Source organism: Hippichthys cyanospilos, chromosome 2 (assembly GCF_059441005.1).
Source record: "Hippichthys cyanospilos isolate Australia breed blue-spotted pipefish chromosome 2, RoL_Hcya_1.0, whole genome shotgun sequence".
NCBI lineage: Eukaryota > Metazoa > Chordata > Actinopteri > Syngnathiformes > Syngnathidae > Hippichthys > Hippichthys cyanospilos.
In genome coordinates this window covers 31,099,708-31,215,178 of record NC_142370.1, presented here as the reverse complement: position 1 = coordinate 31,215,178, position 115,471 = coordinate 31,099,708, and the positions used below count along the sequence as shown (strand labels likewise).

General features: G+C 39.1%; 4 protein-coding genes across 6 annotated transcripts; all 4 read left to right on the top strand.

Annotated features, from left to right (window-relative positions):
* Positions 1-5,707: 5,707 nt before the first annotated feature.
* Positions 5,708-31,873, top strand: LOC148428248 (helicase ARIP4-like). Of its 2 annotated transcripts, XM_088408202.1 has the most exons (22): positions 5,708-5,954; positions 14,210-14,453; positions 15,283-15,416; positions 15,607-15,759; positions 19,640-19,851; positions 19,932-20,114; positions 20,965-21,098; positions 21,540-21,733; positions 21,810-22,013; positions 22,293-22,431; positions 23,281-23,458; positions 23,934-24,152; positions 24,502-24,620; positions 24,749-24,873; positions 25,413-25,512; positions 25,611-25,816; positions 25,926-26,101; positions 26,330-26,526; positions 26,939-27,138; positions 27,412-27,501; positions 27,615-27,710; positions 28,239-31,873. In XM_088408202.1, exons 1-22 carry the CDS (start codon positions 5,921-5,923, stop codon positions 29,261-29,263), a joined length of 4,362 nt encoding a protein of 1,453 aa, XP_088264328.1. In that variant the 5' UTR covers positions 5,708-5,920; the 3' UTR covers positions 29,264-31,873. The 2 variants fall into 2 exon arrangements, with proteins under 2 accessions (XP_088264328.1, XP_088264326.1); XM_088408200.1 differs by lacking the exon at positions 5,708-5,954 and having other exon boundaries at positions 13,711-14,453.
* A 917-nt stretch (positions 31,874-32,790) lies between these two features.
* tmem115 (transmembrane protein 115) lies at positions 32,791-38,417 on the top strand. Its single transcript, XM_088409156.1, has 4 exons — positions 32,791-33,387; positions 33,564-34,175; positions 35,415-35,779; positions 36,530-38,417. Exons 2-4 carry the CDS (start codon positions 33,684-33,686, stop codon positions 36,816-36,818), a joined length of 1,146 nt encoding a protein of 381 aa, XP_088265282.1. The 5' UTR covers positions 32,791-33,387; positions 33,564-33,683; the 3' UTR covers positions 36,819-38,417.
* Positions 38,418-39,915: 1,498 nt separating this feature from the next.
* Positions 39,916-48,600, top strand: rhoab (ras homolog gene family, member Ab). The gene is made up of 5 exons (XM_088409157.1): positions 39,916-40,058; positions 43,875-44,032; positions 44,547-44,667; positions 45,375-45,505; positions 46,764-48,600. Exons 2-5 carry the CDS (start codon positions 43,877-43,879, stop codon positions 46,935-46,937), a joined length of 582 nt encoding a protein of 193 aa, XP_088265283.1. The 5' UTR covers positions 39,916-40,058; positions 43,875-43,876; the 3' UTR covers positions 46,938-48,600.
* Positions 48,601-56,971: 8,371 nt separating this feature from the next.
* Positions 56,972-114,762, top strand: sema3h (sema domain, immunoglobulin domain (Ig), short basic domain, secreted, (semaphorin) 3H). Of its 2 annotated transcripts, none has more exons than XM_088407877.1 (18): positions 56,972-57,497; positions 79,722-79,876; positions 84,564-84,626; positions 85,045-85,164; positions 87,061-87,154; positions 87,243-87,362; positions 88,642-88,787; positions 89,664-89,778; positions 99,881-99,950; positions 102,891-103,035; positions 103,598-103,687; positions 104,129-104,258; positions 104,348-104,436; positions 105,485-105,526; positions 105,749-105,906; positions 107,393-107,454; positions 107,759-107,901; positions 109,336-114,762. In XM_088407877.1, exons 1-18 carry the CDS (start codon positions 57,398-57,400, stop codon positions 109,759-109,761), a joined length of 2,268 nt encoding a protein of 755 aa, XP_088264003.1. In that variant the 5' UTR covers positions 56,972-57,397; the 3' UTR covers positions 109,762-114,762. The 2 variants fall into 2 exon arrangements, with proteins under 2 accessions (XP_088264003.1, XP_088264002.1); XM_088407876.1 differs by having other exon boundaries at positions 87,243-87,383.
* Positions 114,763-115,471: the final 709 nt, after the last annotated feature.

The window sequence follows — 115,471 nt, the reverse complement described above, 5'->3', positions numbered from 1 at the left end:
CAGACTGGTGTGTGTCATGGGTTCTTGGCACAGGTGCCACTGGGGTTAGTCACTTCTTTCATAAGGTCCCTTGCACACACACACACACACACACACATGCATATATACACACACACACACAGAGGAGCAGGAGGTGAGTGTGCTAATTAGCATGTTGCTCCGCTGCCAGTGTGTAGGCGTGGACAGCATCGTTCAGCTTTTTTTTTTTTTTTTTTTTTTTTTCAATCTGAGTGAGGAAACACAACATGTTTTCCTCCCACCATGTCACACCTGTTGTTTTGGTGAGTCGCGGCAAGACATTTGTCCACTTTGTACCAGATTCTCACTTCAGACTCACTTAGCATTCAGTCATGAATGCAAAACAGATCATGAAGTTTTATTGAGAGTGTTAGGGAGGAGCAAAAAGTGATGAAAACGTAGTTCTGTCTGAACATGTATTCTTCATCCTCGCAGACCATTGTATGCATGTGAAAACACTTATTTTTCCCAAAAGTGACCATGTAGTTTTATGAAAAGCACCCAATAAGTTATGATTTTGTAGCTGCAGCAAATACAAGTGTAATAAAAAAATATATTATAATATATATTATATAAATAAAAAATAAAAATATTTTTTGAAATATTCATATTAATATTAATTATGAAACATTATTAATATAATATAACAAACGGTATAATATTTAAAAATTATCAAAATATAATATTATACAGTATATATAATTTTACTTAATACACACAATATTCCTAAATATTAAAATAATAAATACAAATTAATTAAAAAAATAATAAGTTTGTGTATATACATGTATTGTATTGTTTGTAGACCAAAAATATTTATTTCATGCTGTGCACAAGTGGTTCTAAAACATAACTTATATATATATATATATATATATATATATATATATATATATATATATATATATATATATATATATATATATATATATATATATATATATTCTAAATTCTTTGTCAGATTCAGGGATTGGTTTTACTGTTGTAATACTTTTGGAAGAAAATATGTGTACACTGATAAGAAGCTACACTGAGTGATAAGTGGGAGGTGATACAGTAACACCAGCTGGTCTACATACTGGCACACCAGACTCCCAAGTCACACTGAGTTCATGTGTTGCATGTGTTTGTGTGTATTCTTTTCGGTATCAACTGTAGGCTGAAAGGTCATAAAATTTACAGAAATGCCTGCTCATGATGTGGAGTCACATTCATCATAGTCCTACCGGTTGATGTAATATCACATGTTAATAGTTCACTTTGGAGCAATATTTATTAGTTTAAGGAGTCAATAAAGCGAGGCCTCCATTATCGATTCTGTTACACTGGTCAAACTTTGATGTGGTCAGCTTTTAAAACAATATGTCGACATCACATATTTGATTTAAAAATTTATCAGAAAACCTGTATTTACTCTCCAGGCATACTTTTAAATAACACTATAACAAGTTATATAAGCAGCATTTTAACATAACCCCCGCGAAAAGTGAAAAACCTCGATGTAACATTTCTAATAATTGGAATTTAAAGTGTAAGCTCTAACTGCTATCATTTGGGCAGCCGCAGCTCTCACTTTAATTAGACTTCTAATATAACCGCGGCTCTCCATGAAACTACGTACAAAAAGAATGGAAACAGAAAGGGACAACAGTACAGTTACTGTATAAGGTTTAATAATTTAACATTTAAGTAAATATGTGCACTGCAGTAGTTCGACGTCGGAGGAGTGCCCGTGGCAAGTGCAGTTATCGTTAACTCATCTGTCTGCCATGCAGAAAACCTGCACAATAACCTCCGCAATGTGGTCTTTTGGCATATACGCACAATTATAAACTTGGTGGCAAATATTTGGTTGAGCATAGGTGTCAAACCCCAGTCCTTGAGGGTCAGTATCCTGCATGTTCTCCAGGTTTCTCTTCTTGACACACCTGATTCAAATGATAAGTATCATTTTCAAGCTCCTGCGGAGTTTACCGTTGAGATAATCTCAACCTCAAGGACTGAACACTTTTACCCTAACTTCGATTTCTGCTTCTCATGCTGAAAGACATGAGGACATAAGTGTAATTTCATAAATGGAATGGGCCATTTACAAGTGTGACAATGTCCTTGCCATCATCTGATGTGGCAAAAAAAAAAATGAATGTGAGGACTCCCTTCAGCATCCCAGCAGATTTGTGACACCCACTTACTCTTCTCCACACCTAAAAGCCCAAAGAAAAACGTGGTTTAAAGCCACTGAAGACATAATGGGACAAAAGTTGAATCCCTACTTTAAAAGATAACCTACTGGTTGAAAGGACTGATGCTTTTGCTATGTGTGTGTGTTTATCGCTCATGTGCGCTCAGTGAAATGTGAGTGTGCCCTCCTCTTGAAGGCAGGGCTTCAAGAATTGTGCTAGTGTGTTAAAGGTGAACATGTGTGTTGTAATGACTTACCAGCCATTCCCTCACCCCCACTCAGCTGCCGTCACCGCCTCTTTCACCGCTTTCTAGCTAAGCTGTCCCTCCCCCCCAACTGCATTGCACTTTACTGTGTGTGAATGCATGGCTCAATGCAGAGGTTTCCAGTTTGTGCGTTAAAAAAAGGGCATAAAAATAGTGGCAAGAATGTAATTAACCTGTTCTTTTTCATCTTTTTTTTTCCAAATTTGTGGTTGGAAATATATGTAATTCGATATAGAAACGAGTGAAAGAAATTCTGCAAAAGTTGTCTTAATAAATGGATTTTTTTTTTACATTTTATGATTAATAGTGATGCTGTACTTGCTTTACTTCAGACAGTATTAAAAATAAACAATAAATTTAAAGATTTCGTTATAAAGTTATGTGAAAGTAGAACATGATTTTATTGGTCCGCAAGCTTAAATGAATTTGACACTCCTGCTCTGGATGATGCAGTTAATTGTCCAATTTTTGGGGACTCCGAACACACACACACACACACACACACACATACGGTGTATATAATATATATATATATATATATATATATATATATATATATATATATATATATGGTCAGTCCACACATATGGGTCTTACTTTAAAAAATTATTGACCAATCAAAAGTGCTGAAAATTGCTCAATTTCTTAGACAAGTCAATATAAACTGTTGAATGAACAACCAAACGCATTTGTTTTAGGGGTCTCGTTAAAGATAATTATTTGGTCTGATTTTAACACCCCATTGTTATCCCTTTTCACATATATACAATGTTTTAACATGCATATTTTTATATATGGGATAACAAAGGGACCATATTTTCACTCAAACACAAAAAAAAAAAAACAAAACAAAACATTTTTGCTAATCCAGGTGTCAGTCATGTGCTACTGGAAGACAATATTTTCCCAAATCAATAAACATAAAACAAACACAAAACAATAAACATAAAACAAGATCGTTATTTAATCTCAGCATGTTCCCAGTTGAACCCTTAACCTTGTTACCTAAAGCAGTCTCTGGAGTGGGCGTGGCTTACTGACATCACATCCCTGTATCAGTATGCCGGTGGGGCGGAGAGTAGGGGGGGCCAAAAGCAGGAGGGGGAAGCCGGCTGGGAGGTTTCCTGCGACCGGCAGACCTGGGCAGCTTTCAGCGACCCACGGTTTTGTAATTGTCCCAATGGCCTTCTGCCTGGTGGCAAAATCGTCAGAAGAAGCTTGAAGCTGACTGCACTTGTGAGCCTCGACCATGCTAATGAAAGCAGGGAATAAAACGGACAAGAGTCTTTGCACTATGAAGGGAAGAGGCTCAGAGTAGTAACTTGAAACCACATGATATGGGTGAGTAGCCGTCATATTTGAAACTGGTTTATTGTGTCTTCAGTGGCTTTTGTGTTGCTCGTTTCGGACCTTCTTTGGCTTAATCTCTTCTATTATTGTCATACAATGCATGCTTGGTGGGTTGGGGGTGCAAGAGTGGGGACTGTCACCCTGACCCAAATGTAGTGCAGTGCCAACTCATAGCTGAGTGCACTTCTGAGATTTCATAAGGCTTGTTATGGAATTGCTGTCCTTGCTCCAGAAGGATGTTTTGCTTAATCTAGCTAACACAATCAAGCAAAATGAACCAAATGGCCTTAATTAAATTTGTTTGTAACTGTGACATGAATTGCAAAGTTTAACTAACTCCTGAAATGTTTTGTCACACAACTGTTATTGTACTTTTTATATACATTCATATATATTTATATACGGTATGTAATCATGTAGTTTGTATTCATTATCAGATTGGTTTGCTTCCGAACACACACAAAATGTCTGTCGGATATGCATTTTAAACTGGCCTGTTTTAAACGCTTTATGTGGGTAACTTCTGCATGACCAGCACTGACAAGGAATGTCATAATTTCCTGCCTAAATAAAGGTTACTCAAATTAACTGTGACTGTAGAGACACTGTAGACACAGCATTGCCAAATTTGGGGTAACTAAGATGTACTTAAGACGTTTATCTTTAGCTAATTTGCAGTTTTTGTCTTGGCTAAGATTTGCACATACAAAAACAATACAATGAAATTACAACAAAACACAGATTGAAACATCCATTAAATTGAGGTCGAGTGAAACATGTTTGTTGTGGCATAAACAATGTTATGCGTTATGCAAATATGCATACAGAATACCGTTGTTAGAAAACAGCACCAACACAACAGTAACACTCCCAATTGTGTTTACCAGTTGAGAGGGTTCCTTGGTGTCTAGTAAAATAGCAGTTCAAGCTCAAAATCAATACTTCGATAGTGTCTTTTTCTATTTATCTTTGTTTACAAGGAGATCGCCCCACTGGTGGTGAGTAAAGAAGCTGCAGAAAATCTGCAGAAAAGTCACAGTTGTAGGATTTCTCAAGGTGTAGAGGTGGTTGATGGCACAGTATTCCACCAGACTAGATCCACAAGCAAATGCCATCTCCACATTCAGAACGACCCATAGCAATTTATCCATTTTTAAAAGTTAGGGGTCTATAATTTGATATCTTTACAAATGGAAAGTCTGTGCTTTCAAAGTGGTGTGATCTTTATTCATCACTGTTTAGAAGGGAATTTGTGTCGTTTAATTCCCAAATACTTGCACAAATCAATTTGTATTTCTGCATTTTTAGAGCTTTATAGATTCATAGCTGTAAAATATTTAGATTTAGCTAGGGAACCTCATGGGCTATGTCAAATTTGTTTTCTTTAATGCTGTGGGCCGATGACAAACGAACGGGGGGCCGCAAATGGCCCCCGGGCCGCAGTTTGTTTTTTTCCTAAATATTTTCAAACTGGCAAATGAAAATGAACACAAGCCACACCCTGAAAACAAACCGTCATGATAACGTTTGTGTTTTTTTTCAGTTATGCTTGTTGCTTTCCAATGGAATAGCATCCATTTGTTGAATGTTTTGAGTTTTTATTTTACAGCATATCAAAAAACCTTTGCACTTGATCACTTTCAATCAAACCTGAAAATATTCGTCTTTTTTTTTTAACCAATTACAGTGTTGCTTCGTGTCCGAAAGCTTTCCCCTCGAGAAGAATCGAATGTGTGGGCGTTTCCTTGTACCTCTTGGTGTGCGGCGGGTCATCCGTAGTAGTCCTCCCTCAATGGGCCCTGCCATCAGCATGAGGGGTTATGTAAGTTTTTCAGCTTCCGGCCCTCCTTCCTCTCTCTGCCTCATGTTGACATTGTATTTGAGCGCCGCAGACCAACCAGCAGTCAGTGAGTCAGTCAGTCACTGTGGCAGTAGTGCTAGAGAAAGGCTCGGCGTCAAACAAGCGGACGAACCCCTAGAAGATTCCTGTTGTTTTTTTTGTTTTTTTTTGTTTTTTGTTTTTTAAAGGGTACCTGAAAGGTTAGCAGACGTTTAAAGCAGTAGTTGGCGGGGCGAAAAGCCGCTTTTTTTTCACTCCAAAGCCATGCTGCTTCTGGATGAATCCGAGTCGTTTACAGGTACGTGGAGCTCAACATCACACGGGTGAAATTAAGCACATTTGTGTGTGTGTGGGAGGGGTCTCATTTTAAAAGGTGTTTCAGGGATTAAATAGTGCATTTTCTTTGAAAGGCTTTTTCAACAGTGCTGCATCCTTATGCAATCGCAACTACAGTAAATAATTGCAAAACGCGAGAGATTTGGTTGTTGGTAAACTGATCTGTAAGGTACAGAGAGACAACTTGATCTTTCGAATAATCGGGGAAGTTTTAGGAATACGCCGCAGTCGCCGGTTGGTAATTGTGAAGTTATTTAACAGTGTTGTGTAACGCCGTATCCATATGTACTGAAACATTCACCGTCCCTGCAACCGTTTTTCCTAATTTCATTCTCATCCATGAATTCTTTTTCTTCGTCATATTCCTTTTCATCGCTTTTTGGGGTATTTTTACTCAGTTATTATTCTTATTTTATTGTGCTGGTTCCACGTGCAACCGGCTGATTCTCCGGTGTTGTCCTTCGACAGCCACGCTCCGATTGGCTGTTTCTCGGGATACTTGAAGAAATGCCCGCGTTTGATTGGCTGGCTCGGGCCACGCTCGAAATGTGCGCTTTCAAAGAAGGGAAACATGGTTCATCGGACCAGTGGGTTAGCGGGCTAAACGTACAACGGTTGCACAAGAAACAGTTTGAACGAATGAACGGATTCATATTTAATCAACTTCTTAAATAGCTCTTCCAGAATTTCTCAAACTGGCTATGAATGTCCTTTTATTGTTCTTGCTTTACAATTTGTATGATCTAAATATTAATCTACAATTTAGGAATAAAAGGAAAAGAAAGGCATTCTCTAAATAAGAGTGTGTTTCCAATTTATTGCCTTGTAATGCAAGGCTCTAAAAAAGCGGTTTCACATTGCTGTTTGCTGTGTAAATCTTTGACTTTTGTGCCTCATGTAAACACATGGACTTGTTAAACTCGAATCAGGCACCTGCTGATGGTTTCAAATGGTTTTTGAACAACAGATCATTTGTGTTTGAAGATTGCCAGTATTGTTATCCTTAATTCGTGATCCGTACGGAGCAATCTCCATGATTCATGTTGCTATAAGAAGAATCGTCGTATCAAGCACTGCAACAAATTACCGGCATTAGCCTTATTAGGCTTTTACTTTGAAGTTATTCCTTAGAGGGCTGGTTTAATTCTAATTAGCTTGCCACGTTTAAGTTGGTAACTGCGTATGACGCATTCAAATACAGTTGGACATAATAATAATAATAATAATAATAGCTTATCATATTATTATTATTGCTTTAGGTTCCTTGGATAGAACTGCAAAAAACATCCACAAAATAAGAAAATTGCTCAAATTAAGTCAGCAGCCAAAAAACTGCAAAAACACCTGTATTTCAGCCTTGTACTGTGATATCATAAGACAGGATCTGATATGCTATATTACAGTCAAGTCACAGTGTGATCGCGTGGTATATATGATATGATTATGGTGTGGTATGCTAGACGGCATGATGTGATAAAATGCGGTAAAGTTACCGCATTTTACTTGAGCCAATAAAGACCAGCTTGTTTGAGAAATTCCACTTCACACAATGTTGTTTCGTTTTCCGACTGTCTGACAGAACCACTCACTCGGGCTTTGTTTGTACACTGCTCTGCTCATGTTGACCCGAATGCTGCCCAAAATTCCTTGTGTTGAAATTGCTACTAACACACTAAGTCTACATTTAAAAAAAAAAAGAAATAAATTTGTCTGGCGCAGTGTAAAGGGACACTGCATTCCTTGTTGTTGCTTCTAATACGCTAGCGAGGAGGGGGGAAAAAAATGAAAGAACACCCTGTTCTTCTTACGCCCATTGTGTGTGTGTGTGTGTAGCTGCAGCCCATCAAGTGTGTATTGGCCTAAGAAATATTCACGGTTAGAAATAAAGCTTTTAAAAGCACCATTGAGGTATCTGTGCTTGGCCACTGACTCAGCTTTGCTGTAATTGGCTACAGCATGCCGGGAAGGAACAAGCTGTCCTATTCGGTACAACACGAGTCGGAGTTGAAAGCAGGGAGCGCATGAAGTCTGCCTGCTTTCGTAAGACTTTGCTGCAGAAGATGCAGCTGCCCAAAATGTCCCTTTTTTTTTTAAACTGAGTATTGTCGTGTGTGCGTGCATCGCATTTCTATGATCCTCTCGCCTCACTCACTCTTCTCATCCTCCGCTTCCTTCCCGACGGCAGCACTGACATACTGGCCTACAAACAGCTTCGGCTCACTTCACCTGCTCTATTCCGATATATCATACGTGTGTGTGTGTGGTCTTCTTGTCATCTTGTGCCTTTGAGTTTCTTGAAGTCTCCGGTGCCGCTTCACTTGGCGTCCCCCGCGGAGGGTTTCGTAACTCACCTGCTTCCACGCTAATAAAAGCAGCCTTAATAACTCATTGGGCGAAGGCTGTTATACAAGAAGTTGAGTGCGCGCGTGTTTTTTGTCTTTCGTCAGGCAAGTTACATAACCGATTTTTATCTCGGTATGTCCGAGGGAAAACCATTTTGCAGACTGGCCAATTGCGATGCGGCACTAAATAGCTGTCCGGCACATTCTTTAATTTTAATTGAAAGATATTTTTTCTTTTTTTTTTTTATATTTATTTCTCTGTCATGTGCTAACTTTCATTGCTGCCAGGGGAACCATTGCATCTCCACTTCTTTTAAGGAAATTGAAGACATAATTTCGCATGAATTGTCAAAGGCGGCATGAAAGTGGTATTGCACCGTATATTGTTTTCACATCGTTTTGCGCACTAAAGTTAGCACTCGCTAACCAGCACTTTGTATGTGCACACTGATTTCTTTAAGCCCTGCGCTAGGCCTGCACAATTAATTGAATTTTAATCGCGATCACGATATTGGCTCCCACGATTAATTAAGGTCATCCTCGGCGGTATTAACACTTAAAAAAAGTCAAGCCCTTTACCAGATTTATCATCTTTATCACTTTATTATCCAACCACCAGTGAGCAGTTTTTAATCACCCTAATATATTATTTACCAGTGTGAAATGGAATCGACTTTCTCACCTGATTCCTAATATATACCATTCTAGCTGTCAATTGAGACCCATTTTTTAAAAAAAAAGATTGAAATAAATTCAGTTTGAAATGACTTAAAATGACGTTTTGATTGTAATTGATTAAAATTTGCTGAAAAGTCAATATTGTGCTTGGTTCTAAGTAGCTTCATTTTTTTTTTTTTATCGGTTTGCACCAAGCAAGTCAGCCATGTTGCGCTGTGTGCCATTTGTTTTAATTATTATTTACTTTGTTTATTATTTGTAAGTATCATGCTTTGAAGCCTTGTTTATATACTGCTTGTTTAAATAAAGGCAATAAATACAGTAGCAATGTTTGACCAAACATGATGAATAATCGTGATTAATAATCATGATTTCTATATTGACCAAAATAATCATGATTATTATTTTGGCCATAATTTTGCCGCCCGACATAAAATTGAATGTCTATAATTAAAAAACAAACAAAACATTGTATGTCTAAACATAATCTCACCTGTGCACCATCATGCTGCTGCTGCTTAAAATGTTAAGTGGTTGCCACGGTTACAGTAATAACAGCATCCATTCCTGGTCTCTCAAAAGCACCTTCCAGATCTTCCATGTCTGACCATCAAAAATATTGAAACAGAAATATGTATATTTGGTGTTATAATGAAGTGTTAAATGTGCCTCAAACTTACAACTGAAGTCACGTGATGTAATGATTTTTGCAGCATTTCTATTAGGTTTCGATTGCTTAAATAATTTGCTGTCTGAGTTGATTGAAATCTCAAGTAACTGAAGAGTGTGAAAATGAACACACATAGGACACACACACACAACAAATATGCGCCACTGTTTTTTGTGTCAAAAGTCAAGATGGTGTGTGAGAGTGTGTGTGTTTATGTGCCTGCAGTTCTTGTGAACATGGTGGTTGTGTAACAGCCACAGGCAACAGTTATATAAGCACCCTTTCACGTCCCCGTTAACGTCGCTGCCGTTCGAGTGTAACATTATGTGCGAGACTCGATTCCAGACTGCCACTAAGGACGTTAAGTTCAAAAGGCCGTCTCTTTTTTTTTTTTTTTAATACGTATAATGCTCCTTTGGCATATGCTTCATCTGCATTTTATGTTTAAATTGAAATGCATATAGCAAATATTCTTCGTGTTGTACTCTGGTTGTCGTTTGAGATCTAGAAAGTTGAGCTACTAGGACTTTTAATAGAGAAGTCATGTCAAAAAATATCTTTATACTAATATTTTAAAATCACCCTCCACAAGTCTAAATGTGTCAGGTTAATATTATGTTTGTGCAATATTAAACAGCAAAATCTACCTGTTTTATCCATCTCATTGTGCCAAGTGAAAGAAAAACAAATCTAAACTACAATTTTTGTGGTATAATGAAGTGTATTTTATTCAACAACACCAGAACATAGATTATGTAACAAAAAGTGTTTTATTTCTGGCTCCATAAAAAAGCATCACTCATGACAATGCACATCCATATTAAACAAAAAAAGCACATTTTTCAATGGAGTTACTATAACAGTTTTGCATTTGTCCCAATTAATTTGCTCTTAACTTGAAACAAATTGTACTGTTCCACTTATGGCATTAAAGAGCATTAAATTAGATTTGCTGATAGCTGGAGAAACCCTGTTAAACTCTCATGTATATTCAGGAGTACATATAGCATCATATAGTATAGTATTCAGGAGTATGTGTGTGTGTGTGTATATATATATATATATATATATATATATATATATATATATATATATATATATATATATATATAATCGATTCATCTGTGAGACAACAGTTCACTGTGACGTGCGAAGCAGACAAATTGATAGCATGCATGTGTCTGCCCCCTCTTCCTCTGAAGAACATCCTGGCTCTTTGAACGATGACCTCACTTTCATCTACCCACACCACTTCCTGTATTTCCCTTCAGCGTCTCACTGAGCGCTCGCAGTGTGTATTGTGATGTCGGGGCGCTCTGCCTGCCATTAAGTCTAACATACAGGAACTGTTCTGTCAGGTAGCATCAAAGGGTGGAAATAAGGCAGGTGACAGTTGCAATGTGTGCAATATGTTCACGGTGATGCATTGTTATGTTTCTGCCACAATCTCACAGTGAGATAACAAAAACGTGTCCTCTTCTGAAGCGATATCGCAGTGCACACAAAGAACATCTTTCATTCGCAGTTTGAGCATCCTTGTAACTGTCAATTAAGAACATGTTGAAGCAATTTCACACACCCCTCCTGCAAAATCCAAATTGGAACTGATGCCATCATAAAACTCCTTTACTGTACAGCAAAGTAGGGTTTTAGAAACATTTTATTAGAAGTCAGACAGTTGTAAAAATTGCTTAACTCATTCAGTCCCAGACTTTTTACATTTTGAAGAGTCCAAGACATTATATCCCAGCCATTTATTTATTTCAAACCTGTTCGATTACCTGTGTACTTTAATACCTCATGTTTACTTGACTACGTAATTACTTTATTACTTTAGTACAAAAGTATTTGTTACTATAGTACTTAAAAACATGTAAGATTTAGCCCATTTTTCATTACGGACAGCAGGAAGTGCTGCATGTACCATTGTCAGTAACTATAACAGACATGGCAGCCTCCAGAGGGGTGCCACCCCCCATGTAATATCATTTAATGATAACTAGACCTACGATTATATTTAAAACATACTGTTGGTTGTTAAGAACACATTTACTTGCAAGTTTTTGAAATTTATAATCATTTAATTTATTCCTTTTTCATGAAAAACAGTCTAAATCTTACACATTGTCCCTTTAAGTATTTATAGTAATCAAATAATTAGTGAAAGCCATTTTTTAAATCCTACTTTAGCCAAACCATTGAAAAATAATTTACAATGATTGACTATCAGGACTCTAAAAAAAAAAATGGAAAAATACGTCTTTGGGATTGAATGAGTAAATAGTGAACACATTCTATTCTCACAATTGTATTCTCGGCGTATTGTGCTGAAAAGCCTGGACAGAAACAGTTTATCCTCGGTTCAACTCTTATCTTAATTGGAAACAAATTTCATATTATTGACATGACGTTAACTACTTCCTATAATAGGAAATGATCTTATGAATTGCTTTCTGAATACACACACATACACACACACACGCCCATCACCGAGACAGACTGGTGTTATTTAACTGACCGCATTATCACGGAGAGTGTTTTATACAAGTTGTTTGGCAAGATGTCCAGCCTCCGAGTGTCTGAACATAATCATGAGAATATTGCAGTTCCGCAACTTCATTTACCAAGTACCATAAACATTGAACGTTACTGTGACTAGCAGGACGGCACCATTTTGTGCCGTCATTCCTGGCAGACTCCTGGCACAGCTTGTTCTTTGTGTACGCGTGTGCGTTTCCTGTTTTTTCATTTCGTAATCCTTCCATATTTATGATCTAGCGCTTACATAAACCCCAGATCCAGTTCAGTGTGTCTCTGGCAGAGCAACTGAGAAATGGGGAGGACTGTAGTAAAGATGAAAGGAAAAAAAAAATTAAATGAGGTGAAAGAAGATTCCAAGGCTGGTGGTTGAAGCAGAAACATGCATTTAGAGAGCCACACTAACGCAAAAAAAAAAAAAACCCCAAAAAACCAACATAAAACTGCTTTTACGTTTTCTGATACATTCAGTTCTCGGATGAGACACTCAAACTGACGACATGCTTCAGGATCCACATAATGTACTTGTGATTCATTTGGATGATTCATGTCTTTTTTTTTTTTCCCTGAGTTTTAATTAAACGGGTGTGAGCCTCTTATAATTTTGAGGCTCAAAAGAAAACGACTTAATTATTGCACGCACAAAATTAAACTTTCTCAACTCGCCTGTAGAGCATTATTTTCCTAACTTAAGCCAGTGCTTTACAAATAGTGGGGCGGGGCCCTCTGAGGGGTGGGGGCGTGATGCCAGGGGGCCACGGATGACCCCAGAGAAAAGGCTTTGTTTTTGTCTTGTAAAGTTAATTGCAATAAAATAAGAACCTTCATCTATTATTATTTTTTCATTTGACACTTTGATGTTCTGGTTATTTTTTTTCAGTTTTAGACGAAGCTGCAAAAAATAATGAACACTTTGAACGTTGATTTATATCGCTTCTTTTATTTATTTATTTATTTTGTTCATGTTAACAAAGATACAGGTTTAGGTATACCTATACAATTTCTATAGATAATATTCTTATTTATAGTCAGCGCATCTAGTGGGGTGGGGGGGGCGCAAAAAGTTTTCTCTTTCCTCTATATATATATATACCTATATATAACCTATATATATATATATATATATATATATATATATATATATATATATATATATATATATATATATAGTATGTAGATATATATACTGTATATAGTATGTAGATATATATACTGTATATAGTATGTATATAGATATATATATTTATATTATTGTTATATTTGTGATTTATTACATTTATTATTTTTATTTATGATATTAATATACTTATATTGCTGGTTAGTTCGTGGCAATGAACTTATGAGTACCACAAAATAGATGAATGGAAATAAAAGTGGCATTTTGTAATTACCTGCAGCACTACTGGTGATGTTTCTTCTCGTGTCATTGCTTGAGGGCACAAATTTGACAGGTCCCAATCCTCCAGTATTGTTGCGTTTTGGAAATGCACTGCATTTCTGTTTTGGTAAGATCAGTTTGCTTTGTAATTTCCATTTATTTACAAATTCAAACCCGTGTTTTTTAACCTATATTTTAAGGTTTGAACGCCATCCTCACATCTGACATTTTTCATAGAATTGGACGGAAGCAGTGCAATACAGTTAAGTGACACTCCAAAAAAAAAAAAAAAAATTCAACGAAAGCCTTAAATCACATCATGATCGTGATAAGATATCCCAGTTAAACATCTTTATTGATTCTGGTGTGTAATTTGTTGGAAATGAACGGAAAGCCAAATCATGAGGACTGGTTTCATAATCATGCTTCAAAATCAAGATGGAAAAATGAGGTGGATCCAACTTTGGTGCTTTTTTTTTTTTCAAGACAACTCTCAGTACGTCTCACTTGTGCGTATGATCTGTATGCAATCCCCACAAAATTTGGGAATCCTGATGTGAGAGAAACAACTTGGATTTCCCATATTGAACTCTTCCTCCATTTTGTTTCAGATCAGTCCCATTGTGCTGCCTTCAGCTCAGAGAATGAGCCTCAAGGAGGTGATTTTGCAGCATGGCAGCATACCCCTCCACAGTCTACCTCACCTTCAGGGGCGACACTGGCCAATTCTCCCCCCTCGCAGCCCACGTCGAGACCCCGCACTGGGGTCTCTGGCCAAAGGCCCAACCCACCCACCACCCTGGCGGGAAGTAGAAAGAGGAGTGCCAAGCCATCGCACATGAGACGGAACATTCGGTAAGTGCGTTGTAGTCCTGAGACCATACATGATCATGTCAGGACTGAAAAACATCTGAAAACATTTAAATAAGCGCGAAGGTAAGCCATTCCATTACGCACTGAAGTAATGAATCTGCCTCACAGTTAAAAGGACCCGAGTTCAAATCCGGCCTTCATGCGTGGAGTTTGCATGTTCTCCCCAAGCCTGCTTGGGTTCTCTCCGGGCACTCTGGCTTCCTCCCACACTCCAAAACATGATTGGCAGGTGTATTGGACACACTAAATTGCTGAGGTGTGATTGGGTGCGTGAATGGTTGTTTGTCTCTGTGTGCCCTGTGATTGGCTGGCAATAAGTTCAGGGTGTCCCCGCCTACGGCACGAAGCCAGCTGGGATAGGCACCAGCAAGCTTACGACCCTTGTGAGCATGAGCAGCTTTAGAAAAATGGATGTATCTAAATAGGTACAGGGGATTTAATGTTCGGGTTCCTAAACATTAAAAATAAATAAATGTCTTAGGGATTGGAACACTGCAGACAGAACATTCTTTTTTAAGTAAAAAAATGTAACAAAAGTTGACCCTTAGATACATTTTTTTAAATTAATGTAAAGTTAAATGAAAATTAGTCACAATTTTTATGCATTTCAAACTATAGAAATTGTTTTTACAAGTGGGACTGTCAGGATTAAATATTTTTTAGGAATTATTCATCTATTGTTGATTCTATGGATTAACCCAATAAAAAAAAAAAGCCTTTATGTGTGTCACAAAACCATTTTTTTTCAATTAGAAATTAATTTTGACAGCTGTAGTCTCAATGAATTGTTGTTGTCCGCTCATGATTGCAGGAAGTTACTGAGGGAGCATCAACTAGAAGCAGGCACCAAAACCGCTCAGCAGGACGAGCTACAGAGAAGGCGACGTCTTGATGACCAGAGAAAGCAAGATTTCCCCATACCACTGCTGCCTGAATATGAAACTGGTGTGTCTCCAGCATCAATATCCATCCACTTTCAGTACTTACTCCATCCATACTACATATTTCCTTCCGGGTCACACAGCCGCCATCCATATATATTATCCATACAAGCTTTGAAGCATGACCACATTCGGGTAAGAATGTGAACACAAAGCATTGATCTGTTGTGCTTTTTGCGAATCCCTTTGTACAGGTGATGCAACAAAGCGGGTGTCGTCCTCCTCATCAGCGTCGCAGCAGGAGTTGAGACAGGAAGTCATGTGCTTTGAGTCCAGTAGCACCGGCACATGTCAGGACATCAAGACCGGCATATGTCCCACCCACTCTGAGCATGCACCCAAAGCAGGTACACACATTTGACGGATTGCGCAATTTATGACAACTACTACTGTCATCGTAATACTATCCATCTTACTATTCACTGACCTTTAGCGGTTGTGTTCATTAAGAGTGGTGGAATACTGATAAAAATGACATTTTTTTGTAATTTGTGAAAAAACAATTATACACACAGAAGACCAAGTTACACTTTTTGGATTAATTATGAATGACTGAATTTTATGAATTTGAGTTTTCTTTTTTTTTTATTAAATTTAAACTATGTTTAGAAGCACACTACGTTCCTCCTCCTTTTTCAAATCTCCATAAACTCAGCATTTTCCACGGCAGCAACTGAAGTTGTGCTCAAACTAGAGATGTCCAGGTCCCAATCGGAAATTGTGCCCGATCACATTTTCTGCTGGGGGAAAAGATTTATATGTTGTTGTTTTTTTTTTTTTTTTTTTTTTTTCTTCATGATTTAGAACTATATGAGTACACTGATATTGCAACAAAATTTATTTATTTTTTTTTGTACTATATGCATCATGACAACATAGCCAGAAAAAGGCAGTGGAGGGGTGTATTTAAGTGTTTTAAGCTAATGTTTAAACCACTGTCATAGAAGTGGTTTTGTACTTTTTCAATTAAAAAAATTAAAAGGCAATCCCGCACTCTTTTTAATCGATTGGTAGGTATAGCTCAGGACTTAGTATCGGCAAGTTCTCTTAATTATATGACTTGATTTCTGGTGCAATAAAATGATAAAGGCATCCCTTGTTTAAGCATTAAACTGTTACTATTGATTGAGGCTTAGAGTTGGGATTTAGGTAAGGACAGTCCAATGGTTTGTTTTAGGGTTAAAGGTTAAAGTTTGGGGAAGGACAGTCTCCACTGCGTTTTTTTTTTTTTTTTAACATGGCCAATAACCATCATATACAGTACCCCCAAAACATAAAAAATTGCTGTGATTTCCCGCTTATCAAAATGATGTAATTTAGATAGTTCGTAGTTTCACACTTGTAAACGATCTATGTTGTCATCTGAATTGGAGGACAGTCTGTATGATCAGTCTGGACGGCGACCGTCAGGCTGTCAGCGTCAAGGTGTGCTGTCATTTACATCTATCACGCCAGCCTATATGGAGCGTTGAGCCCAAGCCACTAGTGAACAGCGGTTCAAGGTGTCAAGGTTCACAAAATTAAGTCATTTGTTCGCCCCCTAAATTAGCAAATGAACATGATTTTTTTTTTTTTTTTTGAACAATATTTATATCGGGAGCTCAAGGATAGTCAAGCTATTACACGGCGACACAGTACACTTCAAAATTTAAGCGTACTAAAGCAATCCTGTCCATATACTTTTTACTGTTTGGTAAATTAAGGTTGATTTTGAAGTTGACATTCGCGTTTTTGCTGTGTTTGCATTAAAAGTTGCTGCTGTAATTCGCTTGACATATTTTTGTGTCAAATCCGAGACAAGAAAAAAAGGCTTCATCCGACTAATTTCTAACTTGTTTTAGCCCTTGTTGCAAAATGCTATTTATCATACCTCAGCTGGCAACTTCATATACTTTATAACATCACAAATAAATCAAAGACAAGACAGAAAACAAAGTTGTTTGGTGGCAATTCTTAATCATCATAGTTCAGCAACACGTACAGTAATAATTCCATGTTGCTAAAATAGCTTGCTCCACATACTGTTAGCCCGGGGACCCACTTGCACTTTGTCATTTGACTGTGTTAAGTGTGCTAGTAGGTCAGGTGACTGTGGAAGGTCAGAAGGAGCAGCAGGGAAGTTTTCCCCCCCAACTGTATAAACATGAACCATATGCATGCTTTTATGGACCAGATGTTGGTTGTTGAAATGCCTGGAGATGATAGTTTGCACCACAAAACAAACATGCATGATATGAGACCGTAAAACAACATTTGCGCACTAACAAAGTTTCTAGAATGACCTTTAAACTAACTAGTATTGCTAGTCTAAACTCAATAATACAGAGGGTGTTCCAAAATGGTTGACCCCATTCTAAATACCCATATCTCGGAAACGACTTGATGTATCTCAATGAAACTAAATATACTTGATGTTGAAGGTCGTTAGTTTTATTGGTTAAATTTACAAAAAAAAGTACAAATATTTGTTGGTTCTATGACAGATTTTCATAAATGTTCAATATGCGTGCCGCCTGTGCCTGCACACGTTGATGGCCGTCCTGGCGATAGCATATTTTAATAGCATATTAATATTTTTGTTAAGCATGCTAGCACGCACATTTTGTGAACACAAAATTACACTAACTAGGCAGAACGTTATTGGCACTTTAACACATTTTCAAATATTCTAATGGATGAAAATATTCAGTTTTTGTGATGAGTAGGTTATTCTGTTAAAAGTGTTAATTTTATTTGTAGCTTTCCTTTATGTTTCAGATTAGAGAGTTGTTTTATATTTTGTTACCTGAACAGGTGTCTTACTATATAGAGTATATGACAATGATGAATATATAATGTACATATAGATATTATACAATATTATCATTACAATTATTGTATTACATTTAATATTATAACAATACTATATATAATTCAATATGACGATGATGTTGTTGTTAAATTGAATCTTTTTGAACGTAAATTGTCCTAATATTTGATACAGCTCTTCTTTTGGAAATCATTCTAATTCTGCACCAAAAAAATGTCCGCAGGGTACATTGTGTACTTTGCCCCATTCCCAAAGTCACTTTCTCACAGGTTTGATGGTGACACACAAAAATATTTGTTGTTTAGAAGCCACAAAAGAATAAAGGGGAAGGGGCAGTGAATAGAGGAGGAACTCAAGGTGGAAGTGTGATAGAAGGAGCAGATCCGAGCAATAAAGTTGCCTAATCCTAGTTGGGGGACAAAAGACAGACAGACACACAGCGCACCATCGTGGCACGGTGACATTTCTAGTTAAGGTTGCATAACCAGTCTCCCCCCGCCACTGTAATCCTACTTGTATAACCAGACATTCATTGGCGTTATATAAGCTCTCTCTCGCGTCCTCCCTTCCCCCTCGCTCGCCCTTACTTTTTTGCGCACACTAACATACTGACACAGAGTAACGCACACACACACACACGTCCCCTCTTCACGTCGTGCCCTCATAGGCCGCTAGCTTGTGTAATGCCCAGCATTTGATGTTCTTTTTTGTTCTTCCCAATTGAATATTGAAGACGATCTTGTGGTCGCGCGTACAAACACACTTGTATACACGCCACAGGTGGCATTTATGGTGTCCACTTTGTATCTACAGTACCGGTGCTTTGTTGGTCCGATAAATGGTCAAAATAAGTTAAGAAAATTCCCCAACGGCAACTTGGATAAAGGTAGAGTGGCAAAGTATTCTTTGTAAGGAGCTTGCAGCATATGTTTAGCCCAGCACTTAAATGCGAAGCCCCCAGCTGTGACCTCAGCAACGTGTAGTTCATTTAATTACAAACCTTAATTAATACTTTTTTTTTTTTTTAAATCTCTTGACAACTCAAGAGAAGTGGATAGATCCACCTGACATTTACACTTTGTGTCCCTTATCTAATATATTCTGTGTGATACTCCAAATGGGTCAATTATGTTCTATAATGGCCCTTGCATTTATTTAGTTATCTTATTCATGAAAGACAGTTTAAAATGTACCTTAAAGCGTAACATTGTGGCATGTGTTTGGCTCGAGGTGGATACCGGTTTTAAAACAATAAGAAATGATGACTACTGTTTATTTAAATGATTGATTATATTCAGCATTAGCCACATCAGTTAAAAAAAAAACAAAGACTTCTTACAAAATATTCGGCTCAAGTTTTCCAGCGAGAACAGCTTTTCTTCCCTCCCTCACGCCTCCTTCCTTCATCTTTTCTCTAGTTGCAACTAATCTGTGCCAGAGTGAGGATGAGCCTATCAGCAGAGACTCCGCCCGCCACGATATAGAGCGTGAGCAAAGTGGCATGCACATCAACGACGACTCCAATTGCCCGGATGAGCAAGGACGTGTGCTGGTCAATTTGAACCATCCGGCATCAGACGCGGACATTTTCCTTTCTCCTCAGCTGGCTCGAGCAGTAAAACCTCACCAGGTACCAACTGGTGCCTTCTTTTGATTTTTTTTTTTTAATTGCAAGGAAAGCGCATCTTAGGTTTGTGTCATTCACGTCAGATCGGCGGAATTCGTTTCCTCTACGATAACCTGGTGGAATCGGTGGAACGTTTCAGCAGCAGCAGCGGGTTCGGCTGCATCCTGGCTCACAGCATGGGCCTGGGCAAAACGCTGCAGGTCATCTCCTTCATTGACGTCCTCTTCAGATACACAACGGCCCACACCGTGCTTGCCATCGTACCTGTGAGTACCATCTGGAGTCCAAATCTTGAATCTTGAAGGAATAAATCCTTGACGATTGCCTCAAGTTTTGAGTTTCAGGGTTGTCACCTTGTGTTTTTCAAACTTTTCCAAAAATGTGTTTATTTCATTGAGGCCTCTTAATTGCCCTATAAGATGTGAATGTGAGTGTAAGGCTTAATCATTGGCTTGCGGTGGATCACTGAGGCACATTTCAGCCATGTCTCCTAATTAGAACAAGTGGTACAGAAAAATAGTGTGGGGAATTTCTGCAAAAAAAAAGTAGACTTTCCCTAAATGTGTAAGAAAAACATGTTCACAATGCGATTTTAAAATCCAAGAGAGCTGTGCCAAAAAAATCACTTCTCAAAAGAAACAAGATTCTTCTCATTTACTACCATTCAGAATTAATATGAGATGTCCCAAAGTATTTAACTCGGTTTCTATATAATTATGCGTACTAACCAGTGCTTCTCAATTGTTTTTTGCAAAGCCCCCTTTAGGAAAGAGAAAACATTTCACACTCCTTCCCCCTTGTAAATAAGATCATTATCGATAAAAAAAAAAAAAAATGTACACTTGAATAAATAATCCTTTAACAAACGTTATTTTTCAACTTGTTTCTTGGGGTCATCCAAGGAGGCCCGCCCTACTATTTGAGAAGTAGAAGTACCAAAGATGGGACTGACACCAAGATCATGTCATATGCTGACTGTGTGCTGCAAAAGCCAACTTCAAAATAAACACATCAATGCATTGACCGTCGCATACTTTTATTTTGAAGTTGACCTTAGTTGCTATCAGCGAGCTTTACTGCTCCTCGCGCCTAACTTTCACATGGTTTCTGCCACAGGTGAACACGTTGCAGAACTGGCTTGCGGAATTTAACATGTGGGTCCCACACGCCGAGGCCTTGCCCCCAGATAACGACCCTAGCCTGGTGAGGCCTCGCAACTTCAAGGTTCACATCCTCAACGACGAACACAAGTGAGTCACGTATGCCTGAATCCCAGTCCAAAAATGTGAAAGGGAAACTTGTAATTTCCTATTTTGTGCTGTGTCTATGCACAAACACAAATAGGGTTGCACTCAGAATGAATATAAATGCTCCTTCTGTTTTTTTTTTTTTTTTTTTAACTGCTAAACCTTTGTCATGCCATCTGGTGCTAACACACACTGTACAGCTGTTTCCACTATTTGTGTGTGCACGTGGGCTCCCACATTCTGTATGTGTTTATGTGTGGGAAGACTTGAAGAGTGAAGTTGTCTAATAAGGATTTTCGTTCCTATGAAATGAGGCAGAATTTTTTTTGTGCTTAATCACACATTTCTTTTCTGTACCTTTTATCCATTTTCCTTGTTTGAATTATATTTGAAATAAAATTACAATAAAGTAATCGAGTGGTTGCTTTCTCTGTGGCTATCCAGAAACACAACATCCAGGGCCAAGGTGGTGGAGAACTGGGCCCAGGATGGAGGTGTGCTGCTAATGGGCTACGAGATGTACCGCCTCTTATCCCTCAAGAAGAACTTTGTGTCAGGAAGGAAGAAGAAGAGCAAGAAAACCACCGGGCCTGTTAATGACCTGAATGAAGAGGACCAGCAGAAGAAATTGCTCATAGGTTGGGGAGATGAGAGCAGATGAAAAGTTGGAACAAAGCAAAATGATGTTAAATAGGAAAATTGTCTTTCTTCCAGCTATCGAGAGAGCCTTGGCAAGGCCTGGTCCTGACGTGGTGATTTGTGATGAGGGCCATCGCATTAAAAACTGCCACGCCAGCACCTCGCAGGCCCTGAAGAACATCCGAACCAAGCGCCGCGTGGTCTTGACAGGATATCCACTCCAGAACAACCTGATCGAGTACTGGTGCATGGTTGACTTTGTTCGGCCTGACTTTCTCGGTAAATCAATTCTTTTTATTAATACTGTTCTCAATTACGGTAGTTCCTCAAAATTCAAGAAGCTATTAGACCTTTCTTAGAAATTTCTTATGAATTTTTAAATAATTAAGCTAATTTTTTCATGTAACATCCAAGCGTACATAATCATGGAAGTGCAAAAAGTAGCAGAAAAGGCGCTGGAGAAAATGTGGAACTGGTAATAATGATTACTTTCTGACCAATCTAGCATTGTTAAAGACAATATATATATATATATATATATATATGTATGCATTTCAGGCTCGCGGCAAGAATTCAGTAACATGTTTGAGCGTCCTATTCTGAACGGGCAGTGCGTGGACAGCACACCCCAGGACATCCAGTTGATGAGATACAGGAGTCACGTTCTACACAGCCTACTGGAAGGCTTTGTACAAAGGTGAGATTGCTCCCTGACTACTTTCAAAAGCTCAACAAGATATGCTAAACTCACTGAGGAGAAAACAAGCATTAAGAGATCCAAAACCTTGGTTTAATGTTTCTTTGTTACTACTGAATTTAGAGAGCGCTGACCTTGGTTTACTGAACAATAAAATAATGTTTCTTTGTTACAAGTGGATGCTTGTAATAAGCTCTTCTTATGTAAGCTTGCAAAAGGCAGGCAAAGATTTTCAAAGTTTGCATTGGAAGTTTTGCAGTTTGTAAAATGTGTCCCGTTTCAATCGGATCACATAGATGTTAAAAAATTGTGCGTACTTTTAACATGAATTTAATCAGTTTGTGTAAACCACAAAATCTTGTCGGTGATTGAAATCACATTGTCCTGACCACCACCGAAGGCCCTCATTTAAAACCTTAAATTAAATCCATTAAATCCCCTGGACCTCCCATAGATATCCACATAGCACATTTTCAAATCTTCCCATCTTCAAACATCTAATTAATCATATTAATTTGGTTTATTGCCCAGCCTTAATTTAATATTACGGAAAGAACACAAATAGACGCCAACTGACCCCTTGGTTTGATCTTGAGTATCAGAGAAGTAGTCTCAGGTATAGTAAAATGAAGATATTTTTTTTTTCAGTTCTCTACAGTGTGCTCTTGGTTTAAAAATAAACCACATTAAACTTCCACTGTATCAGCAAACCAAGTGTGCCATCTAGAGGAACAAAAATATCAAAAGTGGTTCACGAGGCTCCCATTTTGCAAACCTTCTTTCAGATGTGGTTTTTTTTCCGCCGTGAGCGTTTCCTTGTTTTACAAATGAACATATTATGTGCTTTAGACGAGGCCACGATGTGCTGAAGGACCACCTGCCACCTAAGGAGGAGCATGTGATTCTGGTTCGTCTGTCTCCACTTCAAAAGGCGCTCTACACGGAATTCATGAATCGCTTCAGAGAGGCGGGAAACACCGGCTGGCTCAGCCTCAACCCGCTTAAAGCCTTCTGCGTATGCTGCAAGGTGAGACGAAAATATTGTTTATAGACGTCGTTTAAACAGCTAGGACCTTCTCGAGGACCACTGTGCGTTTGAACTATGGGAACTTTGTGTATAAATTATATCAGGGGTAATCTATCAGCATCAGCACATTCATGCTAAGTTGGGCTTGTAACTCAAAAGAGTTCTTGGAAGCTTCGCAACAGTCCCTGCAAGCGCTATACATATCTGATTGGAACCTTTTAGTTCCAGTAACTTCAGGAGCCAAGAAATTAATGTTCCTGGAAATTTTGTTTGCAATGTGTTTAGCCATTATTCTGTCTTATGTAATATTCTTAGCTGCGAAAATGAATAGTGTACTGTTACTAAAATGGGTCATTTGAACTGCATACTTAGAGATCAAAACACCACTTTAGAATCCATTTTGCTTGTGGTTAAGAGAAATATATAAATAACCCGTGGATCAATTTCACACACTGGTTCTTCTTTACCCTTTTAGATTTGGAACCATCCAGATGTGCTCTATGAGGCCTTACAGAAGGAAAACCTGGCCAGTGACCAGGACTTGGACCTGGATGACATCACCTCAGCTGCACCTACACGATGTTCCAATGTAGCCAATCAGAAGCCAAAGCCCCTTGAAAACCCTAACCCAATTGGGGGACTGAGTCTCAACCATTTGCAGGAGAAGGCCAATCAGGTCATCACATATGAATGGGTATGCATGAAAGCTTCCTATGTAACCTTTCCCTCAACTGCTTTTCATAGGAGTGATTTGTGTTTGTTTTCATGTAACTCTTAGAAAAGCAGCATTCACTTTGAAATTTTAAGTAGTCTGATTTTGGATTTTTTTTTTTTCCTTTTTTCAAATCCGTCCTGAAATTAAGATAGACCAAGATAGACAGAGAGGAATACTGGCCTATGTCCCAAAAACAGGGCGTGGCTCAAGTCTCAAAAAAACGCAAATGCATTAACAAAAAGACACAAGCCGTAACCCCAACATCAAGTCGTTTTTGCTCAGCTAACAACCCATAACAAGATGCGATTACTTCTCGTTGCTTCTCTAGGCAAAGGACATAATGTGCGATTACAAGCCCGGCATCCTGGAGAACTCTGCAAAAATGGTGCTGCTGTTCCACCTGATCGAGGAGAGCGTCGCAAAGGGAGATAAACTTCTTGTTTTCAGGTAAAAGGCTGAAAAATACATCAGTGAAAGGAAATTTGGGGTGGTTAACATCGCATCTTCTGTCAGCTTTTATTCAGATTCCAAAATCCCCTTTTCATAAACCAGTCTTGTATTTCTGTATCCTGCAGTCAGAGTTTGTCAACTCTCACGGTGATTGAGGATTTTCTGGCTCGGAGGCCAGTTCCAAGCTCGCCCAACTACTCCGGCAAAGATGGAGCCAACCAGAACTGGGTCCGAAATCGCAACTACTACAGTGAGTGTCTTAGTACTACTTGCTCAGTGTCTGTGTTTTACAAAAAAAGTAGGCAGATTATTTTTAATAAAACACTGTCATGTGCGTTTTTGGGTATTAGGTAAAATTAGGGCTATTCTATTAAAATGATGCACTTTAATTACATTGCATTGATGCTGGAAATCATGTCCTTTCTCTTCCACCACTAATGAGCACTGCCACCTGCTGGTTGGTTTTCAAGCAACAAAAAATCTATTCTAGTTAAATGCTAGTTTCAATATTTTTTAATTGAACCTCACAAAATAAATGATTAGTCATTTTGAAAAACAAGTCAAAGAGAACATGTGTAAGCATTTCTCACTTTTCGTCTGAAATTAAGTGTAAATAAAGGTGTTGTAAGAAATATAATTCTTCCAGGTTTTAGTCAGAGGTATTTCTACAGTTCAAAAATTTTAGAGCACGGACTACTGCCAAAGCTAAATAATCCTCATGTTAAGGAATCATAAAACAACATAAGTAGTTGTTTTAAATTTCTGTTCTGGCTGTGTGATGTTTGAAAGGACTGGATGGAAGCACAACCACTTCAGAGCGAGAAAGATTGATCAACCAGTTCAACGATCCCAACAACACCTCAGCATGGGTCTTCCTGTTGTCAACCAGGTAACACACAGACACACATACCTAGATTACGCACGGTGATGCTAATCTGGAATTTTATGGTCGAAATAAGTGAACTTTGCATCTCTGCGGGATCACAGGGCAGGTTGTCTGGGCGTGAACCTGATCGGAGCAAACCGCGTGGTGGTTTTTGACGCCTCCTGGAACCCGTGCCATGATGCCCAAGCAGTTTGCCGTGTCTACCGCTACGGTCAGAAGAAACCGTGTCATGTCTACAGGCTAGTGTGTGATTTCACACTTGAGAAGAAAATCTATGACCGCCAGATCTCCAAACAAGGGATGTCCGGTAAGTGTCTTGACGTACATACATTTGAATACATTTTAATCTGATGGATTATCAGGTTTTGTTTTTTTTTTTTCCTCTTTAATTGTAACCCTTTTTTTCCGTCATTCAGACCGGGTGGTGGATGATCTGAATCCTGTGCTGACCTTTACCAGGAGGGAAGTGGAATCTCTTCTTCATTTTGCCGAAGAGCAGCCAGAGCTGGGCCAAGTACAGCTGCAACCACGAGACAGCATGGATTGCGTCCTCAGGAAGGCTTTGTGCCTCTTCCCACACCTCATCACCAAAGTAAATGAACTGAGAGGATAATAATAGGTCAACGTTTTTTAAAAATAATTAAATTTGAAAGGTTTATTAAGAAAACTTCTCCAAATGATGCAGGTCACCTCTGCTGAACATGCTTTCAATTGATTTTACCTCCAAATGTCGGTTTGAATAAAATCATAAAGTAGCTGAGTGCAACAAAAAAACCCTCATGATTTATTTCATTCAAATGCTCATTCTTTGTCATTGCAGCAACCGTTCCCCCATGAGTCTCTGCTCATGGACCGCAGAGAGCTGAAGCTGAGCACTGCTGAGAAGAAGGCTGCAAAAAAAGGGTATGAGGAAGAGAAGAGGGCATCTGTGCCGTATACTCGCCCGTCTTATGCTCACTACTATCCAGCCAGCGACCAAAGTCTCACCAACATCCCTGCCTTCAGCCAGAGAAACTGGTTTGTATTTCAAAATATTCACAACTGAATTTTGTGAGCTTCATGAACCACTTTTGATATTTTTTTTGTTCCTCGAGATGGCAATCTTGGTTTAAAAATGCAGTAGAAATTTAATGCATTCCCCTATACTAGCTTTTCTTTTTAACCAAGAGCACCATCTAGAGGACTGAAAAAATAGCTGTTCATGAGGCTTCATTTTTAAATCAAAGCCGATTAATCTTTTAAGTGCCAAAGTAGCAATATTGCGCCGTGCAACTTTTACAGTCACTATTGTTAAGTTTTCAAGCTGCAATCTCGGGCTAGCTGCACAATTAATTGAATTTTAATCACAATCACGATTAATTATTTTAAAAAAGTCTTTGATAAAAAAAATTCTGTAAGATGTGAAATTAATCAATCGAAACTGTCTCAGGCGACCACCTCACGCAGAAGACAAACTTGCGGCCAATACCCGACCAGTCCAGTCTGCTCCAGCTCCCGCTGTACCTGGCGAGTTATCTCCAGGATCGGCGTCAACCACCAAAGATTCATCAGCGTCAAGCCTTGGAGGTTTTCCTGTCAACTGCTTGCAAAAAGCTGGCGTGTTTGTGCAGAAGATCATCACCACTACAGGTAGGTAATATATTCTGTTGATGAGCAGTGAAAATCTACTGTAGTTCAACTGCACCATTTTTTTTAAGACAAGAGCACCATCTAGAGGACTAAAAAAAAAATCACAAATGATTCATGAGGCTTCATTTTCCCATCACTAATGATTACAGGAACAATACCATTAAAACTATTTTGAGGGAAACACACAGCTCTGCTCTAAAATAAGTGACATCAGAGTTTTTTCTGCTGTGAAAAGAAAATAGTGGCAATCATTGTTTATTGTTTCCCTTTCAGACATTGTTATCCCAGGCACCAACAGCTCAACAGATGTCAAGGCCAGAATCACAGCTGGCGAGAGCATCCATGTCATTCGGGGCACCAAAGGTAACACTTAGAATTTCAGTTTTGCTACTTGTATCTTAAATGTGGTTAATTTTTTTTGTAAAATTAGGAATCTCATCAACTTCAGGGTCAAATATTGTTTTTCTTGTTGTTAGGGACCTACATCAGGACATCAGATGGACGAATCTTTGCTATCAGAGCAGCTAACAAGCCCAAGATCGCAGATGAGAACCCTGCAACACCACACGAAGGTAGGAAGACTGCATTTGAGTACTGCTTTTTTTTTTTTTAACAAACTTTTCATAACCGATCCATCTACAAATGTTGTTACTGTTTTCTGAAGTAAACGAATATGTTTGCCAGCATTAATAGAGCACAAAAGAAAATCATTCTTTCTAAATTAATTAATTGAGAGTCTGACAAAGTATTTGGAATAGTAGTCAATTGATTTGAAAATCGATTAGTTGATGATTTATTTATTTTTGAGAATGCCAAGCAGCACATACAATACAAAGCGGCAATCATCAAAGGTGGCTATTAAGAAGAATTTACAATATACTGTAATATATATATTTCATGTTTTAAGGTAGTCAAAATTTGAATGCCTTCAGTGACAATCTACAATGTAAATAGCCATGAAAATAAAGAAAATACTGCATTGCCACACTGATTGCATAAAACATCCCCTTTGGATCGGGGTATATTGTCTTGATCATATATTATGATCCTTGAGATGATTCTGACGTCATTTTTGTAAATATTTGTTCATTCCTCTTTAGAGTCTCAAAGACCTGCAGAGGAGAAGCCAATCACCGGTAGTAATGGTTGTCCGTCACCTGACCAACAGCAGCCGCTAACACCCAACAGCTTGCCCCGCCCCCTTTCGCCTGACAGCCCAGAGATAATCGGCGAGCTGCGGCACTTCACCGCAGCGAAGGCAAACCAGCCCGAAAAGGAGGACGCCAGCAACATGGACAAACTGCCTTCAGCCAATGTGGCCCAAAGCAACAGCGGAAACGCGTGTCACCCTCAAGGCAACAGGGCGAATGTGATCCAGCACAAGATGGATGCCGCAGCCACGCAAGACTTGAGAATAAGCTCCAAGCGCAAAGCCGGCGCTCCATTGCTGGAAGAGAGGCCGATAAAGCAAGCAGCCGCCGGCAAACGCCCCACGGCCTCTTTAGCCTCCCAGGGTTTCCCCTACATGGGTGGCTACGGCCTCCCTCAGAGTTTTAACCCCGCCGTGTTAGGGGGCTCACTGGGACACCCCCTCTACATGGGGGCGGGCTCGCCTTTCTTCCACCCGTCTCACATTCCGCTCGGCGAGCAGGGTTTCATGCCGGAGCTTTTCGGTTTCGGCGCCGTCCCCGCCTCGTCGTCCTCCTCGGCGCTGTCCACTTCCAGCGCCGCCGATGTCTCATCTTCCTCATCGCAGCCCTCTTCTGCCTCAAGCGCCTCCGCGTCAGGTCCGGGCGCACTGCCGCCGTTCGCGCTGAGCCCAAGCCTGGCAGGCATGGCGGGGATGCTTCCGCCGAGCTTCGCCCACTCTTACACTCATTCTCTGGCCAGCTTGTATCGGGGGTCGATGCTCCCCGGTCCGGCGGCCACTCCCGGTCCGGCTGGAGCCAGCTTTCTTTCGCAATACGCTTCGGCCGCCGGATCCAGCTCTTCCTCGTCATCGTCCCCTTCATCCTTTTCCCCCTCGGCACACTTTGAGGACAAGAAGGCCGGGGCGATTGTAAACGGCAAGAATGGCGGCAGCTCGGATGACAATGACGACGTCATTGACGTGAACGGCCAATGAAAATATTAACGCTTGGTTTAATTCGTTCGGAACAGGATATACATCCTGTTTGATGCGGGCTTTAAGAAAAAAAAAAAAAGGTCCTGTGGGGGACAACAGACCTAGCGTTGCACGAATGACAACGTGTGCCGTTATGCCTAGCGCGTCGTACATATTCGTGGCGAATCTCTGAAGTTACAACCTGAAGACTCAAGTCTTTTACAGAACAGAAGGAAATTGAAATCAAAAAGCGTTTGGGCTTCTGCCTTGGAAATGTAATAATCACTGGACAAAATAAGCCCGCAGTGACTGAAAAGGACTTTTATTCTTCGTCTGGATACAACAAAATGGCCAGGGGGAAAATTGTTAAAATGTTACCTTGTAGCGATGATTATTATGTCTGTTTCAATCTGTAGGGATGGGCATAATAGTATAGCTGAGAATTTGATTGTGGAAATGATCATTGCTTAATCATATCTTGAATCTGTTGAGCATCAATGGTGTGAACTACTTAACTGCCTCAACCATTTTGGGGGGGGGTGTCAAGACCACATCCACACAGTGTTTAAACTATTCAAGTCAATGACTAGCTGGATGGAAGCGTTCCAAACAGTTCGAGAGAGAGAGCGGGGTCCTCCCATCCCGTTAAGATCTTGCCCATCCCTAATTGTCACAGTAATCTTGCTACCGGATGTTTGAAAGAAAGCAGAACTTCTCAAAGCATTTTGAAGCTCCCTGCCAGGTGAGCAGCATTGTATCTTCTTGGAAGGAAATGTAAAAAGACAGGACGTTGTGGTCAAACTGCTAAAACCTTAAAACTCTTAACAGAATGTATGCTTAATCAAATGCCTTCAAACCAGGCCTTGCTAAAAGACTTCTACTAAGGCATGTAACAAGGGAATATCAGTTTTTCTGATGTTTTTTTTTTTTTTAACCTCCGCCTAAAATCAGCAAGGGGGGGAAAAAAAGAGGAAAAACTGTGCTCTCTAAGTAGCGGAGAAACAACCACCAATGGAAAATGCCTTTTACCGCTTATCTTTCTGAATGTGAACTGTGAGAGAGGAGATGCAAAGAGTTGTCAATCTCACCCACAGTCTTACTGTAGCCTAGTGACAAATGATGCAAAACACTCAAGCCTATATTCTGTATTTGTAAATGCCAATAGGAATCATGGTGACCACACCTGAGTTTGGGTTTTAGTGCTATTGCTTGTTTCTGTGTTGTCATTTGAAATGTGTAAGAAGCAAGTTTGTCGATATTCCACCTTTTGCTCTACTGGATTTTCAGTGTTGTTTCGAGCGGATTTGTTTGACTTAAGGTCCTGATTAAAAACATTCTGAGTGGGAGCTTTGCCAAAAAAAAAAAAAAAACAGCACATCAACAACCTCAGTCGTAGAGGAATGTGTCCTCAGTGACCAAAATTAAAAAGTATAGTGTGTTTCCTCAAATAATGGCCACGTTTGTTTGAACTGTTCATCGGTGTGATCGTTCACACATTAATATTATTAAAAAGTTAACGTCTGTATATGAGTCGCATGTGGAATATATACTGGTACTGATAAACAAATTATTCCTGTTTTGTACAAACAAATGCATCCCCTCGCTGTTATTTGTGGAAACATCCTATGCTGAATAGGCACATCTATTCGTTTGACTTTGCGGTTAGCACTGAACTAGTCTAAAAAAAAATTAGACACGTATATGTGTAGATTAAAAAAAAGTTAGTTTCATGACTAAGCCCCCTCTAAAGAGTTGCAATTTTGTGTCTAAGTGAGAGCTATTTAAACCAGCAACGGGTTTGTCAGATGAAACAAACTCTTCACATCTGTAAGCAGATTATTGTGAAAGAGAACTGTTATTTGTGCTTTATCCTGAAATTGAAAGTTTACCTGTTTCATTTTTGTTTGGACAATGTTTGAATTTACCAAGGTAATTTATTTATTACAATGAATATTTATTCATTTGTATTCTTTTTAATATCTTTTGTATTTTTTTTTAAATTTGTACGGTCATATTACTTTTGTTGTTACTAAAAATGGAAGAAGAAAAAAAAAAAAGCATTTGCTTTCTCAAAGAAAAAAAAAAGTGTGGACCAACCAATCAAGTAGTAGCCAGGAGAGTTCAAGAAATTTAAAATAATTATCATTCTCTTGACGCCTATACAAATTCTGATCGTCAAATTGTGAATTTGCATAATCTGAATGATCTTTTGTTCACCGCCATTTAACGTGAAACCGTTTACAATTGGCTATCACAATAATATGAGGCATTTGTTTGTGTTACGCATACATCCAAATCATTGTTAAAAGCGATTTCTAATTTTTTATTGTTTTGTTATTTTTGTACCACAAATTACTGTTTGCAAAAGGTTCTGATTGAAAAATAAGTCAGCTGGTACAGCAAATGTCAAGATGCAAAGTTTTCAACTTGGATTTGAATATTTATTTATATGAATTCAAACAAGTCCAATGAGCAGAACTGTCCGAAGGAAGAAGTCTTGGAGGACTGACTGGTCAAACTGATGTGTAGTGAATCCATGCGTGTATGACCTTAAATTACAGTACTCTGAATAGACGATTTCTTTGTTCATTTGTTTGGAAAAGGTTGACAATAAAAGAATTGTGAGTGAAATGATCATTTCCTTTTCTTTTGTATTGACAAATGTGTGTCTTCCACCTTACACGTCCGTTTTCAAAAGATGCAAAAGAAATGGTAGTTCTCGGCTCCCGATTCAGATAATAAGCCGTCCAGTATGTTCTACGATAGTCATAACTATTGGGATTTTTTCATGTATCACGATGTAATACAGAAAAAGTATAAAAAATATTAAAAAGAAAAAAAAGGGATTTGACAAGCATACACAGTAGTCTATACAATAGACTAAATCAGGATTATAAATGCATATATAAATCATTTCATGTATAATGCGCACAAGTTATTCTATATTATACTTTGGTTATGGGTGACCATTAAAATTTTGAGTTTTTTAAAATGAGACTCTTTGAAACGGGCAAATTCTTGGGCGCCGTTTTGATTAAAGAACTCAGTCTCCCAGCATGCTTGAATTTTAAAGTTACGTGACTCGACGCTTTTCGCTAGGTGCAGTGGACGAGGCATTTCAAATTGCCTACATTTGAAACGGGCAGATTCTCGGGCGCCTTTTTAATAGAAGAACTCAGTCTCCCAGCATGCTTGAATTTGGTAAAAGTCACGTGCCTCGACGCTTTTTGCAAAGCGCAGTTGATAGGAGACGTTACAAATTTGCTGCATTTGAAACGGGCAAATTCTCGGGCGCCTTTTTAATAAATGAACTCAGTTTCCCAGCATGCTTGTGTTAAAAAAAAAGTTCCGCGGCTCGACGCTTTTCGCAAGGTGCAGCTATAATTGAGCACAATTATATACTGTTATGTTGATTAATAATTTTAAAAAAAAGGTGCAGCTTACTGGCATTTCAAGTTGACCATTCCAAACGGGCACATTCTCGGTCACCACTTTCACAAAAGAACTCACTTTCCCAGTATGCTTGAGTTAAAAAAAAAAGTTACGTGACTTGACGCTTTTCTCTAGGTGCAAATGACGGAGGCAAGCAAAATAGGTCTGTTTGCAGACTCGCTTTTATGACAGGTGGCGTATTTCATGCTAATATTTGTATTTCCACCAGCATTCAAAGCGACAACATAGATTTAAATGTACGATAACAACAAGGTAGTGTGAAAAAGATGTTGGTCGTTAAGTAGCGTATACTGACGTGTGACGCGGATTGTCAATCGTATCCGGGGTTGTTTTGGGGAAGGGCCTGTTGCTGGCTACGGGAAATCCTCGGGACTCGTCCGGTAGATGCTGCCGGGAGTTGATGAGTCGCAGAGGACCGCGACCGGAGTTTTGTGGGCGTGAATGCTAGACTGGCCGAAGTACGAGAGTGTCGTCTCATCCCAAAAGCCAACTACGATTTTTTTTTTTTTTTTTTGGTTGCTTCTCCATGGCGGCCAAACAACGGCGTCTTCGGTTAGCCAACAAGCTAACGTTAGCTTCACCGTGTTGACAGGCGAAGTGACAAGGTATCGCAAGAATTTGGGACTTTGGACCACTATGCATTTTCCGCTACGTTTAATGACGCATACGCCGTACTTCTCCCTCGACAGAAGGTAAAGAAATTGAAAAAAAAGCAGATCACAAGATTTTTCAGCTAATACGCATTAGCCCTTTGCATCGTTGTCGGGACTCTATGTTGTTTCGTCCTTCATTTCTTGCAATCCAGCTCTTCGAGTGAGTGTAACGTAATGAAATCATTTCCTCGCCCTACTCTACGTTATCTTCAAAGGTCGCTCCCAGAGAAATGAGACTCGTGTCTTCAAGCGTAACCTCCCTGGCCTGTTGTTAACCTCAGAACGACACCGCTTGGTCCGAGAGCTGTTAACGCCCTGGAGGGATTTTTCTCATCATGAATCGTTACCTGCCCGTGGCAAGGCAGCACTTCCTGGCTGCACTAGCAAGCACTAGTGTGGTTGTGAAAGCCATCAGTGCTCTGGTGGTTCTCCTCTACCTGCTCTCTTGGGCCGTGGACACGTCATATGCACTGGGGGTTACCCCGGGTTATCTGTTCCCTCCTAACTTCTGGGTTTGGACACTGGTCACTCATGGGATGGTGGAGCAGCACGTGTGGGGTGTGGTGGCCAATGTTGGGACAGTGATGTCCTGCGGGCGCCTGTTGGAGCCTTTGTGGGGTGCCCTGGAACTGCTGATCTTCTTCGCAGTGGTAAATGTATCTGCAGGCCTTCTAGCTGGCCTGTCATACCTCCTCACCTATGTGGCCACCTTCAACCTGGACTTCCTGTTTGCTGTCCGTGTGCATGGTGTGGCCGGCTTCCTGGGAGGTGTCCTGGTGGCACTGAAGCAGACCATGGGTGATACAACAGTACTCCGGGTTCCACAGGTGAGGCTAACAATATCTGGTACCCACTGATGCTAAATGGAAGGAAGAAATGTGCCTAATGAGAAAAGGAACTTCCAGTATATATAGAATGAACAAATTCAGTTTGTTTAGTATTGAGACAAATGTTGTCAAGAGGCGCATACGATCAACAGTCCTCTGTCGTTCACAACACGACAAACTTGTTTTGTCAGAATCATCAGCTAGTCGCCGCCACGTCTTGTAATCATATCACCAATTGCTTGGAACAAGCAAGTAATCAACAATATCCATACACTGAACAGAATTTCTCATGCTGTGCCAACTCGGTCATTCAATTCATAATAATATAGGTAACTTTGCTTTTTTTCATGAAACTAACATATTTTGTGGAAATATGAGAATTTCGTAATCGTTTAATACTTGAAATTATTCGGAGCTTCACAGAGCAGTTGTGAGTTTGCAGGGATTTCATCTTGTCAACATTCAAACTGCTGTAACTTCATGAATGTTTGAGCTACATCCATGTATCGTCTATCAATTTAAAGGGAATTATGTGTATAATTGCATTATAGCAATTTCGCTTCATTTTCAGACATAAACCTGGTTTGGTGAAAACGCATCACATATTTATTCATCAAGTTATGCTAGCAAATACAGCGATGAGCAAGAAGAAATTTTTATTTGCTGGTAGAAGTTATAAAAAAACACCTGTACTGACTGCTTAAAATCTGTGTGATTGAGACTCCACTTAATATGTTTATGGTTGCCCATTTTGTTATATGAAACCCTAAATATACTCAAAATTACTGGTCACTAAGATTTTTATATAATTTCAAACCTATCCCTAAATATGATCGAAATTACCAGTCACCAAGACGTTAAAATATTTTCAAACTCGTTACATTAATGGCTTACAAAACATCTTGATAATTCATCAAGAAACACATTCTGAGGCTAATCTAATAATAACCATAGAGGTCCAAAAAGGCATAATGCGTTTTGTAAATGCTTGCAATGGAAGGTATAATTTTCTACTAGGAACCTGAAAAAACACCTGCGGGTTATTTAAATGGACTGAAAGTGAAAAGTGTGGTGTATGTTGTTGCCTAGCAACTCAGAAATTTTTAACTGTGACCCATCATGGCAAGATGAGTCGCAGTGAACCACGTTTCAGAAATTAGTCTCAGCTTTAAAAAGATGAATGAGTTATTACACTACTGATCCTTCCCTTCAAGAATGAATCTGTTTTGTTTTTGCCAGGTAAGACTGAAAGCAGCTCCGGCATTGGTCCTCCTCCTCCTGGCTTTACTGCGCCTCTTGGGCCTGCTGGAGAGCTCCGCCCCCCTGGCCGCGTACAGTTACGGCGCCCTGTCCGGCTGGGTCTACCTGCGCTTCTACCAGAGGCACAGCAGGGGCCGCGGCGACATGTCGGACCACTTTGCCTTCGCGAGCTTCTTCCCTGAAGCGCTGCAGCCGGCAGTAGGTTTCCTGGCCGGTTTGGTCCATGCCACCCTGGTCAAGGTGAAGCTGTGCAGGAAAATGGTGAAGAGGTACGACGTGGGAGCGCCGTCGTCAATCACCATCAGCCTGCCAGGGACAGACCCGCAAGATGCTGAGAGAAGGAGGCGAGTTCATTATTGTCTTTTTCAGAAACATAAAATAACAATTTTTGAAACATTACTGACTGAATGAATTAACTGTTTGAATTATATTGAACTGTTTATCAAGCTAAACACTGTTAAATTCAACAATTTAGTTGAATTTAAAGCAGCACGTGCAAAGTAAACAACAAACAAAATTTTGTCACAGTGTGCAAAAGCTTTTCGACGTTAGTGTCATTTCAGTCTTAAGGGGCAAAGGGTTCTTTAAATAAATAAGACCAATTGAAAGTGTGAATCCTTTGCTATGTTTACGAAGAGGTTGAAAAATAGAACGCTACCAATACCAAACAATTGTAAACCTGAGAAATGTCACGTAATCTTGATTTCTTCGTTCATTCACCTTTCATTTTCTTTTAATTACAAGTCAAATCAAGTACTTATTATGTATTTGTTTATTTTTATTATCTGTAAGTATCAAGCCTTGAGGCCTTGTTTATATCCCACTTGGTTAAAAAGAGGGCAATAAATAGACATGTTTCACCAAACATGATGAATAAGTGTTTGACCAAAATAATAGCGATTATTATTTTGGACATAATCGTGCATTCCTATGGGAACGTGAAAAAAAGTCTTGGGATTGAATGATCACAGTATCGATTGAGCTCAGCACGTCATCAAAACAAAGACGTTCTGATGAAAAGGGATGGATATACTGCTCGTCGCCATGGTGATGAGTAAAATAATGAACAAATCATTTCCTTCTGCTTCCCGCAGGCAACTAGCCCTCAAGGCTCTGAACGAGCGTCTGAAGCGCGTGGAGGACCAGTCGGCCTGGCCCAGCATGGACGACGAGGAAGATGACGAGGTAGACGAGATCCGGACAGATACGCAGCCGCTTCTCCCTCGCGACCCTCCCTCCTCAGCGCCCCGACCGGCAGTGGGGGGCGCCGTCGGCATAACCCTCACCTCGACTTCCTCATCCTCGATGTCGCCGAGCGGCGGAGCGCAAGCCAACCCGGAGTCGAGCATCATCAGCTTCGAGGACGCGCCTTCTAGATCGTAACTTTTTTCATTGAAACGTTGCGATGAGAATGTCACTGGCGAGGCGTACTCGTTGGAGTGACGGATGATGGCGGACCTGTTCGTACACTCCGTTAATGTCAGCGTTAAGTCCAAACGCGGGTGTAGTGTGTCTTTTCACGTTCCACGTGTCGGATTACTCGGTGTGGTCGGACGGGCCTTCGCTTCTTTCTTGCGTACACGGGCGCAAGTTAAGGAACCGTTTTTTTCTGTCATGATTTAACCCCAGATGGTCTTTTTTTTTCGTTTGCTTTTTAAACAAATGGCAAGATGGATGTACAATTTCCTTTATAGTTTATCACGGCAGCCATGAGAACGCTCCTTTCATGACAGACACTGCTTTGCGGTCAAGGTTTTGGTTTGGGGACACTGAAGAGGTGAGGTACAGAAAGAAAAGTTTTGGCAACACAAGGCTGTTCAAGACGGGAGAGAAGATCCAGCAGATCGCAATGGGAGAAACAACAAATCTTTAGGATTTCAAAGTTAAGTGCCAGATGTGAATATTCTGGACCAGTTTCCACTTTCATGACTATCCCTCCAACTGGGAACTGCTTAGTTCTTATTTTCCTCTCCAGGTTTGTTTGACACCACAGAAACAACTTTCCTTGCATGCCACGTGGATTTCTTACAATATTTCATCCGTGGAATACTTCTGGTTGACTCCTAGTTTGAGTTGACAATAACTTTCAACTGTTGCTGCACTCATATGGAGAATTCATTTTTCTGGGTTCGCATACGATCATGTGTGGGTAAATTGTTTGATTTTTAACGGTTTCTCCCTGGATATTTATGCAGACGACACATGTCCACATAACCGAGGGCACCTTCCCTGATTGGTAGTCACATAGTGCTTGTTTGCCACTATGCATTTGTAAAATTGCTGCACTTTGCAGATTAAGCCACATTGTTCCATTGATTAATATGCGATGAATGTCATGAGGATAAAATTCGGATTCTGCTGGATAGATTTCCAGTTGGCAGAGGAACAGGTTGCTTAGAATCCAGACAATTTAGAAGAAAGTGGCGTTTGGTCTTACTATGATGCTGTTGAAGTGAAAGAAAATAAAAAACGTCCTGTCTTAGAAAACGAATAAAAGTGCGATGAAATTGGGTTGGACAGATAACATGAATTCTTTCTATTTTGTCTTTTCATTGGTGATTTTTATGCCCGTATCGCCACAATTTCAAAAGCTTTTCACTGACTACGTGTATCTAATTGTGTGTTGGGGAATTCCTTTTTTTGTTTCTTTTGTTTTTTTAATTTGTTTTATGCAATTTGTGATGAATGGGGACCCTACGACCCCTGTGAGCATTCGATCCAGCCTTGCGTGCGACTCGCGAAAATAATTTGAAAAGCCATTTTAAACTATTTGTCTTTGAACGTCACATTGCCGAAAAAGGTTCTGCACCTCGATTTCATTTTGTGGATTAAGCTTTTTTTTTTCATTGTTAAAGCCAAACTTGTTTTCTTTAGTTGGTTTGTAATACAGACGAAAAAAATAACCCAATTGTTACACAGCTGTCCATTTTAAGACCAACCTTCTGTTGCATTGGTTATAAAAATAAAAAACGAGCAAAACAAGTTTCTCTATCACATTGTGTTTTGATGTGTAATGTTGGTCTATCAATAGCACGAAAACATGTTTTTGTTGTATGGTCACCAGATGTGTACTTTGCCATTTTAATTTGCACAATTATTCTTTATATTACATTTGAAAACAATTACAAGCGCCAATCCCAAACTCATTTTGAATTAGGTGCCTGCAACATGTCATCAAAAACATCAACAGACTGATGGCTTTAAACAGTGAGATCCACCATAACGCATTCTGCAAGACATTACTAAAATCTGCGAAAAAAATAAACAACACTATGATATTTTATCAACCATATTCTGGGTTAATTAGAGACAGTTGAGTTTCGGCACGCAAAGTGAAGGCCCGTCAGTAGAGGGCGCTAGAATACCGGTCTTCCGCCTAGCTAAGTCACCTTGAAATAGGAAAATGAATGATAAAAATGAAATACTTTAAAACGTTTTTGCATCTGTTTTGGGGTTAACGATGATTACAAATGATTACTATTGTACAATTGACAGTTGATTCTTTTGTCGCTCGCGTCTCGAGCAATGATGCACCTCGTATAATGAAAGTTACAGTTGATAATGCCCTAGAGGAAAAATGTTGCTCCGATTGATGCATCTTAAATAAACATGAACTATAGATATAACTAATAACATATAACTCATAGTTTCACAGTTATTTTTTATATTTTCAGTGTGTTTTTGATTTGTCATTCAGAGCGTTATATTTCGGGGGGGGGGGGGGGGCACTCTGTTTGTTCGGTTTTTATGACCATGTTGACCAGGATGAATTGTTCGCGGCATTAAAAAGAAATATTCCCCAAATAGTCCCTAAATTAGGGACTTTTCCCCTGCTAGCAACTTTGCACACAAAGCTATCTTCTCAGTTATCTTCGTGATGTGGATGTTTTATTATGACGTGAAATAACTTTCAATTCACAGCTGCACATTTAATTAGTTCGGAGTCTGAAATTCGACATCTCGCGGTGTCTGAGACAATTTGAAAAGGTGTTCAAACTTTTGACTGCTTCTGTATGCAACCTGTGTTGCACACCATGCGCATAGAAACAAATTACACATGGATATTGCATCAGTTGAGCTATAACGTATAGGGATGGGGAAAAGTGTAAGTGTTCAGAATTGTCCACTGGGTGGCGCAGTTAGATCACGTTTCAACTGACACAAAGTTGGCGTTTAGCTGAATGTTTTTCATCTTGATGGGAATTCTGGGCAAAAATCTGATTTCGAAGGCCATAATATTATTACAGAGCTTTGTCATTACAGAACTACAGTATAATGTGATCGTGTGGTTTTGTTTTTCGGTTAAGCACATGTGCCGGTTACATCCATAATATTGATATTATTATCCTTGTTATTATTGAATATATTGTCGGTCAAAGAGACGTTCACTTTCCCGCAGTGATGTTTCTTAAACGTGTGCGCGCGTCTTCACCATCATCGTTGATGTGCTCGCGCAGGTGTGGCTCCCGTGCTCGTACCCGACGCCCCTCCCCCTCACACCCTTGCGGGCGCGATCCCGCGAAGCATCTCAGCCTAGTGTACGCCGACGCGGCTCGTGTGTGCTGTGGCTGTAACGGTGTCACTTCTCCGTCGAGCCATCTGCCTATTCTCAACGTTCCGCAGGTAAAATTGTATTTTCTGTACTTTCGCTCAAAAACGGAGCGACGTTTATCACGTATTCTTTTGTTTCGAAGCAGAACGAAGTATTGTTAAAGTGGTACTTACTCGGTTAGCCGACGCTAGCTTCGTAAGCGTTTTCCCTCCCCGACGACCTCCATCACTAAATGCCGCTTCCGCACTTTCCACACAGTTGAAATCGCTTGTTCTAATTTACACGTAAGCTCCTCGCCGGTTGTAACCGTCAAAGCCGGAGCAGCTTCACGAAAAAAAAAGTAAAATAAAATAAACAAACGCTCTCCTGTTTATTTTCTCGTTAAAAACGAAACGTTGACAGTTGGCCTAGATTGTCGAAACGGCTTTAGTCAAACAAAGAGGTTGTCTTCTCGACTTGCCTCGGCTGAGCCGGCGGCACGTTGACTTTTCACTAGACCTCTTCGTAATCAACCTGAAACCACAAAAAAAAACTCTTATTTCATTTTTTTATTTGCTGCGATACATTATAGCATGCATAACTCTAAAATATTTTAAAACGACTTGCTGACGTGTCTTTTTTTTAATGTAACGCTTTCGTATTGGAGTAGCCTATCTTCCCCTTGGTTTGCCTTCGGTTCATACGTCAAACGTGGGGTTTTTATGTGTTTCTTAGCCGGGTGTTGAATTTGAATTGAGGCCACCTACACGTTCTTCCACTGCGGACACACTAGCCATCTGTTGCCTCTGTGATGACGCCATCTTTCTGGAGACCCACCCAATGACAGACTGCTTTAAAAACACTGCTTTTGATGGGAAGCTCTCGTTGGAAAGACACACAATTGTCTCTCTGTGCTCAGGTGGTTTTGGGAAAGGATGGGGGGAAAAGAAGCCTCATGAAACACTTTTTTTTTTTTTTTCAAATCTGTAGATGGTGCTCTTGGTCTTCAAAATAAGACTAGTGCAATGAAAACGTATTCAATCTCCACTGCATTTTTAACCCTTGTTCAGTATTTTGATCATTTTTGGTTCATTTTCTTCCACTAAGCGGGCATGCCTTGTTGAACTTTGACGTGTTGTCACCATCAGGGTAAAACTTCAGCTCTATAGTTTAGATTTTTTCTTTCTCAATGATTGGAAGACATTTTTTTTTTTTTTTTTTTTTTACAAAGTCCCCCCAGAAAAGAGAAAACCTTTCACACAACCCCCCACTCACCGTGCTAACTCTTAAGATTCTTATTTATAAAGGTTCTTTAAGCGTACCTGGACTCCATTCTTTTTAACTTTAACAAAAGAAAATAAAACTATATCGACTTCATCAACTGTTAGTTGGTCTAAAACAGGAAAAAAGTAACCAATTGCATCAAAGTTTCCAAAAATCCACCCGCCTGAAATCCACAAAATGTGAGCTGACAGGCAATCGCCAATGTGTTTTGCGGCCGTTTTATATTTGAGATGCCCGCTAAAACCATCAAACCTCATTCCTGAAGCAATCACGTGGTCCAGCCAGCCAGGCTTCACACGTCAGCCAAGTAAGCACGTTGATTTAAAAAATAGTTTGACTAAAAACATCATTTGAATATCGGCTGTTTGTTTTACCGGAGTCCCCGTGATGTAAAATGTGTAACATCAGGAATAATAATACTCTGCCAACAGAACTCATTAAGTATTGACACCAGTTTGACTTTCTGCCAGAACCTGCAAAGGCTTGGGTCAATGTCCGCTACTGTCGGGTTGTTTTTTTCACACTGCTCATTGCTAATAACAATAAGCATTAGTTTGGAGTGAAGCTGTATATCTTTTCTTTTCTTGTGTACCAGGTATATTGCTGTGCTCTTATTTACCCAAAACCATATAATGCTTGAAAAAAACAAGACCAAAAAAAACATGTTGCCGCTGACTTACACTAAGTAGCACGCCAGTCATTTTTTTGGGTCATCATCAGTTTAGATGGCAGTTAAATGTTCCAAACTCTTATTAATTTTGCATTTGAATTTGACGCGTCTTCGTCAACCACCTGCAATGTGACCCTTTTTTTACGTGTCTGTGAGGTCTTTGTGGCTTAGTTTAGATTTCCTACAGTATGTTGCCCAGAATTTGTTGATAAGAATGAAGTCATTTCAGTAGAAGGAAGTGACATGACTTCAGACACAACAATCTTCCATGTGATGTTAATGGGGATTTTCCTGTTGTGTCGCCTTTCTTTATTCTGTTTCCCTTTATCTGCTGATGTTTTCCTCTTCCAGTTCTTGTTTTGTTTGAACAGAAAGCCACGCAATAAGTGGTTACCCACATTGATAGTTGCCTTCAGCGTGCTTTGTGGTGTGCCTTGGATCAATACTTGTGGGCTTTTTATTAGTGTTGAAGGAGCCTTTAGTGTCTGTAATGAGCCATCTTTCAGCACCAATGTGGCATTTGTTGAAGGGGGTGGGCCCAACACTTTGTACCCAATGTCTGGTCAAACGTTGACCAGGCACATGCCTCCAGGCTGCCACTGCCCCATTTTTTGTGTCCTTTCTTCTCGTTCAAGCCATCGAGGGAATGCTCTAATATTTTTGACAGCGTTGTCCTACTTAGATTCATCCACCGTGATGCTCACGGGGTTTTACTGTCTGATAGACAATTATATATATATATATTTATATATATATATATATATATATATATATATATATATATATATATATATATATATATTATTTTTTTTTTTTTTAAGGGTAATAATAATGTGGATATAGTATAACCATTAAACGATACACAAACTGGAAATAACAATGCATGACCACTATTCTAAATGTTTTATATTGGGGTGGCATTGCTTAGTAGTAGCGTGGTCAGGTCCAATCAGAGTCTTTGGGTTCAATTCCCCGACCATCACAACCATCTAAGTACACAAGACATGGAACACCGAGTTGCTCTGATGCTGCATCATCAGTAGGCAAAGGAGTAGTGCAAAGTGCCTTGCGTACCTGAGGTAGAAGAGCGCTACATAAGTGCAAATCCATTTAGTTTGACTTTGTCAATTTATTTTGACACGATGCCAAGCTGTATTAAATGAGTATGAAGGGGGATTAAGAAAAGAAAACATTAAGAAATGACAGATAACACTGTGAAGCAGTGTCGGTTCTTTTTTCTCCCCATACAATTTTCTTTGAAATGCACTGTTTTGAAGTGTGAAATGAAGTCTAAAATTTGCGTTATTCCTCAAACAGGAGTTTACCGAAGCTAAGTAGTTAAAAAAAATGTTGGGGGGGGGGGGGGGGATCAAAGCGAGCTTTCGACCTTATAATTTTGCCACATATTTTCTCTATGTATGACCATAAAAAGCACAAAAAAGCGAATATTGCAATGAATCTATTAGACGGTACCGAAATTTTCTGCTTTTTCTGGGGTAAAATTTTGATGGCCACTGTCACATAGGCATTCATTTAAATCATAAATATCTTAGTAATGGCTGCACATCATCATCATGAAGGCTGTGTCGAGCAGTTTGGTTAACTTGATTATTTACACAATTGCCTGTGCCTATTGGTGGCATTCTTTCATTGATAATGAAAACCACACATTTGCCTGAAAGATCCTCATTTTACCCTTTGTGTACATGTTTGTTTCCCAATAACTTCCCTTTACTCTTATTGGGCAACCTTACTGCCGCAGTTACTGGAACTCCTTCTGAATTCTGAATTATTGTATTTTTAACTTACTTCCTTCTCTGGTTTTGCTGCAAATATATCACAGCATACTCTGGGAAATTGTCTCACATTTGATGATTACATGTGACGTACCAGTAGAGCTTTAAGTAGAATTTAAATTCATTGCTACTACCCCACCCCCACTCCCTTACTGTAGGGATGGCAGCCATCCGTAAGAAGCTTGTGATCGTCGGGGATGGAGCTTGCGGGAAGACCTGTCTTCTCATTGTCTTCAGCAAGGACCAGTTCCCAGAGGTGTACGTCCCCACTGTGTTTGAGAATTACGTGGCTGACATAGAAGTGGATTGCAAACAGGTAAGTTACTGAAAACACATTTGTGCATCTCCGTTTCCTTAAAGAAACAAGTACCTGCCACGCTTTCATTGACTCTGTCGTTGACACGTGACACGATGTTATTAAGATTTTGGTTTCTCATCACAACAGCAGCACCCCGCCAAAACAGTCGTCAATTAATTTAATACGTGTTGTAAACTACTAATAATGGTCTTACATAATGTGGGAACAGTGTCTTGAATGGTGGGTTGTGTTTCAGTAGACTCTGGCATCGGCACACTCCATTTTATGTCACTTGAACAGACAACAAATGTTTACTTGTACACCATAAAATTTTACTACTATAAAATACATTATTGATTCAATGAATGCAAAATACATGTAAATTGTTGACTTACTGCAGTCAATGCTATTCCTAGTGTCATAGTCATTCAGTCCCACCCACATCAACTGTTAAATAATTGTAGTATCTGGGGAGAAATCAATATCAAAGCAACGTGACAACTTTTAATGTACGTACGTGTGTGTTTTTCAGGTGGAGTTGGCCCTTTGGGACACGGCTGGTCAAGAAGACTATGATAGGCTGAGACCGCTGTCATATCCAGACACTGACGTCATTCTCATGTGCTTTTCCATTGACAGCCCTGACAGCTTGGGTGAGTGTGAAGCATGCACAGCAATCAATTTTCTAATGCTCTTCTCCAGATGAGCAACAGAACTAGTTTCCGGGGTTACTGAGTTAATTTTATTTCGAAACGGTCATTAATACCCTCCATTGAGTAGCTGCTAGAACAAATAGGTGCTGCACAAGCATCAGCAGGCAGTCAAGCTGCAAAATTACACGTACTGCACTTTCTCCTATTAGGATTATGAGCAGCTCTATCCTGGTGTTATGGAAATAGGTTGGGTATGAAAATCAGGAGATGAGAGTGCCGGATAATTTAAGCGTCATGCATAAACAAGATTAAACGAGTGGAAATGTCAATTACCCAGTATGCTGGTGATAAAACCAAGGTACAAATGCTGCCCTTCTTAAAGAGTATTTTTCTGAAAGATGTTTATAGTCACCTAAAACTGTAGAAGTTTCGCTGTTCTTCCAGACACGTTTGTTTTTGTATTCCATGACTCGCGGGAAAAACTTTCGTACAAAATATTTTGGTATTGTGAGTTGGCTGCAGTGTTTGCAAACAGCCTAAAACGAATGTTTCACCGGTTGCTTGGGTTCATGCAAAACAAACATGAATGCAGTTTCCCCTTTGTCTGGCTTATCTGATATCAGAAAAACTTGCTTTGAAGTATTTGTGAAACGTGTCTTCAAACACGCACCTTGCAGACAAATGATTTTGTTTTGGTTTTCACGCAGAAAACATTCCAGAGAAGTGGACACCGGAGGTAAAACACTTCTGTCCCAACGTTCCCATCATCCTGGTGGGAAACAAGAAAGACCTGCGCAATGATGAGCACACGCGTCGGGAGCTGGCTAAAATGAAGCAGGTACTTTATCTTGTTTGACACATAGGAAACTAAACCATGTGAAATATGGAGTTGTATGGACGGTTTTGATGCGAGAGTCTCACTAAACCCTCATTTCAGCCAGCATTAAAGAATGATCCGCGTGTGGGTCTGTTTTCCCTTTTCTTTTTGCTGTTTCTGGCAAGTACAAAAAATAAAGAGCCGGCTTAAAGGTTCAAATTGACTTACTTGAAGAAGAAAAGTGTGCAAGTGTCATCGTGGTCAAGTCCAACGGATGGATGTATGTCTGAGCAGAAGTGTTCTCGTGTTGGTTGTTCAAGCTTTCTGTTTTTATGTTGTACTAGTTGTTGGCTCCAGTTCCTGTTGCCTTGATAGGACTCACCCAGAGCTAGCAAAAAGTAGCTGTTTGTGAACAAAGGATTTATTTGGGATATTGTGTGATTGGCTCACATTTGAGTCCATCTGTTTTTGTCATTTGACGGGAAGGAAGACAGAGTAAAATTTCCAACGGGTTAGCTCTCGTATGCTTGTCAATTGTGACCCAGTGTGTTATGGACATTTAGCATGTTTTAATAAGATATATTAGTGATGGGCAAATGGAGCCTGAAGAACCACATTTTTGTTTTTTCTCCAAGATGGAAGCCCTCTTGGTTTACAGATGCACTGGAAATATAATGCATTTTCACTAGTAATTGGAAAATTAAGCCTCCATGGTGTTCTTGATTTAAAAAAAAAAAAAAAATGCAATGGGAATGTCTTAAATTTGTACTGCATCTTTAAAGCAAAAAGTGCTATCGAGAAGAACAAAAAAAATAATAAGTGGTTCATTGGGCTCCATGTGCCCATCAATAATGGATGGTATTAAAACATGCCAAATGCACTAATTTCCCCTGCACTAGCCTTTATTTATAAACTAAACGCACCATCTGAGGGCCACCTGAGGGCTGAAAAAAAAAGCGCACAAGGCTTGATTTTCCCATTACTACTGAACATTGCACAATTTCATTTTACGCTAAACAAGTGATGAAGTGCAATCCAACTGTAATGTTTAGTACTCCTTTTGAGTCATGAGCGTTACTTTTTGTTTATTCCACTTGTATGCCTGCTTACAGTAGATACATGTGATTTCAAACATTCCTTATATGTTTCATACTTAAAATAATGAGCGTAGATTTGACTGGAACAAATGACTGCAACTTTACTCTTATGAGAAACCTTTTGAAATTGGAGATGACGCATCACAATTTAATAAGTATCAATTGCTCTTTTCGTCCGACAGGAGCCTCTCAAACCCGACGATGGCAGGGAAATGGCCAACCGCATCGCGGCTTTCGGCTACATGGAATGCTCTGCAAAGACCAAGGACGGCGTGCGGGAGGTGTTTGAGATGGCCACAAGGGCGGCGCTGCAGGCTCGTCGCGGAAAGAGGAGAACCAAATGTGTTCTGCTGTAACGGCGCAGCTGTTTTAGGACTGCTTGCACCTGGCCTGTTGTACCTGTGGCCAAGGTGCGGGAGGGACGGCTGAATTAGAAGATGGCGTTTAGGAGGGAGGAAGGGAGGGGAGGGCTGGATAAGACTGCGGTCGCACTGCCGCCATACCGTGGCTGTTTGTCGGACTGAATTTATTCCGGGACTTTTGTTTGAGAAGCTTCAATGAAGAGGGATTGAATGTGGGAAAATAGCGATCTTTCGAAAGCGTGGGACTTTTCATTCGGTGGAAACTTAACATCCAAAGCCTGATACAGCTCCCCCCCCCTCCAACACTGAAGGTCATAAAGAGAGCCTTGGCCCTTGTTTAAAACTCTACCCATCCGTGATCACTTGCCATGGAACGTTCCGCTGACTCTGTTATGTTTGGATGGCCACGTTAGTTTCCTCCCTGTGCGATTTGACTGGTCAGAGCGCAGGGAGCGCACTTAATAACGGCTGCCCGTCAGATAGTCCCCCCCCCCCCCCCCCCCGATGGCGCAGTTGCAGGCAAGTGAATTTGCCCTGCGACGAGGCTTTATACACTGTTAAATATCTCACTCGGGTCAAATTTGTTTTGGGTGCCTAGAGTTCGAATACAAGACATGCAGAATACTGGCGTCTCAAATCAATATGCTACCCGGACGGACATCTCCATTTGAGATAAGAGGGTCTCGCGTGTGTGCGCATGTACAGCCTCAAGTCAGTTTGTGAGTTCTATCTGAGGTTAATCCTGTGATTACACACTCGCAACGGCTATGCGCACTCAGCCCTCACCTCACTGGCTCGACTCTATTAATGTACTTTTGCAAATTTGCCCCCCTCTTGTGAGCATTTAAACGACTCGTTGGATGAGTCGTAGCGGTGTGGATTGAACGCTACGCCTCCTGTAACAGCTCAAACTTGGCTGCCTCGTGGGTTCTCTTATGTAAAAGATGCTTCAGTGTGCACGTTTAAGATTTGAATCTGCCTTATTTAAGTGTTTGGACCTGCCGAGCCACAAAACTTTACGGAACCACCCGAATGGCACAACAAAGGCACAATCTCCAAAGTTCCTTTTCAACCTGGTTAATTGCTTGCTATTAGTGACATTTAAAACAGAAATGCCGACGGTGGCCTGTCAAAAGAACCTTCTAGTTCCTCTTCCTGGCATACTGGGACACGTTTACTCCAGATACCTACTCTCTTGTATTGTCAGATTTTACTTTTATTCCTTTTTAATTTTTTAATGTATTTTGTTGTCTGTCAGTATTTAAAACAAAAGAAGGAAAAAGAAAAAGAAAAGCAAGCTGCCTATTTTATCTGGCCTTAGCATTGGTGAATAATCTGTCAAGCAATGTTTTCAGATATCAAGAGAAAAAGTGGATTATTGCTTGGAACTTGGATCAAAGTGTTTTTTTTTTTTTTTCTTCAAATGCAAAAAGAAAAAGAGGGCGAAACGCCTCGTAATGTAGAAATCATTTTTATTCTTTCCGTGAATGTTTTAAATCTACAATTTTGGATGCTGAAGTCCGAACAGGTTAACCAAGCTGTATGCAATGTCTGTAAATATGAATTATGGGTTTGTTCATACTAAACTACACGCACAGGACTGGAAACTTATTTGTAAACTAGCTTTGGTTTGTGTAATAAATTACTTTCTATAACACCTTAGCTCCTTTTGTTGTTCCGAGTCGGAGATGGGCAGAGCTCTTAAAAGTAAATCGATGCGCACGAGAGAGTGATGGATGAGAGGTTTTATGAAGCCACGGGGTTATTGTTAACATCCTCCCTGGACTCGGACTGAATAGTAACTAAAGATGCCTCACTAGAGAGAACGTATTTCTTCAATCTGAGCACAGAATCGAGTAGGATTCATAGGCGATCACAGTTCTTGCTTTTGACACGCTTCCGTTGGTGCTGCTGTGTGTTCGCTCTAAGTGGTAGAAAATGAAGCCTCATGAATCACTTGTGATTTTGTTTCTGTCCTCCAGATGGTGCTCTAGGTTTAAAAATAAAAGTGGTGGAAAATGCATTTAATTTCTATTGCCAAACTGAGAGTGCCATCTAGAGGTACAAAAAAAATTTTGTACCTCAAAAAAAAAAACATGACAAAAAAACATTTATGACATTACTATTTGTCACCACAGCAAAACCCACAAAAAGGTAAGATGTTAACCCTTTCAGTGCCAAACATTATAGCATAAAGCATTTTCTAGAGTGGCATTTTCTCTCATCTTTCAAGGTCGGCAGAATATTGCGTGCTATGTCTATGTAAACATCGGTGGAATCGAATTGAATTCCATTCCTTGCTTAGAATTGCATGTAGGTAATATGTGTTTTGTAAGTATGGAAACACTGCCATCCAATGGTTGCAGTTATCACTACAGTGTTCGATTGGCTTAATATTACAGACGCATTCGTCAAGGGTGTCGGCTACCCTCCATAAAAAAACGTATTTGATGAGATTATTTTTATTACATTTCAAAAGACAATAATTGTATTAGCACACTTTATGTTAATGCATTTAATTTTCAAGACAAAGCAATTGATAATATGAAGACTGCTTTTTTTTAAACCGTTATAAAACTAAGTATAGCTAACTGAAAAGCAGATATTGATTTGATGCAAAGCAGCTAAAGCGCAATACATTGTGGCGAGTGAGTCTTTTGAATGGCTCTTTTATCCCTTTTATAATTAAAGCAGTCACAGCTGAGATAGGCGCCAGCAGGCCTGTGGCCCTTGTGAGAACTAGCGGCTCCAGAAAATGGATGTTTTAATATATACAAAAATATACCCCCATAAAATAAATGAAAGACCCAAGTTATTGAAACAACTTTTTATGAGTGAACAGTTGCATAAACGGTTCCTTTTAAAGAGCCAAAAGTCCCACCACTACATACTCTTTTAGATCATGCAAACCCACAGTATTTTTTTTTTTTTTTAAGTTAAGGAAAATGAGCCATTTCCCATTGCAGTAACAGAGGTGGCTTTATTCAAAGCAGGGTGAGATAATTGCCGCCCGAAGAGCTTAATGCTACACCGAGCCCTCTCGGCGGCAGCAGTACAAGCAGTCTCACATTCTTGACTGATGCCTGTGTTGCAGAGAGAGCTTGAGTAGGGTGTGGAGGTGAGCCAATTTGCTCCTGTGTGGGATGGTGGGACATGTAGCACAGCCATATTCGCTAACTGCAGGCTGGATGCGACACAGGGTTGCGTTGCTGTATTTTAGAAGACACCACTTGCACGAACTGAAGATAAAAATAGATGTGAAGATACCTTCTAGTTCAGGGGTCACCAACTCCGGTCCTCGAGGGCACCTATCCAGCATTTTTTCAGTGTAACCCTCCTCCACTGCACCTGATGCAAATTATCATGATCATTTTGGTGCTCCTGCAGAGCTTCTTGATGAGCACATCCTATGAATCAGGTGCAGTGGAGGAGGGTTACACTGAAAAAATGCTGGATAGGTGCCCTCGAGGACCGGAGTTGGTGACCCCTGTTCTAGTTTAATGTCTGTGCATTCCTTTAAGCCGGAGGTGTCCAAGCTGGGGCCCAAGGGCCATTTGCGGCCCATCATCCATATTTTTCAGGCCCGCGACATATGCTAGAAATACATTTTGACATGGCTTTCAATGCTATTTACAAAAGTAATAATGGTAGACAAAGTTACGAACGTAAAAAAAAACAACTAATTCATTTCATCACTTTTAACAAAAAGCCTTGACTTAGTTTTTTTTTTCTTCAAATAAGTTTGTTATAAATTGCTTAAATTTAGCTACTAAAGCACCAAAAGCAATTGCTTAGTTTAATGAATTCATAAATAATTGATTACTTTGGTACTTAGGTACTAAAAATACTAGTATTTCAATGACTAAAATACTAAAGCGATTGATAATTTAAGTAATAGAGTAATCAATTATGTAGTAAATTGTCTACCTTTGGGTATGAAAATAAAAACTACATTAATTAATGTATCAAGTAATTAATTAGTTTAATGAATTAAGTACTTAAGTCATTGATTACCTTGATAGTTACCTAGTATGTACTTAAGTAATCAATTACTTTAGGAAGTAAAAGTGCTTGTACTTTTGCAAATGTACAAGTACAAAGTAATTATTGTAAATGTATCAACTTTAAGCTGCACATTTAAAGCCTGCTACTCTCTTGACAGAGAGGGCATGACCCCTAGCCATGTAAATCCAGAGAACTCGTATTCCACGTACTCGTGTGAACTATATGGTCTCCCTCCATTTCAAAAGTTTTCCATAAGCACGAAAATCTCAAAGTCTGCGGTGCCCCACCCTTTTCCATAGAAAAACACCACTGGGTCACCACTGAATAATTGAGTTTTTTAATAAAGAGCGCTCACATGTCTTTCAATGGTGAACTTGTTGGAATCACACAGTACGCTATTATGTCAAACACACTAAAAATCCGCAGAGTATATCGCAGGAGCCTGCACGTGGCTTGATTCGGTATAACTGTTGTAATTATGGAAATTGATTGAGGGTCCTTCAAAGTGAAACCGCAGGTCGGAAGGAAGGTCTTCATTGCCCACGCCACCCAAAGCGGCGGGTCACGACTGGGGGTTTGAGGCGAAGAGCATTTACAGTGGTGGTTCTTTTTTTATTTCTTTCTTCATCCTCAAACCGCCTCGCCCTCATTTTGTCTTACTTCAATTCCCCCACCTCCTTCTTTCTAGGCCGTGATGTGCGTTCTGTCGCTCCACATGCTGGTGAACGCCGGTTTTATATACCAGGCTATTTTTAGTTCCGCTCCAAGCCAACTATTTTTAACCAATATGCTTTCGTCGCCTGCTCAAAATATCCAATGAAACGGGAGCCACTGAACAAAAAACGTCCAATGAGAGGACGGGGGAACGGCTAAGGGGAGGGGCTTATACAACTGCATCGAGAACTCGGCCCGTTATAAATAACCCTCGTCGAATGTTCTGTTCAGGAATGTAAAGTAAATAAATAGCATTTTGAAATGAATTTGAACATTTTATAAATAGTGATATTATTGCACATAGGAATATATAATTTGGGTATGTTCGAGCTCATGAACAGACATAAAAATAATTTTGGTCATCTCCAGCTGTTGAATTGGGTGACTGACATTTCTTAACCACAGTACAATAGTGGCTAAACCTGTACATTACAAAAATTAAACTGAAATGTATACCTTATAGTTCTTAAAATATTCCGTTTGAATTTTAAATTTAAATCGTGCTTTTAAACGACGCGAAAATGCTTGGGATTAGCATGATCATCATGTGTTTTATTTTTCGTGTTGTATTGTATTATTGTTAAAGTTTTTTTTGTTTTAAATTAATTTTGTAAAACACTAGGTTACAGCTGTAGCTGTTGCGAACGCTTTATAAGTAAAATTATATTATCTACAGGTCGACAACGTTTGTGGTCAAATTTAGGCAAGAGAACACTGACATCTAGCGGTAAAAGTTACACATTACAGAATCGATCGGTGCGTTGATTCAATACAATCGGCGACGTAGATAAAACACGTATACATGCCGCGTTTTAAGCGGGAATATACGTCATGGTGTCCGCCATCTTGGAGCAGTGTCATGTCAAAGTTTCAGCTACTTGGGGCCTCTAAAATCAATCATGAATAGTCAAACATTCATGGGTAGATTGCGTGGGATTTTCTTTCCCAGGTAAGACAAATTAAGTACTGTCATAAGTACCTGCATAATATTAAGAGATTGAGCTAATTTTCTCTTGCTTGCGTTTAAATCGTTTCTCTGCACCCTACGAGTCTAAACATTCTGAATGATGTTGATTTTTATTGAAAATTAATTAAATAGAAATGTCCATCTGCGACTTACCGTCGATGGAAAATCACATAAGAGTGCCTAAAAGCTCAGATAACAACAAATGACGGTTCAGTCGTGACGTTTGCAAGGTGAACCTAGCTGCTGTGATGTTATTTTCAATTCATCTCAGGTCATTTCCAACAAGAAGGAGTTGTAAAATGGCTTTCACACTTTGAAACAGTTTAGTTTAAAGCAGGTAAGCATGGAGTGGCCCATTTGGAATACTGTGAAAATTGCAGTATTCTTGAGATGATAGTTTGACAATTAAGCTTCAAAATATGCATCAAAACATTCTTCAAAACAATGTGGATTTTCATAGATGTGCTGCTTCGAAGCTTGCTTCAAATCACGTGATGTATGAAGAATGAACCATCATCTAGCTTATAATTACCTGAATGAAGCTCCTGACTGGTTTGTGATCTAACTGGATGATATTTAGTGAGTTCTTGAAGCATAGTGTTTTTGTAGATGTTGAATTTCCATTTTTTTAAATAACGTTTTCTGACAAGTCATTAGAGTTTACAGGTTGTTAAGATCTAGGGTATTCAGTTGAATGTGTTATATTATTGGAGAAAAAAAAAATGAGAAGCTGTCCCTTGCAGTCATTGCTTTTGGCCAGAAGAGGGCAGTGTAAGTGAAGCTTCAAGAGCTGAATTCATTTCGAAGCAATCTGTCCAAGTGGTTCGTTCAGCAATTCACATGAGCTTTATTTGGCCTAATGTCTCGTGACACCCTAACGTAATTTACGTTTCTAAATTAAACATTTCAATCGATTTTAATGCAAATTCAAACCATGTCATGGTTTCAAAAGTAAAGGCAGACACATTCTGCACATTTCCAACATTCCTTACAGGCACGAGCAAATCTATGTAAAAAGAAGCATTTAGAATTGTATGCTGTTCAGAAGGTTTTGTGTCATTGAAGTTTTTACGATATGGTTTGAATGCAGTATGCAAGTATGCAAATAGTGTCGGCTGTTTTGCCAATTGATTACTAATATTGGCTGCTAAACGTAAATCAGTGCATGAAATAGAAGTTCAGTATGAGATCATAGACAAAAGCTATATATATATATATATATATATATATATATATATATATATATATATATATATATATATCTCACAATATTTAGACATATTGCTAATCAATATGCTTCCATAATCAAAGTGGACACTTTGGGCTCGGTATCAGCCCAAGCAGGAGACAAACCTGATGCTTCTGAACAAACAGAACAAGTCTGTGACAATGAGAGCTCATTAAGCGCGGCGTTCACGCTCAATCCATGCGACACGGGGAATGTGCACGACAAGCGGTGTGTGCGCTAGTGTCAGTGTGCTTCCTGCAGAATGGGAGCGGTGAGATGTGAACTCCATAATGATCTCGGCAGCCAACGCACACACAGCAATTGACTAATGGATGTCACTTGTCAGCGAGAAAATCAGAGGCTTTTTGTCCGAGTGGCAGGGAGGTTTTCTGTTGTAATTAAGAGGCCCGCCGGTCGGGTCACAAATTATCCTGTCATAATGACCTGATGGTTTAGGAGATACCAGTTATAATATCTCAAACCATCTGGTTTCATCTCTCCACCTCCACTCAAAAAGGTATGTGACCATCATGACAACCGGATCCACTTTCTATTGATGGAAAGAGCAGAAAAAAAAGTACAAGTGCTTGAGCTATCATGTTGATAAAGTGGATTTTTTTGTTTTGTTCATTTTTTTTTACCTCGCTCCAGCTTTCCTGTGTGGAGTTTGCATGTTCTCCCCATGCCCACGTGGGCTCTCTCCGGGCACTCTGGATTCTTCCCGCGTTCCAAAAACATGCATGGCAAGAATATTGGACACTTTAAATTGTCCTTAGTTGTGATTGGGTGCGTGAATGTTTGTTTGTCTCTGTGTGACCTGCGATTATCTTGCAACCATTCCAGGTGTCATCTGCCGACTGCCCTTAGATAGCTGGGATAGGCACCAGCAAGCCAGTGAGCCTGGTGAGGATAAACAGCGACAGGTAAGTGACATAAACACAATAATTAATCAGTACTACACAAGAGTGCTGAATATTGTACACACCAACCTGTTTGAAACTGATTCAGTATTCACTATTTTATTCACTATTTTAAATAAAGTATTGTGATTAATATTTCATTTGTGGGAAATGGATCAAGCAGAAAATGTCACCTATTTTTATCCATCACAGGGGGCTGCCATTTTTGTCCTGTACTGCCACCTACTGTAGGCTGATACTGGCTTCACTGCTAAACTCGCAAATGTCAGATGACCAATCCCAGAAATCAGGTGGGTTTTTGTAAATTTATCACAATTAAATATTTTTTAAGGCAAAATAATGAAGCTATTATTCCAATTTGCAGGTAAAATATGAGCACATGAAACAGTTAAAAAAACATTGTATGAATATCACTGGATGGATTTTGGTTAAAATCTGTTACCCATTCACTTCTACATAGTTCATTTATATGCCTGAAGTAAAATCCATCCTCTAGCCTTTTGTAACTTTGGCAATAATAACTTGGAGAATGGTTATTATAAATGATCAACAATTCGTATTTGCAATAAAGTATCATGCAAAAGCTTTATTGGTAATGTTTAAAACAAGAGTATCTTCCTCATTTGGATGCACACGGGCAGGCGGCTTCATCCACTATTAAGTCGTTCTTATTCATGAGAAGTGGCAGGATTTAAAACATTCAATGAGAGAAATTAACTGCAGCTCATATTTTCCCCAAATAAGCCTTCATTTATAAACAGAAAAATGAAACGAATTCCACGGCGAAAGAATATACATGTGAATTTGTGCACAGCCTAAATTCATTATTTATCTCAGTGAATGGAATAAATTGTTTCTGCTAGCCTGTGTTTGAACTCGAGAAAATGCGCAATGAGCTGGGATGTATTAGAAATTACTGCAAAAACGCATACAGGCGTTAATTATTGCATTTGGGTTAGCGGAAAATATGAGACACAATGAGCCGAACTTGGGCTCAATGAGCAATGCTTTGGTTTTTCCTCCAAACTGAATGCGCGAAAAATCTGTTTGTCCTACTTAAATAGAAATGTGTCTTGGCGTATGAATTAGAATTTGAGCTTTCCGTTTGGATTGTTTAATCGACCTTTCGATCTTTTATCAACCGACAAGTGGAACGTTTAGCTCATAATCACTTTTATTTTAATCCCAAGTATGTGACTGTTGTAAGGATCAAATATGTGGGGGTTTTGGATTGACCTTTCTTTAGCATGTTATTATGTAGAATGAAATGAATAAATGACTGAAGACAGACAACTTAAAGTTTGAATTACTTTTTGGGGGGACAATTTGGCACAATTTTCCTTGGAGCAGTGACAGCTGTTAGTATTTCCATAAATGTGTGAGATGGGAGGGGAAAAGAGTATGTGTGTGTGTGAGAGAGAGAGAGAGAGAAGGAGAGAAAGAAAAAGTCAGAAAGAGTGCACGAGAGAGAATCAGTGAGAGAAAGTGTGATAGAAAGGGAGGAAGAGAGCAAGAGAAGGAGAAAGTGGGAGAGCTGGAGGAAGTGAGAGAGCAAGAAACAGACAGAGAAAGTGTGAAAGAGATTGAGAGATAAAGGAAGACAGCAATAGACAAAGAGAGGGTGAGAAAATGAGTGTGACAAAGTCAGAGAGAGAGGGCAAGAAAGAGAAACAGTGAAAGTGTGAGAGAGGGAGAGAGCAAGGGGGAAAAAGTGAAAGAGATGGCATGTGTGTGTGAGAGAGAGAGAGAGAGAGAGAGAGAGAGAGCAAGAGACAGAGAAAGTCCTTGAGAGAGATAGGGAGAGAGAGAGTAAGAGAGTCGCAAGGCGAGGAGGGGTGTAAGGAAGGGAGACAGACAGCAAAAAGGAGAGAAAAAGGGATAAAAAAAATTAAAAAGTGAGACAGAGAGAGAAAGAGATTGTGCAAGAGAGACAGAGGTAAGAGAAAGAGTGAGAGAGAGACATAGAAAGACAGCCCAGAGAGAAAGAGAGAGAAAAAAGAGACAGAGAGGAGAGAAAGACAGAGAGAAAAAGGGAGAAATTGTGAGGGAGACAGAAAGACTGACAAACAGAGAGAAAGCGAAAAAGGGAGAAAGAGTGTGAGAGAGAAAGTGTGAGAGAGGGAGAAAAGCAGAGAGTAAGTGAGAAATGGAGGCAGAGAGAGAGAGAGAGAGAGAGAGAGAGAGAGAGAGTAGTCACATGCAGAGAGGAGCAAGGACAGGAGACAGAGCAGAAGCGAGCTGTCAAGCTGCGAGGAGGCATCGTTGAGACCACTTAGCTTTTTGTCTCCTTCCCTCAAAGCCGTTCTCATCGATCGCATCTCCGTCGCACGCTCGCAACTCCAAGACACAAGCCCCACAGATGGTGCTGCGACATGGAGCGCTAATTTCTCTTCAGCATTCGGACTCACGCCCCGCACGCTGGGACTATTTTCCAAACAGCATCTTTGCCACTCGGACTCACATTCCCATTGGATTTATTTACTGTATATCCATTTATTAGAAGGACGCAGGACTTTGATGCCGCATTCACTGGCACCAAGAGAGCCGGGACACTTGCGAATCGCCTGCAATCGGGACTTAGTGGTTGTTGTTGTGCTTGTGTGGAAGGAGGAGGTGGAGGATGTGTGGAGCGGCGACAGTGGTGCTTCTGGTCCACCTGGGAGCCACCTTAACAGGGGCCTGGAAAGCATCTCAACCACGACTGCAGTTCACGCACTCCGGTAAGAAGAAGCACATTTTTATCATCGCACGCCACATGCACGAACATGAAATCCTGCTTGGAGTTCACATGTAGCACATGGACGTCTTCATGTTATTTGTTTGGGAATACTCTGATTTTTTTTTACCTGCACAGTACTGTACATTCAGCTTTAAAGAAATGCTTTAAAAAATACACGATTACTTAATTGTGCGAATGAAGCCTCATGAATCACTTTTTATCTTTTAGTTTTGCTTCTCTAGATGGCACTCTTGATTTTAAGACGCAGCGGTAATTTAATGCACTGACCTTAGATTTTAAACCAAGAACGTTATCTACACTAGAGCACATGTCAAGCTCGGTGTTTTCCCATGTTCCTCTCCCGAGAACATCCGATTCGATAAAGGAGCTCGTCGGCGAGCTCTGCAAGAGCTTGAAAAATATCCTAATCAGTTAAACCAGGTGTGTTTGGGAGTGAGACATCCAAAACCTGCAGGATACCGGGCCTCAAGGACTGGACTTTGACATCCATGAAAAAAATCACAAGTGCTTCGCTTCATGAGGCTTCATTTTCCCATTGAAGAAAATGAAGTCTCATTTTATTTGCGTTTTAAGAGCAGGGAGTGAAGAACCTTGTTCAGTGCTTCTCATTATTCATTTTTGCAGAGGCCCCCGAGGAAAGAGAAAACATTTCATGCACTCCACACTCATGATTATCTATAAAATTTGTATAAGGAAACATCAAATTGGATCCATTTTACCAATAACAAAAGAAGCAAGTGATATAAATCAACTTTCATCAAATATTAAACTTACTTTTAACAGGGTGTATAGAGGCTTCAGGTTAGTCTGAAACTGAAAAAAATGCAAGTGCGTTAAAGTACCTGAAATAAAAAAAAAAAAATGACAATCTTTATTTAGCATTTTTACCAACTGAAACATTTGATGCTGGAAAATATTATAAAATCAGTAAACATGTAAATTGATCTGGAATATGAACACAAGGAGCACCTAAAAAGTGACAAGGGGTGGCCATGGCCAATTCTGGCCACCATGTAACACCGCCCCTGCCCCAGCCACTAAATTTAAAGGATTTCGCTAGATTTTATCAAAGTTTTGTTGGCATTTTTAGCGCATTAGTCATGTCCAGAAGACAACATTATGATTGTTTGCACATAAATAGCTCGCACACAAGTGTGTTGATGTTCTCGGAAAATGGGCGCGTTTTTGTCTTAGTGCTAAATTCTTATGAGAACACATTGTTGCACCATGTCAAGATGAATTAATCCCTCAAAAAGTTTAGCAGGAAAAATAAAGCCTCATGGACCACGTGAGTTTTATCAGTCCTCTAGGTGGTGCTCTGGGGTTAAAATAAACCTAGATACATCAAATTTCTACTGCATCCATAAACCAAGAGCGCCATCTAGAGGAAGAAAAAAAACCCATCAAAAGTGCTTCACGAGGCTTCGTTTGCCCATTTGTGATTACCACAAAAACCAAGGAGACATGCTAAGCGGTGGACTTAGAAAATACTGGAAGTTGATGAAGTCTTTCGAGTGGGAATTAAGCTTTAATGACATCTCAGAATGTGAACATGTGAAGAGTGTGCATGTACACGGAGGCGCTGCAGCATAAGTGGGGTTACGTGAAGTTGATGTGTGCATAAATATAGTGCTTCTGTGTATCTTAAGTGCATGTATATCTTTTTGCTTCTTGCTTTTGAACTTTTAGATTGTTTTTTTACTGTAGATCCGCAGAAAATAGATTTTGTGTTTGTGAGTTGTGCTGGCAGAGTGGATTGTGTGTGTGCGTGTGTGTGTGTGTGGTTGTGGAAGTAGGTGTAGATGCGTTCAGTTGCTCTGTGGGAGTTCCATGCTGTGGTCATTTCCCTTACCATCATCTCTTTTTTTTTTTAGGATTTTCCTTTTCCAGATGGAATAGATTTTTGTGTGTAATTGCTGTAATTAGACGTGGATTCAGACGGTAGTGATTCTTGATATACATTTAAATTTGTGTTTCTTGTTACTTAAAAAAAGTGGAAATCCGAAAAACTCATAGTGCCTCATGAATATTCAATTAATTAATAGACTTTTTTTGTATACATTGTTCCCTCGCGACATCGCGGTTCGGTAGTCATGTAGAATTTCATTTTAAGATTATATAATTATTTTTCTATATTTTTTTTCTGCCTTTTTTCTGCCTTTTAAATCAGACCAACCAAAAAATATACATTTTATTTTTTTCCAAATCACATTTTTATATAAAATAAATAAATAAATATATAAATATATATATATTTTTTTTTTCCAAGTGTATTTTTTTCCAACTGCGTTTTATATATATAAAACGTTTTCAAATAAGCCATTCTTTGATGGTACGCTTTATAACCCGTTGCGCCTTATAGTGCAGAAAATACGGTAGCTGTGTCACCCTTCTTTAGTCAGCAAACTTGTTGAAACTGAATTAACAGCCCCTCCCATTCTTTCCTTGTTTATGTGATTGCTGCATCGACAAAACTCCACACAATTGACAAGACACAATCAACAAATTAGTCACTTTTGTGCACATCCCTAGTAGTTCTCACAAGCATGCCATTTAGAAGGCCGACTTTCTTAATCTAATTTGGTCCTAGTTGGGTTCTGTGGCCCAAGTGAAATTGAAGATTAGGTTTAGATGCTGGTGAAGATCAAAGATAAATGATCTTCGGGTTTGTTATTGCAAACCTATAAACTTAAATGATGCATGTCATTTAAGTACAAAACAAATGATGCAACTTGATGATTCCCGCTGACATCACATGAGCATGCACATACATGGACACGGAGCTAACACATTGCACTCAAACAATGGATGGATGTGTCTCTACACATTAATTAGAGGTTCCTAAACGAACACACACATGCACTCTTACTTATTGCAGATTCCGTGCGGAGCAACAAATGACCAAGCGCGTAACAGAATCATTCCGGGAGAATATGAGGACAATCTCAAAACTTCTTTGTAGATTAATCAGGCAGTATAATGAATTGACTCACTTTTGGACTCCTCTTGATATTTGCCTTGTTTTTGATGTTTGTGGTGAAATGAGCGGCAATGTCAGTTTTGACCTGTGACCTCCTGACTGCTTCTCACATGGTCGCTTAAAGGAAGCCCGTTCTTGCACTCTGGACGCAAATTACACTGTAAATGTGAATGAGTGACTGCTTTCCTTTTGCTTCATGGGAGGTTTGTGTTGTTTTTTTTTTGGGGGGGGGGGTAGAAAAAAGGCTACTGAGATATACAGTATAGTATTAACTAATAATAAATCATTAAATCCCAAAGACATATTTTGTATTTTTATTTTTACCATTTTTTTCAAATGTTTGGGAGGGTCTAAACTGGATTGTACTAAAATAATTAAATAGGAAAGTAATCTATTGTTTTTATGTAATTAAATAGTTAAGTAATTGATAACTTCAGGTAATCAAGGAATAACGTGATTAGTCCAGGTACTTAAGAACTGAAATAATTGATTACTTTGGCTACTCAAATAATGACAATAGGTACTTGAGTACTAAAGTAATAAACTAGTAGAGGCACTGAAGTAATTGGATTAGATTCTAATCGTATATCTGATATACAACAAAATTGGGACTTTTTATTTAATTACATAGGCACTCAAGTACATTAGGTAATTGATTAGCTTAATACTGAATTATTTGAAGTACTTACATACACACACACACACACACACACATATATATATATATATATATATATATATATATATATATATATATATATATATTCAAATTAGTGTGTGTTGCACATATACACGTGGGATTGAAAGTCTGGAGTCTTTAAAAAAAAGACATACATAAAAATATGTTACTCATGATCTTGTAAAATATATGGACAAACTCATTATAGATATGTTCCATTGTTTTGGAAAACCAACATAAGGAAGAATTGTAAAACAGCTGTTTCTATGCATCCATCGCACCCTTACAAATTGGCTGTTTGGATTGAGTAAAAAGACATGATGAAGCTCTGTGGTCCCTAAAACCATAGCTGACAGACACACAACCCAGCTGCTGTGGCGAAATAAGTGGACTATCCCTTTAAACGCCACAATGAAGTCCTTAGTATTGTTTGTAAACAAGCCTTGTTAACCACCCATCCAAGATTTTGCCACATTTGCATCACTTTCGATATCACGATTTCACTCAATTTCAAATCTTCAATTTTAACATGACAACTTCATGGAATGAATTTGATTTATTGCCCCGCCCTAATTCAAAGTATGACCAATCACAAACGAATCTACTGATCGATTAACATTCCTTTTTTTTAATATTCATCCTGATGTCTTATCGGCCCCGTATGTATTATTAACGCACAAATTCTTTTCAGAGCGATATTAGGATATTGAGTTGTTTTCTTATTCATTTATTCTTTCAGATGTGTTTTTATCTAGGGCACATCTTTGCAGGCTCCGTGCCGCAAATTGCTGCTTCTGTGATGCACGATTCACAAGGATGCTGACGTGACACCGCTACATTCTCTATTATTCATTTTAATGGTCGCCGTCCCCAACGGTCGCACGGCCATCGCTCGTCACCGTTCAAGTGGCCATTCAAGTCCGACCCAGCTGCCGCCTCGCGCAAAACAAAAACGTTGCGTAAGGAAGACAGCCTCGTTTTTGAAATGGTCCCATAGTGATTTAGCCTAACAAGAAGCATAGAAGACTTGAGATTCCGACCATTTGATAAGGGCTACAACTTGTGAAGCACCACAAACCACAAAGGTGTACGCTAGTTTTTGTGCAGCTTTTGAGATTTTTTTTTTGAAGTTTGAAGTGCACCACTTAGGAGGGATTTGTCTTGTGGTCTGCTAAATACAGTATTTGTGAAAGCCCATTTCAGGGACAGAACTTTTTTCCATTTGTCTTTCAGCGTTCTTTTTGCATAAGTAGAGTCTTGCTTTGGCAACAACAAACAACAGACAACAGTGGCCACGCTGTTAATGTGCACCGGAGAGGTCGCTGGTGTTAGGAGGCTATCTTTAGCCTAAAGCGCACAATTAAGGAAAAATTAAGCCCCGCATTGCTTCTAATTCCCTCAAGTATCAATTTAGCACGATTTGCTCCCTCCCCGACATTTGTAATCTTGAGTTGGATCTCTTTCCTCAACCGGTCGTTAGACCGTTCCTTTCTATCAGTCCAGGTTCACTCATTTTATTTTTTTTCTCACATACTGTACATTTTGTTTTCTAAGAATCGATTCAACAGCGTCAACATCAAACAAGGAAACTTTGAATTTTGAGTGGCAAGTGCTGGGCAATTCATTCAATTTGATGAATTTGTCATTTAAAAATTGTGCTAAATCGTGAAATCGATGTTTTGCAAAAGTGGCAGAATGCGGGAGTGATTTACGGAAAAGGAGACATTTTTTCAATAGTTGCTAACGACTTAACTTATTCTATGACAGCCCGTTTCCAACCCTCCTTTACCCAAACCCAAAGACTTCTGAAATATACATAAAAACACGTATTTGGGGTTGACTGTGACACTTAAGCAAGTTATGATTTATGAATTTTTGAAGACTAGCTAAATCCCGACATGGAGCTTGTGTAAAAGTGGCAGAATGCTAGACGAGGGCATAATGAGACATGTTCACGATAGTTATGAATTACCTAACTCATTCGGTCATGGCCATTTTCTGACTCTGCTTTACCCTAACTCTTGGAAATAAATAAATGAAAAAAAAAACTGAATAAATAGCTAAGATTGAATCCTAGCCTCATAACAAAGTTACATAAAAAGCTGTTTTTGGGGTTGAATGAGTTAATTGTGACATCTAAGCAAGTTACGCACAAGCTATGAATGTTGAATTTAAGTTAAAACTTATTTTAAATCCTTTAGATTTATATTCGTTACCACTTCAATTAAACTGATTACAATCGTAATTATCCAAAATGACTGTTGAAAATTGAGATATTTATTGGTCAAGCCCTTTGATTGACACATTTTATCAGGCCATGAAGTATTATTTCATATTCTTTTTGATAAGCATTGCTGTCACTCTGGCTTGCTTGAGGGAATGCAGGCCACAAAACACACTAGATTGGCCGGCCTGGTGTGGGTCTCATATTAAATGGATCGCCAGTGATGAAGAAGAACTTCAGATTTACGTCATTAGATGTCTATGCAGGATATACGTAATGTCCGCCTCACAGCAACAAAGGTGGATTAAGTGCCTTTTTGTTCCATCACATTTAGTCCAAATGTCCTTGGCCTTTCAACACGATGAATAAAGACAAATGGGAAAAGAAGAGAGAATTCTGAATAGCCTAGGTCCCAATCTATGTTCGGTTTGCGGGGCAGCCCGTTCTTCTAAACAAATGCAAATCAGCTCAGCCTTTGCCAAATGACATCAAATTTCTGTTCATTCTAAACCAACACAAATATTTGCTGGGATCCAGACAAGCCTCACAATACTGTACCAATCTGACATTCTTGTTGCTTCGCGAATGGGGAGCAACCTCAAGAATACTTAATGATGGGAAGATTTGCCAAGTGACACAAAAGGTTGGAAACTTGGCCTTCCCTTTCCTGTTTAAAAAGAGATCGTCTTATCAGGAAGTCATAGTATACAGAGATTTTTCTTTGAAATATTTTGGTCTGGGTTTGCAGCAGTGATTCACCATTAACTTCAAACTCAAATCTCTTCAAGTTAAAAATCTAGTGGAGGTACAGGCTTTATTGGACAGCTTTACAATGTCCACAACTTTGCTTCGAGGCTGAGACAAGAAATAGATCATAATCAGCCTGATAACTTATTTTCCTTATTTTACAAGACACCTCGTGCTCCACTTGTTAGGAAAGATCAGCGCCGTAGTCGGTGGGCCACACTGTGTGTGTATATATTACTCCAATTAATGTTTTTTTTTTCTTAATCTAACAAAGAGGCATTTAAACGGAGCAGAATATGATAAACTGCTTGCAGAGTTGACTCAACAAGCCACCTCTTTGAAAATAATGAGAGGGTAATCACTTTTTTAAAACCATGTTGGCATACACCGAAGATAAATGGGAGTGGACCAATTTAATTTCAGGCACTTTGATGCACTAGGTTATTTTTTTCTGCTTTAGACTAAGCTGTAACCTGTATAAATGCTGCAAAAAAGTCATTAGTTGTTCAAAGTTGGTTTATATTGCTTTTTCCTTTTGTTAATGTTAAAAAGGATACAGTTTTAGGTATACCTATACAATTTTTATAAAGAATAGTCATTTATGGTTGGCGTGGCAAGTGAAGGTTGGGGGCAAAATGTTTTCTCTTTCCGAGGGTGGACTTGGCAAAATATAATTTAGAAACACTGGTCTAAACCAATTAATATGCTGAATTTTGTCACCCACTTGAGGGAGATGATTGGACAAAGCTTTACTAATCGAAGTTAAGTTATGACGCCCTCCGTGTCTTAGAATATGGCTCTCAAATGGCGACTTCAATACAGGCAAACAGTGCTCTTTTTTTTTTCTTTTTTATCAAGAACACAAATTTATGCTCATGCTAGTCAAACCAGCTAACATTTGAAGCTATTTTTACACTACATCACATCATTATTTTGGAGGATTTTTTGCAAATTCTAGTGTGCCTCACAGTTGAATTCATGGAGGCCGTAGTATCACTAGTGCGTGCACAATTGACCACTTTTATGTACAACGAATGCAATAGTAAGGCAGTGGCTACTCTCTAATAATAACAATACATTCAACCTAAAATTTGGCAGGTTTGTGCTATGCTTCATTGGGAGCCGGACTGCACAGTCTGATGATGATGGTGATGATGATGAATAATCACACAGGCTGAGGTCAAAGTTCAAGCTGTGTACAAGGGTCTGGTGTGTTGGTGACACAGTCCAGACATGCCGTCTGCGGATTTGGTCTGCAGTTGACTTCAGAATGTGCGCCATTATGAATGTTGTGAGCTCACATTAATAAGCAATGGGTCTTCTGTACAGTAGAAATGGATTTCGTTGGAATCAGACTAACAACTGAGGTACAAATGTTGAAATAAAAATAAATGCTATACAATATACTCAATATTATATTTTTTTATTACTCACTTTTAGACGGACTTTGGAGCTATTGCACGGACAGAGAAACGATCAAGCTTTGTTAATGTTATTCCTATGCAAGACATTAAACTAATTAGACATTTCAAACAGTTTTTTGACCTTTACCAAAATGGAACACCAGTAGGGTACCACTCTTCTCGGAACAACAACGCTAATCTGAATGAAGGTTTTCTCAGACAGCCACCTTTTAGTTGATTGGCAGACATAAGGGAGTTAGTATGTCCAATACACCTGGCATGCATGTTTTTGAAGTGTGGGAGGAAGAGTGAGTACCCGAAGAGAACCCACGCAGGCTTGGGGAGAACATGCAAACTCCACACAGGAAGGCCGGCGTGTAGTGGATCTGAACTCGGGTCCCTGAAATGTGACGCGGATGTGCTAACCGCTGCTCCACCGAGCTGCCATCCCTTTTTCCATAAAATGAAAAATATCTGCTGAACCGATCCAGTCGATCAGATCTAGGTCAAGTCCTGCACATGATTTTGGAAGGGCCTTAGACTTTGTTCCCAGGCCTCCTCTGCAAGTCCCCTGTTGTAATTGCGCTAGTAATTGGCAAAGTGATAACCCCATTTCCACAGGAAACACGGCCTGGTTTCCTCACCCTCGTTACCAGTACCCCTCTAGTAGTGGCGCGGCCATCAAATTCCACCCCTTGGGAATGCTGCGCCAGACACTGGAGTTCCCTCAGGCCCAGTAAATAGACCAGCAAGCGGACGAAGACACACGCATAGACAAAATAAGCACACACAAGTCATTAGCGTAATTTCAGTTTAGATACAGTAAATGATAGTGATGTGTCTGCACACATGTACGTAGAAACACATGAACATCGCAGTTGACATCTAAGACACGTTTCAATGAGACGACTGCGGAAAAGCGTGACTTCAGCCGTGACCTTGAATCCCGTCAAACACCTTGAGTTGATGAAGTGGAACAGCGAACAGGCCCGCTCTCAGGTCCAACGTCAGGGACCTCTGATAAACATTCCCAGAGAGCATCTTGCTGAAATTCTTTGCAGATGACAGACGATGTTAGGTGGGCAGTCCCGACTGCCCGAATACTATTCCGTACTGCGTATTTGCACAAAGAAACAAAAAAAAAGCAATTCTGGGTGAAGTACAACCAGTTTTTAACGTGTGCTAGCAAAGTATACCTTTTAAAAAGGTCAACTCTAATGTTTTCCTCATAACAATATTGTCTATGCAGCCCACTACTATGACATTCTGATTAATGTGGCATCTGTGAAATAGGAATGAACTCATTAAATTCCAGACATTTTCATCTTTTTTTTTTAAGAGGCCAGACATTAAATCCCAGGTATTTATTCATGTTTTTTTTAAACTCTTTTAGCTCAAGGAAGTACTAAAACGGCTAGTGCAAAATGAATCAAGCGATTAAGTAATCAATTACGGTACATTAGTGCTCAAGTAATTAAAATATTTGATTACCTTTAGTACCTAATTAGGCAATCATTCTCTTCAGTACTTTAGTACCTAAGGTAACCACTTTAGTACTTGATTTTCTGAGGTAATCAATTACTTTAGTGATTAATTAACTTAAGTATTTGATTAGTTTAGTACTTAATAACTAAGGAAATTGTTGATTTTAGTTCTTAGGTACCTAAAGTAATTGATTTCTTTTAGTACTTTAGTACCTAAGTAGTCAATTATTCACTCTAAATAATTTTATTGCTACATTACTGCAGTAGCTGAAGTAATCACTTTAGATCGTGATTACCTAAAGTTATCAATTCCTTTAATCACCTTAAGTATTGATTCTTTTAGTATTTAATAACTAGAGTAATGTATTACTTTATTACTTAAGTAATCAGTGTAAATTACTTTTACTTTTATAACTTTAGTTTTTAAGTAATCAATTGATCACCTAAAACTAAGTTATTGTTTCATTGCTTTAGTACCTAAAATAATCACGTAACCACTTGATGACCAAAGTAATCAATTACTTTGGTACTTAATTACCTGAAACAAATGATTCATTTAGTACCAGCCAATTTTAGGGCCTCCTTCAGCCAAACACTTGAAAATATAAATAAAAACCATAAACAAGTAGTAACTGGGTTGAATGTCGTTCTTACAGACACAACACTGTGTGGTGCAATGGAATTACATTCAATTTTTCAAAATGGCCGCCCCCTGAGATGGATAATAACAGGTGAATTTTGCTGCTTAACTAATATTCTACCATGTTTAGACTAGTGTAGACACATAATACACATTTGTGTATGAAAGCATTTTGCGCTGACTTCTCTTTTAAGAAATAATTACGTACATGTGAACATAGCTTCAGATCCCTTGATTAATTCTACCACAACTTGTTTGGATTGTCCTGACTTGTAGCAAAATGGTGAGCGACAGACACCTTGAATCATTTGGAAAGTTTGGAAAGGTTCCTCTCTCAAAATGTGTCACTCTTGATCAAATCCAAACAAATCCAGCAGCGCTAGCCTGCTAACCAAATTAGGAAACATCCTGCTCGTTCTTGACCGTGTCGTTAGATGGGCTCCGATGCCTTCAAGAGAGGCCAGCATGGAAAAAGTAGTGTTGACACTCGCCATACGCTTCATAGTCTTAGGCGTGTTTTTCCGCCTCATTGGCCGCCACCGTGACAGCTCTTCGCTTTGTCGTGCGTCATCTGCATTTGACAGTCACAGCTGACTTTCAAACCATAAATTTGAAAGCTACATTTTGATGTCATTGAATTATTTTCTTCTTCTACTTAAGCAATTAGCAACAATGTCTCATAAAAGTACACGTTGGGCTTTGGACCTTCTGAAGTGCAGAAGGTCGAACGGTGGAAAACATAGCATGTGGTGACATCTTTGATGTCACGTCTGCTTGTTAGGACAGTCATTCGCAGACCTCATTACACACTTGTAGTTGCACCTCACAGTGCTTGCAGATATTTTTTCATTTACTGTTATGGTTACAATCTTTTTCCTCGGGCTTATTTAGGCTGAGCACTGATTTGTTTTGGGTGGGAGTTTAAAACTACTGCTGTCAAGAGATTGAAAAATATATATATTTTTTTCATTTAGATACACTGTGTTATTGTAGCAGATCAAAGGATTGATATCCAACAACATTAAAATTGATTCAGATATTTTTAACGTAGTTGTGACATATGCAGTAACCATTTACCTTCTGCTGTTTTTGAGACTAGTCCCAAGTGGGGACTGCAGCATCTAGTTTCCACCATTGATTGAATGATTGGCTTAAATAAACACATTACAACATTCAAAAACAAAATTGAAAGAAAAAATAAACACATTTATCAGAGGGAATTGTGCTGCTTACTTTTGTCAATGCCCAAATGATAAAAAAATAACTTTGAGATACGTATAACGTCGTCCTTTCTGTCCGTCTCTGACTTGCTCAAATGCTGTTTGTTCTCAGGTTTAGTAAGGCAAAGAGCTTTGCTATGGCTTGCTACATTAGCGTCTGCAGTCGCAGCTGGGTGCTTTGCATTTATGCGGTAGGCTAAACTTTTTCTGCTTCTGTGCTAAGCAAGTTTACAAAGAATACACGTCACTCTACATTTCTCAAATGTACTGCTCTTCCAATTTGATGTCTTCATTCTGCTCCTGAATATACCCTCCCACCCACAACAGGAGCCAATCAGGTTGTTCAACACAAAGACATGCAATCAGCATCCACTTTAGTGTGGGATTGACTTTTGTTTCAAGCACAACAAGCCTGATGCATAAAATCTGATAAAATCCACATATAGACCACAAAAAGTTTGAGATTAAAAATCAGCCTAATGCGATTAAAAATAATAATGCTTTAACGATGACATTGTGATTAATCGCATTTAATCTGTTAATCTGACACCCCGAATTAAAACTACAGGCAGTGGTTTCATGAGAAGAATGATCATTCCTTACATCTTAAATCACTGGAATATCACTGCTAAAACACTGAAACTCTTGACAAACACTGATTGGAATGACACATGAGGGAGTGTGCCATAAAAACCACATGACAGAACTATCAAATTTAACATTGTTTTTTCATCTGTGAGAGGCAGAACCTTGCACAATTTAGCAGTATAGGTGATCGATTGGTGAATCTTAGCCATGCTTTTGATCTCACAGGCGTCTCACAGTTGGGGAACGTTAATTGAAACCAGTGTGACGTCCTCTGTAGAATTTGACAATGTTTCTTTTCCTAACATCTGTGTTGTGACAAAAAAAAAAGCAGATGAGCAAAAACCAGGAGTGTCATTTGAGTCCACATGGCTTCAGTACTAATGTGTTTGTTCCAGGACTCACTGATGAAATTGTAATAAAACCAAGAGCCAAATAACAGGACCACAATGTGTCTTGTGAAAGACAATACTTGCATAAATGAAACATTCTGGAGACACCAAGAAGGCCCTGACCAGTAAATAATTTTTACCAGGCGTTAAAGACAGCTGGAAGGTTTTCTTTCCAGTTAAAATTGTTACTATTAAAATGAAACTCCCTACATTACAATGAAGAATTCAAATCGTTAGTTTTGATGAAGCATAAAAAACAAAACTTATTTTTGATAAAAGGATTGAATTGCCCTCATCACAGAAGTGCATCAGTCCTACGCCGCCACCTTATTGCGAAAATAAAAAATTGTAGCAAACATGGACATCCGATTTAACGATAGCCTCAGTTCAAGTACGAGCAAGTCTAATATGTATCAGTATCTGGAAGAAAGAAATAGACCGAAAGGTATTGTGTGGCTGTTTATATTGTGATTTCCCCATCAGATATTGACCTTGATTTCACTATTTTTACACAAAACCTAAAGTCATAATTTGTTGAAACAATACAAATCTATATGGCGCAACATAAATTAAGCATACATTTGTATATGTGTTTTTCAAACAATATATTTACTATTTATTCCTGCTATTTGGGAACTAGACACCCAGCTGGTCTCTCAACAGTGAAAATCCACAAATAATTAACACCTATTGAATTGCATTGGGTGGAAAAAATGCTATTTAATTCAATGTAATCTTTAAAATGAATTAGCATTGGCCTAAAAAAAATCCATATTGGTGGTGTACCAATTCAGATTATTGTTTACTTATTAAAATACTGTATTTTTTGGACCATAAGCCACACTGCATTATATGTTGCAGAGTTCACATCATCAAAAAAAAGTTGCGGCTTATAGTCTGAAAAACACAATAATATATGTCAAGCAAAACAAATACACACAATTCTTTTTATTCATCCAACAGTGTACTACTACATTTGTGAAATTAAAAGCACCCGTCCTGATCTGGGTGATGATTTGCTGATCATTTTAAAAATATTGCTTGCGGTTTTGTATAATTTGAAATTTGGCTCTAAAGGGTTGATTTTGAAAATTGCCGTCAATCAGACAAATATTTTTGACACCTCGAGTTGCGTGTGTGTGTTCATGCGTGCATGCGCGCAGAAATGCTCTTAGCTGCATCACACGCCATACATTTGCTCTAATCACGTTGAGACCAATCGAAGTTCCCATGACCAGTAGTCTTTAAACTAATGTTCACCACATATAGAAATAGAGACACCTAATGTGAACTAAACACAAAAAGACATCAAGGAGACACTCATGGACTCGCATGCTGTACGGTCATGGACACTTGAATTAATATAAAGCAGCCATTCATGCATTTCCCACTGTGCATTTCTGCTTTTGTGTGCTTGCATGTCCTAATAGGCAATGGCCTTTAGGATTATGTCTCGGTGCGTCTGTTCCTTTATATCCGAACTTTGATTCAGAGTGACAGGGGTCATAGGGCAATTGGCTCGGATCGGAGGTCGTGACCCTCATTGACCCTGCTGTCAACTTGAAGCTGATAAGAATGGCTGGGCATACTTGCGAGGAAGTCTGCCACACTGTGATTAGTTTTCCTTGTGGACATATTTATCATTCTTGAGTTTTCCGCCACCTGACTACGTCCTTTCTGTGTTAAATGTTTTCAGACAAAATATGAAGGTCAATCTACAGTCAAAGAACGGTATGACACTAACTATGAGCGGTAGAGCTGCAGCCGCTTAGAACCTCGAAATGGAAACCTCTCAGGGCAGCATGATTCTTTTTAGTACCGCAGTGACATTAAGACTTTTTCTACCATATTAAAAAACTTCGCTATCAAGTCATTGATCATTACCATAGTTGAGCGCCGATATTCAGTCAAATCACGGGAGCTATTTGACCCGGCATTCACACCCGCTCACAAATTATGCCAGCATGGCTACTGTTGCCACGGCAACTTTCCCAGGAGTGAGGGTGGGGCGGATGCAGCTGCTGGTTTCACCACTGACTCAGTAGCGTGTGTGACCGTACGCGTGTGTTTATGTGTTTGCTAGGGTAGAGGAAAGAATGCATTCATTCTGAATAAGCCATTCATGGTGCTGAGCTCAAGATGGGAGGCATTCGACCGGGCTTAATTGTTGACAAGAATCTCTGTTTGTTTAGGATAAAGAGGGTCAGGCGGATTGGAACTGGCCAGACAGATTTGGCTTGTGTCAGACTCAAAGATCTATGTATTCATTAATGGCTAATAACGCCATGGATGTTTGAAATCAAGTCTTGAGTGACTTCCTGCTTGTCAAAATTAAGGCTTGGCTGTCTACTTATAGGATATCTACCGTATATCTTTATGTGTATACCGTATTTTCCGCACTATAAGGCGCGCCGGATTATAAGGCGCACCCTCAATTAATGACATCTTTTAAAACTTTTTCAATCACAATATAGTAATACTCAAAGTAATAGCAATAATAACTCAAATAATAACTCTAAACTCTCAATAGCATAATAACTCAATGTCAATATGACTAACCTTGTTCAACTGTAAACACACAAAGGAAACAGGTCAAGCTTACTTTATCAGTTCATTCCCCATCTACGAATCCCAATCTCAATATTCATCCATATATAAGGCGCACCTGATTATAAGGCGCACCATCAGCTTTTTCAAAAAAAATTAAGGCTTTTAGGTGCGCCTTATAGTGCGGAAAATACAGTATATCCTAGAAGTAAACAGACAAGCTTTAATTTCAGCTAGCAGGAAGTCACCAGGCTACTTCCTAATTGGTTGCCTAGTAACCAGCAAATAATATGGGCAGGTTTCTATAAAAACAACAACTCCTTTACATTTTATAGCCTGCAAAATGGTGCATTTTTGTGCTAGTTTAAAACGAGCGTTGGTGTGATACACTGTGATTGTGCAAGCTAAAAATAAGGCTCTACTCCATGTAAGATTGAATGTTTGTTTTTATAGACAGACAGATTATAGACATAGAAGTGTTTGTATAATTTTGATTTTTATAACCTCAGCGCAGAAGGGGGTTTCACTGTCATTTCGTTATGTTTGTGTATGGTGCCAAAGCAGTACTCAGTGACACATAGCATCACTTGTAATTTTAGGATTCTGATGGTGTGCAGCCAACGAGAGCCTATTGGGATGTTGTTGATGTTTCCACTGCAGAGGGGGTTTCAGGTTCAATTAAGTTGAGCTTTTATATTGAATCAAGCAAGGTCATGCTGCTCTTGTGGCATGCACACTGTAATTCAGATGACTTGCTGGATGCTTGTGTTTGCAGAACCAGTTTCTTGGGAAGAGGTCGGCTTTCATAAAAGGTGTCTTCAAGTGGAAATGTGAAAATGCATGAGCTTTTCCTGTCAACGAAAAACACAAAATATTAACACGACAATTGATTGACCCCCGAAAAGATTGAAAAAATATGGTTGGTGCTGAATACATCAAATATTTTTGTTTTAGCATATCCTATCAAAAATTCATTTTTTGCATGTTTATACATTAAATATTAATACACAACAGAAAAAAATATTCAAATTAATGTATATACTTTTGTTAGTATAATTATTATTAAATCATTTTTAAGAACCAAATTTAAAAAAACATCTATAACTACAGCAACAGCATGAAAACTATGAAATACAAAGAAAAAAACCTCCAAACAAATTACGACGGGCCAGACAGTCACATAATGTTCCCAAATTAGTATTCAGTTAGTTCAGTTAATTCCTCACAGCAACAAAATTGACAAAAAGAAACAACGATCAGAGATAATTGACATACTTCTTTAATTAACATAACAGCTTTTATTTTTGTGCTATATGACATGCAATTTTTGGTTTATTCAAGTTGTTCTTTCAATTATTCAATTTTACTGACACAATGTTCCATTATTTTGGCCCGAATCATATATTTTTTTTAAAGATCTCTGTACATGTACGTGTTTTCCCTTTTTATAAATCTTCTCTGAATGTTGACTGGCAAAGTTATTTTTGTGAGATTTCATTGTTTTCATTTAACTTTATACAGATTTACAACCATTTCCCCATACTTCAATGCAGTAAATTAGATTTGCAGCAGTCATAGCTTTAAATAAGATTTACAATGCTTTATTATAAAATGAATCCTTTCTTTTACGTAATTGCGCTAGTGTTTTGGATTTTTTTTTTAACCTTTGTATACAGTTTATGTGGTTCTCATCAAGAATAACAGCCATGCCGTCAATATGAAGTCATTCACTGCCAGACAGACATCTTTGACGTCTATAGTTGTCAATGGCAGTGAAAGAGTCGAACCTCTACGGAGTCATATTTAAAGGGAGTATTTGTAATTTTTCGCATGCACCTGTGAGGGCTTTAGAGGCATTACGGTAAATGCAGCAATAAATTCTCCTCCTCCTGCTGTCTGTAGCTATAACAGACATGGTAATCTCCGGAGGAGTGCCACCCCCCATTTAATATAATTTCATGATAACCAGACCAACGATTATATTTAAAACATACTGTTGGTTGTTAAAAAGGCATTTATTTGCAAGTTTTTTACGTTTTTAATCATTTAATTCATTCATTTCTAATGAAAAACGGTTAAAATCGTACACTTTAAAGCACAGGTGTCAAACTCAAGGCCCGGGGGCCAGATCCGGCCCGCCACATCATTTCAACTGCAACGTGGCCTTCGATAAGAATGAGTTTGACACCCCTGCTTTAAAGTAACGTATAAGAAATGTGGTCTAGGCATTTCTAAAATTAAATCTGAATGAATAAATTGCATTTATTCACTGCTAAGCCAGTAAAAATGTATTATTTATTTATTTTTTTACTTATTTAGCTTTTACCTTAAAAACTGCTAGTCCAGTAAAAACGTATCACTTAAGTTCATAGTCGTAAATGGCAGTGAATGCGTTTTTTTTTCAGAATTTATAGATACTTTATTTCAGGCAAACCCCACTTTTTCTCATCTATTCTAGCCTAATGACAATCCCCGCTATTATTACTCTACGCTATTACTCATTCGCCGCACAGTTGGCATGCGGCTGCATCGACATGCTCCCACCTCCTCCTAAATAGCCTTCAATGCCTGTCATGCCGCTTGTTGCTTTCTTCTTGGCAATCACCTCCTGTCATCTCTCATTCCCATCCACCTAACTCATGGTCATCCATCATTATTTCATCATCTCTTCCATCAGGATTGCTTTCTCACCGCCTGCCCCTATCCCCCTCATCTGTCCATCAATATGTCATGTTTTGGCATTCTCCTCATTTTTTTTCCCTGTCACTTTTGTCCATGTTGGCCCATCCATTTTTTTCCCATCTTATTTTCCCGCTGTGCCTCGTCCTCCTCCGTCTCCTCTTGATATGTGCGCGACTGAATTTCACTCCCATTTGTGAGCACAATGACAAAAAGGGTTACACACTTTGCTCTATTAATAGAATGGAATCATTAAGCACAATGAGCGTTTTCCCATGCGTGGTTAAATCACATACGTCCCAAAGAAAGGAGCGGACTCCCACAGGATCTGATTGTCGCTTGTGTGAGTGACAAAATTACAGCGCAGCTAGAAAGAGTAAACAAAACCACATGGGCTCGCTGCTTGTAGCTGCTTAATTGGATCGCATTGTGGAGGTTTGTCACTCTGCCATGTTAGACACTGTGATTGATTTGGAAAGCGACCAGACAAAAACAGCAATTTAAGACTTTGTCATTTTCATGTTTTTGTTTTGATAACAACTACAGTTGTGTAAAGAAAATAGCCAGGACAATGCAGAAAATGTCATTTCTACATTCTAAACAGAGCTGGCCGATTTGGCCAAAAAACAGAATCTCGAACTAAGTCAGTCATTCAGGACTATTACGATTTTATTCAGTTTTCAATTTTTTCCACGTCTATTTTTGAATAACATTATTTCGAATGTGAAATAAATAATATTGTGTTATTTACCAGGCTTAAAATAATTATATATAACTCTATAAACTCTATAAATAATTATATCCAACCCTGCATTCGATATGCATCCGTTTTAGAACGTTTCCACAGAACATTGCAAAAAATGCACTTTCGTCAAGCACAACGAGGCTCCGTGGGTACTAATTTTTTTCTATGCGGACTTTGACGCATTATGAAAAGGAAAAGACGGCTTGACTTGTCCGTTCAAGACAAAAATGTTAGCACGCATGGATGTCAGCAGGTGGGCGGAGAAACAGTGCGAAGGGCAACTTTCCACACTCTGATCTCGCCACAGTCAAAAGCTCCTGCAAAGCATTTCTGGAGACCTCCATTTCAAACAAATTGGATGGGGTCAGAAGATATGTGGAAGAATAACGAGAATGTTTGAACAAATGATGAGGATGAAGAATAGCACGTTCGGCAGTTATCGCCATACATTGAAATGGGAGGAGCTATTTGGCAGGTCAGATAGTGCCTACGCGCAGACACACATTGCCTCACACTTGTCTCGTTTCCGCCCCCCTCCCCCACATAACCGCAACAGTATGTTCTTCGATATACGATGAAAAAATGCGTCTAAAAGTACCATATCATTTTAATAATACACACCACGTGTTATAATTGGACAGCCATGATCTATGTAACCACTAAGGTGTAGACTCATAATCGCTTTTTTGTAAAATTCACCTAAATTCAAGTAAAAAAGGGGGAGGTCGACTTATAGGTGAGGTCGACTTGTACTCTGAGAAATACGGTAATTTTCAAATCTTTTCATTTTAAAATGAGTCTCGACCTAATTTGATTTATTGCCTCATCCCTTTCAGACAGGTTGTTAAAAATACCCAATTTACCATTCTGAACTTCCATTTTAGTTTAAATGAATACATCAAAACAATTGTAGAGTTTGACAAAACCCCAAACAAACATGTTTACATTTTCAGAAATGTTCACACTTTTTTGCATAGCATTTTTGTTCAAAACCTAAATGATAACAGCCTGACTTGCAGCCCAGACATCTGGCTATTCTTTTGTCTAGGAGAACCTGAGGCATTTTCAGATCAATATTTAATCCGTCTCTATGCCATTGGTCTGCCTTTAGGGTGTCCATCTACAAACAAGGCCAGGATGTCTGTGGGGGGTGGGGGGGTGTCCTCGTCAAATGCCATTGAGAGAGACCATTTGGCAAACAATGCTTGGGACACTTGGGACTATTTTGGAATAGAAAATGGTTGAATTAAGAGAAACTTTGTTTGTACACATTGCATCCCTCAAGGTGATTATGTGCTTCTCCCATAGTAGCTTTGTACCACCATCAACATTACATTTTATATCTTAACATAACAAGATAACATATACAGTGGGCCCCCGGGTTACGAACTTAATCCGTTCAGCGGCTACGCTCGTGTCTCGAATTGCTCGTATAGCGGGCAATCCAAACCCATGTTAATTCGTGAATGCGTGCATCGCACGCAGAAGCCTTAGGTAAAAACGACACACTGTATGCATATATTAAAATTGAGTGACATAATCTGCTGTTCACTTGCATTTTATAATAAATACTTTGGATAAATAGCTTTTACCTTTGAAACGGCGAGACTTGAGCTGGGTGTAAGCATAGGGGGCAGAGTTCAACGCTCAAAGTTAACACGGCGATACATATGCTATTGGTCTTACAGTGTTACAGTAACTCTTTCAGTCAGGGTGCAAATCACGCAGATACTAAAACATCATCCTCTTATTTCTTTCTTTACCGCTGCTAGTAATTTTAGAAGCTATGTCTAACAGATAAAGTTTGCAAAGTCTTCACAACATTCTGTTTTTCACTAATTTTCTCTGCTTCCTTCCATCCTGTCCCTTCAAGCTAGATAAAGGCGTTCGGCCAATAGCATATCGGCATTTCTGTGATTGACGTGTGACGCCGGCCAATAGCATCTCCGTGAGTGAGACCGGGTGACCTTAATCGACCAATAGCATATTCGCATCTCCGTGACTGACTGATAATTATTCGCACTTTTTTTTTTAAACGGTTGGAATGTATTGACAATTAATTAAAAAAAAACACACATTTAAACCAATGACAATTCTTTGTCCTGCAATCGGCACATTTAATTTCATGTCAGCTGTTTTTCCCTTTAGCTGTACAAACACTACACTTAAATGGTAATATATTTAGACACCGTGAGTGAGACAGTCAGTGTGACGTTGTAAGACCAATAGCGTTCACGTAACTGCCACAAGTATCTACTGATGATTGATGATGTCGTTACTGTTGATTTTATTGACGCAATTAAACGAGAACATTTTTACATACTCAATGGCCGGCATGTTGAATTGCTCGTAAGGCGAGAGGTTTGTTCGTAAGCGGAGGACAAAAATCTCCCTGATCCACGCTCGTAAGGCGAATTGTTCGTAAGCCGGGGGCCGACTGTATTTTCATATCAATTATTATTGACATTTTTTTTTCTACCAGTTTCCCTTTTAAAATAGAGTAGGAGGTTAACAAATCATTTTTTCTAGCTTTTAATTTGAGAACGACTTATCCGTCAATTTGTAATGTTCAGTATTTAGTAGCATAATGTGATCATACATATATGAGTTCACAGTCATAACGGCCTTTGGAGGGAAACCATAATTACAGTGGCCCATTACGAAAAAATGACTTTGACACTCCCTGACCTACGGTAAATGATGTGCAATCTTTGCGGTGCGACGGACGAAGTTGCTAATCCAACACAGAGGAATGCGTCACTTTACAAGTCGATGAACTGCAGTATGTCTAGATCCGACCTTTAAGTACAGAATCCCATTCAGCGCTAAACATCTTCTGGAGATTGGATTTTGTAGTTGAAACCTCATCTGATATTGTCCAGATTTAGTGAAAAAGTCAGTACTGAAATGATCTACTGTTATAGCCTATCCCAATGTCCAATTTTAGTCCAAAAAATACTCCTTTAAAACTGGGCTGTATGTAGCCTATCGGAGGTGGACAAAAATTGTCATTCGCTGAATCATTTCAAATTGACTTGAAAACGTGTTGAATATTTATCTGATTTGGAGAAGAGAATGTGCATGGAGATGTCTTTTCAACAACTTGAGAAAAACAGCCTTTTATAATTCTTCAACAAAATTTCGACACAGATTGGCAAAGACGTCTTTTGAACCGCTTGAAAATGACATCTTTTAAACTTTCACTTCAAGTGCTTTGATTGGCTGTAGATAAGTGATATGGTGCAAAATGACAACGACTTTCATTAAACATGAAACATTTTAGAGCTTTGATCCAAAATATCTGGGTATGTGGTTAAAAAGAACCACATGTGTAATTCTATAATATGGTTCGGCCTTTCGTTGTTATGTGGACTTTTCAGTGTATGCAAAGGCAGGCGAGTTGCAGTTATTGAGCCTTTGTACTTGTTGTTTTACAATCTGATGCAAATTTGAATACTTAAAAAACAAAAAAACTCTTGGTAGCTGAAACGTGAAATGTTAACACAAGACAGATGTTTTGCAGCTAGTAGCACTATTCCTCTCATCAGAAGACAGCTGTATGAAGATACATTATATTAGTTAAGACAATTGTGTTTGTCTTAGTCAACATTGTATGCTGGCGTCTGAAGATTTTTGGCCGCTTAAAATATAAATTCCGAATATAATTTGTATTCAAGTAGGCGCGTGTGTTAATATGTCTCAATCGACAGTTGCTGATTCAAGAGTTTTATTGTCATATTAACACATAGTAAGACTACACAATGAAATTCTTCTGTTCACTTACCAGAGCAGACTTACATTCCACACAATAGAGCCAATAATAAAGTAGGCAATAAAAAAAAGATTCTGTTTCATACCCATGTGGTCCTCCCTCTGTAGAACTGATCCGTAACGGGCGCCTGCTGACCTTGCCCCTGGAGGCGGGAGATCTGCACTCTTTGCTACCCAATGACGATGGCATCCATCTTTACGTGGCCATGAAGGATAGCCTGCTATCGACCAGCATGGATGACGTTACACAGAACCCCCGCAAGGTTGGTGTTTACATTGTAGATCGTTCGTTGCACATCTATTGATTGAAGCAGAAATCATTATCGATCAAATCGTTTTTAATCGAAAATGGATTCGAAACCTGCATTGATTCTCAGTGGAATCGGAGACCGAATAATCAGAATTAAAATTTTAGAACAAGCGGTCAGGAAAATGGATGGAGGTCCGAGATCTTGTCCCTGAGAACATCACGGGCTATGTTCTACATCCCAAGTGTTTGATCCAGTGAAGTTGTTCCACATTAAAGTCATTCAAATTCACTTTGTACCTCGTTTTCCACGAGCAAACAAAATGGTCACCACAGAAAACAATGTCCAACATGTTTTGATGTGTGAAAAATGGATTCACTGGGATTTAAAACCAAAGCTTTGATACTTGGCTGGAAGATGTGTTGCAAGAGTTTTTTTTTTTTTTTTCCCACAATCATCTCATGATTTGCAATGTGAGAAACCAAAGAACAATTGCAGAAAAAGCTTTTATGTCGATGTCCTTTGTTTGACATCAACATGGAGAGGGAGGAGAATTTGGTTGCAACGGTGTTTTTGTTTTCTTGTAGCTGCTACTTCAATAGTTACAGATTTCTCAACATGAATTAATAATCATTCATCATGATTTCATCTTCAGCTAACCCATTACAGATTATTAAAGGATATTTCCTTGTGAAAAGTTAAGCATAATTGCAATTTATTTCATCAATCGTTCTGTTGTTGCATATTATGAATGAACATGAGTTCATATTTGTTCATGAGGACCTCATCTTTTGCTATTAAAGCATAATAATAATCGGTGACGAAGCATTTATTTTTGCCATTAGTTTGTCATTAGTTCATACTTGCAAAGCTTTAATGAGGAATTTCGAATAGTAGCAAAAGATTAATTATTGCGTTGCTAATTATCATGATTTCCACTTCTTTGAATGCATTTAGAAATTATGTCCCTACAATTTGCTAATTATTTACTATTAATCTTTCAAATTAAACAATATATCATAATTAGACTTACTCAATCAAGTTTAGCATTCGTTGATATTTGCTGTTCATTAAATAAATCATTCTGTCCTTGCAAATTAGTAGTTAAATGTGTTCAAATTTGTTCATCAATACTTATTTTTTGCTTAAAGCACAATAATTATAATTTATGCTTAATATTTCTTTTCATGAGTTAATAAGTAAAAGATATTTTTAAAATTTTAATTCATAATTTTTACGTATCGGATTTGCAAATAATTGACTCAGCATTCATCTTCTGCAAAGGCATTTACAAATTATTTACTTAAAATTTGTAAAGCATTTACTACTAATCTTTCAATATTTACAAAAATCTAAATTCAACTTCAGTTCGTGATTGTTCAGCAAATTATTAACTAAAATCCTCGTTTAAGAAAAGTAACGTCTTAAATAATTGTGCCGAAAAATTGTGTAATAGATACAAAAGTCACTTTTTCATGGCAATAATTTTAGATAGAGTAACAGCGGTAACATAAATCGTAACACCCTGAGGCAGGATGCTCTGAGTGAGCCCTGCCCTTTCCTGACCGAAATGAAGATCACATGTCTCTCCTTTCTCTGGCCGCACTAATATTCATGTCATATAATGTTTGTAATGGAATCCATTTATAAGAGATTTACAATCAGATTGAGTGCTCATGAGTATGAACTTTGGCTTGAAATCAGTTTAAAGCGGCCCTCTTGTCTGTCGTCAGCGTGTGTGTCAATAGTTAGTTTTATGCTTGAGCATTACCGCGCAGACGGACGCAATGATGGCTCCGCCGGCCCGTCGGGATGCGTTCAGGTCACAGCAAGGACAGCGACAGTGCAGCGCTGTCGCATAAAATCAATACTTGGATCAGTGAGACGTGCATGCGGGCAGAGGGCCAAGCAAGCAATCGGGCAGGTAGGCAGACTAACAGTCAGACGTTGGCTGACCGGACAGACATTCTGCCAGGCAGGCGGCCAACGTTACGATAGATAGTCACATTCAAGACATAACTCAGCTCCGTGCTGGCGAGAAAGTCATGCGCCATATTTATAGCCTGTTTATAAGATGTTCCAACTTGTCGGCAGTATTTTCTCCTCCCTCCCATGTGATGTTATAACCCTGGTGTTGTTCTCATCTTTAATGTTTATTTTTCCTGCTAAGATACACAGCCTTTTCATCTTTTAAGGCCTCACTAATAATTACTGCTTCTTTTCACAAGGTCTGAAGTTAATCACATTTTTTGGCGAGTTTTAGTGAGTATGGGCAACGGCTACAGTTGTATTCTTCCAAGGGTATTTCCATGAAACCTACTGTATGCATTTATCAACATATTAAGAAAACCAAACACGACGTTCCTTATGTCTTAATACTAATTGTCTGATCAGTATAAATGGTATATGATGTGTAGTTATTTTTCCATTGACTGTACAAAAGTATAGTTTTCAAATATTTTCTTATTCTAATCTAAATAATATATATATTAATAGCAGCGGTATGTACATACATTTTGTCTGAGTTAATCGATCAAATCCACCAAAATTAAATGATAGTACCTGCGCTAATAGTTAGCTCTAGATCCAATAGGAAACAAGTTTAGTTTACTTTCAGCCACAAAATTGCCAGGTGTGCCAGAGGACAGGAGTGGTAACCCCATGACATCCATGACATGTCATTCATACGTACATACATGATTATATGATGATACATCATCATGCACATTGATCAAATTCACCAAAATTAAGCTATACTACCTGCACTAATAAGTTAGATCTAGTTCCAACAGTGATGTTTAGTTTACTTTCAGCCGCAACATTGCCAGGTGTCCAAAGCGCAAGTCACAGGAAAGGGCATGAACCAATTTCTAATTCATCAATCATCAGGATAGGCCAGGTTTTCCACTCAGGCGTAACTATGCTTTTTACGAACAGCCGCTTCCCACAACAAGGTCCGTTTCCATGAAATGACATTTTGGCATGGTGAGAATCCTTTTGCGGTGGTCCATGCTGGTTCCTGCCAGTGTGTGGTATGTGGTGATAAGGCTGACTGGTTTCTAATCTAATCGGCTAGCCATCAGGCAGTGCTGCGATGACTACATCAGGGAGCCATTACTTGACATCCTGACAGCACCCTCACTTGTCGGGATATCACTTTTGTTGAGTTCTTACCGCATTTACAGTGACAATGATGGAATTTCAGGTTATAAAGGTGAAGGAGATTTGTGGCTTTTGTGATTTTTAACCTATAAAGCACATTTCATCATACATAGATGACATTTGGTTATCAACAGTTATCAGATGTTGTGATGGGGGCAGCAAGTGTAGACTTTTGTGTGGATAAGCTTTCTTACCAAAACAATTCACGCAACATTTTGATGACGAGGCAAAAAGGTTTATGCTATGTTTTTGTTGGAATGCAGATAAAATAAAATTCCTTCCCTGCCTCTGCTGTGTCCAAGAAAATCATTATATCTATCAGTTAAACGGTAGATGGATCACAAAAAAATTGCAATTATCTGACTTGATTTAGATATATTCAGCTTTATCAGGTTCTTCGAAATCTTCTCATTACATTCTTCTATTTGACCTTAGATAAACAACATCGTAACCAGACATATTTGTCAAATTTGCAAGTCTTCCCACATATGGGAAGAATTCTTGACATTTCCTTCAAAAGTTACTTGAATTTTAACAGATGAAATTTGCTTGACATTCAAGCAAAATCAGAAAACAACATGACTAAATCTGACTGATTTGTGAAATATTTTTAATCTCTAACTAAGCTTTTTGTATGTCGGTTAGATCTGCTTTTAGGCATTCTTGTGCTTGAGTTGTTGGGGGTTTTTTTAGAAAAAAAAAAGTTAATCCCACCTGGAAGTGGGAATTGTTTGGCTGTCATCGAGTTTGGTGTAACCTGATAGGCTCCTGTTTTTGGTGGGAGATTAAGTTGAGGAGCAGAAAGAAGACGTGAAAATGGAACATTTGAGAGTTGTCAGTCAGATGAATGGTATATTTTACTTTAAAAATTTTCCCGATGTCAACTTTGCTGAAGGTCGAGCAATATGCATTCTTTGGAAGGAATTTGTTTAGCACGGAAGCAGTTTAAGTTTAGACTACCACATCAATACAAAGCACCCAGCTGCGATTGCAGCTACAGCTAATGACAGCAAAAAAAAATAAAAAATACCATTAAAAATGCAAACGGTACTCTCGAAGAAGCGCTCTGAGATCTTAGATGAAAAAGAAAATCTTTAGGGATAGAGGAAGAAGGAAAAAAACGAAGGCTTTGGCCATGCCCCTAGCAGGGGCCATAGTATAAGCCTGAAAAAACCTCGCACACATCACCACAAATCCCTAGATGAAAATTAGATCAATTAGATCACGTAATTACAGATTTTAATGATTTAACCCCTCGATTGCTTAATCATTTGATAGCACTTGTAAATTTGGAGTGATTGTAATGACCATATTAGTCAGTGCAGTCAGTCAATTAGTAGATGAATTAGTAGTCGGGCTGGTCGCTGTGGCAACAGCCCAGCCTCTTCTCCTCCTGACCTCTTTCTTCTAGATTAGTGTCCCACTCGTGCTGATTGTGCTCTTCCTAAAACACCTGCCACTGCCAGAGCCCTGTTAAGTGAAATGTAAAGTGAGCAGTGAAAGCCGTCGTTAAATTTCACTTTCTCTTCACTCTCTCCAGTTGCATTGGCCTGCCAGTCCGGACCGGATCCAAGAATGTCTAATGGCTGGAAAGGATCCAGAGGTGAATCAGCATATCCAAACACCCTAACACATGAACTCAGCCTCAGCGTAGAAAACCTCTATTACGGCGTTTTAGTACACACTTCAATGCAGATATGGATCTGTGGCAGGAGTCACTTGAGATTTTTTTCATTTCTCCTTGTTCTCGGCTGCATTTTTTTTCCTCTGAACTAATTCCAACTGTCAAAACTTTCAAATGTATCCCGGAAGGAAAACAACTTTTGAAGTGCTCTCACAAGTACACCATATAGGGAATTTAAAACAGGTGATGTTCCTTGTTTTAAATCCCCTATTCGTGCGAGTTGAAATGTGAATTTGCATTGCTGTCTATCAGAAAAACACATGCTGTTTGATTATTTTAATAACAATAGCTGAAGCGATTTTGAAAATATCTTCTTCATGTGGCTTTCTCCGTCCAGTTGGAGTGTGCTAACTTCCTACGAGTCCTGCAGCCCTTCAACAAGACACACCTGTATGTGTGTGGCACAGGGGCCTTCAACCCAAGATGTGCTTTTATAGCTACCAGCATCTTCCAACAGGTATGACTGCAAACACACAGTCAAGAATTATTATGGCTGGACCAGGCTTAGTAGCTTTAGCTCCCATCCAAATGTTCGTATTTCTATTTTAATATTAGTAGTTGGAATTACAGAGTAGCTCCTTATAAAATGATACCGCAATATTTGGCCCAAGACGGCGCTAGTAACATAATATGCAATTGGACGATAATCGATTTATTGCAAAAAAACAACACCACATGCTGATATCAGCGTAACTGAAGAAAAGGTGATCTTCATGCTAGACAGAACCATATGCATGAAAACCACAGAAATGTTTTCTTATAGTATACATGTTACAACACACAGTATGCTTCTAACGTCTAAAGTGTACTAAAACTGGGATGTTATCTACATCTGTTATCCAGATTTGAATTCCTTGTGCCATGTTGTAGAATGTGTTTTTTTTTTGTATTATTCATAATCCTGCTGGATGAATCCCATATTTTAATGTTGTACGAAAAAAGGTATTTTAAACAAAATTGAGCGGTTACTAAAGTCTTTGTCACAATACTCTAAAGTTACTAAGATTTTGGTTTGTGTGCTTTTTAGTCTGTTAAAGAAGAATTATGAAATACCAAAAGAAAGAAAAGACACATGCAGATAATTAGACTGTGCTTTGTGTTGGACTAGCACTGGGCACAAAAAATAGGGACCAATGTGGGCACAAAAATAGGGACCAATGTGGCAAGTTTTGTAAAGCCATTTCAAGAAACAATGAAATGAAACTCTTTTAATGAAATTTTAAGGCGTTTCTGCGGAATACTTCATCCAGTTTTCCAAATTCAACAGAACTCATGTTGAAGTTCCCTTTCCAAGCACACTTTGCATTTTGAGAAATCTTAATTTTTTTGAAAAGCAAAAAAAAAAAAAAAGATTGTTGGAATTATTGTGTTGTCATATTTATGAACAAAATATGGCAGCATTCATCACACGTCGGCAAAGCTCACAATCTGTCTGCCCCCATCTCCTTCATCAGAAATCTATTACTAGTCTATGTACTTTCAGCCATCAAATTGTCAGCTCTGCCAATAGTGTATAAGAGAAAACCTTCAGTGCAGCATGGCGCAGTGCAATCTGCCAAATTCTGCAACATTAAAATCAAACTTTACCCCAGAAAGCATGTTCGATGTCAAAACTAGAGCCCTAATTTTTTTCTCTTTGTGTGTGAAAAATGTTTCTGTTGGCATGCCATTTGTGTGTGTGTGTGTGTGTGTGTTCCTGTTTCCCGCCATGGCCCCTATGCACAGGCCTATCAGTCAGCATGAGTGTGGTGTCTGCCCCTATGACGACGAAGGGACCACAGTTCATTCAGTCCAGTCTAAATGTTCTGTGACATAATACATTTAAACTCGATTTTTTTTTAATAATATTATTGTAAATATCCCATTAGGTGTGTGCATTTCTCCAACAAAAGACATTTCAATAACATTTCAAAGGTGGTACATTTGAAGGTGTAACAATTCACTTTGGTAAATGGCATGAATGACATTATAAATACATATGAGGTTTGACTCCATGGCACCTATATGATGGTGAGTTCAAGAAAGATGTGTGTGCATTTGTGTGTGCATGTGACAGAGAGCAGCTAATCCCATGAAAGGCCATACAAGATCAGAGTAGGTGTTCCGACGTGGCGCTTAGGGGACCTGCTGGCACTGACTGGTTTAAGACTGGACTTAACACATCTTAAAATCCCTCCAGTTAGCCTACTAACCCCCAATTTGACATTTACTTACATAGAAGTGTGTGCGTGTTTTGCTATTTGACTCAGGAATGAAAAACTGTCTATCAGAGAAACACATGCTATTTGATTATTTTAATAACAATAGCTCAAGCGGATTAACTCCAAGAATTGTGTCTCTTTTTTGTCTTCAGTCAGGACATCAGACCCTCTCCTACAGCCAAACTGAAAGTGGCAAGGGCAAATGTCCGTACGACCCCTTTCAGAGAACAGCGTCGTCAATTGTCGGTAAAGTTCATTTCCCAAATTTGTTTGAGGTTTAGAGAGTGAACTATTTGGTGGGTGAGCGCTGAAGTGTTTCTCTCCTGTTGTGTAGATGGCGAGCTGTATGCTGGCATTACTTCAGACTTCATGAGCAGAGACTCTGCCTTCTTCCGTAGTCTTGGCAACCGCCACGTCATCCGCACTGAGCAGTACGACTCCACCTGGCTGCAGGGTAGGAGCGAAAACACTTCAAGTACTAGTTGCAGTATATTTCTTATGCATCCTGCCTTTTCTCTGAACTCATCTTTCTTAAGGATATCAGGAAATATTATTCTTCATACATTAGATGTTGTTTGAAATAAACATGAACAATATCCTTTTTAAAGTATGTAGATCATCTTATTTTTATATTTTCCACAATTAAATATATGCTACAAACGACATTTGGTACATTTGCAATTTAATTTCCTTTTTATGGCACTGACATTTCCAACCAGGAAGTAAAATTTGTCGTTGGCGAGCCGTGCTTCGGCCGTGTGGCTGCCACGCCCCCTTTATGATGTTATTCAATGCCGCCAGCCACGGAACATCCATCCAGCCATCATCGTATCCTTACGGGGGTTGCGGAGTGATTAAAGGAACCAAAAACAGGCGTTTTACCGACCTTAAAATGCAAAGCGGTGTCTACAGATCTCCTATCACATTGGTCCCCGTGGGAACCAACTATTCATACTGTGGTGGACACTAGGACCAACATTGAATGTCCAGCTGTGTACCCCCAAACACACATCCCGCTTCTTCTGCATTTTCTACAATGAGACGTTGTAACTCATGAATGAAACGTTGTTTACCTGGCTGACTGTGCAAAATCTCTCATCCTCAACTCCTAAACTGAAATGAAACTAAAAGACGTGGATAAGGTCGTCGGGTGGTACAGGGGCGGTGTAGGGAAGGTACAAGTTTCTCCTGTCCTCTTTTCTGAAGTCCTGTTTACTTGCCCGGGCGGGGCTGGTGTGAAAACGCAGAATAAGCAAGGAATGCTTAGCACAAGTAATCAACGTTGTAGCATGCTTAAAAGCTCCAAAAAGTTGAACAAATGAATTGATCAGCTCAGGCTCAGATGTTGTCATGGGTGAAAGTTAGTTAGGGTACGCAAATGTGCAAAGTGAAACACAGGACATTGATTTCTGTCGCGCGTGGTTGCCTGCGTATCAGTTATGTGCATCCATGCCTATAGTTTTAGTTTGATGTCGATATTTACCTGCGTATCAGTTATGTGCATCCCTGTCTATAGTTTTATTTTAAGTTTGATCAATATTGCACAGTGTTATTCCGCTTCATTTAAGTTCACAATTGAATCCATTTTGCTTCCATGAGTCAATTTTGCTTGCTTTTTTGCTGTATAAGCTGAACTTCTGTCTTTCCTTTTCTCCCTCCTTTACATGTAAATTTGACATCAGCAGCAGGTTGCGCAACAGATTGTTTCTCTCTGTCTGTCCCCCGCTCGCCAGATGCCCATTTTGTGCGGGTCGCGCCACTGTCTGAAACAGATAATCCAGAGGACGATAAGGTCTACGTGTTCTTCACCGAGCGCGCTCAAGAGGCCGAAGGGGCCGCTGGGAAGGTACTCTACTCCAGAGTGGCCCGCGTGTGCAAGGTAGGCTGCTGAGATCTTTGTGCCCAAAGCCATAGATGCCAGCTGTATTTGTTTACATGCTTCGATCGGTATCAGACTGCTTGTTGGTTTTAAAGCGTTCGCCTGCACATGTCAGGTACGTGCTTAGCGGTACATGTGTCAGAGTTCGTGGAGGTGTATATTTTTTGTAGTAAGTTTTGTTTAGACGTTCCTACTGCATCGTATAGATAATCACAACCATTGGGACTGTTTACGTTTGTCGCTATCTTTGTGTCTGCTGCATCCTCGCTTACTTTTGGGCTATTTCATGACGGGTGCATTTTTCACAGTGTTTGTTACAGTTTTGGTCACTTTGATTCTACTTCAACAATTCTTTGCCTAAAGAAAAAAATAATAAAGATTGGATAGATTTATGGTTGCTCTGAAGCGAAAATCAAAAAGGCATAACAAAGCACACAAATAGGTCATTGCAAACCAACGCATTACAAAAGACAGAATCTAACTGCAAATCAGGAATCGCAAGCAAAAAAAAAACTAAATATTAACTGCAAACAAAGAATGCACTACAAAAGACTTAACTGCAACATCATGTAAAAACATCACAAACAATAAAAAACACGACTTTATCAAAACATAACAACAAAAACACACTACAACAGATAGACGCAACATATCAACAACCACAAACAAAAAACCTACCCCAAAATGAAACACGTATTATGAATGATTTCAGAAGTTTCACTCGTATTTTTTTACTTTGAGCTCCCTGTACTGTCATTGAATAAAAGTACAGCTTGAAAACAAAGTGGCATGAACTCCATAGATTGTTTAAACAGCTTTGACATGCAATATTTTTTTCCTTATTTGAGTGTAATTTGCTTCTATTTATGCACGCAGAATGACATCGGAGGTCAAAGGAGTTTAGTCAACAAGTGGAGCACCTTCCAAAAGGCTCGTTTGCTGTGCTCAGTTCCAGGACCAGATGGCCTGCAGACACACTTTGACCAATTGCGTGAGTACAGAATGTAATAAAACGTCACGCGCAGTAAAACTAAGTACGTCACACTTAGACTGTTAGTTGCAGTAACTACAATAACAGTAGAGAGAAACCCGATGATTGGTGGCCAATGCAACTCAGTATTGATATTATACGTTAATAGCTCCTCTTTTGCATTGATTTCGCTAAATGAAGAGTAAAACAATTAAGGCAGGATGGACACATTTACTGGGCATTAACTCATAAGCATGGGAGGAGATTTGTTTATTTTATTTTATTTTGCTTTTTTTAAGCCTTTTTAGTCCAGAAGTACAATGAAATACACAGGGAGAATGTCAATCTACTCCATTGTGGTAAAACAGCCAAAACGTTATGAGAAGGCCATTTAATGCTTCAAAAGAAACTGGACCATAACAAGTAATGTATGACACTTTATTTTGAAGTTCCTTCCGGAAAAATGGTCGTGAGAACATTGAGTTTGATAAGCTTTGCCACCCAGCTCCCCCAGAGAATTAGAGGCTCCTGACTGTAAACAACGTTGTTTTTTTCTCCAATTAGCTAGTTCCTCTTTACCTTGGGTGAAGCATAGGACAGAGATAGTTGCTGTTGCTTCTATCGTTGGGCCTGGTCTCCGCAGAGTCCTCAGGTGGACACCACATGATAACTTACAGCACCTGGTATTTTCAGGAGGGATCCCATCCAATTTCAAACCAGGCCTGACCAGGCTTAGCTTCCAAAATCTGGGCGTTCTTTGGGTAATATTGCCGTAAGCTCCGTTTTTTTCGATTGAGGTTCTTTTTTTCCGATGAGTTTTTTTTTTTTTTTTTTTAAATCCCCATGTAGTGCGATGTCATGCGGTCGACCAACACTACCTCCGGCAGTCGACGCTTCATATGTTGTATTTATGAGTGTATTGAAAGATGAGCGACAAGTTTTTGCTTGAAAGAAATGTGCTGGTGCACAAGCGCAGCCTCAGTGTTTCTGAATAGCTCTGCCGTTACCACGGTGATCAACAGCCATGCCGGTCACCTTGGGCCCGTCAACGTGCCTCGGCCTTAGTAACCATGGCAACTGATCTCAACAGTTAGTTTCTGTGGTTTTGCTCATTATTACGAGTGTCCTCTGGGGGGGTTTGTACTCGTGGTTTGCAAAAGTCTGTATGTTGGTCTGTCTCAGCTCACTCGAGTTGGCTTTATGCTTTCCCCAGTCTGTGGTTTCAGTGAAAGAGTAAGGTTTAGGAGTTGGTTTTTGGAAAGAGACAGAACAAAGTTGGCTTTGGTCATATACTGCACTTTTAATGTGGCAAGGCCAAACTGTAAAAGCTTGTAGTTGAAGTAATCTTTTGTATACATTTTTATATCAAAGAAGAAAAACTTCCATTTAAAAAATTCACGTTTTCAATCCATTTGTATTTTTCCACTTGACGTTCCAGGTTTTCTGACCAACTCAAACCGTTCCAACTTTAAACTATTCAGCACATCCTTACCATGTTATTTTTTTCCCCAAAATTTCCATCGTAAAAGAACAACATTATAATCATTTCTTTTTTCTGTAGTTTCCACAATTTTTTAATTGTTTCTTCCAAATGTCTAAATAAAAGCAAAAAACAACTAAGATCATAATTCATAATTCATTATCGTTCAATATCTCACATCATTCTATACTGTATAAATTCAAAACCATTATAAAGTGTTCCAGTATTTCAAAGCAATCCACATCATTCCACATGCTTCCATAACGTTTCATACAAGCAATTTCTCGAGAAATTGCCTCATCTAGTTAAAATAGTAAAGTTTACTTAATAACAATAACTAAGGATGTCCCAATCACATTTTTTTTGCACTTGAGTCTGAGTCCGAGTCACCTGATTTTGGGTACCTGCTGATAACTCACCAATGTATTGATGACAGAAAAAAAAATATTCAAATTGTCTTTTAATTTTTAAAATGTTTTCATTGTTTACAAAAAAGTACAACAAATCTCATATAGCTACTAAAGCTGTTGTTTAAACCAAGTAGAATGAAACGTTTAAACGTTCTCCCATTGGATGTGTTTACTCTGACTGTTCGGGTTCTGTGATGGATGAATGGATGTTTCGTCTATGTTGACAAGTTGCTAATTGTACACACAAATATATTTTTTATTTTAGCAAAATCTTATTTAGGCACTATCTGTGTAGTGTTCTAGTTCTTAAAATGAAAAAACAAACGCACAAACAAAGGACAATAAAGTTAATATGTATTCATGAAAAATGTCTAACTTTGAGCTCCACTTGCCCCGATTCTGATCAGCTGAAATTGTTGTACTCAGGCCCTATTTCTGATCACTTGATTGGTATCAGGACATCCCTAATACACTTCATTTCCACATTTGACACGCTTTTCACTCTCTTTTTACTGGTTTCAAGTCATGCATAAGGTGTAGACTGTGTAAAGTTCGTAGACCTTTTTATGTAGATATTTGATATATTCTAAAGTCTCTGTATAGACATGCCCAAAGAAAACATGGACATTTGAAGAATGTGGAGACAGGACTGGTTTCTTATCTGCTGATTTTGTTAACAGAGGATGGACAAAGTAAACTTCGGGACCCCTATGTTTGTTGAAAACTGAACGTGCCCACACACACAGCTACATGCACACAGTTAGCATGTGAAATGAGTAGTCTCTTTACAATAAGACGTTGAATAAATCACACGCAATGTCTGTTTCTTGCACAATGTCAAATCCTTCTGTAGGCACGATTGCGTCACAAAAAATGTCAAAACCTGCACTCAAAACCTTACAAACATACACAGAGCCAAACTCTGGACTTGTTAGCGGTCTAAATATTTTGTCCCTGGTGGCCTGTGGTTCTGTTTTGCACGTTTGATAAAATTGCATTGAATTTTGTTTGGGAGCAACACAAATAGACAGACACTTAGAAGAACCGCAAGCTCCTTCAAGCCATAAGGTTAAAAATGCTGTCAGTGCTTTGTTTATGCCACGCTTAACCACACAGAAACACTACAAATCCCATGAAGCCTTGAGGCATGTGCGGGTCCCTCATGGTGGGAACAGCGGTTAACACCTGGCTATATGTGTGGCTGTGAGGTGGTCAGGTGACGCTAAACAATCCTCATAAGAAGTATTCCCATAACCCTTGGCTTCAAGGGTCAAGGCCATTTCCATGTATGTTGGCCATGGGGACTGGGCTAACCTCAAAGTATGTCTAAACCCGATGTTTAAAGATTTTTGCAGGGCTTCTGGACTGTTTATAGTCCAACATGATACTCAGGTCATTTTTGGCTATGAATCTCAACAAGCATGTCTGGGTTTACGTGTCAAACTCATCTAATGCAGGACTGTTTACACTATCATCTGAATAGACGCAGAGCTGCTAATAAACATCACTGGATAAATATTATAAATATTGACTCAAAATAACACCTAGGTTACTGTAAAGGTTTAACAATACAGCATGTTCACATGAAATTTCAGCAGTCATCTAAAAGTCAGCATGAAATTTGAATCAGACTCTGGTTCAGAATTAATACATTATGCAATTTTTATATATGGTATATGTGGTACATAGCATGCGAGACAAAAATCACTGATGCGTAACGTCGCATGCCCTTACTACGCACATTTGCGTACTTACTTTAATCCATGACAAACGACGTTATTGCTACCAAACAAGTTCATGAAAGATGTAATTCGCCCTCACATATCTGTATACAATCTTAGATACAATATGTAGCGTGTGCGCAACAAACTTCGCAAACCATAACTGATGTACTCATAAAACGTTTCGACCGCTAATCCTCAATAGGCTTGCCGGCTCGCTGGTGCCTATCCGAGTAGTCTTCAGGCTGTAGGAGGGGGACACCCTGGACTGGTTTCCAGCCTATCTCTAGGCGCCCAATCACACCTAAGGACAATTTAGTGTCCAATACACCTGCCATTGCCTGCACCCCTGTCTTCTTGATGCATAATTTTTGACAGGGACGCATATTTTTGCACTCTACTGAAAAAGTAGAGGTACTAGTGAAAAAAGTAGAGTTACTAGTCCAAAAAATATATATTTTTCCCTTAATGCATACTCGGAGAGTTATTTATAATTGTAAATGATCAGGCTCCATAGATTGCAGGATTGTCATTCTGGCTTCATACTGCACATACTCACTTGGTTCCACTCAAGTGTTTCCAAGTGTTGATGCAACACGTGAAACTATGAGTCAAACGTCCACTGAACCATAAACACAGACAGTCGGGTGTGTTTACTGTTTTATGTCTTGTAGATGACATTCTTTCTGTCTTTTTAGACTGAAACGCCTTCTTGTAAATGTTGCCAGGCATGGCTGTTGTCTACTGTTGTTGTGGAGAAGTTATTTGCGGCTCTTGAGCTGTGGTACAAAAGAAAAAAAGTAGGCAGCTAAAGGAACTCCACCAAGTCGAACTAAAGAGGCAATCGATGACCAAGCAAAATATTTAACCCGCAAATAATACATTTATTTTAGTAGAAGCAAGTTTAGAAGTAGAAACATGTGTTGTAGGTGGTTATAATAATTATGAACAATTATAATTTACTTCATTCGTTTAAATTAAAGCCCTACTCTAAACCTCTGGATGTCACTGGTGATACGGGTCCCTAATGTAAACTTTGCAATTCAAGTGAGCATTTAGGAATGAACGCATGGCACAGATTTGGACCTTTACCTGTCTTGCAAATCTATAGTCATTTTTATTCTCCTAGTGTTTTTTTTAATGCTTTTTGTTAGACGTGTCTAGATGAATGGCCCAAATCGGGTCAAAGTTGACACTAGGGGATTAAAGTAAACCTTCACCTATGATGACAGGTCATATCATTTTCTACGGAACATGCAAAGAGAGGCAAAAAAAATGGCTTAAGAAAAAGAAACTGGAGACAGACTCCAGGAGATGAAAGGTAGATTTACATTTATGACTCATTCTGCATAACAGTTTACGCTGTCAAGTGTTGTTTAATACTTTATTACCTCACCAACAAAACACCATCATTATGAAGTGGGCATGAATAGATGCTTTGTTATATCAAGGAAGATTGATGACATTTGAGGCCTCTATTCAGCTCCTATCCATCATAGCTTGTGTAAATTCTAGGAAGAGTTTTTACAAAAGCCACACGGGAAGATAGAGGGCTTGAAGATGGCTGCTTGCCAGAAGAGGAGGAGAAAGGAAGGACTTCAAAGGAGGTGAAGAGGGCAAACAATGAAGCAGGACGAGAGGGCGAGGGTGGAGGTTAAATCGCGGGGTGTTGTTGACCACCGGACCAGAGGAGGAAGGAGAGGGGGGAGATGAGCTAAAGCCGAAGGGTGGAGAAAGAGGAGGAGGAAGCTAAAGAGGAGAGCTGAGAGGTGAGGAGGGGAGTTGAGGCTGTTATCTCCTCCACCCAGGGCTGATTATAGAGCCGGTCAGAGGTACAATCTAACATGATGAGAAGGGGAGGCAAGGTTGATGAAGGCACGGATGGAGGAGGCAATAAATCGAGAAAACTTCTTACATCTTCTTTCCTGAGGTAGAGGAGAAGGATGGAACCAGAGGCAAGGACCAGGGAGGGCGCCAGAAGACGTTTTCCCTCTTAAACAATACAGACGTGTGAAGTGAAGCAGAAAGGCTGTAAGGGGTGCTGGTGAGGCAAGGTGGGGATCGGGGTTAATTGGCATGGGGTGGAACAGACACTAATGCGGATCAAGGAGGAGAACAACATGGAAGTGTTGAGAGACATGAAAGTTTTATGAGGTGGTTTTCAGGATGGAAACTACTTCATAAATCATTAAAAAAAAGTTTTGGGAGATCTCAGAATGCTGCTATTGAACATTCTGCATTGGTCCTCACAATATACTTGTAATTCCCCCAAAACGTATGGGTGTGTCCAATAAATGATAACTTAAAATGAGATTATTATTCATGTGGTTTTTTTTTTTTTATATACCATTCAGAGAATCTGTCAGTCACACAATCCGAGTTTTGGTGAACGGATGCGCATTTTTATATCGGCCAAATTACTGTAACAGATGAGCTAGAGCAATGGTGTCAAACAAATTTTTATTTTGGGCCGCATTGAAGTGATATTTTCTGTCAGAAATTGAATTCAAACACATTTTAAGTGTGTTGATCACACATTTACCAAGATTTGATATCAGAAGCCGGCAAAAACTGTTCCAAAGAGATTTGGAGAATAAGAAAATGTTTGTTTTTCTTCCCCCAAATTTTTAAAAGTTAAAGACAACTTGCAGTTTTGGTATTTTACTCAGAAACCTGAAGTCAAATCAGCATTTCAAGGGCCACAAAAAGTGAGGTGGCGGGCCGGATCTGGCCCCAGGGCCTTGACTTTGACACCTGTGAGCTAGAGGATGGACGTCAGTTGAAGCTAACAGCGGCTCGTGTTGGCTGAAGTTGTTAGGGGATTATTTTTCAGTAAAAGAAGCGAGCAGACTGAGCCAATGTCCGAGTTCATCCTTTCTTCAATCACACAAGAATATTACTACAGCTGTGTGCACCGGTTTGCGACCATGGAAAGGCGTTCCATTTGAATGGATTATTCATTGTGGTTTTTGGCATATGCACACAATCATAAACTTGTTGGAACATGGATAGTGAGCTGCTTTGGCTAATTATGGCAAAATTTATGGCTAACTCGAGCTGCATCACCTCAAAAAGGAAAAACAACTGCTTCTAGCGCAGTCAACGTTACATCGGTGCTTCTCTCATTGACCGTACACAATGTGGGAAATCTGAGACCCTAAAAATCAAGGGGGCGTCCCATACATACAATTTAAACCTATACTCTAAAAAGCAAGTCTTAACCTTCAAAAAGAAGTCTGAACTGAACATTTTAATGGACCCCACAAGTGCAAGAGGTCCTCACAAAGACAACAAAACCTGAAATTATTTCCCCACTATGTTACAAAAACCACACACAAACAAATAAAATAATTGGACAATAATTAAAAACAAAAACAACTATATAAGTTGAAAACCCATGGAATAGTAACAGTGGCACTTCCTTGATCAAATTGAAATTGAAATTGAAAAAGATTTGATAGTCATAGGCTTGCATTCAATTTGTGGATCATGGGAGAAAAATGGCTTTAAAATTGTTTGAATGGCTTGAGAAAAAAAAATCACCTAGCAACCTGACAAGAACTGTGATACTTTGTTGTTTTTACAGTACGGATGTAAAACCTCTTTTTACAATCGTGACGGGGGCCATGCTAAAAAGTTACTCAAAACCCTATTCTCGTTTTTATGGCAACAGTTCAGCCCCTGCAAAGTGTCATTGTAAATCGTAACAAGAGACCAATGGTTGTCAAACAGCCTTGTTTTAGCAATTGTGTCCTTGTGAAAGTGGTCTGGACTTTTAGGATGGAAAGCTAGTTAAGGACATCGAGTGGAGGATGTCATCCATGACCGGAGGGCGCAAAAACGCGTCCGACAAAAAATATGGAGCAATCGAAGAAATAAGGCCAATCGCCTTGAGGTCTAAAGAAGCAGACGCCGGGGAATTGAGACTAGTAATAGGACAATAAGACAACGAGAGTGCGCATTAGCTGTGTGGCCACAAAGGTGACAAAAGGAAGAAGGTATGTTGGCATTCATGTTAAATGGGTGGGAGGGAGGCGGAACAAGGGTCCGTGCCTCGGGGGCTGTGGCGAGACAATTAGGATGAGAAAGAGGAGGAAGATAGGCTTGATAGCGGAGGTCTGCAGGCTAGACAACACTATCCCCCCTGAGGGGGGAAACTGGCTTTTTTTTGTTTAGGGAAGAAGACACAAGAACAATCCTCCTGAGAAAAGAGGCCAGACAGATAGATAGACAGATGGACGGGGAAGATAGAGTGATTAAGACAGCGGTGAGGAGGGAGGGACGGAGGACGGGGGCGGGATGTGGGTTCGTAGTGAAAGTGAGAAACAAAGAAAACGAGAGCAACCCGGAGGGAAGCTCAGGTGGGCTTGAGCGCAAAGGGATGGGGGCCGACTGAACACCTGGTCAGGAGATAAAGACGCTGCCAGAAGAAAGACTGAATTGGAGACAAAGAAAGTCACTATTGATGGCTGGAGCGTATATAAATCATCTGTCTCAATAGTAGGTAGTGATGGAAAAATGGAGCCTCGTGAACCACATTTGATTTTTGATTTTTTTGATTTTATGCAGGTGTAGCATCAAGTCACATGCCATCGCTTCAACACGTGTAGCTAATGCAGCGCTTCTCAAATAATGGGGGGCCCCCCTGGGGGGGCGAAGATGATCTCAGGGAAAAGGCTTTGTTTTTGTCCGGTGGAATGTAATTGCAATAAAGTCATCATTTTCATCATTTTCTTTTAGTTTCAAGCACTTTGGTGCACTTGCTTCTCTTTTTTTCCGTTTTAGACTAAGCTATAACCCGTATAAACGTGATAAAAATCATTAACGGTTGTTGAAAGTTGATTTATATTGCGTTTTTCTGTTGTTAATGTTAAAAAGGATACATGTGTAGGTATACTTAAACAATTTTCATCTATAATAATCTTATTTATATTCGGTGCATCGACACTGAGCTAATGTAATCAAACAAATTGAAATATTTAAAAAATGTCTCCATATGATTCCGTAGAGATTATTTGAGTCAAGCCGTCAAGCAGATGTCTTTTCTCGGACTGCTTGACTGATGGGTCTGCGCATGTCCAAGAATTTCTTGACAATGAACCGATGACCTACTAAAACTCCTTTTATTTGTATTTTTTTGTGGAACGCCTGTGCGTGTGCTTCGTTTTCCCTCCTGGATGAAGGAGGTCGTATTGCATTTGCTAAAGTTAAATAATAAATCATCAGGATGTGGGCTGAGGCAAAACCTCAGGCAGAGAGAGGAGCACTAAATCAAACCTGATTTAAACCTCGTCAAAATGATAAAAGTGAAAAAAAAACAATGCCAGGCTTAACTTTAAATGAGAGACAAGGAAAAATCCCGCTTTTTGATCTCCAACTAGCAAATTATCCCTCCAATGTTTTGAGTTGAGTTGAGATTAACCTTCATCCAGCGTATGGTTCCATGGAGGCCACCTGAAGCAGAAAGAACGTCAGGAATGCGGGAAGCGCAAGTCACTTTGCAGTCTGTCATCAGAGGAGAGAAGAGAGTAAGCTAGCACAATAAAGGAGGGTGACGAAATAATTTTTTGGCTTCCTTTTTTAGGCTCCTTTGCATTTCAAGTCTTTTACCCAGAAAGCATTAAGAACAGGTTTCCGCAAGAACTGGTAGATGATCACTGAAAAGCAGACTATTGTCACTTCAGGGTACAATACAGCTGAATTTGTTTTTGTTGTGATCCAAAGTACACTAACAAAAAGGTTTGACTTTTACATGCACGCTAATAATTGACAAAACAATCAAACCTGGAATTCTTTTGTTTGATCTCTGAGAGACGTTTGGGATAAATTAAATGAGACATTTGTGGAAATATTGTAATTTTTGAACTAAAAGGTGCAACTTTTTTCTCATGATTTGAGCCCTGCGGTTTATAGTCCAGTGCAGTTTAGCTGCTGTTTATTTCTCACCAGCCACCAGGGGGCAGTCCACCGGTAACGCAAATGTGTGTTTCTGTTTGAGCTGTCAGTTTATCGAACAATTGTGAAATTAAACCGAAATGATGAATCAATTTTTGTGTTCAAAATGAGTTTTATAAATATAGTATGACAAATATCAAAAATCTATTTGTTGAATAAGATCTTGTCTAAAAGTTGTCATGCGTACAGTAAACACAGTAAAATACATAGATCTATGTATATAGTTACAAATATAATTGTATATGTGAATTATGTGGAATGTGTTTATCTGTATATTCAATAAAATAATCAATCCATTAAATAAAGGGAGACAAAGAAAGACGCAAATTGTCTCTAACTCATTTTTTTCTTAGTTTTTGCTGCTGTGGCTTATATGCCGATGCAGTTTACAGTCAGAAATTTACAATAAATGATTTGATATCGTAGCTTCAAGGGGACACTAACGTTATGGTAAATTTCCAATCACATCATTTGCTCACAGAAAGCATACTGTACAATCCAATTCTGAGTTTTACGATTTTTTTCTGACATCGCCACTCATCATTTTCTCACCACAGAGGACGTCTTCATCCTCCATGGCAAAGACAAGAAGAGCCCGCTCATCTACGGCCTGTTCACAACTTCAAGGTATCGCAACACTGTTTCGTAATTACGTTGCTTGCGATGTTGCAAGATGCCAGCATGGAGGTGGGTGGGAGTCAGCAGGAAATCACGCTGCAAAGCAAAATTAGAAATTGCCTAAGGTGGGGGGGAAAAAAAAAAAACACGGAATCATGGGTATTGATCAACTGCCTTCAGAATGAGTCAAGAAACTGTGCGAATGTAAAGGGCTCAAATAAGCAATGTATCATGAGATTTTTGCCGATTACGACACCCGGAACAACAAGAGATCATCTGTGACAATTCCCGCCGTGGTCACACTTCGGTGTGCGCGCGGCGCCGAGATGAGTCAACATATTGTGGGAATCACACTGGTTGCAGAACCTTCTGCCAATGACTCCTCAATTGACCACATTCATGCTACAAAACGACGCTGGCGTCATCGTCGTTACTGATCCTGCTGCGACACTAGCTTTTTGTTTTCTGCATGGTCACACAATACGTGCAACTTTTTTTTTTTTGCTATCAAATCCAAGCACTATACAGAATCTCTTTTTTCAAATTGGTCGATCAGACATCCCTAGTATTTGATTTCCTGGAAAATAATTTAGTTATCAAATTAATGGGAGACTAAATATTCCATTTTTACTTGTGAAAATTGCAAAACAAGTTTAAGATCCTTTAACATTGTTGTAAAGTTGCTGTTTTTTTTAACTCTGCTTTCCTTTAAGTACGACAATTTTCAGATAATTTGGGTATTTTACTCAAAAGTCGATATTTGATTAATTATAGACAAAAATGAAAATTAATGTATAAGTTCAGTATCCTTTAACATTGTTGGAAAAATTTTACTGGACCCTTTAGCAATTGTTAGATAATTTGGGAATTTCTCTCATGTAGTATTCTACTAGTTGATATTTGATTAATTAGACATAACGTTAACCTTTCATTGCAGAAAATTAATACATATGTTTCCCTTTAATATTATTGCAAAGATTTTACTGGACCTACATTTTAAGTACAAAAATTGTCAGATAATTATGGAATGTATCTCAAGAAATATTCTACTAGTTGATGGTTGATTAATTATAGACAAGTAAGTTTTTACTGCAGAAAATAATACATATTTCATTTTCCCTTTAAAATTATTGGAAATATTTTCCTGGATTAACCTTTCATCTGGAGCAATTGTCTAATTGTTTGAAGTTTTCTCAAGTAATATTCTACTCGTTGATATTTGATTAATTATAGACACGGTATTAAATTTTCACTGCAGAAAATTCATAAATAATTTCAGTTTCCCTTAAATATTATTGTAAAGATTTTATTTGACCTACCCTTTAAGTACAGAAATTGTCATATAGTTTGGGTATTTTACTCATGTAATATTAGTAATTGATATTTGACTATTCTAGACAAAAAAATGCTGATGAAAATGGCTAAATAGGTTTAATATCCCTTGGACATTATTGTGAAGGTTTTCTTCTTTTTTTTTTACTGCGTTTAAATAGATTTAGTATCGCAATTAATATTGCGTTTGTGGATTATGTTTGAAGCCACAAAACCCAACTCACGGGCATCCATTCGGCCACTTTTTGTTGACGAGAGATGACATGACATCACAATTGCTCCGGAGTTCGGTCAAAACCAGTCAGCTCAACTTGCGAATGTCACATGACCTATTTCAGAAGACTGCTGTGCCCCGAGGAACTATAATGTCATTTTGGGTGTACAGCAAATGGCAAAACCTCCCGAGTTGGATAAAATCAGATAGATTTGGCTCCTTAATTCATAATATTAATCAGGGTGCAGTGTTAACTCGTGGGGGCGCATAGAACCTATTATTGTTGTTTTTCCCTCGCAAAACATTGCTTTATAACCTGACTCATAAAACTTGGGGACATGTTTTCAACAAATTGACCGACAAGTAAGCTACACATCACCCTAACCGTAGGCGGAGCTTAAATCCTTGGCCGGTTTCCTTTCACACGTTGTTAGAATAATCAGTAGCGGCACACGTGTGATGACAGGTGACAAAGTCGGGGTGATGGGAGTCGGTCTGCTTCAGTGTTTTGAGAAAAAGTCTGTGGAAGCTCAGCAGGAGCTGACAGAAATCCAGGGAGGGGTGAAATTGCATATCTTCGCCAAGGTCATCGCATGAGTCTCCACAACACACTCAGGACCACACACATTTAGTCCAATACATTTTAAGAACTAGCATAGTGAACATTTTATATATTGTTCCCCTAGATTTATTTTTTCTCAATTCAATTGCTCAGTTTGAATATTGTTATTATTGTTATTTCTTTTTTTATGAATATTTTTTAAGCCGGCAAAAACTGTTCAAAAGAGATTTGGAGAGTAAGAAAATGTTTGTTTTTCTTCCTCCAAATTTTTAAAAGTTAAAGACAACTTGCAATTTTGGTATTTTAGCCAGAAACCTGAAGTCAAATCAGCATTTCGAGGGCCACAAAAAGTGAGGTGGCGGGCCAGATCTGGCCCCCGGGCCTTGACTTTGACACCTGTGCTTTAGTCAAACACTTGAAAAAAATATGTAAAGAAGTACCTGGTTTTGAATGTCTTGACTCTTAAAAATGAATAAATAAATAAAAATATGCATTTGAGATGAGTTGAACCGTTATACAGTCTCTTATAAAATGGCTCCCAAAATGTTCCCTATCAATCTAATAGCAGTGCAATTGCCACAGCGGCGAATCAGGTGTAGAAAGTAGAAAAAAAAATTTCCAAGCTAGACTTTGAGCCACATTCTGCAGGAAATTACTAAAAAAAAAAAAAATCACCATGACTCACTAAGCTCCTCATTTAGTAATCACTGAAACTTTTTTTTCGGCTTCGTCTGCTTATATAATCATGTATGCAGGCTGTTAAAATGAGTTAAAATGTCTCGCCTCGTCTGCATCTGATTTTCCTTTCCCCTCCGATCTTTTTTTTCCCCTCTTTTATCAGCGACATCCTCAATGGCTCGGCCGTGTGTGTTTACCGAATGGAGGACGTGGTCCGGGCTTTTAAAGGAAACTTTCTGCACAAAGAAGGGCCGCAGTATAAATGGGCAGAGTTTACTGGCAAGGTGCCCTACCCGCGCCCTGGAACTGTGAGTTCATACTCAATTGAATTGTAATCGATTACTTCAGTACTTTAGTGACTGACTAAAGTCATTTCTTTTGTACTTAAATTAATTAGACTAATTAATTCTTTCCTCAAGTATTTGGTTACATCAGTAATTCATTTAGTACCAGTCATTTTTAGACACATTGGACACTCTAAATAGTCTTTAGGTGTGTTTATGAGCGGGAATGGTTGTTTTTCCATGTATGCCCTGCGATTGGCTGGCAAGCAGTTCAGGGCGTACCCCGCCTACTGCCCGAAATCAGCTGGGTTAGACTCCAGCATGCCTGCAACCCTTGTGAGGATAAGCGACTAAAAAATGGATGGATGGGTGGATTTTATGAAATGAATAACTAAATATATCTACTCCAAGTGACCGGATGATACTACAGTAGTATCGGCTCCCATTGCGAGTACCGATACCTTGAAATAAAGTCAGGTATTGCCACCATCTCAATTATGATTTATATGATGGTGGAAACACACATATGCAAAATGCAGTAGAAGCCATCAGAAATGACTCACTGACCTTGTTTTTTCTATCTCAGTGTCCCAGCAGCACTTATGGAAGCTACAGCTCCACCAGGGAATATCCTGATGATGTCATCTTCTTTAGCAGGACTCACCCACTGCTGGAGGTTGCTCTCATGTTTTATTTGGCTTCAGTATTCTTAACTTTATTGTGTGTTTTGATTCAAATAGCTTTAAACGGACAGTGTCTAAGATTTAGGCCATTTTTCATTAAACGGGAATAAATTAAATGCTTGTATATTTCAAAAACTTGCAAATGAATGTGTTCTTAAGGACCGACAGTATGTTTTGAATATCATCGTAGGTCTAGCTTTCATTAAATCATTATTAATTTAATTATTATTATCATTAAATGACTTTACATGGAATGTGGCACTTCTCTGGAGGCGGCCATGTTTGTTATAGCTACGGACAATGGTAAATGCAGCACCTCCAGCTGTCCATAATGAAGAACTGTCTAAATTTTACACACTGTCCCTTTAGGGGAGATGACTAGCATTCATTGGATTATATGCTCAAGTCGAAAACAAATTTCTGCTCTTGTGTAGGAAAACGTGATGCCCCTGGGAGAGCGCCCCCTCCTTGTCAGAGTGGGTGTTCACTACAAGTTTAGCAAACTGCTGGTGGACAGAGTAGAAGCCGTGGACAGCACTTATGATGTCCTCTTCATTGGCACAGGTACATCAAGACCAGTTCTTTAAATGTGTGTCTTTTCCTGTGCACGGCAGGTTTTTGCTAATGTTTGAAACGTGATGTTTTTTCTTCAGACTCTGGCCTGGTGCTGAAGGCCATCCATCTGCCCAGAGAACATGGTCCAGGTCAGGAGGTAACGCTGGAGCAACTGGAGGTCTTCCAGGTAGCGTAGCTGATCCTTTTTTCTCTTGAAGTCATTTGAACTGTATCAATAAGTGCTTTTGTCCAATTGAGGACATGTGGACCAAGTGCTCAGCCAATTATGCTAATTTACCATGAGACCACGAAAGGGTATCTGATGCAGGCTTTTATTCACTAGCTGTGCCAAGATTTGATTATATCAGTTTTAAATTCAACTTTTTTTACTCGTATGCTCACCACCTGACAAACTCTACCAAGGAATGAATTGGCTAAGTTGTTTTTATGGCCTTGGATGTCAAGACAGATTCCATCTTAGTTTAACCTTAAAAAAGAAAAAAAGATTCTGCATTTGGTTATGGCGGTGTATATGTCAACTGGAGGTTATGCTATTGCGAAATACTGAGGAATAAGTCCAGTCAAAAAAAAATAGCAATATTATTTATTTAAAAGAATTCCTTGTCTACTACTCATTGGTTTTCATTTATGGCCATATCGTTTGCAGGTTTACCTTGCCATTTTTCTTGATATTTTTCTTTCTTAAATATGTTGGTTATACCAGAGCACATGTCTGCCAACTAAACGTTTTTTGAGGACTAAGTCATGTAAAAAAACAAAACAAAATTCCACCTCTTACACTTTTCATTTGCAATTTTCATTTATGGCCATATGTATTGCAGGTTTATCTTGCTATTTTTTTTTTTTTTGCCAAGTCAGACCGGACCAAAGGGAAAACACAAATCTGTATTTTTTATTCCCCCCTCTCTCTCAAAAAAAAAAAAAACCCTATTAAAAAAGACGTTAAAAAATGTTCAATCTCCCTTCATGGAAATGCGCGAAATTTTGGGAACATTACCCTCGCGATAAATGATAAAACTCTATAATCGTAAAAATAATAGTAATATCATGCTTCATGTTCCATGAATTAAAAAAAAAAAAGCTCCACAAAATTGGATAAAAATAGGACAATAATTCACCAAACTACCGTGCAAAGAAATGTATGATTTCAAGCCTTGTAGTGCCATCTTTTGAATTTCTCTTGAGTGCTCATCGTTTTGTGTTTCTCCTCGCAGTACAAATCGCCAGTGACTGCCATGACACTTTCTCAGAAGAAGGTAATAAATGAGACAAGCCTGATAAAATCATACCCTACTTACTGACCCAATCAAACAAGCACATCATGACACATCCTTCATCTCCGCACCGAGAAAAACAGTCGCTATGGTTACCGGTTCCCAGTCGCATCAGTCACAAAGCCATGACACGAACGCGCAGAAACGACCGCAATTAAATCAACTTGTTGCGCATCGTGACATTTCCTTCTTCCCTCCATGCAGCAGTGGTTGTTTGTGGGCTCCAAGGAAGGGCTGTCCCAGCTGGGCCTGTACCAGTGTGAGCTATACGGAGAAGCCTGCGCTGAGTGCTGCCTGGCCAGAGACCCTTATTGCACCTGGGACGGACACGCCTGCAGCCCCTACATGCCCACTGTGCGCAGGTGCGAGCCCCATTTCCAATTTGTCGGAAGGCATACCGCACGGGATTAGTCGCTGATATTCCAAAGTCTGAGAAGCAAAGAAGAAACACATGAGGCCTGAATTGTGCCTTTTTTTGAAGCCTGGTTTAGATTACGATTGAACTCACATCTCTCTGGTGAACGTTTTCCATCACCACAAAAACCTCCACACGCACACTCCAGGGCCACCCCCACCCTCTGACCTATCTGCCCCTGTTTTAATTGTCCTTGCTTTTTGCCAACTCACAATTTAATAATGTACGTATGCATGCATCACAGTCAAAAGACTCTCGGTTTGAATCTTGACTCTTGCATGTTGTTCTCACGTTTCAAAAAGGAGTGATGGGGAAAACGAAGTCTCATGAACCACTTGAGATTTTTCACGTCTCTAGATGGTGCTCCTGGTTTAAAAATGAAGGCTACAATGCAATGAAAACGCCTTAAATTTCTATTGCCTCTTTAAACGGAAAAAAAAACAAACAATTTCTGCACTATAAGGCGCACCGGATTATAAGGCGCACCCTCAATTAATGACATATTTTAAAGGTTTGTCCTTATATGAGGCGAACCGGATTATAAGGCGCACCATCAATTAATGACATTTTAAAACTTTTTCAATCACATTATATTAATACTCAAAGTAATAACAATAATCACTCAAATAATAACTCTAAACTCTCAATAGCATGCCAATATGAGCAACCTTGTTCAACTGTAAACACACAAAAGAAACAGGTAATGCTTACTTTATCACTTCGTTCCCCATCTACGGATCCCAATCTCAATATTGATCCATATATAAGGCGCACCTGATTATAAGGCGCACCATCAGTTTTTTTTTTTTTTTTTAGAGACTTTTAGGTGCGCCTTATATTGCGGAAAATACGGTATATCAAAGGCCATTCACTAGGCTCCATTTGCCTAAATAGAAAGTTAACTGAAGACACTTACATGCACATGAGTGTGCATTTGACCAAATCAGGGGTGTCCAAATGTTATGCAAGGAGGGCCAGATTTGGGTGCGGTGAAAATGTGGAAGCCAACCATTTTAGAGCTCAATTTTAGCCTGACATTTTTTTTTTTTTTTACATGGAACACTGTGTTCACACAAAAAAAAGAAAAAAAAAGTCACAGACTTTACCTCAGACAATGTCTTGCACCACTGCTTGGGAATCCCTGGAGTACATGGGCCCCATACATCAATGGAAAAACCTGGAAGCTTATTAGAGCTTTCCCACAAAAACATGAAATAAGAAGAGTAAATTATCCTTGAAATATTTTGGCCGCTTCTAAGCTACGTTCATATAATAGTAAGTAGCAGATCACCAGAACTGGCCTCCAATCACCGCAATTCTTGCTTTACTTGATTGAACACTGAAATGAAGAGATAAATATAGAGGGATAAAGATATGAATATCTTGTAGACAATAGGAACCTTCAAAAGTGTTTTTTTGTTTGTTTTATACAGGAGAAATGCTCGGCACTTGGGCGAGGATGAGGATCCATTAACTCAATGTGTCAGACAAGGAGGTAAATTTATTTTTGCCCACTTTTTTATGTATAGTGTGTCTAAAAACTAAAATGAAATATTTTCACAAAATTGCATTGAGGTTGCAGTTGCTCATCAGCAAATTACTGAAATCCACCAAAATATTGTAGGGCATTATCTGCTCACATTTAATAATTGATCATAGGACAGATTATTATATTTTGACAATAAAGTCAAAATTGTCGTCATGGCAACAACTCAGACAAGTCTGCACCTCGCATCTGTCATCTTTAGATGCCAGCACAACTTTGACTCTTATTCCATTTCTTCCTTGCTGTCTGTCAGCTGGGCTGCAGGTGGAAGCTGAGCAGAGGTTGATGATGGTTGCCGAGGGCAACAGCACCTACTTAGAGTGTCTCCCCCGATCCAGGCACGCCGCTGTCACATGGTACAAGCAAGCCGGAGAAAACAGCCCTGAACTAAACCAGGTACACATGTTCAATACTGTGGAAGTTGAAATCATAACACAGTACAGGCGACCACCCAACATTTTTCGTCAACCCAAAGTGATAACATGTGAAAAAGAAAACTGTGGTGATATGGAGCTGCAAATGGAATTTATTGCAAAGTAGGAAAGTGGCTCTGCTCACAAAGCACAACATTAAATGGATATAAAAACATGACTGATATGAATGATTGTCAACCTGGAAGCATGAAAGGGGGGAAGCCAACGCCCCAAATTCCTATCAAATATTATATTTTTATTCAGCCCCATGACTCTAAACTAAGCATTCTGAGTAGATTGCGTCAACCCGTTTTTAGCCATCTCAGGGGCGGCCATTTTGGCAATTGCTCTCAACTAAAACTTTCAAACGCCACGTGGCCAAACTTCGAAAACAGACGAGCCATGTAAGCTGAGCCCTGAACAACTACGAAATCATTTTCGGGTGTCAGCAAGTGACAAAATGGTCGCGCCGTGAGCTCGATAAAAGGATTTTGCTGTCTTCTTCATATTCCTCAAATGCAATATTCATCAGACTGCCATGTTTAGACTTACTGCATTGTAAGTACAATTTTGGGGTTGACTTCCTTGATAAAAGAATAGAAGAGCCCACATTCATAATGTACTGTAGGATAGCGATGGGAAAATGAAGCCTCGTGAAACACTTCAGATTTTTATCAGTCCTCTCGTGGCGTTTTTGGTTTAAAAATGGAATAAATGATTTTAACAGTCAAAATATATGCACATGAATTTACTGCACTTTTTGTTGGACTTGCACTGGACATGTAAGTTGAGCCCATACAACGGTGCTTCTCAATTACATTCTGCAAAGACCCCCTAAGAAAAAGAAACAAATGTGCCCCCCGTCCCCACTTTCTACGCCGACCATAAATAAGGTTACTATATATAAAAATTGTTTAACTAAAACTGTATCCTTTTAACACTTTCAACAACTGTTTGCTCTTTATTTTACAGTATTTATACAGGTTAAAGGTTTGTCTAAGCCAGTACTTCTCAAATAGTGGGGCTGGCCCCCCTGGGGGATGTGAGGGGACGTGTAATTGCAATAAAATAAGAATTTTCACCTTTTTTCCCCTAAGTTTCAGCCAGTTCGATACACTTGGTTATTTTTTTCAGTTTTAGACTAAGCTGTAACCCGTATAAACGCTGTAAAAAATAATTAACAGTTGTCAAAAGTTGGTTTATATTACTTTTCTTTGTTAATATTTGTTAATATTTTTGTAACTTAGAATATTATACGAGTAACTTCCAAATCTTTAGCAAAGCTTTGGGAGCATGCTTTTCCGCCACAAACATCAAGCTAGTTCTTGGTTTGTGGTCGGTTTCCAGCAAACGCCGGCGCCAGCCGAGCGCCATGTGACTTTGCCCAACTCTTCACCCGACCAAATGTTCCCCGCAGGTGATGTCCGGCGAGCAGGTGGTGGTGATCGAGCGAGGCGTCCTCATCCGTCGCGCCGAGCTGTCTCACAGCGGCGTCTACCATTGCCAATTGGAGGAGCACGGATACCACTGGACCGCCGTCACCGTCCACCTGGCGGTCTGGAGCCCCTCGGCCGAGCGACTGACGACCTGGTCCGCCTCCTCGCGTCGGCCTTGGTACGGCGAGGCCATGACGCTGGTTCACCCCGGGAACCTGGGCCAGCACTGCCGCGCTCTCGGCTACCGGCCGCCTCGTAACCGCCGCCGCCACGGCGATGCGGCTAAGGAGACGGCAAGGGAGGAGAGGCACAAGCATGGGGGAGGAAGGGGAGGCGGGGGAGGAGGGAGAGCGGCGGGTAGAAAGAGCAGGAGCAAACCGCAGCAAAGAGCGCCGAGGAGCGCTTGAACGCGTTGCCGAGCGAACCGGCACGCGCATGTCCACACGCTTCGTTTTCGGGGCGGGCCGGAATTCATGACTCACTTGATTGTAGATAGAAAACAAGAAACGGAATGTAATATGAGAAACGGGAACCCACGAATCCAAGAATTTTCGAGTACACTTGCATATTGTGCAACAAGGCTCACTAAGAAGTCCTTCAGACATTCAGGGCAATGGCTAAACATCTTGAGGACTCGGGTTTTCATTTTTCAAAAAGATTATTGTCTTCCTGGACTTTTGGGGTCTCCCATTCTACAACTTTTTAATCCTTAGCAAAAGTCTTTCTGTTGGACAGTAAGGTTATACCCATTAATCTTTATTTTAAAAAGCAAAATGAAAACATTGCAAATGTAATTATTAGGGATGGGATGAGACCAAAGTTCCACGAGATGAATCGTCTCACGCTATTGAGTCCACGAAAATTAGATGAGAGACTGGCAAAATTTGACAAAATTTACAAGCTAGTGTGTAAACTTGAACATAAACATGAGATGCTGCAGCTGAGCTAGTGGAGAACCCAGGAAGCCTTTTCTTCTGACAAATTATCATAAGAAACCGACCCCGTGGGTTCTCCAGGGTGATTCTCAAAGCATGCAGCGCATATTTTGGGGGGGACCGTGTAATATGCCAATATTTTACCATTCATTTCTTCACCTGGAAAACCAAAACACTGCCAGGTGATTTGAAAGTAATAAGCGCATTCTGTTTTTCTACAGTAGTACTACTTCTATTGAATATTTTGGTATCGGGATAAAAATAAACGTTTTTAGTTTGTTTAAAACTATTTTAAACACAGATACCAAATTAAACATTTCCACATTACTCTTTAATTATTTTTAAATAATCATCTTTTTTACTTAAATTTAAACTATGAGATGTGAAGATAACTCTCTCCCCATTTTTTACAATGACAAATGATGTCAGATCCACAAAAAACACATTTTACTCAATCTGGCATGTTCAAAAGTGATCAGTAGCAACTGCAACCATGACAGAATAATTTAAACTATATGCTACGCTAACTGAATGTGATCTCATCACAACTTTTTAAATTTTTTACATCGCAGGTCACGACTAGTGATTCACTCTGGGAGGAGCAGATTGTACGGTCCAAACTAGAAAGTTGTCATCGTTGCCACATGTTTTTCTAGGAAGAGCGTCAAAATCACAGCTGAGAGGCAAAAAATAGATCTCGTGCTGTGCTGGGATGAATAATCCCGCGGCGTTCTCATCTGGCAAAATCTTCTCCCATCTCTACTAATTATATTTTCTTGAATGAAATGAGCGTTCAATCTTATTAAAATAACAATAAATATAAGCGTATTCAGAAACATGACTAACACGTCAGTCATGAATTCTAGCCACTCTGTACAAAGACATTTGCATGCACTTACCATCTTAAAGGCATTCTTCTTTTTATGACACTTGAGTGACAAACGCTCAGCGAGACACACGATGACTTTGGAACTCAAATATTCCGATGAGTTGCTTTAGTTGGCAAAGCAGAATGAAGGATCAGCTGCGTGTACGAGTTACACGTTAAATATATAGGTATTTTGTTCACAAAGTAAATATTCAACACGTAAAAAGAAATCGCTCCTTTTTTGTGCATTTTCCCAACTAAAAATGACACATGCCACATTGTTTACACTGACAATCGCCATGGAAAGCAGTATTTATTATGATCAAACACACCTTTGAAAAATAAGCAAATGCGTTATGGGTGAACTGATTTTGACCTTACGTTTTCATATCATGGGACCAAGATAACACATAACAGTTGCAAGGCTTCAAACAGATCCTCACAGTTGGTAGTCACAAAAAAGCACCGAAATTGGTGACCTTGTAAATAGTATCAGCTCTTTCATGGATCAAAACGCCCATTGTGAACGTTGCCTTTCAGCTTTCTGCTAGAGAACAGCAAGTTATACAGAAAATACTGGAACAATGAACAGTTGGACATGTGCATTTAAAAAGTTCACAGATGCTCGAAGTGTATTTTTCTGAAATTGAACCCGAAAACGGAATATCCCTAACTATGGGAAGTGTACATACAGTAACATACAATTCTTGTTGTTAAAATATTCTTTGTAAAATTGCCGATTGTAAGTAGAAAGGAGTGATGGGACTTTTGGCTCTTTGAGGGGAGCTGTTCGTTCATAAACCGTTCACTTAAAAGAGCCGTTCAAAAGACGGGCTTGTTTATGTTTCTTAGTTTATTTCAAAACAATTTTTTTACTCATAATATTAATGCTAGAGTTAGTCATAAGCCACAATTCATGTCAAACCTTGAGTGCTTAACTGATGGGATATTAAATATTGTCCTCTCAAATATTGGAAATCGGAAGTAGGGCTGCACAAATAATCGGATTTTAATCACGATATGGGCTTCCACGATTAATTAAGCTGATCCTCGGTGATATTAACATTTAAAAATCCGTCTACCTTAAATGTCAAATCAAGCACTTTGTCATCCTACCACCAGGGGGCAATGTCCCTCACATGTTTGCAAGACAAAAGCTTCTGCTTTTCTCACCCTGATATATTGTGTACCATTGTGAACTAGTGTTGAGTTTCTCACCTGATTCCCACTATATATCGTGCTAGCTGTCAATTGAGACATTGAGATATTGAAATATCCGATTGGAAAAAATTGGAATAGATTCGGTTTGGAATAACCGAAAATGACATTTTGACTGCTAATTGATTCAACTTTGCTTAAAAGTAAACAATGTGCTTGGTTCTAAGTTGGCGTAGGCTTCGTTTTCGTCATTGGTTTGCACTCAGCAAGTAAGTTAATTACCGTATTTATTTATTTTAGTTATTATTATTTGTAAGTATCAAGCCTTGAAGCCTTGTTAATGTAGTGTGTTTAAAAGCGGGGCAATAAATAGACATTTTTGACCAAACATGAGGAATAATCCTGATTTCAATATTCACCAAAATAATCGTGATTATTATTGTTGCCATGATCGTGCAGTCCTAGTAGGAAGTATGTCAGGCATGTTGGGAATTGTGCCAAAGATTGTTTCATTTTTGACGTGGAATTATCTTAATTTCTTTTTTAAATTCATTATAACAATAACAATAACCATAACTTCTTATCCTCTTTACCTAACTATAACCATGCGGAACACTTTGCACACATTGGATAGCACACATTTCGACATTAAAATAGCTTGACAAAAGCTATTACTGTACATCTATCACACACACTTTTCCACTGGTCCCTCCATTTGATTTTTTTTTTTTTTTTGCCCTTTCTTGAAAGCTAAGACTGCATAGTGATAATATGCTTGGATGGTAACCTCTCCAAAGGGGGATGAGTTGGGGTGGAGGAAGAAGAGGGGGTAGTGGTGAATTGAACAGCTCTTTACAAAGACTCGGGTCCCAGAACCATTCAAAAGACTCGATTTGTTTGTCACATCACATCACCACAAGGAAGATCTGCCATGCTAAAGGTTACGGATGAGCATTTTAAAGCCACTGTAAATAACATTTGGGCTCTTTCTTGCTCAATGGCACCCCCTACAGCTACGAAGTGTCATTAACTTTGACATGCCTCTTGAGTAAAAGGCAAGTGGACAAATACATTTTTCACCGAAGCGTGATAGAAAAGAAGTATCGCGTAACAACATAACGTAACATGTTATCAACGCGCTGCATTGACAATTTCAAATTAAACATACCAAATAATACATAAACGTCAATGCGATAATCGTGGTAAGCTTTTGTTTTGAAGTTTTCCTTGGAGATCTGGTTGTGTTGCAATTAGCGTGACACATCTCCCGTAGCTGCTGACCAGGAAGACGTGTGGTGCATTCAAATACAGTTGGACATCCCAAACCCATACAGAAAAAAAGCCCATTGTTGCTTTAAAACAACTGTAATAATAATGATAATAGTACAGGACGGCACAGTAGAAGAGGGACTAGCGTGTCTGGCTGCGGGTTCGATTCCAGCCCCACGACTTTAGTGAGAATAAGTAGCTAAAAAAATGCTTGTTAATAATGCCATATTATTATTGTTGTTTAATTAAAATATGCTGCTTCGGGTCACTGGAATTAACCAGCAGAACAAGTCAAACTATCAACAAAATTGTATTTTTCTTGAATTAATTATGATTTTTCTTAACTATATACAATAAGAATAGAAAGATCAAATAAATCATGTGGGATATATGTGCAGAAGGACATTGCTGCATGTGCTTGGGAGGTGAGTTGCTTCATAAAAATGAAGCTTACTGATGTACATTTCTTCTGTTTTTTCCACCTTAAGTATATTGAGCAACCAGGAGATATTCAGTCGTTGTTTTTTCTTTGACATCACTGATATCTTTCCATGGAGATCAAATGATCTGAAAACGTACAGCAGAGTGAATTCTGCATTGTTGGACTTTTATTCTTTTTTTTTTGTTTTCGGTTTGATGGTCACCTTAATCACACACTAGTTGAAGTGAACACTATCTGGGTTGGAGATTCTTGTGGTGTAGCTACACAAGGATCCATGAGCGTATTAACATCATATATTGACGTGTGTGTTCTCGTTTTTTGCGGCATTGTAAAAAGACTTCAATCCAGCGTGGATGAATTTTGAAGTGGATCCAAGAGCGGACTGTCCGTGGACTCTGTACAGAACATGCATGTTTTGTTTTTTTTTGTTTGTTTGTTTTGTGTCTGACACATTTTGGAAAAGCTTGGCAGATGAGGAAAAAAAAATCGCCGGTGTTCCAATGTATATTCTGTAATAAAGAAAGTCTTGTGATGTAACCCGGGGCAGTTTCGAACGAAAATGACATCATTGACCGTAGCGTTTTGAGTGTGTGTTTTTCACTTGAAAAAAAAAGTGTTAGACCAACAAAACAAGCTTTGTCTCCTTTTATTTATTTCCCTTACAAGTTGTGCGCTCACTCTTCTAGAAACTGCTTCCAGCCATTAATTAAATGGAAACTTACTCCACACACTAGAACTGTGTGTTCCTGTATAGAGTGTTCTTTACTTGTTTTTTTTTTTTTTTTTTCCAGTCTAAAGTCAGTTGTTGGACCTTTCTGAGAACATATGCTCCAATTGATTACTAAGCAGCAACATTTTAAAAGCCACCTAATGGAGTTGTGCATTGGAAAGATGTAAACATGTCGTGGCAAGCTGAAGGGATCCTTTTTGTCTCGGAACCATATTTGGTTACTTCCACTCAAGTTGACATCGCGGGCCTCATCGCGAGTCGATGTAACGATGGGATTTATCGTAGGCAATCAGCCGAGTTAGAATTTGATTTAATGAAAGAAATGTACAGAAGAGCATTTGGCATGCGATCAGTCCAGGGTGTTTCAATCTAGCCCAACGTCAGTTGGGATAGGTTCCAGCTCATTCGCGACCCTAATGAGGACGGGCGCCATAGAAAACGGTTTGATGGATGAACGAAATGTATGGGATACGCCGCCATAGCTAGCCCACGCGTCGCCATTTCACATGTTGTACCGAGCAACCAGACTGCAGTGAATCATTGTATTCGAGTTTAGGATGAGTTTGTCTTTGCTGGTGTTGGAAAGCGAGCTACTTTTTTGGTTAGTGGTGAAAATGGTGTGAGACTTGTAATGGAAAATAAGTATTTAGCATGGTATTTTGTTGTTCAGTGGCCACCTTTTTGGCTTTTTGATGTTTTTATGTGTGATTTCAAA

What these genes read in the sequence shown, in the direction of transcription:
- LOC148428248 (XM_088408200.1), top strand. Translation starts at nt 13,981, where the DNA reads ATGAACGGAAAGCCAAATCATGAGGACTGGTTTCATAATCATGCTTCA. An exon ending in TGAGCATGCACCCAAAGCAG is followed by an intron (nt 15,760 to 19,639) that starts GTACACACATTT and finishes TCTTTTCTCTAG; the next exon opens with TTGCAACTAATCTGTGCCAG. An exon ending in GTCTTCCTGTTGTCAACCAG is followed by an intron (nt 25,513 to 25,610) that starts GTAACACACAGA and finishes GCGGGATCACAG; the next exon opens with GGCAGGTTGTCTGGGCGTGA.
- tmem115 (XM_088409156.1), top strand. Translation starts at nt 33,684, where the DNA reads ATGAATCGTTACCTGCCCGTGGCAAGGCAGCACTTCCTGGCTGCACTA. An exon ending in CAGTACTCCGGGTTCCACAG is followed by an intron (nt 34,176 to 35,414) that starts GTGAGGCTAACA and finishes TGTTTTTGCCAG; the next exon opens with GTAAGACTGAAAGCAGCTCC. An exon ending in CAAGATGCTGAGAGAAGGAG is followed by an intron (nt 35,780 to 36,529) that starts GCGAGTTCATTA and finishes TGCTTCCCGCAG; the next exon opens with GCAACTAGCCCTCAAGGCTC.
- rhoab (XM_088409157.1), top strand. Translation starts at nt 43,877, where the DNA reads ATGGCAGCCATCCGTAAGAAGCTTGTGATCGTCGGGGATGGAGCTTGC. An exon ending in TGACAGCCCTGACAGCTTGG is followed by an intron (nt 44,668 to 45,374) that starts GTGAGTGTGAAG and finishes GTTTTCACGCAG; the next exon opens with AAAACATTCCAGAGAAGTGG. An exon ending in AGCTGGCTAAAATGAAGCAG is followed by an intron (nt 45,506 to 46,763) that starts GTACTTTATCTT and finishes TTCGTCCGACAG; the next exon opens with GAGCCTCTCAAACCCGACGA.
- sema3h (XM_088407876.1), top strand. Translation starts at nt 57,398, where the DNA reads ATGTGTGGAGCGGCGACAGTGGTGCTTCTGGTCCACCTGGGAGCCACC. An exon ending in ACTGCAGTTCACGCACTCCG is followed by an intron (nt 57,498 to 79,721) that starts GTAAGAAGAAGC and finishes CTCCCTCTGTAG; the next exon opens with AACTGATCCGTAACGGGCGC. An exon ending in ACAGCCCTGAACTAAACCAG is followed by an intron (nt 107,902 to 109,335) that starts GTACACATGTTC and finishes TGTTCCCCGCAG; the next exon opens with GTGATGTCCGGCGAGCAGGT.